The sequence below is a fragment of the Lepus europaeus genome, chromosome 19 (genome assembly GCF_033115175.1).
Source record: "Lepus europaeus isolate LE1 chromosome 19, mLepTim1.pri, whole genome shotgun sequence".
Classification (NCBI taxonomy): domain Eukaryota; kingdom Metazoa; phylum Chordata; class Mammalia; order Lagomorpha; family Leporidae; genus Lepus; species Lepus europaeus.
Genome location: NC_084845.1, coordinates 43065145 through 43182136, shown reverse-complemented (window position 1 = coordinate 43182136; position 116992 = coordinate 43065145). Strand labels below are relative to the sequence as shown.

At 44.1% G+C, this 116992-nt stretch overlaps 2 protein-coding genes across 3 annotated transcripts; both read left to right on the top strand.

Moving 5' to 3' along the window:
- The first annotated feature begins 16851 nt into the window (after window positions 1-16851).
- LOC133748796 (liver carboxylesterase 1-like) lies at window positions 16852-48104 on the top strand. Its single transcript, XM_062177762.1, has 14 exons — window positions 16852-16903; window positions 19451-19655; window positions 24768-24909; window positions 27483-27616; window positions 30117-30270; window positions 31493-31597; window positions 34500-34604; window positions 37771-37809; window positions 41726-41866; window positions 44244-44324; window positions 44565-44712; window positions 46140-46271; window positions 47591-47663; window positions 47924-48104. The coding sequence occupies exons 1-14, from the start codon at window positions 16852-16854 to the stop codon at window positions 48102-48104; spliced, it is 1692 nt and encodes a 563-aa protein (XP_062033746.1).
- Window positions 48105-77455: 29351 nt separating this feature from the next.
- LOC133748827 (liver carboxylesterase 1) lies at window positions 77456-105049 on the top strand. Of its 2 annotated transcripts, none has more exons than XM_062177838.1 (14): window positions 77456-77566; window positions 80375-80579; window positions 82301-82445; window positions 86948-87081; window positions 89577-89730; window positions 91194-91298; window positions 91952-92056; window positions 93469-93507; window positions 96797-96937; window positions 98518-98598; window positions 98852-98999; window positions 103256-103387; window positions 104314-104386; window positions 104675-105049. In XM_062177838.1, exons 1-14 carry the CDS (start codon window positions 77515-77517, stop codon window positions 104853-104855), a joined length of 1695 nt encoding a protein of 564 aa, XP_062033822.1. In that variant the 5' UTR covers window positions 77456-77514; the 3' UTR covers window positions 104856-105049. The 2 variants fall into 2 exon arrangements, with proteins under 2 accessions (XP_062033822.1, XP_062033821.1); XM_062177837.1 differs by having other exon boundaries at window positions 98515-98598.
- Window positions 105050-116992: the final 11943 nt, after the last annotated feature.

Here is a 116992-nt window from a genome sequence, read left to right as displayed (position 1 = left end):
ATCAAATCAGTGTTTGTGTCTTCATCTGGAAGTTAATCCATCTTCCTCAGAGACAGAAGGATGAAAAGATGAACCATCAGTAGGATTGTGCCCCTTCCACGGATGGCTAGGCCTCTGGATGAAGAGTCTAGCATGCTGGGCTCTTGTGTGTCCTAAGGGGGATCCTGGAGCTGCTCCCTATTTCTGGGTCCTGGTGTGGTCAGAGTGGATTGTCCCTCACCTCAATTTGGAGCTTCCTTTGGGGAGGGAGGTGTCATAGGCTGAGAATGCACCTGGAAGGTGAAGAGGGAGAGGCTCCATGGTGATCCTATGGCAATGTTGCGTGGCTTCTGCTGACACAGGCCAGCTCTTCAATACCTTCCCCAACATCCACAGTAGCCTTCCAGGCCCCTCCATTGGGCTGTCTCCCAGCAGCTCTTCTGAATCCTTTCTGTAGCCTGAACCACCTCAGGTCCAGTTAATGACAATCTTGGAATGAGTCTCTGAAGTGCCATTCTAAAACTCCATTTTTCAGAATCTCAAGGGTGGTTTCTAGATTCTGCTGATGTGTAAAGCTCTAACGTGTATCTTTCCCAACTTCATTACAAAGGGAAAGTGAATTATCCTCAAAATGGAGGATGGCCCAAAGTCCTTGGGCCCTGCACTCCATGGGAGACCAGGAGAAGCACCTGGCTCCTGCCATCGGATCAGCGCGGTGCGCTGGCCGCAGCACGCCTACCGCGGCGGCCATTGGAGGGTGAGCCAATGGCAAAAGGAAGACCTTTCTCTCTGTCTCTCTCTCTCACTGTCCACTCTGCCTGTCAAAAATAAATAAATAAAAATAAAAAAAAATCATAACTTTTCCTATACCAGTCAAACACCTCGTTTGCAAGGCAAATGATGATCTTAATTCTAAGGGAAGTCATGCACTTTTGAGAGGAGGGAGTATGAGAACGTTGACTTACCTTCCACCTACAGATAGAACATGGGGCTGTCATATACATGAGTAGAATTACTTTAACAGTGAGATCAAGTGCTAAGGCCCAAATGTGGGCTAGTGTGGGAATAAAACATTCCTGGGAATCACAGACCCTAGAGGGAGTTTACATCATGGCAGCCTCTTATCCATGGACCTCTAACCTGTGCTCATGAGAAAGACTGTGGGCATATTCTAAGACCAGAGGTAGCCTGCCTTCGATGCAGGCATGAAGCCTTCCTCAGTTCCCTCTCCAGTGAACAAAGTCTATGGATGTGGAAAGAGCACCAGCATTTGTCTCCCCCAGGGCACTGTTGAAGACTTGTTGAGCCTGAGGAAAAGTAAAAATTTAAAATACCACACCTGTGGGAGAGTCACATGGAACTGTCCTGGGGTAAGATAACTGGAAATCTTTTGATGCTTGGGAGGGTCAGAATCATGGAGAAAACCAACCTCCATCTCTGTAACGTTGAGACTGGTAAGGACAAGAGAAATCACTCTTGGATGACACTACTGAGTTAAAGTACTAGGTACCAGCACTCTGCATGATGAATGTGTGGACGAAGACTCTAACTGAAGGGCAGGTGCACAGGGCAGGCCTAAAGCAGAGAGTGGAAGAAGACATTGGGTAAACTTTTCAGAAAACCAAACTTCACAAAACACACTACACAAGGTAACACTAGAAGAATCTGTAACGGGTGGTCCCCTTAAGATAACCTTCGAATGACAGTACCCAAACCCTGCTTGCCTCTTTCTTGATTGACCTGACTCACCCAACACACGCACACACATCCCTCCCCCCGACTCACACCCACACCCTACTGTCATTCTAGCGGATGCAAAGGCAAGGATTTACGGTGATAAATCCCATTTTCTTTAGTTTCTACTTTCTTACACATGGAATCAACAATTGAATTCAAAATTGCAAGTGCACAAAAAAGCAAGACAAACCAATTAGTAGAAAAGAAAGCAATCATCAGAAGCAGATTCAGAGATAACTTACTTGTCAGAACTAACAGACTGAGAAGTTACAATAACTACATGGAAATTTACATGGACAGATGGCTAATTTCAGCAGAATGATAGGAACTATAAGAATGAAGTAAATGTTAGAAAATTTTCTTAAAAATTAGTAACTGATGATAAATATCTGTATAGGATAAACCAGTAGATTTTTACACAACTGAAGAAACAGTGAGTGAACTTGAAACTGGGTATTCATTTCTCAGCTTAATCAAAAAGTGAAAAAGGAGTGCAAAATAAATCAGAAAAAAGGATCCAAGAGCACTTGATAATGTATAATGGCCCAACAATCATATTACTGGAATCTCAGAATGAGAGGGTAGGAAGAACAGGAAGGAAAAAATATTTGGAGAGAAAATGACTGAGAATTTTCCAAAATTAATTAAGGATACCAAAACATAGACCCAAAGCAAGAAACTCAGAGAACCTCAACTAAGTTTAAACAATAACATACACACTAAACACACAATGTGAAAACATTGAAGACAACTAGAGGAAACGGACATCATATACAGAGAAATGAACGAATCATAGCAAACTTCTGCTGTGCAAGCCAGATAATGGCGTGGCATTGGGGCCGGCGCTGTGGCACAGCGGGTTAATGCCCTGGCCTAAAGCGCTGGCATCCCATATGGGCACTGGTTCTAGTTCCAGCTGCTCTCTGCTATGGCTTGGGAAAGCAGTGGAAGATGGCCCAAGCCCATGGGCCCCTGCACCTGTGTGGGAGACCCGGAAGAAGCTCCTGGCTCCTGGCTTCGGATTGGTGCAGCTCCGGCTGTTGTGGCCATCTGGGGAGTGAACCAGGGATGGAAAACCTCTCCCTCTCTCTGCCTCTCCTTCTCTCTCTGTGTAACTCTTTCAAGTAAAACAAAAAAAATCTTTAAAAAAAATGGTGTGGCATCTTGGAAATGCTGAAAGAAAAAACTCAAAACCCAGATATCTATATTCAACAAAATCTTAAAATATTGAAAAAAGATGTTTCGGAAACAATTGAGCGAATTCATTATGAGTATACCTGTGCTACAAGCAATTTTACAGGGATTCCTTCATGCAGAATGTCGATGATATGAGACAAAATTTCCATCTAGGAGCCACCATGGTGGCACAGCAGGTAAAGCTGCTCTTGTGACGCCGGCATTCCCTGTGGGCACTGGTTTGTGTTCCAGCTGCTCCACTTCCGATTCAGCTCCCTGCTAATGGCCTGGCAAGAGCAGCAGAAGATGGCCCAGGTGTTTGGGCCTCTGCCACTTACGTGGGAGACTCCTGGCACAGCCCTGGCTGTTGTGGCCATTTGGAGCGTGAATGAGCAGATGGAGGATCTCTCTCCCATCTCTGTCTCTCTTTTTCTTTCTGTAACTGACTTTCAAATAAATAAATCTTAAAAAAATTTTGGTCTACATTAAAGAGTGAAGATCTACAAAAAAAAATCTCTGAACTAGAGGTAAGCTTAAATTTTTTCTTTTCACAATCACTGTCCAACACAAAATTAAGAATGGTTAACTGGGTTTAGAGCATGTGTAAAGAATAAAATATATGGCAAAAATAGTAGAAAAAATAGTAGGTAGGAATTTTAAGTATGCTGTTGTAAGGTTCTTACACTTTTTGTACTAGGTATTAAATTGTTTGAAGAACAATAGTTGAACAATAACTAGGGCTTTTTAAAAAAAGATTTATGGATTTATTTGAAAGAGTTACACAGAGAGAGGAGAGGCAGGGAGAGAAAGAGAGAGATAGAGGTCTTTCATCTGCTGGTTCACTCCCCGATTGGCCGCAACAGCTGGAACTGGGAAGATCCGAAGCCAGGAACCAGGAGCTTCTCCCACGTGGGTGCAGGGGCCCAAGGACTTGTGCCATCTTCCACTGCTTTTCCAGGCCGTAGCAGAGAGCTAGATCGGAAGTAGAGCAGCTAGGTCTTGAACCAACGCCTATATGGGATTCCAGCACTTCAGGCCAAGGCATTAACCTGCTGTGCCACAGTGCCAGCCCCATAACTAGGGATTTTTAAAAAGAGTTATGAACAATATCTCAATAATGAAGATAAAATGAAACCATAAAAAATAATCCGAAAGATAGGAAAATTTAGGAAAGAACACATAAGCAAACAGAAAAGTACTGCTAAGGTGACAATTTAATCCAACCATATCAACACTTATGTGACATGAAAATGATTTACACACACAAATTACAAGAGATTATCAGATTGGGCACAAAAGGAAAGCCCAACTAAATGCTATATGATAAGGAGTCTAACTCTACTGTTTTGCTATCAAAAGTATGAGAGGGAGAGACAGGTCACTCCCTCGTCTGATTAGATCTCTTAAACAGGACCCTGCATTCACACTTTCAGTCTTCAGGCATTCTGACACACACCCTGAATAAGGACCACTGGGTCTGAACAGTGTGGTCTATGTAATTTCCAAGTTGTAGAAACAGTCCTCCAAAATACGTTCTAAGCTCTGTCTGATGTGGCTGCTTCACAGTCTCTTAGTCTTATCCTAGATATTTATGGGCAGAATCAGATGAGCAATATTGGGAATGAATTTTTAGTTTCTAAATATTATTGTAACATAAAATTTTGCAGAATATGGACTAGATTAAAGACCATGCCTATTTATATTTATTTTTAAAAGATTTATTTATGTATTTGATGGGGCCGGTGCCATGGTTCTCTTGGTTAATCCTCCGCCTGCGGCGCCAGCATCCAATATGGGCGCCAGGTTCTAGTCCCGGCTGCTCCTTTTCCAGATCAGCTCTCTACTGTGGCCTGGGAGGGCAGTGGAGGATGGCCCAGGTGCTTGGGCCCCTGCACCTGCATGGGAGACCAGGAGGAAGCACCTGGCTCCTGGCTTCGGATCGGCACAGTGCGCCGGCCGTGGTGGCCATTTGGGGGGTGAACCAGTGGAAGGAAGACCTTTATCTCTGTCTCTCTCTCTCACTGTATAACTATGCCTGTCAAATAAATTTAAATTTTTTTAAAAATATATTTATTTATGTATTTGAAAGGCAGAATGACAGAAATAGCGGGAGAGACAGATTAGTGTCAATCTACTGGTTTACTCTCCAAATTCTTGCAACATCTGGGGTGTGCCAGACCAAAGCCAGGGGTGTGCCAGACCAAAACCAGGGGCAAGGAACTCAATCTTGGTCTCTGATTTGGAAGGCAGGAATCCAAGTACTTGTGCCATTATCTGCTGCATCCCAGCCACATTAACAAGAAGCTGGATGGAAAGCAGGGGAGGTGGGATTCTATCCCGGGCACTCTGATATGGGATGCAGGAGTCCTATTCAGCAGCATCTACCCAAGTTCTTTGTAAATTACTCTTCTTATATTTTACACTTCACTTTCTTAAAAAGTTGTATTGGTTCATGCATGCCAGCAATATGAGTGCCTACCACATTTCAGAATATTTTTGCTCTTCCATAATTGCTATAATAGACAATATAGAAAATACAATATTTATCCAGTTTGTTATAAAATTTATAATTTCTCTTTTTTTTTCTTTTTTAACAGAATGTGCCTATTTCTTGGACCTGTGAAACTGAAGCAAAACTTCAGGATAAACCAAATCAGTCTCTGAGTTTCCTAGTATCCAGCAGAGGGCACCATTATAACGGGATTCTCAAATCTTCGGTGATGTCATACCGTACAACTTGGACAAAATAGTTACATCAGAAACCAACGTGGTGTGCCATTTGCCTGTTTCTCGGTAACATTTGTAAAGGGCATAAGAATAATCCACCATGTGTGAAGCATGACTGAGAAGATGAAACGCACAGGCAGAATTGAGTTGGGGCCTCAAGTGTTTGCTTTCCCAACTTTTGTGCTTTCCTCTCTCTTGCCTGAGAGCTGCCTCGGATGGGAACAAAGGAGTTCCTCCCACTGGACCACCTGTTCCTTCTCCCCTTCCCTTGAGGGCCCTTTGGACCCTGGAAATTTCTCTTGAAGCCCAATTCTTCTCCTTCAGCACCTGTCCTGAGCTGCAGGTCCCTGACCGATGTTCCTAGAGAACAGTGTTCCAAATATAGGTTTTACTACCATTTAGATATTTCCAGGCCAGTACATTAGGAGATGACCACCATGTAAAAGGCAGTTGTTACTCACAGATCCAAAGTGAAGGTGTATTGCCCTTCACTTGGCATGGGAGGCCACAGGAGGAACCACAGGGGGTGCTCAGGAGGTAGTGCTGGGGAGATGCTGGCACAAGACTTCACTGTGGCTTCTGTGGGGAGGAAGAAGTGAAGCAGGGTAAACCAGCTTAGCTGGGGTAGTCAGAATAGCTTCAATGGGCTCTGGGCTGTTCCATGTGGAACTTGGTCCTGGGGTGTTCAGAGCAGGTGATTTGTGGTCCAGAGAGTCAGAGCCTGATGCAGAACCTGGGATACTAGGGGCTGGCACTGTGGCATAGCTGGTAAAGCCACCACCTGCAGTGCTGGCATCCCATATGGGTGCTGGTTCGAGTCCTGGCTGCTCCACTTCTGATCCAGCTCTCTGCTATGGCCTGGGAAAGCAATACAAGATGGACCAAGTCCTTGGGTCCCTGCATCCACGTGGGAGACCTGGAAGAAGCTCCTGGCTCCTGGCTTCAGATCAGTACAGCTCTGGCCATTGTAGCCAACTGGGGAGTGAACCAGCAGATGGAAGATTCTCTCTCTCTCTCCCTTTCTCTGCCTCTCCTTCACTCTCTGTGTAACTCTGACTTTCAAATAACTAAAAATCTTTAAAAAAAAAAAAGAATATAGGATACTTGTGGGATCTGGATTGGTTAGTTTGTATATGAATGACAGGTTCATGGGCAAGTGGTTTAGGCTCAGCAAGGCCCTAGGCATCAAAGCGTCAGAATGGAGAAAACAAAGAACGTGGTCACACAAGTAGCCAGGACAAAGGAGAGGCCTCAATTAAGTCTTAGAAGAAACTGCCAAATTGCCCACATGAAAGCTTGTCCTAATTTCTCTCTCCTGTTTGTGATGGATGTTCCAGGGTTTCCACATTCTGGACCATCCTGGGCATCCACTGTAACAGTAGTTGGAAAAATCCCCGCCAATTTTAAAGGTATGGTTTGAGTATCTGGTTTCCATGTGCAGGTCTTGGTGTGTATTTTATTGGTCTGTTAAAATGACATTTTGTATGTGTGCAACTTTGAAAACCCCTTGGGACCTGGCTGAGAGGAGGGATGGGAGCTGTGGAATGACTCATCCCACCCCCGCCACCACCTGTACCTATTCCTGATATGTTCTTGCCCTATTTCCTTAGAAGGAAGGGTCGGAAAAGAAGAGACGAAGGTGGGGGGGACTCAGAAGGGCTCCCATTGTGTCAGCTTGTAGGACATCCTGGAGATTACATCCCCATGCCTCCTGGGACTTGGGCAGACCTTTGTGCACTGCAGCTTTTGGAAGAAGCTTTGTCCTTTGTTCTTGTTGAGTGAGTTCTGTGTGAGCCGAGAGGGCCAAGCTGTTACTTGCAGAGGACTTACCTGCCTTCGAACAGGAGAGTCCATCTTCCAGCCACTCAGAGCGTGTACAGCAGGTTTTCTTTCAGAGCATCCCTGTCGGTCCTTCCAAACGGCTTTCTTCTGCCAAAATCTACTCTTGGAAACGCCCTTTTCATACTGTCCTTTCCAGAATTAAGCCTTTCAATGGCTCCCCATTGTCCAGGGATGAAATGTGTTCTTAGCTTGGCATTCAGGCTCTCTTTCCTATGTTCACCCTTCCAGTCCAACTGGCCTCCCCAGGAGCCCCCAAACCTGCCATGCCTTGCAGCTGCTACTGTCCTCTTTTTTTTTTTTTGACAGGCAGAGTGGACAGTGGGAGAGAAAGACAGAGAGAAAGGTCTTCCTTTCTCCGTTGGTTCACCCCCACAATGGCTGCTGCGGCCGGTGCGCTGCGGCCGGTGCACCGCGCTTATCTGAAGCCAGGAGCCAGGTGCTTCTCCTGGTCTCCCATGGGGTGCAGGGCCCAAGCACTTGGGCCATCCTCCCCTGCACTCCGGGCCACAGCAGAGAGCTGGACTGGAAGAGAGGCAACCGGGACAGAATCCGGCGCCCCAACCAGGACTAGAACCTGGAGTTCCGGTGCCACAGGCGGAGGATTAGCCTATTGAGCTGTGGCACTGGCAGCTACTGTCCTCTCTTAACTGCTCTTCTGAATCCTGCCCATCTGTCAATGCTAGAGACATCAGAAGACATCACAGGTGGCTGTGGGCAGCACCAGTCTCAGGGCAAGAAAACACACAAAGTACATCCCGGTGTGGAGGCCATTCTCCTCATCCAGGGATTCATAACATCATCTACTGTTTGGATTTTCTGAGGGCTTTCCAGATTACAATTGAATTTTAAGTTTTCAGGACCTGATTTTTGACATATTTCTCTGTGTTATCCTCTCCCCCCCCTTTTTTTAAGATTTCTTTATTTCAGAGGCAGAGTTAAGGAGAGACAGGGGCAGAAAGAGAGTCTTCCATTCATCGTTTCACTCCCCAAATGTCAGCATCGGCTGGAACTGGGCCAATCCAAAGCCAGGAACCTGGGGCTTCCTCCTGGTCTCCCACATGGGTGCAGGGACCCAAGGGCTTAAACAATCCTCAGCTGCTTTTCCAGGCACATTAGCAGAGAGCTGGATCAGAAGTGGAGCAGCCGGGACTCAAACTGGAGCCCATATGGGATGCCGGCACTGCAGGTGGTGGCTGTACCTGCTGTGTCACACCGGGCTGTTATTTATTTCTCTCTACTTATTTTGGGTTTTCTGTGCTCTTCTTTTCTATGTCCTTGAGATGCATCATTAGATTTTCTTGAAACATTTGTCATTTTGAACTATGCATTTATTTCTCTAACCTTCTCTCTTTATACTGCATCTACTGTATCCCACAGGTTCTGACATGCTGTGCTCTCATTTTCATTTCTTTCAAGAAATCTTTAAATTTCATTTTTTTGACTTATTCAGTGACCCATTGGTTGTTCTGGAGCATGGTATTCAATTTCCATATATTTGTATATTTACCATCATTCTTGTCATTGGTGTCTAGTTTTGTTTCATAGTAGTTAGACAAGACACATGATATAGTTTCAGTTTTTAAAAATTTATCGATAACTATGTGTGGCCTAACGTATGCTCCATCCTCAGGCATTTTCTGTGTGCAAAAGAGAAGAACTTGTATTCTGCAGGTGTTGGATGAAATGTTCTGTAATAGCTGTTAGGTCCATTTGCTCTACAGTGTGGTTCAACTCCAATGTGTCTTTGTTGATTGTATGTGTGGATGATCTGTCCATTGATGAAAATAAGATGTTGAAATCTTAGCTATGATCACAGTAGAATCTGTATCTCCTGTTAGATCTACTAATATTCATTTTATGTAATTGTTTGGTCTAGCATTTGGTACAAATATATTTAAAAATACTATACATTCATGTATTATCAAATATATTTGTCTCATTTTTAAAAATCTATAGTCTGTTTTATCTGATAGGAGTATGGCTACTTCTATTTGATTTTGGTTTCTGTGTGATGTATTTTTTCTAACTTCACTTTAGGTCTATGTATGTCACGTCTTTATCAATGAAATGAATTTCTTGTAGACTTCACATATGAGGGGTCTTCAAACAATTCAAACAGAATAAGCCAGTGAATTTTATTCTTTTGTGTATATTATGAAAAAGCCAAGCATAGTTTTCAATTTTTATGTTAAAAATTGTACTAATCTCTTATAGTGTATATGAAGAGGATCTAGTTTGAGTCACTAAAAAGGATAATAGATCTGTTTGAAAACAGTCTCTATCATAACAACATGAATTTTGCTGAAACTGAAGCAAGAACAAACATCAAATTTGTAATGAAGTTTGGTTAGAAGGATGGTGAAATTTTTTTTTTCAGGATTTATTTTTTATTTATTTGAAAGGCAGTGTTACAGAAGAAGAGGAAAGACAGGGAGAATAAGAGTGAGAGAGATCTTCCATCCATTGGTTCACTCCCCAAATGGCCACAATAGCTGGGGCTAGGCAGACCAAAGCCAAGAGCCTGCCTGGAACTTCTTCTGGGTCCCGCAAGTGGGTGCAGGGACCCAAGAATTTGGGCCATCTTCTGTTTCTTTCCCAAGCACATTAGCAGGGAGCTGGATCGGAAGTGCAGCAGTGGGGTCTTGAACTGGAGCCCTTATGGGATGCTGGCATCACAGGCAAAGGCTTAACCTGCTACGCCACAATGCTGGTCCCCAAGGATGGTAAAATCTTTATGAAACATGTGTGAGGACAATGCCTCCAAAGAAATCAGTGGATTGCAAGTGGATAACAAGTTTTAAGATAGGAAGAAAAGATGCTGAATATCAAGTTTCCCTGGCAGATCATCCACAACAGTAAGGTCAAAATTAATCTTGTCCGTGCTCTAATTGAAGAGGAGTGATGATTAACAGCCAAAACATTGCTGACATAGACATCTGAATTCATTAAGTGCACACAATTCAGACGGAACACTTGAAGTTGGGTAACCTTTCTTTTTGTTGCACCCAGATTAGCTGCAGACAAGAGGAAAGCTTTAAATGGAACGTTTTTTGAAAAGTGAGAGGGATAAAGATCCTGAAGCCCGTTTCAGAGAGTAATAATACTAGATGAAACATGGCTTTAGCATAATGTTCCTGATGACAAACACAACCAAGCATTGGTGAACAAAGGGTGGGAGAGGGCTAGTTAAAGCAAAAATGGACTGGTCATGAGCATGAGTAATGGAAACAGGTTTTGGGGGATGCTCAAGGCTTTTTGCTTGTTGGCTTTGTGGAAGGCACAACAACAGTGTTTTGAGAACTTAGCTGAATGTTTAACAAAAAAACTCCCTGGAAAGCTTCACCAGGGTCATCCTCCACCATGATGATTGCTATTTGCTCCTCTCGTCAGACGAAGGCAGTTTTGCAAGAGTTTCAAGGGGAAATCATTAGGCAATCACTAACAGTCCTGACATGCCTTCTGACTCTTTTTTGTTTCCTAACTTTCAGAAAATATTTGGAAGGCGCCCATTTTCTTCTGTTAATAATGTGCAAACGACTTCATTGACAGGGTTAAGTTCCCAGCAACCTCAGTTCTTTTGAAGTGGGCCAAATTACTGGTATCTTTTCTTACAGAAGTGTCTTGAATCTGATGGAGCTTATTGTGAGAAATAAAGTTTATATTCTTGCATTTTTATTTCATTGTTTCATGAAATTTTAAAGTCCCCTTACATTTGTATCTTTTCAAAAGTTGACTTGGACAGTTTATGTCTAAACTGTGTACTTTCAAGCTTATAATTGATAGATAAGAACTTACGCCTGTCATTTTGTTGATTATTTTACTACTGTTAAAATATCTTTATTTATTTATAGCTCTTTTATTATTTCTCATTTTGGTTTAGTAGTTTTCTGATGTGATAAGGCTTGAGCCTTTTCTCTTTTGCATTTGTGTTCCTGCATTACCAGTTTGCATCATTCATTTGTGTGTTTCCACAATGATAGTTATTATCCTTTTGCTTCCAGATATAGAAGTCTGATATGGAAGACTACTGATCTGGTGGTGATGAGTTACTTCAGCTTGTGCTTATCTGGAAAAGACTTTGTCTCTCTTTTGTTTCTGAATGGGAGTCTTGCTGGATAGAGTAATTTTGGATGATAGTGTTTTTTCTTTCAGGTTCTTGAATATATCATCGTCCTCTCTCCTGGCAGCGTAAGGTTTCTGCTGTTAGTCTAATGGGCATTCCTTTATGTGTGACTTGATGCTTGCTGTTTTTGTGTTCTTTTTTTATCTTGGACTTTTGACATTTGACTATAATATTCCTTGGAGAATTCTTTTTTTGTTTGTTTGTTTGTTTTTTAGTTCATTTGTGGTTCTTTGACCATCCTTGGTCTGGATGTTCAGATCTCTTATTTTTTCCTCACTATTACTTTATTGAAAGGTTTTCCGGTGTTTTTCTGTTGACTCCTCCTTCTGGACTATCCATAATGCAAACACATATTGCTTAACGGTGTCCCATTTGTCTCACAGAATTTGTTCATTCCTTTAAAATTTTTTAAGGGGTGGTTGTGGTTACTGAATTATTTTAAAGACCCATCCTCAGGTTCAGAATTCTTTCTTCTGTCTGGTCTAGTCTATCACTGTAGCTTTCAATTGTTTTTATTTTATTGTCATTTTTACTTCTAAATTTTAAATTAACATAATATTTGCACATTAAATTTTTTTTACTTATTTACTGGCACATTTTTAAGCAATACAATGCAATTTTTCAACACATATACATAATGTCAACTGACCTTACAAGGCAACAAACCTTTCCTTTTCCTTATCTTTTCTTTGTATTTGGAGCCCCCCAGCAACTCTCTTTCAGTTCTTTAAACAAGATATTTTATGTGGTTATAGACACCTTACTGTGCTGCAAAAATACTAAGACCTGTCATATTCACTCATTGTTTCAATGTTTTATTACCCATTTTCCAACATTTCTCATAGCCTCCGCCCCTCCTAGCTTCCAGAAATAATTTTTAAATTTCTACATATGAGAGAGAACATGTGATATTTATGTTTCTGTGTCTGGCTTATTTCACTTAACATAATGATGTCCAATTCCAACCATTTACTGCAAGTGTCAGGATTTCATTCTTTCTGTGGCAGAGTATACCCCACTGGGTATATTTACCACCTTTTCTGTGTCCATTCGTCTCTGTCAGTGGACACCTGGGTTGATTCCATATCATGGCTTTTGTGAATGTTGTTGCAGTGAACGTGGAGTGTAGGTCTCTTTTGCATTTGCTGATTTTATTTCCTTAGGGGTACATATAGTAGACTTATTTCTAGTTTTTTTTGAGGAACCTCCATATTCTTCTCTACAATGACTATACTATATTACATTCCTACCAGCAATATATGATGATATAGGAGTTCCCTTTTCTCCACGTCCTTGCAACCATTTGCTTTTTTTCCTCTTTTTGATAATAGCCATACCAGTGAATGATATGATAGCTCAGTGTGATTTTCATTTACATAACCCTGATGGCTAGTGATGTTGAACTTTCTTTTTTCCGTGTATTTATTGGCCATTTGTATTTCTTTTTCTGTGAAATGTCTGTTCAGATACTTTGCCCATTTTTGAATTGGATTGGTTTTTATTTTTTGAGCTTTCTGAGTCCCTTATGTATCCTGGATACCAATCCTTTGTCAGGTGAATAGCTTGCAAATGGTTTTTCTGATTGCAGTGGCTCCCTCTTCCCTCTTGTTGTTTCCTTTGTTTTGCAGAAGTTTCTTGTCTTGATTAATCTCATTTGTCTATTTGTTCTTTTATAGGTTGTACTTTGGGAGTCTTACTCAGAAAGTCATTGCCTATGCAAATCTCTCAAGTATTTTCTCTAAGTTTTCTTCTAATAGTTTTATAGTTTCAGGTCTTTATAGTTTCAGATCTTTGATCCATTTTTACTTGATTTTTGTGTAGGGGTTTTTAGTCAACCTTTTGCTTATAGATGTCCAGTTTCCCCAGTTTCTCTTCTCCAGGGTGTGTTTTTAGGACTTTGTCAAGATAAGTTGGCTGCAGATGGGTAAACTTATTTCTGGGGTTTTGGCTCTGTTCTGTTAGTTTCTGTGTCTCTTTTTAAGCTAATGCATGTTGTCTTGGCTTTATAGTATTACTTGAAACCTGGTATTGTGATGTCTCTAGCTTTGTTCTTATTATTCAAGATTTCTTTGGCTGTTTGGGGTGTTTTCTGTTTCCATATGAATTTTATACTTTTTCTCATTTTTTGAAGAATATCACTGATATTTTGATAGAGATTACACTAAATCTATAAGCCACCTTGGGTGTTGCACTTTATTCAATGCTTTTTCTGTGCCTATTGAAGTGATCTTGAGATTTGTATTCTTCCCTATGTGATGTGGTATATTTATTGATTTTTATAAGTTGAAACATCCCTGCATCTGTGGGATGGGTCCTACTTGTTCAGGTTGTATGATATTTGTGATGTGTTGTTCAATTTGACTTGCTAGTTTTGTTTTTTTGTTTGTTTGTTTGTTTTTAGAATATTTGGATCCACCTTCATTTCTTTGTTGTTGTTGTAGCCTTCTTTGAGTTTGTAATCAGGGTAAGATTGGCCTTATAGAATGAGTTTTGAATAGTTCCCTCTTTTTCAATTTTTTGGAATAATTTGAGAAGAATTGGTGTTAGTTCTTCCTTGAAAGTTTGGAGCAATTCTCAGTGAAGCCATCTAGTCCTATTTTATTTTTTGGTGGGAGGGGGGAGAAGGATATTTTTTATTATAGAGTCAATCTCATTAGTTGTTCTTCATATTTTCAAGTTTTCTGTGTCTTCCTGGTTCGATTTTGGAAAGTTATATGTATCCAGGAATTTATCTGTTTCTTCTGGGTTTTCCAATTGGTCATAGTAGTGTCCAGATGGGATGCTCGTGCTGCAGGTGGCCGCTTTACCCATTGCACCACAGTGCCAAAGCCTCTAATATTTCTGCTAGACTCAAGATCTCTGTCTCTTAGCTACATTTCTCATTCCTAGCATGCATTACTTTCTTAATTTTATTAAGTTGTAATCTCTTGTATCTTTTTGAGTAACCCTATGATCATACTTTTTATTTCATTACATTTTAATTTTTATTTGTTTTTCACCTTACTTGAAAGTCAGAGAGACAGAGAAAGAGAAAGCCAAAGAGATAGACAGAGATTCTTCTTAAGAGTGAACAACATTTCACTGTGTGGCTAGACCACATTTTATTTATGTGACTATCAGTTGATGGACATTTGGGTTGTTTCTATGCTGGGGCTAGGAATAATACTGCTATCTGTGTACAAGTTGTTGAACGGACATGTTTTCAATTCCCTTGAGAATATATACCTAGGAGTATAATTCTGGGTCATATGGTGACTGTGATAACTTTTCAGCAAACTGCCACTTTTCCCGATCAACCATAGCAGTTTTATAAGCTGTTCTTCCTGCTCATAGTAGATCATGACTGTCTTTCCTTGTCAGCAAATACAGATTTTTTCACTACTTTGAGTGCATATAATACAGAGTAGTATCTCAGGGGAATATATTCAAGACTTCTAGTGGTGCTTGAAGCAGCACCACTTATGATCTAATGCCTTTTCCAGATTAATTAAGCACTTATCAGGCACTGTTTGATAACTTCCGCAGTTTAAGGTGTGATGGCAAAATAAGAATACATTTCTTTTGCCTTCTTCACAATTTCACAGAAAGAAGACATGCTTTTCCTGTAGATCTTAGCAATAATTTTTCATCCCATTATAAGTTGTGAACTTAACCCTTTCACTTAAAGGAAGCACTTGGCAGCTTCTCTGTAGCATATCCAGATAGTCATCATCTCTACCCTTGCACTTTGTGGCCATGATTAACTAAAATAAGTCTTTCTGGAACATGAGCACTATGATACTGTGGCTGTAGATCTGATAACTGGAATGGCTACTTGTGGACTAACAGAAGGTAGCACAAACAGTGTGGACACACTGATACAAGGTTGACTCAGGTCCTAGGCAATACAGAGCAGGAAAGGGAAAGATTTCATCAAGTTAATCAGAATTATATGTGACTTATTTATTTCTGGCATTTTCCATTTACTATTCTTAGACCTTGGCTGATGACAGGTAACTGAAATTGAGGAAAGCAAAAGAAAGGAAAATTGTGGATAAAGGAAGTCAATTGTATTTCTTTATCCAACTATACCAGAGTTGATTGAATGAGATTCCAATTGTTGGATGATTAATGATCCTTTTAAGAGTCTCTGAACATCTTCCTTGTGTCCCCAGCAAAAGAACAGAGCACTCTGTATGCTTCTAATTTGATGCTTTCATTGCATTGAATCTTCCTCCCATCCAACATCTGTTCCATCTACTATGTGGTGAGCTCCATGTATCCAGAACACCTAGTAAATTCTGGAACACCTAAGTAACTGGGTAACTGAAGAATGAATGCATGGATGGATGCATGGATGGATGATCAGGGCCAGGAACTATGGAGAGATGTTCACTGACAGTAAGAACATTCCATTCCCAAATCCATACTTTGAGAGGTAGTGAGTTCCCTGACCTTGGAGGTATGGGTCAGAAAGCTGGGTCACTTGGCAGGAATACTGTTATGTTAGGCATCAGAAGGGAACTGGGTGAAATTTAAATCACCTCCAAGTGTGAGAGCTTGGAATTCCATGAAATACAAGATTAGGGAAGTTAAGAGATGAATTCTTTTTTTTTTTTTTTTTTTTTTGACAGGCAGAGTGGACAGTGAGAGAGAGAGACAGATAGAAAGGTCTTCCTTTTGCCGTTGGTTCACCCTCCAATGGCCGCCGCGGTAGGCGCGCTGCGGCCGGCGCACCGCGCTGATCCGATGGCAGGAGCCAGGTGCTTCTCCTGGTCTCCCATGGGGTGCAGGGCCCAAGCACTTGGGCCATCCTCCACTGCACTCCCTGGCCACAGCAGAGAGCTGGCCTGGAAGAGGGGCAACCGGGACAGGATCGGTGCCCTGACCGGGACTAGAACCCGGTGTGCCGGCGCCGCAAGGCGGAGGATTAGCCTAGTGAGCCGCGGCGCCGGCTAAGAGATGAATTCTAAGCCATCTGGTTGAGCAACTATGGGGTTGTGAGTGACTCTAAAAGTCTTCAAGTTTCTTCTGAAGATCCCAAAAGAAGCTTCCCTTTGCCTAAAGACACTAACCTGCTTGTGCCTGCCTTTGGGATGATCACAGAGTACAATGCTGAAGTCCTAACATGGGAGAAATCCTTCTGTAACAAGTTTTTTGACAAGTTTGTGGCGTCCGGGTGTGGTGCAGGAGATCAGAAGCAGAGGCTTGGGCTCTGGGCTGCCTGGCTCAATTCCTATAAGAGGCAGGGAGAACTTGCTTGTTCCAGGAGCAGCTATCCATCCACGATGTGGCTCTGTGCTCTCTTTCTGGTTTCTCTTGCTGCTTCCACAGCTTGGGGTAAGTCCTTCTGAAGCACAAATATTGGAGAGAGGGTACATTTGGAAATCTTCATCTTGGGGCAAATTGAGTGGAGATGCACATAGGGCAAAGGCCTGACAGGTCTGGTTCCTTAGCAGTGAGCACCCTCTGAACATGGGCTTTGATTCAGTTGGGTGAGCATAGCAGCCCTAGCCATTCTGAGCAGAGATGCAAGGGGGGAGAAAAAGCATGGGCCACGCACAGAATGGCAACCAGTCAAACTCAAGCTTCACACATGGGGAATTAAGAGAGCACAGCTTACTTCCTCTTTGACTGTAAGCCTAGATATGGTCACATAATACAGAGTGACTTGGAATATAAGAATTACTGACAGAGCCAAGGGGTGAGCAGTGTGGATTTGAATCTAGTTCAGCACTTCATAGCTGGGTGTCCTTGTTTAAGAACTGCCCTGGGCCTCAGTTACCCTAGTTCTAAAGTAGGGATGATGGCAGTCCCTACCTCACTGGGTGGTTGTGAGGATGGAATGGGGTGTTTCTAAAGCACTTAGGGTGGTGGTTGATATAGAGGAGAGATGGATGAGAGAACAGGGTTGTCGTAAAATGCATTGTGCTCATGCTAATAGAAACTTGGAGGTATGCTCAGACCAACCAATCAGAAGCCCATTACTACTGAGAAGATAGTTTGTCATTCACAGATCTCAAGTGAAGGGGCTTACCACTGGGGCTGGGGTGACACATGGTAAATGGTGACCATCTTAGGCTGGAAAGACACAATTCTGAATCTATAGTCCTTAATATTGAAATCTCCAAAGTCTAAAATCTCCCAACTAATAGTCCCAAAAGAATAAAATCCTGAAAACCAAAATTCTGAATATCATAATCCTCATTGAAATCAACAGCCATATGTAAAGGGTAAAACACAAATTGTGGTAAAGGGGTTAATGTTTTTCTGGTTGGGTACAGTAGTTGCATCATGTTATGAAGAAACCCCTGGAGACCTTGGACAATGGTATTTTGGGTGTGTTTAGAGGTGTCTAGAGATTAGTGTGTCAGTCTGAGTACACTAGGTGAGGAAGTTCTCTGAATTTGGAAAAGCACAACTTTCCATAGAAAATGAATGTCAATGTGTCCTCAAGGAGAGACAGTCCCAAAGGAAAGCGTGAAGTTGTTCAGTACAATGCAGGAGTAGAAATCAAGTTAATGATGGAGGAAGTCAGCCAGCTCTTAGGCACTGCCTTTGTGCAGTAGCCATAATCTATCCCTGTAATTCCATATGTCAAAAATTGTTTTAAGATTTTTTCCTTCTCAAAAGTTTTCCCACTATCTTAAACTGTCAGCATTATTATTATTATTATTATTATTTGCAATTCACTTTGTATGCATATATTACTTCTTTGCATCATTCTCAACATAGAAGTTATACATTGTGTAAAGATTTGGGGGGAGTATTGATTAATTTTATGATTTTTTTTTGCAATTTTGACTCCATTTAAGTGTTTTATCACAATGTCAAGTTTGTGTTTAAACACTTTGTGTGTATATAAAAACACTGAAACTTCCTCAGTAAATTAAGAGACAGCCTTTTAGTATACCTGCATTTGTGAAAGATAAAATTTTTCATGGCTGTTTGGGTGACTGTGAAGGTAGTGGTCATTCACTGTGGTTTTTGACCAAAGGTGTCACAAGACTTAGATTGTCTGCATGGTATTTCATATGAACACAGTTATAAAGTTGAGGTTACAAAATTATCAACCATATGCATTTATGCATTTCATTTTTGACCTATTTCTTTATGAATGCAGTTTATCTGCTCATAACTGTCGTAGCTATGTGACTGCTTTTAGTATCTCTGGGTGTTTATGCTGGTAAAAATATGCAATATACACATTGTTATTGCCTATTTTCTTTTTCTAAGATGGCCTATGAAATGTTTTGTTGTGTTCTTATATGTTGCTCAGATAAATCTCCTCTTAAAAGTGTGAGTAAATGTCTTTAAACTTGTTTATGCTATTTCTTTCAAAATTCTGTACTTGGGATTTTGATCATTCACAATTTTATACTTAGAGGATTTTGATCCTTTGGGATTTCATTTTTGGAGACTATAGCATTTAGGATGGTGTCTTTTAGGATTATGGCCCAAACCAAAGGAATAATCTAGGATGATCAAGAGGAAGAGGGAGAGTGTAATGGTGGGCAAGAGTCTTTATCGTGGTTCCTGAAGGAAGGAAGTAGTAGGGAAGGGCAAGCAGACTAAGACTGGCCAGTGTGAGTCATTTCAGGGGAATCTTTTGCATGAGATCTGTCCCTAGTTTGCTGGTGGCTGGCTCTAGGGTGATTAGGACAGGGGACAGTGGCCTGGAGTGTGTGGGCCTGCTCCTTAAAGTGACTTTGTGAATTAAGAAGGACAGCTACCCTCATTCCTCTATTGCACAAGGAGAAACTGAGATCTGGAGGGGTTAGGTGACTTAGTCAAGGTCACCTGCTTTAAACATGGAAAAATCCACCTGGAGTCCAGGTCAGACCTCCCTGCTCTGACGTGTCCGCTCTTCCTCTCCATGTCCACCAGGGCACCCGTCTGCACCACCTGTGGTGGACACCGTGCATGGCAAAGTCCTGGGGAAGTTCGTCAGCTTAGAAGGAGTTGCACAGCCCATGGCCGTCTTCCTGGGAATCCCCTTCGCCAAGCCCCCTCTTGGATCCCTGAGGTTTGCGCCACCACAGCCTGCAGAGCCATGGAGCCACGTGAAGAACACCACCTCCTACCCTCCCATGTAAGCTGTGCACGGGGCTGGCGCCGGCATCTCTCAGGGGAGATGCTGGAGGAAGGAGTCAAGGCAACCCTCTGGTTGGCTTACACTTTGTTCTAGGGTCCCCAAGAACACTGTAGAACTTAAAAACATTCCAGGATTCCCATAACATTCTAGATTTCTTCATCCAGTACATATTTATCGAGCACCTACTGTGGGCCAGATCTGTTCTAGATGCTTGGAATCAATTAGTGAACAGAACGAAGCTTCCTACCTTCATGGAGCTTGCATTCTAGCAGGGCTGGGGGGAGAGAATAAACAATATGCAAATTAATGCATGATGTGCTAGTATATAATTCCCCAGGCAAAACACTGAGCAGGTGAAGGAGATGAAAAGCAGTGATCCTGACTACTCTCCTTAGCATTGTTGGAGGAGTGAGGGTGTGAGGATGTGTGTGGACATGGCACATGAGTTCTTACTTTGTACGTTCAGACTCCCAGGTGTGTCTAAATTCCTAATCATGAGCAGTAAAGTGGTAAGTGTGCCCTCATGGCTGTGGTCAAGCTGGGCAAGAACCCAAAGGTTTCCCTTCCCTCAGAGCTGCTCCAAAGTGACCTATGACTCCTCCACTACAACATTACTCATCTCCACAGCAGTGCATGGCTGAGGGTGTCCAGGATCCTGCCTCTGCTGGCTTCTTTCCTATTCTTCCTTTTAGAAATAATATTCACTGTTTTCACTTCCTGAATGCAAATATAATATACTTGTTATTTTAATTTAGGAAATACAGATAAGTAAAGGTTAGAAAATTAAAATTATATACAATTCTACCAGGCAGAGAGAATTACTGTTATTATTTCAGATGACATTTTCCAGTCTTTCATATGTTTCATAATATTGCCTTTGAAAATGATATTATGGGGGCCGACACCGTGGCGCAGTAGGTTAATCCTCTGCCTGAGGTGCCAGCATCCCATATGGGCACCGGTTCTAGTCCCAGATGCTCCTCTTCCAATCTAGCTCTCTGCTGTGGCCTGGGAAAGCAGTAGAAGATGGCACAAGTCCTTGGGCCCCTGCACCCACGTGGGAGACCAGGAAGAAGCGCCTGGCTCCTGGCTTTGGATCAGTGCAGCTCTGGCCATTGCGGCCATTTGGGGAGTGAACCAATGGAAGGAAGACCTTTCTCTCTGTTTCTCCCTCTCACTGTCTGTAACTCTAACTCTCAAATAAAATAAATAAAATATTTTAAAAAAAAGGAAAATGATATTATGTATACTGACATTGTGGCATAGCCCATAAAGTTGCAACCTGTGATGGTGACATTCCTTATGGGTGCCGGTTTGTTTCCTGGCTGCTCCACTTTGATTCAACTCCCTGCTAATGACCTGGGGAAAGCAGCAGAATATGACCCAAATGCTTGGACCCCTGCTACCCACATGGGCAATGTGGAAGAAATTCCTGGCTCCTGGCTTCAGCCTGGCGCAGCTCTAGCTGTTGTAGCCATCTGGGAAGTAAACTCGTGGATGGAAGATTTATTTGTCTCTCTCTCTTTCTGCAACTTTGACTTTCAAATAAATGAATAAATCATTTTTAAAAAGAAAGATAATGATGAGAAACTTCTGTTAGTATTGCTCATAGGACAGGTCTGGTAGCGATGAATTCCCTTAAGCTTTGTTTGGGAAAATCTTTATCTTTCCTTCATTTCTTTTTTTTTTTTCAGATTTATTTTATTTATTTGAAAGGTAGACTTACAAAGCGATAGAGACAGAGAGCGAAGTCTTTCATCCACTGGTTCATGCCCCAAATGGCCGCAACAACTCGACTAGGCCAGGCCAAAGCCAGGACCCAGGAGCTTCCTCTGGGTCTCCCACGTGGGTTCAGGGGCCCAAGGATTTGGGCCATCCTCAGCTGCCTTCCAAGGCACACTAGCAGTGAGCTGGATCAGAAATGGATCAGCCGGGACTTGAACTGGCACTGATATGGGATGCTAGCACTTCAGGCCTGGACCTTAACCCACTGTGCAACAGTGCCAGCCCCTATCTCTCCTTCATTTCTAAAAGACAGCCTTGCCAAATACAGCATTCATGAGTGACAGCCTTTTCCTTTCAACATATTGTTGCTTCTTTCTTTGCCAGTAAGATTTCAGCACAGCTGTCTGATACTAGGCCTGTTGAATCTCCCTTACATGCTGTTTGCTTTTTTTCTCCCCTATTGTTATACTCAGAATCTTCTCTTTGTCATTGAGTTCAGTTTGATTGTCACATATCCTGCAGTAGTCTTACTTGAGTTGTATCTTACTGGTGACATTTGACCTTCCTATACGTAGATATTTATATTAATCTACAGGTTTGGGGCATTTTCTTTTATTGTATCTGTACATATGCCTTTTCCCTCTTTGCCTTTCTCAACTAACTCCCTCTTGAATTCCAGTAAAATAAAAAGAGTTTGACCTTGTGTTACAGATCCCATGAGTCTTTTGAGTTCCTTTTCGCTATTTTTCCATCTGACTCTGTGTTTTCAAGTGGCCCATCTTTGAGCTCACTGATTTGCTTTTCTGTTTGATCAATTATTCTGTTGATTACCTTTATTGTTAACTTTCATTTCATTTGTTGTTTTGTTAAGGGTAAGGATTTCTGTTTGATCTTTTATTATTTCAATATCTCTGTTAAGTTCTCTTGAATAATTTCCATGTTTTTTGAAGTTATTGAGCTTCCTTAAAACAGCTATTTTTAATTATTTGTCTGAGGGATCGCACATCTCTATCACTTTAAGATCGATCTCTGGTGCCTTATTTTTGTTTGTAATTTTGGCGAGGTCTTATTCCCCTGAGTGTTCTTGATGTTTGTGAATATGTGATGGTGTCTGTGACTCGAGGAGCTAAGCAGTCTTCGCGGTCTGCTTCTGTTTGAACTAGTCCTGCTTCAGTGGCCCTCCAGAGGCTTCGCACAGGCTGTCGTTGTTTCGTGAGCCTGTGACTGCTGTAGTCATTCAGCACTAGAGGGCACTCTAAGCCCAGATTTCCCATGAATTTTCTGAGTTGGGTATTTCTCTTTGGCCAAGATGGACCTGGGGGCTATCCCAGAGAGGAACACTGGCTGTGTAGGAAATCCGGCAAATTTCCCAAGCCTGGAAACATGTCCCAGTGTCCCAGACAGGCACAGCCCTCAGGCATTCCCTCCATAGAGGGTCCAACTCCTTAGTACAGCAAGAGTGCCTGGAGCTGAGAGTGAGCTCCTTCAAGGTTTGCTGTGAGACATGCATATCTCCCAGCAGGTCCAAGCACAGGTGTGATCATTTCTTAGCTGCAGGTCACTGCTAAGACTTATGTTGGCTGACAGAGGAGCCTCTTGATCGAGGCACTAGTGTGCACAATTCCTCCTAGACATCTTGGCAGATGGCTTTGGATGTAGGGGACGTGTGGAGCCTGAGCCAAGTCTCTTTGGGAAAGAGGCCATTTCTGCCTTGTACCAGGGGGCATGATTAGTGTGTCTGCCATGTGAGTGGAGATCAACACTCAAAAGGGTCTTCTTGGGTCTCAGACTCCACTGGGAGTTCACAACCACCTGAAACCTGAAGCTTCCACTAGGAGACTCTTGTTGTAGGTTACTATAAGGATGTATCCTATCCTCAATATTTTTTTAAAGATGTATTATTTATTTGAGAAGGGTAGACAGAGAAATCGGTCTTCTATCTGCTGGTTCACCCCTTAAATGGTTATAATGGCCACTACTGGGCCAGACCAAAGCCATAAGCCCAGAACACTATCTGGATCTCTCATGTCAGGGGCAGGGTCCCAAGTGCTATTGTCATAATGTGCTGCTTTACCTGGCACATTAACAGGGAGCTGGATGGGAAGCAGAGCAGCCAGTACTCAAGCAGGCACTTGGAAATTGAATGCCAGCATTGGAAGTGGTTGCTTTTCCTGCTGCGCCACAATGCCAACCCCTGTGCTATCTTTCAAATGTCCTATTTTAGTATAAATGCCAAGAAATAGCATCTCTGAGACAGAGTATATACGTTTTGTTAAATATTTCCCAATATATTTTCAACATTTCTCCTGTGCCTGTATCTATATTATATGTATATATACATATTTATTTGAGAGTTTTGTAGCATATATATTTATTTGATATATATGTATATATGCATGTGTATATATGCATACACACACTATACAACCTTGGATTTATTTTTAAATGATGTTTTCAAGTTTATTGTTGTGTCTTTCAGGCTCCTAGTGCCTCAATTACCTCAGCTGCATTCTGGGGATGGGGTGCCTGTCTTCTGGGCACCCCAAGATCTGGAATAGTGCATATAATGTACTTGGAGATGCAGATGCTATGTAGGATGGATCTTCCTTGCTATATGATCCTGGGATGGTTCTCTGAAAATAGTGTCTGGCTCCCTGAGAGGCATGATAGATGTCACCAATTGTAATCTGTATTGATCTCTGAGATCTCTCATCAAGGAACCTGCAGCAGTTGCCTAGGATGGGTTGATGGTAGTGTCCTAGCTTGTTAGGCCTGGAGATCCTTAAAGAAACCACTCCCTTCACTTAGACATGGCAGATTCCTGCTCAGAGCATGGAAGGAACCCACTCAAGGTCACCAAGCAAATCAACAGCTGAGGCGGATTGGAATGCAGCTCCCTTGATGTTGAGCCACAAAGATGTCACCTCAAACTTATTGTAGACCATGAATATCTGCCATTTTAGGACTTCTATGGTTTACGGAGATTTTCCATGGACTGGAAAATGTTTACCCAGTACAGGAACATTGTCACTCTGTAGTCCACCTTAAGGAGCCCAGCTGAACAGGGGACCAGGTCAGGCGAGTGTAGGAAATGTCATGTTCCAAGGCAGGGCAGCGTATGGGCAGCCTCCTCTCCTTGGCTCAGGGCATCCTATAGCTCTTGGAAGAAGAGTGGTGCCAAGGCTTTCTCACCTGCATGATCTTGGGTGAACTTAGTGTATCCACGTTGACTATCCAGAATCCCCGATAACCTATCCATTCCAAAGTCTCGAGTCTGGCAATAGTAACTCTCATTTTCAGCCTTAAACCCCCCAGTGCAAGGTCTAGCCCCAGGAAACACCTTGGTCTGATCTGGTTGAACCTCAGTGATTCTGTCTTCCCCAGGTGTTCTCAAGTCACAGTGGATGATTCACTACTCCAGGTGCTCAATACCAACAAGGAGAATGTTTCTCTTGACATTTCTGAAGACTGCCTTTACCTGAATATCTACACTCCCGCTGACTTGATGAAGAAAAGCAGTCTGCCAGTAAGCATGGGGACCCCTATGTGTGCAAGTCCCAGCATCTGGGATCATCTGGTGCAGACTGGAGGAGGAAAAAGGCAGTGTGGGGTGGTGGCATCATGGACTATGTCTGTTTCAGGGATCCCAGGGTGTCCTCTGAACACAGGAAGCACCAGTTTTCAATGTCTCAGTTATGCTCAGAGACTCGGGGTCTCTGAGGGATTTGTAGTACCTCTTCATTTTTTCCTAGTCTTTTCGTGCTAATAAAAGAACAAGGATGTTTATTTTTAGTTGCTAGTTTAAGAACTTGACACTCAGAAGAGCTAGGACAGAATCTTAGTGAAAAGTCAGCAACCCAGCCATTTGCTTTATAGAAAGAGAAACTGAGTTCTGAGTGGGGGTAGAGGAGCTCAGATGGTAGGGTCGACAGGACAGCAGCTTGAGTCTTCTGATCTTCAAACCAGGGACTTGAGGCTCAAACTAGAGAATCCAGTCAGTGTATTGCCTTCCGCCTTCTCTGCCTGCACGCCAAGATCCACCCATGACAACTTTCACCTTCTCACGATAGAGGTATGGGCCACAGCACCTGGAACATTCTCACATGCACTTAAATTCGCACTTTGTAAACCATCAGGTGTTTTATTGCAGCTCATTTACTTCCCTAATTGTCTTTGGCACAGGCTATGACTCAGTGAGTCAGCATTTCCCAAATTAAAAAAAAAAAAAAAAAAGAGCCAGAGATGGGGCAGGCTGCCAGTTACAGACTGGAGAAGGCAGGGTGGAGAGCGGGGAGATCTTAAGAAAAACGAGGCCATCCCTGGAGTAGAATAGAGAGGGGTGCTGACACCCAGCCAGTCTCCCAAAGACACTCCTGGCTTGGTGCCCAGAGTGAGAGAGGAAGTCTGTGAACTTGAGACTAGAATGTGGCTCCTGGAGCTGTGGCAGAGGTTCATTCACTCATTCTGTTCATTCATTTATGCATCTGTTGTGTAGTCATACACCATGCACATAGTTAGACTTGTAGGGTACCAGAAATAAAGAACAGAAAGCCATTATGATGCCGATTCTGCCATCTGGGCTGCACAGAGATATGGTGACTTCTTCACCACATTATTGCTGACCAGCCCTGGGCTGTAACTCAGTTCCTGCCCTGGAGACAGGCAGGGATTATGTGTGGAGGAGAAACAGATGATCTAGGAACCTGGAGGCAGGGAAATCTCTATCTAGTGATGTAGGTTCTGGGACCAAAGGGTCTAGGATCAATCCTGGTTCTACCTTTGATGAACTATGAGATGTGGACCATTTCTCAACTTCTTTAAGCCTGTGTTTCCTCAGAATTGAATAACTGCTTATGAGCGCTCAGTGATAGATATCAACTTTTATTCCAGTTCCAGGCTAAGATGAAAACAGGAACTCATGAAAGTTTAGTTAGAGTGGAAGGGAGAATCTTACTCCTGCCCTCACAGCCAACTGATTGCTGTGGCCATGGGCTGCTGTGAGCTGGGCTCAACAAAAGGACTCCAGAGCCTGATTGCCTGGTCCAAGTCCTGCTTCAAACACTTATTAGATCTGAGATCTCATGTGAGTGAAGTACCTCAGTTTTTGTTATTTGCTAAATGGAACAATATTTTTACTTCTTATAATATTTATTTTAAAGTTCTTGGAACAGTACTTCTACAAAGTTCACATGAGAGTTATTTTATTTTTACTAACAGTATTAATATCAATTAATATCATGTCATTTTAGCCACTCTCATTTCTTCCCTACTACGTGAGCACATTACATGCAATCCAGGAATTGTGTTGTATCCATTTGCATCCTTTTTTCATAGTCTGAGTTTTTCATGAATGTTTTAAAGAGCCCTAGTGCAAGGGCTGTCGTGTGCAAATGCTGAGCTGAATGAACGTTTCAGGCATAGGGATAAGGGGAGTGCTGGGGTGAACAGGAAACCTTGGGCTTTGTTGTTGCCACAGTCATGTTCCCAGTTTGAAGATCACTGGGTGGATGTGGCAGCTGGGGAGAAAGGCAGGGGAATCCTAGATGGACAGAGTAGGGTGGTAGCCTGAGTCCCAGTTCTCTAGGAGAGAGACCTTTTGCAGCCTCGCTGGTGGACATTGGGGAACACTCTTCTTTTTTTATTTTTTATTTATTTTTTAAATTTTTATTTTTTGACAGGCAGAGTGGACAGTGAGAGAGACAGAAAGAAAGGTCTTCCTTTTGCCGTTGGTTCACCCTCCAATGGCCGCCGCGCCGCAGCCGGCGCACCGCGCTGATCTGAAGCCAGGAGCCAGGTGCTTCTCCTGGTCTCCCATGCGGGTGCAGGGCCCAAGGACTTGGGATCCTCCTCTGCACTCCTGGGCCACAGCAGAGAGCTGGCCTGGAAGAGGGGCAACAGGGACAGAATCTGGCGCCCCGACCAGGACTAGAACCCGGTGTGCCGGCACCGCTAGGCGGAGGATTAGCCTGTTGAGCCACGGCGCCGGCCGGAACGCTCTTCTTATGTCTTGACCAAGATGAAGGGGATCAAGCCGGACAAGCTCTGAGGCCCCTCCCAGATTTGCTTCCTGTAAATGGTGTTTGCCTCCCCACTGCTCAGGTGATGGTGTGGATCCATGGAGGTGGCCTGGTTTCAGGTGTGGCATCCATCTATGATGGCCTAACCCTCTCTGCCCATGAGAACGTGGTGGTGGTGACCATTCAATACCGCCTGGGCATCTGGGGATTCTTCAGGTAAGAAATGAGACTCACCACACATTGTTTCCTAGGGAGCTAGGATCCAGCTCTGGTCATGTCAGCTTGTAAGGGGACCTTTGCTAAGCTCTTTAATAAGGAATCCAAGTGACTTGGCCACATTTGCTTTCTCATTACCCAGAGACTCTCATCCACTTGTTTCTGAGGTTTTGCACAAGCTGCTCCTTCTTGGAATGCCTCCTGTACCTGATGAATGCCTAGTTACCCTGCGAGGCCCAGCCCTCATGCTACCTCTTACGGATTACTCATGTCCTTTTCACCTTGCTGCCCCAGTCCATGACATTCCTCTGGGGAGGCAGTCAGCACGCAGCACGGTGGTTAAACAATGAAGGGGCAGACTCACAGAGGAAAATCTGTGCAAACTGGTGCATAAAGGAGTGGATGGCTGCAGAGGGGTGGAGAACTAGACACTCATGAACAAAGTTGCAGGAGTGTGGGGCCACTCATTCCTTTCCTTCCTGGGATCCAGTGCATACAGGAGTCAAAGCTGATGGGTAGGAACCAGCTTAACTCTAGAACCCAATTCCTGTACACCCTTTCTGTGCGTACCCAGAATACCTGCCCCTGAGCTGGCTGGTGCCTGGGCTGGGGCAGGGGGTCTTTTCACCAAGGGGAAGACAACAAAGCTGGAGGAGGGGTTTTGGCCTGCATGTCACTGCATGTCACCAGCCCAGCCACACCCCACAAGTAACACCTTCACTGATGCTCTACATCCCTTTCACCCACAAACTGATGTATCCTGTTCCACAGGAAAACTGTGGTGAGATCTCTGCCCTCCCCCTTCCTCCCTATCTCCCCTCTACCCAGGTCAGACAGATTCTCAGCTGTCTATGTCACCACCTGGGTGTTTGTGTCCAAATCACCAGTGACCTCCACCAGCTCTCAGCCCAAACTTATACCTTCTTGGCCCAGATGCAAATATCCACTTGTGTCTCTCTATGTCTCCTGGTCACCTCCCCTTCCTGGACTGTTCCTTCTTAACCCCTTCACTGACACCTCTATCACCTCCCCCATTCTCAGGCCTCTATGAATCTCCCTGTCCCTCTCCACTAAGTCCTTGAGTGATCTGAGCTCCCTACTTTTAACATCCCCTCCTTTGAAACCCAGACACCCATCATAAATGACCTCCTTTCTCTTCCATTGAGATCTAAAGCACACCTCCCATATCACTTGGACAGAGTAGACCCCTGACTCCCACATTACGTTTCCTAACAAAAACCCTCTCTTATCCCCCAGGGTCTCTTGCAATGCCTGCTGGCAGCTCCACCCTCTGGTTGCACAGAACAAATTCCGGAGAGCAGCCTAGATCTTCTCCCAGCCACATCCAGTCAGCCAGCAAACACTCTTGGCTCCATTTTTCAAATATATTCAGAATCCAGCCTCTTCTAGCCTCCTCCTCCTTGCTCCCAGGCTATTCAGATTATGGGTATGACCACTTACTCTTATGACCCTCCTTTGACACTCTGGCTGATCCACACCATAACCAGAGGGATCGTTTTAACATAGACAGAGTTGTGTTATGTCTCCGTACAAAACCCTGCAGTGGGATTCTTCATATTTGCAACAACATTAAATCCCTCACCAAGGCCCACAGCGCTCTCCAGCTGTATCTGCTGCTCACACACTTCCATTCACTGGGCCCAGGCCCTCCGCTCTTGTTGCTTCTCCTGCTTGCAGGTCCTTCTGCACGATCCTTGTGCTCATCGTATTCAGGTCCCTACTCAAACACCACTGCCCCCGAGATGCCTCCCCAGTCATGTGACCTCCTTTGTCTGGGTTTATGTTTTCTCAAAGCATTTTCACTACCTGTCATTATATCCTAGGTTCATGGTTGCGCTCTATAGTGTGAACTCAGAGTCCTGAGAGTTTGCCTGTGTTTTCTTAGATGCTCTCTAGCTCTTAGTGCACTTCTGGGCACATAGCAGACACTCAGTTCATAGCTGTCAGATGCATGAATGCAGAGCTCTACACAAAACCGTGCTGTGGGCCGGCGCCGCGGCTCACTAGGCTAATCCTCCGCCTTGCGGCGCCGGCACACCGGGTTCTAGTCCCGGTCGGGGCACCGATCCTGTCCCGGTTGCCCCTCTTCCAGGCCAGCTCTCTGCTGTGGCCAGGGAGTGCAGTGGAGGATGGTCCAAGTTCTTGGGCCCTGCACCCCATGGGAGACCAGGAGAAGCACCTGGCTCCTGCCATCGGAACAGCGCGGTGAGCCGGCCGCAGCACGCCTACCGCGGCGGCCATTGGAGGGTGAACCAACGGCAAAAAGGAAGACCTTTCTCTCTGTCTCTCTCTCACTGTCCACTCTGCCTGTCAAAAAAAAAAAAAAAACCGTGCTGTGGAAATGGGAGGCAGGGGAAGACCCTGTGTCAGGGATGTGGAAGGCCACCTGATTCTGGAAGCCAGACTCGAGTACCTAGGATACTGTGGTCCTGAGAGCTCTGCCATGACATCTGTGCTCCCCACCCAACTCTTCTCACAGCACAGGAGATGAACACGGCCGAGGGAACTGGGGTCACTTGGACCAGGTGGCTGCGCTGCACTGGGTCCAGGACAACATTGCCAACTTTGGAGGGAACCCAGGCTCTGTGACCATCTTTGGAGAGTCAGCAGGAGCTGAAAGTGTCTCTGTTCTTGTAAGTGTTCCTGGCACCAGGCTCCACCCCAGGCTTTTGGAACTTCATGGGACCTCTTGGAGACAGGTTAATTGAGCCCTGGGCATCTTTGCTTTCATGTCCTGGATCCAGACCCCAGTCTACTTGTTGTATGTCACCTGGTGTTGGAGAGCTAAGGATCAAACTATCCTTAGCCTACAGGAAGCTCAGAGCTCAGCTTAATGTTAGGGTTAGGGTTTATGAATCTCCCTGAAGATTGCAACAGTGATGTTCCTCTTCTTGTCCCTTGGTTGAATTCTGTTTCCTTTCTAATCATTTCAACATTGGGACTTACCTCAGTTCTCTTGGGAAGCAGTTTTGAGTGTACATTACAGACTTGTGGAGTTAAGGACCAGATTTGGATAAAGTGTATTGCTTGGATTGAAGGCCACTATATGAGTTTAAACGAACTGAACAGAAGAGGACCCAAAAGCTTCCTCTGAGGAGTACAGTGACTTGTCCATGCCCTACAGGGAGCATCACAATGTGTGGGACTGATGGATAAGGTGGTCTGGGAGAAGTGGGGAAGTGAGATCAGATATGAAGGCAGTGCAGAGAGATGGGATGGGGTGTGGGCCACAAACGCTACTGTTAGGTGTCAGTTGCCTTGCTGTGTGGAGAATTGGGATAGGGAGACACTTGGGGAAGTTACAGAAGGTGCTGGGAGCCATAGCAACTCTCCAGCTGCCTCAGTTTTGAGCAGAGCATCAGTTCTATTATTGTAGTTTTTGTACACGTCTTGATTTCAGAGTTGAATACTCATTGCAAAATGTTTCTTTATTTTTTAATGTAGAAAAAGGGAAAAATACAGGTAAATTCAAGGACAGAAAGAGTCACCCACAATCCCAATACCAGGGATAATCACATAAATATTTTTCCATGGATTTCCCTGGTCTTTTTTCCACAGCTGACTTCTGTCTACATGTCTCTATTTTTTCCCAAATTTCTTTCTCAAATATTGTAATGTATTTTCCCTAAATAATAAATGCTTTTACACTAGTTCATAATCTTTTATTTCATATTTCCTGAAGAATTTGTATCCAGGCCTGGAAAGCAGGCCAAGCTGGATGAGGAGTTTGGCCCCCAATATCTCCAGGGAAATAGGCCAGAGGAGAGTGGCAGATGGAGAAAGCCTGGAAGAGAAACATGTCAGTGGCCCTCTCCTAATTAACAAGACCTCTCTTCCTGTTCATTCTCATCCCAGGTTTTGTCGCCCCTGGCCAAGAACCTCTTCCATCGAGCCATTTCTGAGAGTGGTGTGGCCCTCAGTCCTGGTTTATTCAGGAAAGACGTCAAGCCCTTGGCTGAGGTGGGTCTCACCTTGGACAGCTCCTGCACCCTTGGCTTTGCTCTCCTGAATTCTCAGGGCTCTTTCTTTCTGTGGGAGCAAGATGAGATTCTCAAAGCATCTCTGTCAACACATCACTGACATGAAAATGACAGAGCAGGAAGGGAAACCTCACCCAACCAAATGTTTCTATAGCCACACAGACTAGAGCAGAGCTCAGCAGCTATTTCCCAAGGTCAGCAAGTGCACAGAGCAGGCCTGGAATTCAAGCTCAAAAGAAGGGCCATCTTCTATTGCTTTCCCAAGCCATAGCAGAGAGCTGGATCAGAAGTGGAGTATCCTGGACTCGAACCAGCGCCCAGATGGGATACTGGCGCTTCAGACCAGGGTGTTAACCTGCTGTGCCAGTGCTGGCCCCAATACTATTAATTCTTCCAATCTTTGTATACAGACTTTCTTTCCATTTGTATGTCTGTATGTTCTCTTCAATTTCTTTCACTAGTGTTTTGTAATGTTTTTGTTGTAAGCATCGATCACTTACTTCATCAAATTTATTCATAAAGATAAGTTTATTTTGGTGCAAAAAAAAAAAAAGAAATCCATGTGTAGATTTTTTCACAAATTTTTTGCACCAAAATAACTTTTTTTAAAGATTTATTTTTGAGTTTTACTTGAAAGTCAGAGTTACACAGAGAGAGAAGAAGAGGCAGAGATAGAGAGAAAGGTCTTCCATCCACTGGTTCACTCCCCAGTTGGCCACAAAAGCCGGAGCTGTGACGATCCAAAACCAGCAGCCAGGAGCTTCCTCCAGGTTTCCCATGTGGGTACAGGAGCCCAAGGACTTGGGCCATTTCTACTGCTTTTCCATGCCACAGCAGAGAGCTGGATCAGAGGTAGAACAGCCAGGACATGAACCAGCGCCCATATGGGATGCTGGCACTGCTGGCGGCGGCTTTACCCACTAAGCCACAGAGCCGGCCCCTGCACCAAAATAACTTTATCTTTTAATTCCTTTCATTTTAATTTCCTCCTTTCAATCCTTTGTAACTCTTTGAACAAATTAGTGCTAGTTCTTTAAAGGTTTGGTAAAACTGCAGTGGAGCCGTCTGGTCCTGGGCTTTTCTTTATTAGGAGACTTTTTGTTATTGGCTCAATCGTATCATTCCATATTGGTCTGTTTGGGTTTCTTTATTTTTGTAGCTCTATTTTGGAAGGTTATTTGTTTCCAGAAATTGTATCCACTTCTTCTAGGGTTTCCAATTTGTTGTGGTATGGTTGTTCCTAATAGTCTCTCAAATTATCCTTTGTTTTCTGTGATATTAGTTGTAATACTTTCTTTTTCATCTGTGATTTTGTTAATTTTGGTTTTCTGTCTTTATTTCTTTGTCAGTGATGAGTTTGTACTGGGAAGACCAACCCCCAGTAACCAAGACAGGATGAAGAAAGCATCTCTTCAACAGGGTTTCCATTTTACATGTTTTTAAGATGGAGAGAGATTCTGAGCTTTTGTCAGAGGTTCTCTTTTCAGTAATCCATGGTCCTCAGCGACTTGCCTTAGCACAGGGGTGGACAAACTGTGTCTCATAGCCATATCTTGGCCTATATTTACGTGACTTTGGAGCTAAAAAGGACTTTATAAATAACTGAAAAATACAGATAAGGGTAATATTTCATACATGACTTGTGAAAATGACATGAAATATGAATTTTAAGAGATAATTAAGGATTTATTCAAACATATTGACACTTGTTCATTTATGTATTGTCTATTGCTGCTTTTTATTATCACAGTAGAGTTGAGTGGTTGCAACAGAGACCACACAGCCCACAAAGCTTCAAACACACACTGTTTGATCTTTTGATAAAATTTTTGCTGAGTCCTGCCCTAAGGAGTCATTATTATTACTTTATTAAATTTGCAAGTGGAAATTCTTTAGCTGTGTCACAAACACCTCAGCTAATTGTGAAACCTCAAGTATGCAATGAGATGGACAACAGGCTACCTCCTTTAAGGATCACACTTTCATCACATCCTGTACCTTCTCAAATACCTTTGTGTGAACTACTTCTCTAGGCCTGCTGAAATTCTGAATATTTTAATGTGTAAAACATAGTGTGTCCTCCTAGGTACTTGGCATTACTAGTCTATCTTATAAGAAAGGTACATAGGCTAATCCTCCGCCTTGCGGCGCCGGCACACCGGGTTCTAGTCCCGGTCGGGGCACCGATCCTGTCCCGGTTGCCCCTCTTCCAGGCCAGCTCTCTGCTGTGGCTAGGGAGTGCAGTGGAGGATGGCCCAAGTCCTTGGGCCCTGCACCCCATGGGAGACCAGGATAAGCACCTGGCTCCTGCCATCGGATCAGCGCGGTGCGCCGGCCGCAGCGCGCTACCGCGGCGGCCATTGGAGGGTGAACCAACGGCAAAAGGAAGACCTTTCTGTCTCTCTCTCTCACTATCCACTCTGCCTGTCAAAAAAAAAAAAAAAAAAAAAAAAGAAAGGTACAATCATTTTCTCCACATCTATGGTAGAGAGACTGAAACACAGGAAATCTAGTGGTATACCTGAGGCCAAATAGCTAGTGAGTGGAGGGAGCAGGATTTGAAACAAGACAGTGGAATTTACAATTCCATATTCATCCTTCCTTTTCCACACTGCGTCTCTTGAGACATCTGGTTTTGAGACCATTATGCCCATTTTAACACAGATTAGGTAACAGAGACATAAACATTTGGTAATTGGCTCATATGACAATTCAAATTAGCAACAGAGACAATATCACGTAGGACACAGAACCCACATCTGAGTATTTCGGCTACCCCCGCTCCTTCAGAAGTTGGGTTTCAGATTGAAAAATCTATTTCTATATTGATGGGAAGAAAGGACATAACTCTTGAACTCTGCTATTACCTTTGATCTCTGCAGCAAATTGCTATTGCAGCAGGGTGTAAAACCACCACCTCGGCTGTCATGGTTCACTGCCTGCGCCAGAAGACAGAGGATGAGCTCTTGGAGACAACACTGAAAATGGTAGGAGAATGTGCCCTGCGGAGCACACCCTGTGTCCTTCCCCCTAGGGCTCGTCCTTGCAGCTGTCCTCATGTCCCAGAAAAATCAACCAGGGATTGTTTCTCACCTCCTAGGATTACTGTCAGCTTCTGTATCTGAGTGGGGGATTTTACTTTTCCTTATTTAAAATTGTGAAATGTCTTATATGTCAAAAAGAAGGTCCCAAAGTAACATGGTGAAAACCACTCAGTATTGTCAAAGCATATTTTGCTATTCTTGTTTTCAGATATATTTTTATGAAACTAAATTTCCCTATTCCAGAAGTAAGCCCCATCCTGAATTTGGGTGATGAGGATATTAGGTACAAAGATTTTAGAAAGTTGTCACAATTTATCTTGATTGAGTAGATAGCTAAATTATAACCCAGTAGGAGTCAATTTTCTGGATTTTCTGAGACTCTGCCTCAATTATGATTCTTAGATTGACATATGCTATGGCTTGGATAGTATTTGTGTGTGTCCCCAAGGGCTCATATATATGAAAGATTTATCCCCAGGGTGGTGGTGTTGGGAGATGATGAAGAACCTTTCAGAGGTGGGGTCTAGGGGAAGTCTTTATGTGACTGGGGCAGCATCCCTCAGAAGGGGTTAAGATAGCTCTTGTGGCACAGTTGTTTCAAGACTGCACCTGAATTGCTCTCTGGTTTCCTTTTCAACACTAGGTAGCTCCCTATTATTCCCACTCCTACTCTTTACCATGCAGGCTTCAAAGAGCCAAGGCCATGCTTTTGAACTGTCAACCTCCAAATATGAGAGATAAGAAACCATCTTTTCTCCATAATGTTATCCTTCCTTAGGCTGACAGACAATGCACCATCTATTACTCATCCATTCACGAATCTGTCACCTATCCATCCAACCATCCATTAACCAGTCATTAGTTATCATCTTAGTATCTATAAATCGACTGAAATTCTTCCATCACTCTGATATCAATGCATCCATGTTTTATTCATCTATTTTCACTCTATCCATCAGCAAGCTATCACATGTGTACTTTCTATCATTCATTTTCCCACAAGATACAATTCATTCGTCTCCTACCTGTTAGTTATCAACCATGTATTCAATGTATTCATCTGATACAGTGATACTCCATGCACAGACAATAGTAACAGGCATCTATCTATCTATCTATCTATCTATCTATCTATCTATCTATCCATCCATCCTTCTTAAGTGTATGGGGGGTATATGACAAGGGTGGTAATGGATTGGACTAAGGCCCTGCTCACAGAGAACTGTCTGAGGAGAAACACAGCATTATATCTAATGAGTTAAATATTGTAGAAGTATATAGAGGGAGCTCATTTATTACAACCAGCTGAGATGCTTCCCAAGGAAGGTGATGTTTGAAGATTGCTGGATGGCCTTGACAGTCTGTCATTGGAGGGAGGCTTAGCAGGACAAATTCCCAGAGAACACATCTAAGACCATTGGAGATTATTCTGTTTTTGGGAAAAGGTCTGTTTGTGGGCTCAGGTTGGTCCTGGATTTCTCTATCTGGACTCTGGGTACTTGAGAATACCCATGGACCCTCAGACTAGGCCTTTATCACTGAGCTCTGAGTTTCTATGTGTTGTGTCCAGGATAGGCTGGATTCACAGTTCATCAGACTCCAATAAGATGGCAAAGATGCTGAAAGAATTAAAACACAACTTTCTAATACATTGAAAGAGGCAAATATTTCAGTAATTCTCCATGTGAAACAAGAAGAACTGGCTTATGAGGGAAGTATTGGTAACTTTGGGAAAATCCAGAAAGCCAGTTATCCATGGCAAATTTCTGAGATTTTCTGATTCTTGCAGAAGTGCTTCCATGATTTTCCATTGTCCTTAGTAAACACACACACATACACATGTGACACATACACATACACACACATACCTGGCTGGAGGGGCATCAATTTATAATGGAGGGACCCTTACTGACCACTTTCTGAATACAGGTCAGAACTGTTGGTGGTGTTACAGTATCACCATCACTGTGATCTTGCTGAACACATAACAAAGAGAAACGTGGTGTGCGATGTATTTCAATGAGGTTATATGAGCCAGAATTTTGTTAGGCAAGATGAAGAAACTCATCTCAAGATACCTTGAATAGAAAAAGAAGTGTGTTTTAACAGAGCCATCAGGTAACTGAAATGTCAAAGAGTAGATGCTTCAGGCATGATTTGATCCAGATGCTCACGGGATATAATTAAGAATCTACCTGTCTCTATTATTCTGCTTTGCTCTCCTGTGTTCATAGCATATTGGCCCTCCGGGGACATTAAAGAACTCTTTTTTTTAAAGATTTATTTATTTATTTGAAAGGCGGAGTTAGAGGGAGAAAGCGAGAGAGAGAGAGAGAGAGAGAGAGAGAGAGAGAGAGAGAAACTGCTAGTTTACTCCCCCAATGGCCACAATAGCCAGAGCTGGGCCAGGGCAAAGCCAGGAGCCAGGAGCTTCATCTGGTTCTCCACATGGGTGCAGGAGCCCATGCACTGAGCCATCTTTTGCTGGTTTCCCAGGCACATCAGCAGGGAACTGGTTCAGAAGTAGAGCAGCTGAGACATGAACTAGCCCATATGGGATACTGCTGTAGGCCATGGCTTAATCCACTGTACCACAGTGCAAGCCCTGGGTTAAAGAACTATTGATGTGACCCATTTATGTGGAAACTCTCTTCCCTATACTTCCAGTAAATGTTTTAAGAAAAACCCTGCTGGACCAATAAGGGTGTGGGCCCATCCCTGAACAATTCTCGGTTCTCAGGGTCAGGGGGCACCTCAGGTGCATACAGATACCTGAACTCATGGAAGGAGGCATGGAGAGAAGCTCTCCAAGGAAAATGGGGACATTTTTGTCTGGGGCATCACAGTAAAAGCATGAAAGGGAGGGCAGGCACAAACAACAGGAGGTCTCTCCAGAGCTCCAGGGACCCTAGCACTGGGTCCGAGAGACTGTTCTCCCCTTGCTGGTGCCCACCTCTCCCTCAGCCCATGCTCATGCCCAGGAGAGCCTGTGTTGGGCCAGATAGGGAGGCATGGGGAGGGCATGCCTGACTCTGCAGGTGTGCAACCCACGTGATCAGCTTTGCCCCAGGAGGCCTTCTCACCACATCCTCTCCCTTTGTCTTCACAGAAATTTTTCACTCTCAACTTAGTTGGAGACCCCAAAAAGGTAAGGACATTTGGTTTCTTTATTTCAGGTTTTGAGTCTTGCTGTCTTTAAGTTGCGATTAACGGGATGAAAGATTCTTCTTGGTGGAATTGAAGTCACGCCTTATGTGTATATTGCTGAGGTCCAGAGAGGGGCAGTGACGTTCTTGGGTGTCACAGCCAGAGTGACCAGAGGCAACTCCGTATCCCTGGGCATGGCTTAACCCCCTGCTTATTTCCATTTTCTGCTCCTGGGTTTTCCCTGGGGGAAGAGGCTGAACTGAACCTTCCACTGTGAGGAGGCAGAGATGTGAGCTAAGGGGTTTCATCAGGAGCTCCCATTGGGGAGAATGAATGAGGAGGCACAGGGTTGATGAGTTGTGCAGTGAGAGAGCCAAAGATCTCGGTCCCCAGGAGGCCACCCTCTTCACAGCACCCAGGAGACTCAACAGTACCCTCCTCATGTTGTACCGCCTCTCCTCCCTCCTGCCAACTCTTTGCCAAGTTCTGGTGACCTTAGCCCTGCAGGATCTTACGGCGCTCTCCCCTGTGCTCCCACTGTTGAGATCACGTGAGAATTACGCGAGATCCATTCATTCATTCTGCAAAGGTAAACTAAGCACTTCTTGTGTGCCAGGATCTGATTTAGGAGGTGGGGAAACGGCAGTGAAAGAAGCAAGAGTCCCTGCCTGCTTCAAGTCTTTCATTCCGGTGGGAAGAGTACAAGAGGAAAACATACAACATGTGCAGTGTGCTTGATGATGGTCAGAACTAAGGAGAGAAAGAAAGTGGAAATTGGACATGGAGCTTGCCAGTGATTTGAATTCGGTTCAGAGGGCCAAAGAGTGACTCAGTGAGAGGCTGTCATTAAAGGCAAGCTCTGGAGGAGGGGTGGAAACCAACTGTCAAGAAAGCTGGAGGAAGAGCATTCCAGGCTGGGTGGCTGCAATTGCAAAGGCCCTGAGGCAGGAAACCACGAGTTAAAGAGCGTGTGGGAGGTGGGAAGTGGGATGTCAATAATGAACAGACTTGGATTCCAATTGGGAGGCAGATGGGAAGTCCTCAGAGGATTTTGAACATAGTAGTGACAGGATTTTGGAATTTCCAAAGTGTACTCTGGAATCACTGTAGAGAGTGAGCAGGCAGAGGAGACCAGTGAGGGGTCCCTGTGCTGCACTGCCCCAGGCAGGGGGTGTTGGTGGACTAGACCAGGCCAGAGCGCTGGGTGATGAGCAGTAGTTTTGAAGAAATTGCTGCTGGGGTTCCCTGAGGGGTAGAGTGTGAGGGGAGAGAGAAGGAGATATATACATACATACATATATGGATGGAGAGAGAGAGAGAGATAGCCTGAGTTCTCCAACCCAAGCAAGCCCTTGCCCACGCCTGTGACTCAGGGCAGCCATTGCAACTGCTCAGTGGACAGCAGCCATGGCTGTGGTTCTCATTGTGCTGAGGTCACTCCTGCCTCACTGATGCCACCCACTCGGCCCTCACTGTCTCCCTCCTGGGCTTCTGCTGTCTTGTCCCTCCATGTCCCTCCCCACTCCCATGCCCCGTGTGCTGCCAAACTTCCCCTCTAAACTCAACCCCTTTCCTAAAAGCCTGCCCCTCCTTGCCTCAGGGTAAACACCCTTGCCTCCTTTGAGCTAGTGCTTCTGCAAGTGTCTGAGCACCTGCTGGGGCCAGATGCAGTGTAGAAAACACACCCGACCCTCAGACCCTCCCTAGACCATGCCCCTTGCTATTCCTCCAAGTCCAGGACTTGGTGAAGTTCCTAGGATCAGCCCTGCATGGTGACCCCTCTGTCCCTTTGCTCACGCCACTCCTGCTGTTTGGAAAGTCCACTCCTTTCTTCACCTCCCCGTTCCTGTCATTCCCCAGAGCCCAGCACAAAGGAGAAGCACCTGCTGCCTGTGGCCTGCACTGCGCTGTCCTTCCAGATGACTTGCTTCTCTTCTGGCTCCCACAGCCACCCTTTCTGTCCTGCACAGCCTGTCTGGGGCAGCAGTGGTTGCACACCGTGCCATCCTGCTTTGTCAGCCTGTTAGATTAGGATTTGTGAATGTCTTTGGCATCTGATTTTCCTTACAGCCCTTCTGTGGGCAGCCAGAATGGACTCATTATTCAGGGGCCTATACAAAGCAGACACTGGTCCCAGAGGATTTCAAAGCCTTGAACTGTCCATATCCATCTGCTGTCCAGGGAGGGAAGTAGGGCCCCTGGATTGTGGAGCTGTGAATATGGTACATGGGGCTGTGCCAATGGTAAACAGTGCAGCTGTGGATATGGTACAAGGGACGTAGCAATGAATAGCAGCTGCCATTTGCAGAGCCATTTCAGAGTACCAGGTCCTCTGCTGAATAGTTAGCTGTATTGGGTCATGCGATCCCCACAACAATTTTCTCGTAGATGAGCAAGCGAGGCACAAAAAAGTGAAGGTACTTCACCAATTTATCAGCAAGTAAACCGTAGATCTGGGTTTCAGATCTAGGTAATCTGGTTTCAAAATGTGTGCTCTTCATAACTACCCCCTAGTGACTGACTATGAACTATAACTACATCTGGCACCAGCTGCCCAAATGGCGACAGGTGAGTCAGGTCCACTTAATTGGTGGTCATGTAAGTATTTTTTCATCAAAGGTAAATCTAAGGTGAAGGCCTTGGTCAACTCACCCCTGAATCTGTCATTCCTGACATTCCTGTCCATTTAGTCACCCGGGAGTGTGAGGAGCTCAGTGCCTCCTTGCAGTAAGCTCAAGTTTAAATAGAGAGACTCAATCAATGCTCAGTAATTGTGGATCTCGCATTTGTGAATTCACTGCTCACTACAAGGAATTTGCAACCCCTAAGTTGATACTTGCAGCACTGTTGGGGTGATTCGCAGTCATGATCATGACTGAAAATTTGTGTTGCATGGTGTGTATGTTCCCATCTGAGATCGAACAAGGTCACACTGGTCTTCTTTTTCCACCTTCCCCATTAATGTGGATTCTTGATGTGGTCTATTTAGTTGACCGTTTTGCATTGTGGGGCGTTTTCTTTAGTGACTTTGCTGTTTAGCATGGGCTGCAGGATAGTGCAGACGCGCTGTCTACATGCTGTGCTGTGCCTCCTGCACGGCTACGAGAAGCCTCACGCAGGCACAGGTGCTATGTGCTGGCCGTGAGTTCAGTGCTAATGAGCCAACCATGCAGGGCACCACAAGAGGAAGAGAAAATCTGCTCATGTGCACAAGAGACCATTCTGGAATTCACTAAAGTGTAATCCCACAATGTGCCATGAAGCTGTGAAAAGATGGAAAAGCAGCTAGAATTTGCATTCATGAGACCACGAAGAATCTTGAAAACGTGTGTGGACTTGCACGAAGCATTGTTTTAAGGCTGAAAAACAAACTTTTCCAGTTGGAGCAGTGGCTCAGTGTTTCAGTGTTTCTGGCAACTTCATAGAACACAACTACTGTGAATAATAGTGATCGACTGTGGACACATAGATGCGAGGGTCCTTCAAAAAGTTCTTGGAAAATGGAATGAAAAGAAGTTTTTTGATCCAAAAGATTTTGAATGCATATTTTTCGTTAATATGTATTTTCTATGTGCTTTCTAAAGACCCTTATATATAGTCACACTTCAGATTGAAATATGTATGCATGTATAATATAGAAATAAATATATTTATAAATGTCAGTAAATATATATTTATAGACATTTAAGTATATATATATATATAAACATATGTATATATACTTCCATTTTATCACCTTATCACTAATTGCCTCTAGTCAGCGTTCTACCCTCTTTGGGTACAGAGACTCAATCCCCTTTGGTAGGACCTGGAGCTTCAGGTCCATGGCTCTGGTCTCACTCACACAGAGGCAGAGAGGGGGAGGTGGGTGTTACCTGGGAAGGAGGAATTACATTGTGTTGCTCTCTCTTTCCCAGAGCTACCTCTTCCCACCCACTGTGGTTGATGGGATGCTGCTGCCAAAGGCACCTGAAGAGATTCTGGCAGACAAGAGATTCAACAGGGTCCCCTACATCGTGGGAATCAACAAGCAAGAGTTTGGCTGGATCCTTCCAACGGTGAGAATGTGCAGGCCACTTGCAGGCTTGAGCCTCCTGCCCTTCGTCCCTCCCACCTCTGCTTACAGGAGTCCTCCTTCTCCAAGCCCCACTGGGTTCAGGAAAACGGCCCCTCTCTGTACAAGTGGATATTTCCATGGAAATCTCTGGGATGGCTCAACTGTTCCCTGAGCGGTATAACCTGGGAACCCTCAGCCTAAACCCTCTTTGTCTTCCAATTAAAGAATGCTGAATTGTCCAGACTGAGAAGGCCTGGGGGATGGTTCTTGTGAGGTGGAAAACTGAGGATGCCAGGAGAGGGAAGGAGCTGGAGAGTGAGATCCGGGGGCCTCGTGGTTTCTCACCTGGGCTGGTACTCATGGGTGCACACTAATTTCCGTACGTGCCCTTCCAACCTCATTGGCAAGACTCAGGAAATGATGCTTCTTCATGAGTCAAGTTTACTTCTTGAAGGGAAGAAAGGTTTTTCCCACTGTCAGATAATTTTAAAAGTCTGGATAATAGTCACAGTCACAGCATTAAGAAAGGTTTTCCTCAATGATACCATTGCAACAAGGAGAAAAGTCCAGGGTCAACTGGACTCAAATCCCTCAAACAAAAGCCTAGCGATGGGCTAGCCTGGGCTGTGCTAAGGGAAAGGCATGGGCTGGGATGCGAGGGAGGGTTTTTCTGTGCATCTAGACCACCTGGATTTGCTGATCCGTGCTTGTCTGGAAGAGAAAGGACCTTCTTTCATCCTCATGACAGGATGCAATGATGAAAGCTGAATCAAGACCCCAGGGAGTTTTGTCCTTCATCCTCTGTGATGACTAGGACATCATGAGTTACTTCTCTACACATTTGCATTCTCAATCCTTCCTTTTTTCTTTAATTTTTGCAAAGTATATTCTCTTTTGTTTCAAGCTGAGTAATTTATTAGCAAAAGACATTTTTTTTTATACTTTTGGAAGCCGTGAAGAAAAGATCAAGGTGCATTCAGTGTCTTTGTCTTGTTGAATACTTACATAGTCCCAAGAAGAGCAAAAAGAATCTAACTAATTCCCTGTGGTCCTTTTAAAAGGCTGTTATTTCCATTTATCTGGCTTTGACATTGTGACTACCTTCTAAAATCCCCACTTTTTATGTATTTATTTAAGGTAAACAAATTTCATGTGTTTGCATTTTAAAGAAAGAGCTTTCAAGGCTCAGCCTGGAGGAAGCAGTTTTGGCTCAAAGGGCAGAGAAACAACACACAGTGGAAAACTTTCTAAAGCAACTGCTCTAAGAGAGATTCAGAGGCTGCTATCATTTGGACATTGTATGAGTGCGTGCACAATATTCCTGTGCTAAAATTGAGGTCCTCCTCAGTGTGGTGATGTCAAGAAATTGTGGAAACGTTAACACTTGGGACCTAGTGCAAGGTGGTTAGGTCACTGGAGGTGCTGCCCTTGCAGGGGATTAATGCACATCTCATGGGCTGCTGTTAACTCCTATGAGAGAGGTGGACAGAGAAGGGGAAAGCCTGGCTCTGGTTCTCTATGGCTTCCTGGCTCATCATGTGATCTCTTCTTCTCCCTCAGACTCCCACCATGCTATCATCTGCCATGTTCTGATGTAGCCAAAAGGCCCTCATTAGAATGCCCCTGAGTCTCCAGCACTATGAGCTAAATAAATTCTTTTCTTTGTAAAATATCCATACTCATGTATTTTGTTATAGCATCAGAAAATGGACTAATACAGGAGTCTATCTGCCTATCATCAGGTTTTAACCAGAGAAAACAGTAAATTCACCTGTCAGACTTCTCAGGCAAGACTAAGATTGTTCTAGGGATGTGGCCTTAAGCTGCAAGAAGTTATGCCAGACTTGGCCAAGCCTCTGGAGGCAGGAGTTCAGGCAGAGGCATTATGTGCAAAGGTTCTGCAGTTCTCACTGCAGGGTTTGAGGAGATGCCAGAGGACCAAAGACATAAGAGCAGGGTTTGTAGGTTCCTCAGTCATCTGACACAGATGGAGGTGGATCTCTGTCATCTGTTTCAGATCCCTGTGCTTCAACCAGAGCCTCACTGAAACCTCCCCCTTCACTTCGCTAACTACTGTGATGATTCAAGCCTGATACACTCACCCCCACCCCCACCACCACACACACACTAAAACAAATTGGTACATCTCTTACTTAAAATTTTTTAAAAATCACAATGGCTTTTTTCAATCCTTGAGTTTCTGGTTCTGTGTCAGGTTGATTCATCAAATTTTTACCCATTCATCAAAGATTCATGCCCTTCCAGGTCCAACAGAATTAGAGGACTTCTTCAAAGCATCAATTTGGCTGGTTGGTAGTTTTTTCTTCCTCGTCATTCTTTGTGAGTCACAAATCTTTTTGTATTTTTTTTTTAAACAGCTGATGAGCTATCCACTCTCTGATGGCAAACTGGACCAGAAGACAGCCACAGAACTCTTGTGGAAGTCCTACCCCATTGTCGTAAGAGTCCAGGGAATCATGGGAACTGGTTTAGACCTAACAAAAGGCAGGGGACTTACCCCAATTCACAGATTAATTAAATAAAGAACAACCAGAACTTTAAGGTTCTGCCCCTATTTGTCTACCTTCCTCAAGTCACTCCCTATGAAGGATTTGCATAAGGCTATGGAGATTGACCATTTATACAAACCTTCCCTGCTGGGGGTGGGGTGGGGTGATCATTGTCTTGATCTATTTCAGAACATCTCGAAGGAACTGACTCCAGTGGCCACAGAGAAGTATTTGGGAAGGACTGATGATCTCATCAAAAAGAAAGACTTGTTCTTAGACTTGATTGGAGATGTGTTATTTGGTGTCCCTTCTGTGATTGTGGCTCGTCACCACAGAGGTGAGTCCCAGAGGTTTGATGGGAGATGGACATTGACTCTATCAGCTCAATGTCTGTCTTGCTCACCTCACAACATAGACAGATGTGGAAACTGGTCAGAGTGAGGCCTCAAAGGTTGATTCCATATGGCCTGGAGAAGTGTGCTGTCCTATTTTGATTTCTGCCATTGTAGACTCTGAGAAGAGGATCTAAATGCAAGTAATTTATCTGGGATATCCCAGAAAGCACCAGTAAGGAGGTGAGAACGTAACACAGAAAATTGAAGGGAACCAAGCAATGATCCATTGCTAATCAATAATCAATAATAATAAATAATAATAAACGGAGCTGGGGATCTCTGGGAAATGAACAGAAGATTTGCCTCAGAGTTATCACATCTCGATGACAAGGGATCTGGGGTATTTATCCACTCACTGACACTTATCATTGGTTGAAGGCTGTTCCTAGAGGTTGTTGGTCTCCTGGTGCTTTGACTTGCTGCACCTATAAGCAAAAGGTCTCTAGGGACCAGAGAAAGGTATCAGCAATGAGCTACTGATGTTAGATATGGAAGTCAGGCTTGCATGCCCAGAAATGAGAGATATGGCTGAAGCACCAACAGCAGCAGCTACAAGACCTCTTTATCTGAAGTGATTGTGGTGTAGTGGAGTAGAAGGCAAATATTGTACATCGGGTTTTGGGGTATTCCAAGATCACCACTAGCTATAAACTAGTTTGTTATCTATTGGAGGTAGAGGAAAGAGTGGGAGGCAAGCACAGACTGGAAATTTTGTTCTGGAGCAAGAATATCAAAAAGAGGAAATAGCAGGAGGAGGTATGGGGAGAAAAAATTTATAGAATGCCCATGCATTCCAGCCAAGCAGGAAGGTGACAGAGAAATTGAAACACTGAGTCTGGTCGTTTCTTGAGGTAGTAGAGTTAAACAGTTCCCTCTCTATGTTTGTATTTATATTTCCTGGCTTTCAGACAAGCAACTTTCATTGCTTCACTCTTCTCAGAATGAGTAAGACAGACACTGGGAAAGCTCAATCCTAGGATGAATACAGGACAACTGCAAGGCTGTGTATTCTCAAAATGAATGAACACTAGTGTATCATCAGTGAAACGCAACGAAGGTGAACTGGTGGTATTTATATATAATCTGTCATGTCACTGCATCAGGAGGCAAAGGATGTGAACTGACTCAGTGCCCCTTTGATGAGAGTCACTTTAAATGGATTGATTTATGACTTTAACATCCATTCATTCATTCAATCAGTGCCTGGCTCAAATTCCTCCTCTACCTCCTTCAGCCATTCAGCCTCAAGCAAGTCACTGGGCTTCCCTGAGACATTGTTTGTCTACTTTGTTCACAACCAGGTGGAAACCTGGATGCCATTCAGGTGTGCATCTGGTAACATGAACTGTTCATGACTCCCTCTTCTTAGATGCTGGAGCCCCCACCTACATGTATGAATTTCAGTATCGTCCAAGCTTTTCTCCGGACATGAAACCCAAGATGGTGATAGGGGACCATGGGGATGAGGTCTTCTCTGTCTTTGGAGTCCCATTTTTCACAGGTAATGTTTCTTCCTTGTTATTATCTAGAAATTAGGGGGCCTGAATTCCATCCCTGAATTGTTATCTTTGAGCAAGTTCTTCTTTTCAGTTTTCCAATTTACTGTAACAGAGTTGAAATCCAATGAGCAGTCCCCAATCTTTCTCTTGTTCTAACACATGTGATGTGAATATGTATTCATGTATCCTAAATCATTGTAATTCTCAGAATCCTGGCCGTGACATCAGTAAGACATGTGATGTCACTAAGACATAGAGCATTACTCTATGGTTAGATTGATTCAGCTTTATTTGATTTTACACAAGAATCTCTCAAGATGTGAGTGAGGGTAAGGTTAGAACTGGCCAATAGCCTTGATCAGGTCTAATGTTATCTGTTTGTTTCCATCTATCTTTTTCATAGATTTTCAAATTTAACCCATTTAATAACATGATATTTAAAGAAAATGTTTCACAAATGTCTTCCTTAACTCTCAGCAGTTATAGATGATTTGTGATCCCCTCATGGCTGCTCATGACCCCTAAAAACATTTACAGCTCTACTATTTTTCAGCCTATGAAAACGTGGAAGTATGTAAGATATTGAGAAAAGACAAAGATAACAACTATTGGAAACTGAGTTTCTGTATCAGAAACCCTGGGATGCTACACTGTGACCCTAAGGGGCAGGGGTATACAGGTGGGCATAGAAGACAAAGGCAGCTGGGTTGTGTGGTGGCTACATGTCCACTGCTGAGTCCCAGGTCAACCATTCTCAAGCTTAAAGTTCACACCAATTAACCAGGGTCTAATGAAAATGCAGATATTGACACACTAAGTAGGTATGGAGTAAAGGCCAAGATTCGGAATCTTTAAAAAAGATTTAGTCATTTATTTATTTGAAAGGCAGAATTACAGAGGGAGAGAGAAAGAGAAAGAGAGAGAGAGGAGAGAGAAGAGAGAGAGAGAGAGAGAGAGAGAGAGAGAGAGAGAGAGAGAGAGAAATCTTTTATCTACTGGCTCATACCCCAAATGGATACAACAGCCAGGGCTGAGCCAGGCAGAAGTCAGGTGCCTGGATCACCATCCTGTTCTTCCACATGGGTATCAAGGGCCTAAGAACTTGGGCCATCCTCTGCTGATTTCCCAAGCACATTAGCAGAGAACTGGATTGGAAGTGGATCATCTGGAAATAGAACAAGTCCCAGTATGGGATACAGTGTCACAGGCAGAAGTTTAAACCATGGGCCATAATATCAGCTCCAAGATTGATGCTGGGGCTGCTGACGCAAGGACTTTGAATCACAAAGAATTTCCACCATCATCTTTTTCTTCACTACAGAGGGTGTCTCAGAAGAGGAGGTCCAACTGAGCAAAACTGTGATGAAATACTGGGCCAACTTTGCTAGGAATGGGTAAGGCTGGTGGCAAAGATGGAGCAGGGTTGGTGAGGGATGGGGCATATCTACTGGAGAGGGAAAGCTTCTGAAGATTGACTGGTGAAGCTCGGGATCCTGTGACCCTAGCAACATGACAACGAGAGCTCTGTAAAACAGACAGGCCGCCCCAGGAGATGGTGGGCTCTTCCTGGCTGGTGCTATATGAACCTCTGGGCAGAGAGGCTTGCTGGACCACACATCAGCTTTGGTGAATTTCCATTTGATTCTGTTCCCAGGAATCCCAATGGGGAGGGGCTTCCTCGCTGGCCAGCATATGACCACAAGGAAGGTTACCTGCAGATTGGAGCCACCACCCAGGCAGCCCAGAAGTTGAAAGATAAGGAAGTGGCTTTCTGGACTGAGCTCTGGGCCAAAGAGGAAGTGAGATCACACCAGACAAAACACACTGAGCTGTGAAGGAGGAGCAGCCAGCCTAGGGATTCCTAGAGGAATTAAGGGTATTCTACAGGTTGTGTCTTCAGACCAAAAGGGATTCATATTGTGGAGGATGGAGTTCTGGTGAGGGTGAGCAAATGTCAGGATGGGGAAGTGGTGTTATTTGTGGTCTCGATTTTTGGAATACATTTTCTTTTAGAGATCAAGTTGGTGTCTTTGTTGTGGGCTGGAAATTGATCCATCTTCCTCAGAGAGAAGGATGAAGAGAGGAACTATCAATAGGAATGTGCCTGTTCTGGGGATGGCTTGGTCTCTGAGAAACAGAGCCTAGCATGCTGGGCTCTAGGAGTTCCTAAGGGGATCCTGGATCTGCTCCATATTTCCGGATCCCCAAAACTTCCAACAACAAGCTCTGGTGTGGTCAGAGTGGAGTGTCAGTCCCCTCAATTTGGAGCTTCCTTTGGAGAGGGAAGTGTCATAGGCTGAGAATGTACCTGGAAGGTGAAGAGGGAGAGGCTCCATGGTGATCCTGTGGCAATGTTGCGTGGCTTCTGCTGACATAGGCCAGCTCTTCAATACCTTCGCCAACATCCACAGTAGCCTTCCAGGCCCCTCCATTGGGCTGTCTCCCAACAGCTCTTCTGAATCCTTTCTGTAGCCTGAATCACTTCAGGTCCAAGCCATGACCAGCTTGGAGCAAGTTTCTGAAATGTCATTACGAGTTCCGCAGGGATGTAAAAAGGTCTGAGATGTGTTGATCCCTCCTTAACCACATGGAGAAGATGAAAAAGCATAACTTACCTACACCACTCAAATTTGCAAGGCCAATGATGATCTGAAATCTATAGGAAGTTGAGCATCTTGGAGGAGATGTAGTATGTGAACATGGGCTCACTTTTCATCTACAGGTAAAACGTGGGGGCATCATGTTCATGAGTAGAATCACTCTAAGAACCTGCACCAAGTGCAAAGGGCCATGTCTTGGCTAATACAGGTGTACAAAATCCTTGCAAATCACAGACCTAAGATAGAGTTTACACCCCTAAGAGACTTTTCTCTATCAGGTGCTCAGGAGAAAGATTGGGGGAAAGTAGTAAGACTGGAGAAAGCCTGTATCCACTGCAGACATGAAGCCCTCCTCTGATTTGTCTCCTATCATGGTGAAGGAGCAGCAAGCCTTGTCTCCCTCAGGACACTATCGAGAACCTATTGAGAACCTATCGAGAACCTATTGAGAACCTATCGAGAACCTATTGAAAACCTTGATAGAGAACCTATTGAGGCTGAGGAAGAGGAACAACTTTAAACACTGTACCTTTGGGAGACAGACAATGTCCTGGACTGAGGTTGTTACAGATGTTTTACTACTTGGGAGCGGCAGGATCACAGCGGAAGCCCAATTTTCACAACTGAGAAGCATAGGAACCTCTCTAATGTTGAGACCAGACTAGAGAAAAAGAAATCACTCCTGGCTGGCATCACTGAGTTAACAAGAACCAAGTCCCTGGAATCTGAAGGGTGGAAGTGTGGCAAGAGACCCTCTTTGAAGGGTGGGTACACAGGGCAAGCCTAAAATTGGGGGTAGAAGAAGACATTAGGAAAAGTCTTCCGAAAATCAAGCTTCACAGAGCACGCTAGGCCAAACACAAGCACAAGGTAACAATGGGATATGAAGCAGGTGCTTCTCTTTATTTATTTATTTTTAAAGATTTATTTTTTTGTTTGAAAGGCAGAGCTACAGAGAGGCAGAGGCAGAGAGAGAGAGAGAGTGAGGTCTTCCATCTGCTGCAGGTCTCCCACGCGGGTGCAGGGGCCCAAGTGCTTGGACCATCTTCTCCTGCTTTCCCAGGCCACAGCAGAGAGATGGATTGTAAGTGCAGCAGCCGAGTCTCAAACCAGCATCCATATAGGATGCTGGCACTGCAGGCCGCAGCTTTACCCGCTATGCCACAGTGCTGGCCCCAACAGGTGGTTCTCTCTCTCTCTTTTTTAAGATTTATTTATTTATTTGAAAGTCAGAGTTACACAGAAGAGGAGAGGCAGAGAGAGAGAGAGAGAGAGAGAGAGAGGTCTTTCTTCTGATGGTTTACTCCCCAGTTGGCTGCAATGGTCGGAGCTGCACCGATCCGAAGCCAGGAGCCAGGAGCTTCTTCCAGGTCTCCCACATGGTTGCAGGGGCCCAAGGACTTGGGCCATCTTCCACTGCTTTCCCAGACTATAGCAGAGAGCTGGCTTGGAAGTGGAGCAGCCGGGTCTCAAGCCAGCACCCATATGGGATGCCGGTGCTTCAGGCCAGGGCGTTAACCCGCTGTACCACAGCGCCAGCCCCCAGGTGGTTTTCTTAAGAGAACCTTAGCAACAGCAAAACACATCCCAGGCTTATCTCTTATGAGACTGAATGTGTCACCCAATACATACACACATGCACACACACACTGTCATTCTAACAGTAAAAAAAGGCAAAGATTTCCAGTCATAAATACTATTTTTTTTTAGGTTTTTACTCTTCTACACATGAAATTATGCATTCCAGAATTACAAACACACAAAAAATCATGATGAAGTTAGTAAGAGAGAAAGCAATGAGCCAAGTCAGAGTCTAGGAGATAATCCACCTGTTGGAACTAACGTGCTGGCCATTTAAAAAGCTGTTGTGCAGAACTCACATGCTCAGACGGCTCATTACAGCAATGTGATAGGAACTGGGAGAAAGAAGCAAGTGTTGGAAATTTTTCTAAAAATGTAATAACACAGAGGAAAACGATCTCAGATGGGTTCAGTAGATTTTACACATTTAAGAAAAAAGTGGTTCAACAGGCTAATCCTCCGCCTAGCGGTGCCGGCACACTGGGTTCTAGTCCTGGTCGGGGAGCCGGATTCTGTCCCGGTTGCCCCTCTTCCAGGCCAGCTCTCTGCTGTGGCCCAGGAGTGCGGTGGAGGATGGCCCAAGTGCTTGGGCCCTGCACCCCATGGGAGACCAGGAGAAGCACCTGGCTCCTGCCTTCGGATCAGTGCAGTGTGCCGGCCGCAGCGCGCTGGCCGCGGCGGCCATTGGAGGGTGAACCAACGGCAAAGGAAGACCTTTCTCTCTCTCTCTCTCTCTCTCTCTCTCACTGTCCACTCTGCCTGTCAAAAAAAAAAAAGAAAGAAAAAGAAAAGAAAAAAGTGAGTAAACTTGAAGGTAGAGCCATATGAATTACTCAACTTAATTACAAAGTGAAAAGGGGGCAGATAAACAATAACATATATATCTAACATGTAATGAGAAAATATGAAGACAGTGAGAGGAAAAGAACATCACATGCAGAGAAACAAAAGAACTAGAGCAGATTTGTACTGAAAACAGTGCAGGGGCCGGTGCTGTGGGGCAGTGGGTTAAAGCCCTGCCCTCAGCACCAATACCCCATATGGGCGCTGGTTCAAGTTGCGGCTGCTCCATGAACAGGCTTAGCCTGCTAGGCCACAGTGCTAACCCCAAGAAACAACAGAGTTTATTATTAACATACCTAATAAGGTATGTGCCACAGGAATTTCTTCATGCAGAATGTATATAATACAAAACTTTTTTTTTTTAAATTACTGTATGACACAAAAATAGAACCAATTGGGGGTGGATCACCATTTGGTATAGTGGTTAAGACACCACTTAGGGTGCCCACATACTGTATCAGAGTGCCTGGGTTAAAGTTCTAGCTCCACTCCCAATTCCACCTTCCTACTGACGTGTGCCCTAGGAGCACTGGGTGATGAGTTCTGTGATAGGATCCCTGCCATTCATGTGGGAGACCTGGATGGAGTTCCCAGCTTCTGACCTGAACCTGACTCAATGTCAGCTGTTACATTCATCTGAGGAGAGAACCAGTGGATGAGAGATTTCTGTTTCTCTCTTTATGTCTCTTTCTATGTTTCTTTGTCTCTTTCTGTACCTGTTTCTGTCTCTCCATCACACATCACACACATTCTGTGTGTGTGTGCTTGCACATGTGAGTGTGTCTTTATCCCTTACAAATAATAATAATAATAAATGGAACCAATGACCTGTGGGTTTAGAGCATGTGTAAGAACAAAATACATGATAAAATAGCACAAACGATGGGAGATAAAAATTTAAATTATATTAATGTAAGGTCTTTTGCTTTTTGTACTGGATACCATATTATTTAAAGTTATAATGTGGTTAATCAAAGATGTACATGGTATGCCCAGGACAATCACTAGAGATTCTTTAAAACAGGTGTAAATAATAAATCAATAGTGACAATAAATAGAATTATAAAAAGTACTCAATCCAATAGCAAGCAGACAAACAAATAGAAAGGAACAAAGAACACACAAATAAATAGACAAGTACTGCTAACATGACAAGTTTAACCTAACCATGTCGATAATGATGTGAAAAAAAAATTTTAACATACCAAATAAAAGATATTGTCAGATTGGATAAAATAACAAAGGAAGACCTGACTAAAATTTTTTTTAAACTTTTATTTAATGAATATAAATTTCCAAAGTACAGCTTATGGATTACAATGGCTTCCCCCCCTGTAACTTCCCTCCCACCGGCAACCCTCCCCTTTCCCACTCCCTCTCCCCTTCCATTCACATCAAGATTCCTTTTCAATTCTTTTTACATACAGAAGATCAGTTTAGTATATATTAAGTAAAGATTTCAACAGTTTGCCCCCACATAGCAACACAAAGTGAAAAAATACTGTTGGAGTACTAGTTATAGCATTAAATAACAGTGTACAGCACATTAAAGACAGAGATCCTACATGATATTTTGGCGGCCATTGGAGGGTAAACCAGTGGCAAAAGGGAAGACCTTTCTCTCTGTCTCTCTCTCTACTGTACACTCTACCTGTCAAAAATAAAAAAATAAAATAAAATAAAAAATAAAAAAATTGATTACTTTTGTATGCAATTTCCAATTTAACACCAGGTTTTTTTTTCATTTTCAATTATCTTTATATACAGAAGATTGATTCAGTATATACTAAGTAAAGATTTCATCAGTTTGCACCCACACAGAAACACAAGGTGTAAAAATACTGTTTTAGTACTAGTTATAGCATCACTTCACATTGGACAGCACATAAAGGACAGATCCCACATGAGACGTAAGTACACAGTGACTCCTGTTGTTGACTTAACAATTTGACACTCTTGTTTATGGCATCAGTAATCTCCCTAGGCTCTAGTCATGAGTTGCCAAGGCTATGGAAGCCTTTAGGGTTCGCCGCTTTGATCTTATTCCGATAGGGTCATAGTCAAAGTGGAAGTTCTCTCCTCCCTTCAGAGAAAAGTACCTCCTTCTTTGATGGCCCCGTTCTTTCCACTGGGATCTCACACACAGAGATCTTTCATTTAGGTCTTTTTTTTTTTTTCAGAGTGTCTTGGCTTTCCATGCCTACAATACTCTCATGGGCTCTTCAGCCAGATCCAAATGCCTTAAGGGCTGATTCTGAGGCCAGAGTGCTATTTAGGACATCTGCCATTCTATGACTGACTAAACATTTATAATGAGGAGTCTAACTCCACCACTGGTAACTTCTGAGGCCTCATTCCTCTCTGGTCTCTGCTGGCTCCACAGCTGAAAAGGTGATAAGAAAGCCTGGGCACTTCCCCTTTTGGTACCAAGGGAAAGCTTGAAATGCCCCAGACCCTAAGTGTAACTCCTGTTCCCCCAGCCAAGTTGAGCCTGCATGAGTGGCTTGCCTTGCCCTCCTAGAGGTCACAGTGAAGTACACAAGGGTACTTCAAAAAGTTTATAGGAAAATACAAGGTAAGTTTATTGTGCTCCAAATAATTTTCAAGTTCATGCTGCTTTTTTTTTTTTATAAAACACTGTCCAAAAAGTTTTAGAAGACCCCTATATACATGAATTTCATTTATCTCTTAATTTCATTTTCATGAACTATTTGAAGTACCTTCATTCATAGCAAAACACATCAATTTTTCTTGAGTGTGTGTGTGATTTCATCAATGTTGGTATTCAAACCAATCTTTGAGTGGAAATTCACATTTAATACAACACTACAGATAGATTAAAAGTAAAAGTAAGACAAAAAAAAATACACCATCCAGGTACTCCAAAGGAAGTTTGGGTGACTATACTGTTAGATGAAGGAATATTACAAGGAAAAAGCAGAGACATTATGTAATGACATGTGGTCACTTTACCAAGAAGTCAGTCCTCAATATATACTACGTCATGTTAGAATCACTGAGGCCCAGCCTGATGTCTTCAGTTTGTAACCCCCAACAGCAGTCCCCAAGTTAAAGATTTGAGTGTAGTTGTTTTGGGGGGAGGCAAACCTCAGAAGCACTGGGAAAAGGCTGGCGGAGAGATCAAAAGGGGAAGGCAGTTAATGCAAGTGTGCTGTAAGCAGGCTTCCTGGTGGACAACTTGGGGTCATCCTACTGGGGACCAACAAGAGATGACATAAAGGAAACCTCAGGTTCTTTCTCTGGAGGTGTGAAGAAACATGGCTATTCATATACCAAATTCCATCTGTCACTGGCCAAAGTTTGCTTTATGGCTCTAGAAAGAGCAACCAAGTCATGTACAAGCAAACTGGAAATTCAATGGTCTGTGTAGATGAAGAAGCTAACTTCCATAATGATTTTTGAATACATGAATAGCTAGAAAGCATCAGTCAACTCATTTTTAAAACTACTATCATATTAAATGACGTCACCCACATTATTTATATGCTGTATGTAGTTCCGACATCCTTGAATATAGTTCCAGTTTTGGCAGGTGTCTTACATTTCCAGATACAAGGCCTTCTTCCCTCCATTTGCCTGTCCACATGCATTCAGATGTGTTATGGAAGGAAAGCTGACATATGTGGGCCACTTGGTATATGTTTTGGTTTTTGCAATTGATTGAGCTTTTGCTAATGGAGGTGTAAGAAGATGAGTCAGCAAAATTCCGACAGCTGGTCCAGTCCCCAAACTGAAGCAGAGTGGTATTAGATGGGGCCTAGGAACCTATGTCTTCAGCCTCTAGGTGTTCTGACGCACACGTGGATTAAAGACCACTGAGTCTGAACCGTGTGACCCATGGATTGTCCAAGTTGCTAAGAGTGCTTCAAAACATCTGCTCTAATAGCTGCCTGGGATGGTTGCAGAAGTCTCTGTAGTTATTTGCTTAATCCTGGACACGGATGGGCATAATTTGATGAGTAATTTTGGAATGAATATTTCTAATTATCATCTATGGTATCCAGATCTGCAGAAGATGGACTGGGCCAAAGGCCAATATGTTCAGACTCCTCTTATGTTCTGCTGTTCAGTTTCCTGTAAAACCAGACCATTCACCCGCATCAGCTGTGTGAGTGCATATCATGTTTCAGAATCACCTCTGCTTTCCCCACACTGTAGAACCTACAATTTCTAGTCACTTTATCATTGCAAAATAAAGAATTTACTTTTGTGAGCAGACTATACATGTATATTTTCCCCAAATAATCTTCTTACTCTATTTTTATACTTTGCTGTCTTGATCCTGGGAGCTGCCTCAGTTGGGAAAAGAGGAGCCCCTCCCCCTAGAGCTCCCTGATCCTTCTCCTCTTCTGTTGAAGGCACTTTGGACACTGGTACCTTCACCCAGTCCATAGTCCCAATTCCCCTCTCCCAGCTTTGGTCTGATCTATAGCTTACTCACTTCTGTGCAGCTTCCCTCTGAACAGAAATCGAGATGAGAGTGGGAGGTGCACTCAGGCACTGGACCTAGAATGCTGTCCTATGTCATGCTGCTCCCGGTAACCCAATCACAAGACAAATGTCCCTTCCTACATCTGGGACAGATGCCATTCAACCATAAATCTGTACTCTGCTAAAAGCTGTGTGGAGAGCATGCTCATGTTACTCCCTGGGAAGGGAAGGACAGGTGACAAGGAAACCTTCCTTGCTGTTCGATCATGTCAAAATATGAGTACAAGGGCATTCATTGGGGAAGAACGAATGTGCTCTGGGTTGGGCTGAGCTCAGGTCAGGACTGGAATTATGGATAGGAAGGGGACAGCCTCTGTCGGTGTGCTAGAATCATATTCAGGAATGTGCAGTGGGCAATGTGGCCTATATTGGCAAGGTTGCTGGGGTATACCTCTGCAGACCTGGGAGAAAGCTTTTGCACCTTCCCCTGTAGGTGAGAGACTTCTTTATTTTCAGGTAACAATAGTAGTCTGCTTCTGTTGTCATAATAAATTACTTGAGGTTGACTACTTAATAAAGAAAGAGGTTTGTTTAGCTCACGGGTCTGGTGATTAGAGAGGAGGAAGCCAGAATCTGCTCGGCTCTGTGAGGGCATCATGGTAGATGGCCTTAGAGTGGTGAGAACGTGTGCAGAAGAGATCATATGAGGAGACAGGAAGCCACAGACCAGGCAGGGTCTGGGTTTGCTATTTTTATAAAAAACCATTTTCCAAGAAACAAGCTTGTCCTGGGAAAATGCTATTATTCTATTCCCAAGGTGATACTCCTTAAGGGCCTAATGATCTCTCACTGGATCCCATTACTTAAACGTTCCCCCAGCTGTCAACATTGTTACACTGGGACCACGCCTCCTGTACATGAACCTCAAGGGGAGACAATCTATGTGCACACCAATCCACAGCAGCAATGATGTGAAAAAAGATGAGCTTGTCTCCCTCCTCTCTCTCTCTCTCTCTCTCTCTCTCTCTCTCTCTCTCTCTTTATTCACCATTATAAAATTGAAGTTCTATTTACCTACTGGACTTTTTATTTATGTGTAGCAACTTATTCAATAACACTTTTGATGTATAAGTTTAAGTTGGATTTCTGATAGTACATACAATACAATCCTGATTGAAATAATTCCCATTATTTTTTGAAGATGTATTTATTGACTTGAGAAGCAGTATAAAGACAGAGCAAGAAAGAGATATCTTCCATCCATTGGCTCACTCCCCAAATGGCCACAATGGTGGAGCTGGGTTGTTTTGAAGCCAGGAGCCAGGAGCTTCCTCCAGGTCTCCCATGTGGGTGCAGGGGTCCAAGTATGTGTGCCAGCCTACACTGCTTCCCCAGGCCATTAGCAGAAGTGGATCAGAAGTGGAGCAGCCAGGTCTCGAACTGATGCCCATATGGGATGCCAGTGCCATAGGCAGAGGCATAACCTACTACTCCATAGCACTGGCCCCTAATTCCCATTATTTTTATGTAAAATCTTAATTTTCATAAAATTATAAAATTTCCATTTAAAATAATTGATCATTGATATTCTTTTTTTTTTTTTTTTGGACAGGCAGAGTGGACACAGAGAAAGAGACAGGGAGAAAGGTATTCCTTTACTGTTGGTTCACCCTCCAATGGCCACTGCGGCCGGTGCACTGCAGCCAGCGCACCGCACTGATCCGAAGCCAGGAGCCAGGAGCTTCTCCTCATCTCCCATGCAGGTGCAGGGCCCAAGCACTTGGGCCATCCTCCACTGCACTCCCAGGCCACAGCAGAGAGCTGGCCTGGAAGAGGGGCAACAGGGACAGAATCCGGCGCCCCGACCAGGACTAGAACCCAGTGTGCCGGCGCTGCAGGCGGAGGATTAGCCTATTGAGCTGCGGCGCTGGCAGATCATTGATATTCTTTCCTTTAACTATCTGTATGAGTCTTCTCATGCCTTCTATTACATAGAAGTTCTTAATGTTTAGTACACAACTTTATTTCATTTTAGTTTTATTTTACTTATTTGAAAGGCAGAGAGGCAGGGATGCAGTTGACAGAGAGAAGAGAAAGAGAAGAGAGAGAGAAGAGAGAGAGGAGAGAGAGAGAGAAACGTTCTCATCCACTGATTCACTTTCCCAAATGTTCCCAGTGGCCAGGGTTGGGCCAGGCTGAAGCCGGGTGCTGAGATCTTAGTCCAGGTCTCTCATAAGGGTGGTAGAGAACCGATCACTTGAGCCATCGCTACTGCCTCTCATGGTCTTCATTAGCAGGAAGCTAGAGTCAGCAACTAAGACTTGACTCAAACCAAGGTCCCCTATGTGGGATGTGAGGGTTCCGACTGGTATCTTAACTCCCACACCAAAATCCTGCCCAGCCTTTAATTTTTTTAGTTGAAAGTGCATGGATATACAAACACACACACACACACACATGCAATAGATATATTATGTCTTGATGAATTTTCAGTGGCAGGTAAATTTTCTGCAATCAGTACCCAAGATCAAGAAAGAGAATTTTATCCCCATCCAAGTGGCTTGTTGCACTTAATTTCACACCTTTCCCACCACATTCTCACTCCTGGCAGCATATATGAGTTATTCTAGGTTCTGTGCTTTATGTCCAAGAAGGATCCCCTTGTACCTGTCTTGTAGCATGTACTCATCATTGTTGCTGTGTAGTAACAGTGTGGATGTGCCATGACTTACCCATTTGTTTGTTGTTGGAGATCTTAGATAGTGTATTAGTCTGTTCAGGCTGTCATAACCAGTACCATAGACTAGGTAGCGTAAACAACAGATATTGATCTTTGGACACGTCTAGAAGCTGGAAGTTCTGGTTTAAGGAACTGACTGGCTGGGTTCCTGCTCAGGGCTCACACTGCTCATTAAAGAGCTTCATTCTCACTGTGTTCTCACATGACCTCTCCACTGTGTGAAGTAGGAAAGAAAGAACTTTGTGTCTCTTCTTATAAGAACATCACGTCTAGCAGGGTGGAATACCACCATAGGACCTATGTCACTTTAATACCCTTCTGAAGGCCCTATTTCTAAATATAATCAAATTGGGGGTTGAAACTTCAACACGGGATTTTGGAGAGAGAGGCAACATAATAATTCAGTTCATAAACAGATGGTATTTAGATTGAGGTTATTACAGTGTTTCATGAATATTATAGAACATGTCTTTTTGCATACATTTTTATTGGCTCATGCATGCAGCCAATATATTGGCTATATACTTATAAGTGGCTCTGCTGGGTCAAGGGGGTCCATATGTCAATCTCTGTGGACACTCCAAGTATATCCCAAAATGATTGCATCCATGGGCACTCTTACTAGCAGAGTAAGAGTTATTCCATGTTGTTGTCAATATTTGCCATTTTCAGAAAGACTAGTATACTTTGTTCTTGCTTGAGAGCTTTTCTGTGTATGACAATGAATTTATGAAATTGTATTCTTGAAAACAAGTCACTCAGTGGAGAAAAGGGGACAGTTGTTGTTGGTGATACAAGGGCAGGGACAATGTATCCATCATTGTGAGCACTCCGTGGGTGACCAGGGATTAAGTTCTTTAAGAGCCCTCATCACTACAGCCTTTCCTTTGAGCCCCGGATCTCCAGGGGGGCCACATGATGCTGACCCCTGCTGAGGCCCTTCTGGTGCTGGGATGTAATCAGGTGATCAAAGTCTATAGGGTCATTCAGTTCTGGGACTGGAGAGCAAGAGGAATGGTTGGAAACTTTAATCCCAGGGGTAACTCTCAAAGCAGAGAGCTGCAATCCCCTTGGTGTCAGTGGGGGGGCACCTGTACCCCCTTTCTGTGGGTACCAACTACCTCTAACTCTGCAGAGTCCTTCCACTCTCCATGTTTGCATTTGCTTGGGAGAGTCCTCCTCTCACACCTTGACTTTCACTTTCTCTGCTCTACAGTAGTTCTCCTTTGTTGATTTCTGGCTTCCAAGATGCTGCTCTCTCCTCCCCCTCTATGTGTCCATATGGGTTTGTAGTTTTAAAAACTTTATTTTAGTCCTTTCAAAAGAATCTTGGGAGAGAATAGAAATTGTCTGCACTCACAAAAGTGGTGAACCGCCTTGTTATGTAAACATTTAAAAATGGCATTGTTGACAACTACATTGCACCCTATGGTATGAAAACCCAATAAATTATTTAGCCATTTATTATTGCTACTCATTCAACTTATTTCATACCTTTACTGTTGTCAACTTCAGTGAAATGAATATCTAATTATGTGCAGCTTTGGTTTCCTTCAGAATTATTCCTAGCTAACAGTGCTTCAAAATACAGGTTTTATTATTATTTAGATATGGCAAGGTGAACAGATCAGGAGATGACGATGGAGATTCTAGGATAAAAAGGCACTCCAGGCCAAGGCAGAGGGGAGAGCCTACAGAGAAGCACTGGGTTCAGTCAGAAGCGGGTGTAGGGAGAATTGAGGAAGAATCTTTACCTAGGTTTCTGTAGGAAGGAAGATGCAAGGCAGGGTAAGCAAGGTTAGGCTGGCGTGGTCTGAATGACTTTCCTGGGCTCTGGTCTGTTCCATACAGAATCACCTGGTCCTGGGGTGATTAGGGCAGGCGGTTCATGGTCCAGAGAGTGAGAGCCTGTTAAGAAGGGCTTGGGGGTTTTGGGCTTTGGATTGGTTGGGTTGCATATGAATCACAGACTCACAGAGAGTGGCTTACTATCTCTGGGAATCAGCTAACCCTGGAAGGCCAGCCCCTTCAGGGCTAGCAGGACCCCACATGTCAAAACATCAGAATGGAGAAAATAAAGAATGTGATCCTACAAATAGCCAGGGCAGTGAAACATAGTGTTCAGGTAGGTTTTTTGCAAATTATCCCCAAAGAAAGCTTTTAGTAATTCATCTCTCCCATTGGTAATAGAAATTCCTCATCTTCCATATCCTTTTTTTTTTTTAAAGATTTATTTTATTTGGGGATGGCTCTGTGGTGCAGTGGGTTAAAGCCCTGGCCAGCTGCACCGGCATTCCATATGGGTGCTGGTTCAAGTCCCAGATGCCTCACTTCTGATCCAGCTCCTTGCTAATGCATGTGGGAAAAGCAGCAGAGTATGGTCCAAGTCCTTGGGCCTCTGCACCCACATGGGAGACCCAGAAGAAGCTCCTGGCTCCTGGCTTCAGATTGGTTCAGCTATGGCCATTTGGGGTGGGTGACCTTTTCTTTAAAGATTTATTTTATTTATTTGAACAGCAGAGTTACAGAGAAAGGGGGAGAGGGGGAGAGGGAGAGAGAGAGAGAGAGAGAGAGAGAGAGAGAGAGAGAGAGAGAGAGAGAGAGAATATCTTCTATCAACTGATTCACTCCCCAAATGGCTGCAATGGCCAGGGGTGAGCCATATCCAAGCCAGGAGGCAGGAGTTTCTTCCAGGTCTCCATTGTGGGTGCAGGAGCTCAAGTACTTGGGCCATCTTCTGCTGCTTTCCCAGGCACATCAGCAGGGAACAGGATCAGAACCAGAGCAGCTTGGACTTGAATCAGCACCCATATGGGATTCCAGCATCACAGGCAATGGCCTTACCCACTATACCACAATACTTGCCCCATCTCCCATATTCTTGACAAGACTTGGCACTGCCACTTATGGAGTTCTGATAAAAATCCTTGCCAATTCCATGGGATCAATGTGAGTATCTGCTGTGCATGCTATTGATCTGCTAAAACAACATTTTGTATGTTTGTAGCTTGAAGATTCCATGGGAGCTGGGATGGAGTGGACCATGAAATGACTCATTCCACCCTCACCCACAACTGTACCCATCCCTAATGTGCTCCTGGCCACTTCCGCAGAAGGTCACATGTAAACAGAAGTATATTTCAAATTTAGGAATCTCAGAAGGGGCTACCAGCCAACCCATGAAGCATTATGGAGATTTTAATCCCACCATGACCTTCTGACATAAGAGCTGAAGGCCAGCATCAAAGCTGCTGGGATTTGGACAAACTTTCGTGCAGTCCAACTTTTTGAAGAAGCTCATGTCATTTATTCTGAGTCTTGTGTGAACCCTAAAGGCTACGCTTTCACACACAGAGAACTTACCCATCTTTAAAAGTAGAGGTCCTCTTCCATCCTCTAGATGAGTGTGTAGCATGTTTTCTTTCAGAATAACCCTGCTGATCCCTCCTAATGGCTTGGTTGTTTCTGCCAGATTCTGCCTTTGTAAATGTCCTTTTCATCCTGTCATTCACATGGTTAAAGCCTTCCACTGACTCCCCACTGTCTGGGGATAGAGCTCTGAGCTTGGCATTCAAGCCCTCCTTGCTCTGGCCATCCCAAGAGTCCCCAAGCCTGTCGTGCATCATTGCCTTGTCCTCTCTTCTCTGCACCTCCAAATCCTGCCCATTGTTTAGTGCCCAGTTTAGGAGACACAACAGCCAAATAGGGGGCATTAACAGATGAAACAACTGAAAATTCTCAGAAGAAAATACACAAATCAATTTTCTTATGTTTCCCCGATGTTTGTAACATAACCCACAGTTGGAATTTGCTAAGCTCTTCTGGATTATAATTCAATCTTAACTTCTGGGTCGAAGTTTTTACCTGTCTGTCTGAGTCGTTCTTTTTTCTTTTTCCATGCTTAAAAGACTGAAGGAAACCTTTACAGAGCAGTCCTAGCAAATAGGGCCTGGTTTTACAATTAGACTCTTGGGAACTGAATCAAAGAAATACAAAAGCTCACTGTTGATCAAGATGTTGTGTACTCATTCCTGGAGTTATGCAAGATCATTTTAGACAGTGCAAAAACAAACTTGAAAGCAGTTATGTAATGGTTATATATTTATTTGTAGAAAAATCAACCTCTTACATCAGCTTCATGATTTAGTGGATATTTCTTGTGGTATGGACTGATAGCTGTTTGCTAAATTCTATCCCCTTTGTTTGACACTAATCCAGACCACATTTGCCAGCCTTCCAATGACCCTGTGACCCTAGGACAACATTGTTGCCAATGGTGCATGAAGGGAAATGAAGTGCCACAGTCAGACCTGGTCCCTAAATCCCCTACCCCACCCATGATCACTCCTCTATGCTCCTCCCTCTTCCAGTTGACTGGCAGCGTTACCCATGGCAACTTTATTTATTTATTTTTTCACTGAGGAAATAATTTATTAGTATATTCCTGGTACAGAAGACAAATTCAGCATGTAGCTAATATAGATAATATGTGGAATCACAAATCAGACAAAATGACTCTGCATCTTGATATATGGACCCAACTCCATCAGTTGATTAAGCTATCCAGAACTATCCAGAACAGTTGATAATTGTCAGGAATGATTTCTTCTTTTTTCCATTTTTTAATTTAAATTTTCAATCTGTTTTGACAGATTCAATGTGCTTTGTAGATACAATTCTAAGAACATAATGCTATTCCCTTTTTCTCTTCCTCTCTCTCTCCCCCTCTTTTCTTCCCACTTTCTTTCCTTCTCCCTTTCTTTCTTTTAACTTTTCAGATAACATATTTTAAACTTACATTACAGCAAAAAGGCTTAATATTTCACCGAATAAGAAGCTTAACAAGTTAAAATTAAAAAAAAAACAGTTTAGTGGGAACATTGTGGTGTAGGTATCTTTTTGATACATTGTATTCAAGTATTTTGGGTATATACCCAATAATTGGATTTCTGGATCAAATGGCAAGTCTATTTCTAGCTTTTAAAGAAATCTCCACACTGTTTTTCACAGCAACTGCACTAATTTACATTCCCACCAAACATATAGAAGTGTTCCCCTTTGTCCACATCGGCATCAGCATTTGTTATTCTCTGTGTTTTGGATTTTGGCCTTTCTGACAGGGGTGAGGTGCTATCTCATTTTGGTTCTGATTTGTACTTCCCTGATGGCTAGTGATGCTCAGTATTTTTTCATATGTTTGTTGTCCATTTGTATTTCTTCTTTCAAGAACTCTCTATTCAAGCCCTTTGCCGCTATTGAAGCCCAACTGCTTTTTGTTATTGTTGTTGAGGTTTTTTTTAAAGATTTATTTTTTCATTTATGTGAAAGGCTGTTACAGAGATAAGGGGAAGAGATAAAGACAGAGATGTTCCATCCACTGGTTTACTCCCTAAATGGCCACAACAGCCATAGCTGTACCAGATTGAAACCAGAAGCACTTGGGCCATCTTCTGCTGCCTCTTCAGACACATTAACAGGGAGCTGAATTGAAAATATACCAGCTGGGTCTTGAACCAGCACCCATATGGGGTTCTGGCATTGAAGGTGGCAATTTAACCAGCTACGCCACAATGCCAGCTCCTGTTGTTGAGTTTTCTAAGTTGCTGATATATTCAGGATACTAATCATTTGTCAGATAGATGGTTTGCAAATATTTTTCCCCATTTATGTTGGATGTCTCTTCACTTTATTGATCATTTCCTTTTCTGTGCGAAAGCTTCTGGTTTGATATAATCCCATTTGTTTAATTTTGCTTTGGGGACCTTGTCCAAGAAATCGTACCCTACACCAATGTTTTAGAGGTTTCCCTTCCATTTTCCTCCAACAGCTTCATAGTCTCAGGTCTTAAATTTAGTTCTTTGATCCATCTTTTGTTGGTTTCTGTATTTGGTGAGAGGTATGAATCCAATTTCATTCTTCAACATATATAAATCCAGTTTTTCCAGCACCATTTGTTGATGAGACTATCCTTACTCCACTGTTGGTTCAGACACTTTTGTCAAAAAACCATTTGGCTGTGTGCATGTGGGTTAATTTCTGTGCTCTCCATTCTGTTCCACTGATGTATGTAGGGGTTTTTATGCCAGTACCAAGCTGTGTTAATTACTACAGCTTTGTAGTATGCTTTGAAGTCAGGTATTGTGATGCCTCCCGCTTGATTTTTCTTGTTCTGGATGACTTTGGCAATTCTGTATCTTTTGTGATTCCATATGAATTTTAGGACTGCTTTTTCTAATTCTGTAAAGAATGTCACTGATATTTTGATGGAGATTGCATTGAAGCTGTATATGGCTCTAGGTAGATATTATAATGCTATTGATTCATCTGATCCATGAGCAAGGAATATCTTTCCATTTTTTTGTCTTTGATAATTTCTTTAATCACTGTTTGATAATTTTCATTGTGAAGGTTTTTCACTTCTTTGGTTAAATTTATTTCTAAATATTTGTTTTTTTGTGGCAATTGTGAATGGAATTTCTTCAGTTCCCTTTCTGTGAGTTCATCATTAGCACACAAAAAAGCTACTATTTTTGTCTATTTATTTTGTAACCTGCCACTTTACTGAATTGGTTTATCAATTCTAATAGTGTTTTGGCAGAGTGTTTAGGTTTTTCCACATACAATATCATGTCATCTGCAAAGACGGATAATTTGACTTCTTCTCTTCCAATTTTGATGCCCTTCACTTCTTTCTCCTCCCTAACTGCGTTGCTAAAACTTCCAGTACTTTATTGAATAAGAGTGGCAAAAGCGCACATCTTTGTCTCATTCCATATCTGAGGGGAAATACTTTCAGTTTTTCCTCATTCAGTATGATATTGGTTATTGACTTGTGGCATACAGCCTTTATAATTTTGAGGGATGTTCCTCTATACCTAATTTGTGGAGGGTATTTATCATGAAGGGATGTTGAATCTTATCAAATGCTTTCTCTGCATCTATTGAGATAACCACATGTTTTTGTTCTTCATTCTGTTGATGCGATGTCTGACGTTTATTGATTTATGAACGTTGAAATACCCCTGCATGTCTGAGATAAATTCCACTTGATTGTGATGTCTGATCTTTTTGATGTGCTTTTCCTAGTATTTTGTTGAGAATCTTTGCATCTATATTATTAATGATATAGGTCTGTGGTTTTCTTTTCATGTCGTGTCTTTGGTTTTGGTATCAAAGTAGTGCTGGCTCATAAAAAGAGGCAGAGTTCCATCTTGTTCAATATTTTGGAATAGTGTAAAAAATATTGGAGATACCGCCTCATTGAATCTTTTGTAGAATTCAGTAGTAAAGCTGTAAGGCTCTCCTTGATGGAAGACTTTTGATTACTGCTTCAGTCTCATGCTTGTTATGGCTCTGTTTAGGTTGTCTATATTTTCTTGATTTAATCTTGCTAGGTTGTATGAATCCAGGCATCTATTCATCTATCTTTGAAGTTTTCCAGTTTATTATCATGTAGTTTCTCATAATAGTTTCTTATGATCCTTTGCATTTCAGTGGAGTCAGTTGTGATGTCTCTTTTTTCATCTCTGTTTTCCTTTGTTAGTCTGGCTAGAGGTTCGTTATTTTGTTTATCTTCTCAAAAAAACAACGTTTTGTTTTGTCAATCTTTTGTATTTTTTACATTTAAATTTCATTTACTTATGCTCTGATCCTTATGATTTCTCACCTCCTGATGATTTGGGTTTTGGTTTGTTCTTTTTTTTTTTTTTTAAGTCTTCATGATGCATCATTAGATCTTTTATTTTTTTATTTTTTTGATAGGCAGAGTGGACAGTGAGAGAGAGAGACAGAGAGAAAGGTCTTCCTTTGCCGTTGGTTCACCCTCCAATTTGAGACATTTCTCTCTTTTTTTAATGTAAACACTTAATTCCATAAACTTCCCTATTAACACTGCTTTTGCTGTATCTCACAGGTTTTGGTATGTTCTGTTTTCATTTTTATTTATTTCACAAATTGTTTATTTCCTTTTCAATTTTTCCATGACCCATTAATCATTCAGTAGCATGTTGTTTAATTTCCAAGTATTTATGAGTATTCTATTATTCTTGTTGATTTATAGTTTTATTCCCTGTGGCCTGAGATGATATATAGCATGATTTTACTCTTTGTAAATTTGCTGAGTCTTGATGTGTGGCCATATATGTGGTCTATCCTCGAAAACATTTCATGTGCTGATGACAAGTTGTGTATTCTGCAACTGTTAAGTGAACTGCCCTGTAACTGTCTATTAGGTCCATTTTTCAATGTTCAATGTTTCAACTCTGATGTATTTTTATTGATTTATTTTGTCTGGATGATCTGTTCATTGAGGGGAGTGTGGTATTGAAGTCACCTACTATTATTGTATTGGAGTCTATCTCTCCTTTTATGTCTAATAGTATATTCCGGATATATATCCAGATGGTCTTGTGTTGGGTACATATGTACTTATAATTGTTATAACTATTCTTGCTGAATTGAACCTGTAATCAAAATATAATGTTCTTTATCTCTTTTAACATTTTTGACTTAAAATCTGTTTTATTTGCTATCAGGATAGCTATGCCTGTTCGCTCTTGGTTTCCATTTGCCTAGTATATCTTTTTCCAACCCTTAACTTTCAGTCTGTGTGTACCTTTGTTTGTGAAGTGTATTTCTTGGAGGCAACATATAGTGGGGTCATGGTGTTTTGTCCATTCAGCTAACCTAAATCTTTTAGCTGGTGAATTTAATCCATTTATATTCAATGTTAGTATTGATAGATAATAACTAAGGCATTTTGTTGATTGGGTACTGATTCTGCCTGCTCTGTTAGTGAATTTGGTGGTATCATGTGTTTTCATGGTGTTTGTTTCTAATGCATAATTTCTTGTAAGATTGATCTGTTGGTGGTGAATTCTTTCAGTTTTTGCTTATCTGGAAAAAATTTTATTTCTCCTTCATTTAAAAAGTATAGCTTCACTGGATGTGCTATTCTTGATTGGAAGTTGTTTTTTTGTTTGTTTGTTTGTTTGTTTGTTTGTTTTTTTAAGACATTGAGTATATCATCCCACTCTCTTTTGGCCTGTAGAGTTTCTTCTGAGAAATCTGATGTTAATCTAATTTGTTTTCCTTAACTTTCGACAATTTGATGACAACATGCCCTAGAGAACACCTTTTATGGTTGAGACTGCATGAGGTTCTTTGAACTTCTTAAATCTAGTTGTCAATATCTCTTTTAAGACTTGGGAAATTTTCAACTATTATTTCATTTAGCATGTTCTCAATGCCTTTTTCCTTTTCTTTTCCTTCAAGAATGCCTATAATACAGATATTTGGCCATTTAATGGTATAACATATTTGCTCAGACTTTCTTCATTCTTTTAAAATTATTTTCTCTTTATTTTTGTCTGATTGGATTACTCAAAAATTCTTGTCCTTGAGGACAGAAATTTTTTCCTCCACTTGGTCAATTCTGCTGTTAAAGCTCTCAATTATATTTTTTATTTCACTTATTGAAGATTTTGTCTCCAAAATTTCTATTTAATTTTTCTTCATGAATTCTATCTCCTTAGTAACATTCACTGATTTCCTCCTTTCCTTAATCTATCTGAATTCTCTTGTATCTCATTGAGTTTCCTCACAATCATTATTTTGAATTCTTTATCTGTCATTTCATAGATTTCCTTCAGCTCAGGATCTAATTCTGAAGGAATATTTTTTTTTCTTTCAGAGGCAATAATGCTGCCTTGCTTCTTCATGCCTCCTTGTGTTCCTATGTTGATGTTTGCCCATCTGGTATATCTTTATCTTTTTTATGGAGTAGGTTTATTGTAAAAGAGCTTATGGTTTAGCTGAAATGCAGGCTATCACTTGGCTTGCTGCTTTGGCTTTGGTTCTAGTGAGCCCAGGAATGTAGTCTCTGAGTGGGTTTATTTTATTTTGTTTTAATTAGTGTCAGCTGTGTCTATAAGTGACACAGTGGACTAGTTTGCTGCAAAGTTCTTAGGGACTGAAGTGTGGCTTTGAGATGAATATGAATTTTCTTGGGTGTGTGTCATTGGTCCACACCCAAGTTATTATTCAGTGTCAGTCTCCCTGATGAATGTGGTTGCCAGGGCCTTGTTCTTGAGGCTGAGGGAGACAAGAGTGGCCCCCCTTCCCCTACTAGTAAGCCTGAGTGATGCCAAGGTTTGTGGTACCAATTGCTGTGGCTCTAGGACTGTGTGATATGGGTGGACCCTTCCTCTGAACCTGCTAGGAGAGTCCAACTGGTGCTGGGGCTCATAATGCAAACAGCCCTAGTCCTAGAGCTAGGGGATGTGAACTGAATGTGTTCCAGTGCTACAGGATGACTACAAGGTACAAGAGATTTTACTCTGGATAGTACAAGTCCAGATAGGTGGAATGCAGGTAGGTTCTTCCCTGTAGGTCCACCAGGTAGATTCCATTGACACTGAGAAGTTGAGAACAGATGGTTACTGTCCTGGTGTTGCAGGGTATAGTGGGGTCATTACCCAGATCTCCCAGGGTGGGAGCAGGTTTTTTTATGGGCTGCTTCTGATGTTAGCCCCCAGAAGCTAAGGTGAATCTCCCTTGTTCATGTAGAGTATGTGAGCATGGTTCTGGGCAAATGCACAAAAGCTCCCACAGTTGCAGGATGCAAGGGTATCCGTCCTTTGCCCCACACGTTGTCCTGACTCTGACTATGATGCTGCTAGGAGAAAAGAGATACACTGTGGGAGTGTCACTGCCTAGGTATGGCACTCTGCAGGAGTGGGGGAGGAGAAGGAAGAAGGGTGACTTCCCTGCTCCCAGGCCGGTAGTTGCTCAGGCACCAGTCAGCTCTTCAGGCTTTGAAGTAAAAGTCAGTGACTGTGGAATTCCTTCATGGCTAAAACTGCAAGTGGTGGGGTTGAAGCTCAAGGAAGTGACTGCAGGGACAAAGAAAACCAATGCCTTAACTGCTGATATCTTTTCTTAGTATGGAGTTGATGTTCTGTATGTAAAGATAATTAAAAATGAATCTTAATGAAGAATGGGATGGGAGAGGGAGTAAGAGGTGGGATGGGAGTGATGGTGGGAGGGCGGGTATGGGGGGGGGGGAAGAACTGCTATATTCCAAAAGCTGTACCTATGAATTTTTTAAAAGATTTATTTATTTATTTGAAAGTCAGAGTTACACAGAGAGAGGAGAAGGAGAGAGAGAGAGAGAGAGAGAGAGAGAGAGAGAGAGAGGTCTTCCATCCAATAGTTCACTCCCCAGATAGCTGCAATGGCCAGAGCTGAGCTGATCCAAAGCCAGGAGCCAGGAGCTTCTTCCGGGTCTCCCACGAGGGTGCAGGGGCCCAAGGACTTGGGCCATCTTCCACTGCTTTCCCAGGCCATAGCAGAGAGCCAGATCGGAAGTAGAGCAGCCGGGTCTCGAACCAGCACCCATATGGGATGCTGGCACTTCAGGCCAGAGCATTAACCTGCTGTGCCACAGCACCAGCCCCCTTATGAAATTTAAATTTGATAAATAAAAACTTTGAAAAAAAAAGAAAAGAAAACCAATGCCTTGATACCGATTTGTGATGGTCAAGGATGCCAGTTTTTGGATTACTAAATGCCCATCACTGGTTCACTTTTCCCATTTTGGGCTATACAACTACAAATCAGATGTGTTATTGCATATTTTAATTTACTTTTTATTTTTACTATCATATAAATTTTTTTTAAAAATGAAGTAACATATTTTTCATGATTACTTTTAAATTTTGATGAATTATTCAGGGTTTCTATTTATGGAAATGATGTAAAATATCCTTGATGAATCAATGTAATAAAATGTTAAAAAATGTAATCGCTTTAACCAGAGTACATGGGTTCTCTTGATATGGTGTCAGTGTTTGAGTAAAAAACAGAAAGAGAGCCCTTCTAAAGAACAATATTTACTTAGAAATGAGCAGAGAGCATTGCAAAGCAGAACATGCATAGCATGAAAATCCTGGGTGTATTTGAAGGGGCAGGGTAAAGGGAAATTTAAGTCAAAATGAAGAGGATTGCATAAGTTATTTTGAAACAGTAATCCTTGGCCGCAGGATTAGTAACAGGAGTTACAAGGGTCAACGTCATGGGTGGCAGCAATTTGTGCTGACTTTTGTGCAAGGTTGTGGTTGGGACTGAGTCCATGGTAATAGGTCTTTTTTTAAAAGATTTTATTTATTTATTTGAAAGTCAGAGTTATACAGAGAGAGGAGGGGGGGGGGTTTCTTTCATCCAATGGTTCACTCCCCAATTGGCTACAACGACCGGAGTGGAGCCGATCAGAAGCCAGGAGCCAAGAGCTTCTTCCAGGTCTTCCATGCAGGTGCAGGGGCCTAAGGACTTGGGCCATCTTTCACTGCTATCCCAGGCCATAGCAGAGAGCTAGATCGAAAGTGGAGCAGCCCGGTCTCGAACCGGCGCCCATATGGGATGCCGGCGCTTCAGGCCAGGCCATTAACCCATTGTGCCACAGCGCTGGCTCTGGTAATAGGTCTTGATAGCAAGTATATGCACATGAGATCTTCTCCTTAATAGCCTCTTGCCTTTATCGTGTTTTATAGTATTTCTGTGAGGACTTGACACAGGAAATTCTACATTGATTCTGGCATCATTTGCAAGGGCAATGGTTTGAAGTTTCAGAAATACCACCTATGATCTAGGCTGCACTGGTAAATGTCACAGAATTCTAGGTTCACAGAGTGTTGAGCTGAAGTGCATGGTTCCCGAGACAGCACCTAATCCCGGGCAGCACCCAACCTCTTAGCTCTGTTTTCCAGAAAGGATTCCCAAATGTTACCCAGTGGATTATCAGATTTCTGGTCTCTTGTGCAATGTCCTCCACCACAGTCTGCATCTCACTAATCCCATGAATAATAGTCAAAGCTGAGTGATGAGCCTAATAGGGAACAAGCTTGCTGTTGTCTAATGCCTTGTAAATGCTCTCCATAAAGTTCTTGGGTAAATTGACAGATTTAAAGAGTTTGGGGCTGTTCATTTGGAACCCCCAGAGGAAAGTATTGTCCAACTGCTTAGGAGTTAAGACTATTTTCTAGGGTTTTACTCTCAAGATAACATAGTTCTGCTTGGGGAAACCCCAGGAAGTCCCCTAGGTGAAAAGCAATAATCCCAATCACTTCCAGTTAAACAGGAGACGCATCACTTAGGGTTACAGTGACATGGGGAAATCACATGTGTTAAGCACAGATGAGATGTGGTGTGAGGCTGGTGTCCAGCCTCATGCATCACTAGTTCAGTCATTGTAACCCAGGGGCAGTATTGGCTGCCCCTTTTGGCAGAATTGGCTGGTGTCACTATGCAATGACTAAACATTGCATTGCGAGAATAATTCACCCCTACATTTTATATTTTGCTAAAACAGCACTGTACACTCTCCATAGACTGCTAGTGTGGGCTGTTTGCCAGACTGCAAAAGCCATCTGGCTGAGGCAAAAGGCAGGCTGGTTATGTATTAACAGGTGTATAAGTGTGCGCTGGGCTAAGGGACTGGAAATAGCCTTGTTGTCTTCATAGGGGGACCACTCATACTGTGCCACGTGGATAGCAATAAGGAACTCTTTATGACCTGTGTTTCTCCCCTGGGTAAAAATAAAGGAGGGGCCCCAGCCCAGGTCAGTCCACGTAGAGGCAGTCTTCTCTGGGGACTGGTTCTAATGCTGTCACAACAGCCTCACCCTCAGCACATAGCTTTCACTCCCTAGCCTGCCAATGTAATGGGAATGAATGCTAATGAGCATTTCCCTTTGAATTTGCATCTCTGGAAGCTTCCTTCCAGCCAAAACCTACGGCCTTGAACTAGGATACATGGACTGCTGTTAGATTTTTAATTATGTACTTTATCTTCCAGTTGCCCAATTCTTCCTGATATCAGTATTGATCTGACATGAGCAAGAGCAGGCATGCCAAGAGACACTGGGAAAAAGAACACATCTCCCCAGGTACCCACCTCGATCTCTGTCTTTTCCTGATCCTTCAGCCCCGTCTCCTAATCCTGGGCCAAGGAATAGACAACACAGGTGTGTACAAAATCCAGGTATTTTTGCCAGATGACAAGGCCAATAGTAGAATGCCTCCCTGATGTGTTAAAGGAAGAGAATGGGATGCTGCCCACAAAATGTTAGAAGTCAGGAGCCTGAGGTGCTGACCTTGCCACTGTGTTATATTGAAAGATTTTAGGCGACTTCTATTCATCTCAAGGCCTTAGTTTCTTCTGGACACAAAGAAAGGAACTGGGTTAAGACTCACTGTTGGTCTACTTGGGCTGTCATTAAAAAAAAAAAAATCACAGATCAGGTGGCCTGAATGGAAATTTCTTTTCTCATGGTCCTTGGAGCCTGGGAGTCTAACATGAAGGTTCTGACTGGGTTCTCTTCTCCTTGGCTGACAGAAGACTGCCCCTTGCTTCTTCTGCACAGGGTTATCCTTCTGTGTACGTGTGCCCTCCAGCCTCTCTGTGTCCAAATATCCCCTTCTGCTGAGGACACCTGTCAGACTGGCTTGGGGTTCTCCTTGATGGTCTCATTTCTTTTTTTAAAGATGTATTTATTCATCTATGTGAAAGAGTTACAGAGAGAGAGGGAGAGATGAAAGAAACCTTCCATCAGCTGGTTCACTCCCCAGATGGCTGAAATGGCCAGGACTGGGCCAGGCCAAAGTCAGAAGCCAGGAACTTCATCCAGGTCTCCCATGTGGGTTCAGGGAACCAAACACTTGGGCCTTCATCCACTACTTTTCCTAAGCCTTTAGTGGGGAGCTGGATCAAAAGTGGAGCAGCCAGGACATGAAGCAATACCTATATGGGATGCCAGTGTCACAGGGGTTGGATTTACCCACTGCAATTCCAGCCCCCCCAACAGTCTCATTTTAATGTCATCAGCCCTTTCAAGACCTCATCTCCAAATACATTCATAGTCTGAGGTCCTGGATGTTCGGACTTCAACATATGAATTTTGGTTGAATACAGTTAAATCCACAACAGACTAGATGGATCATTTGGCTAAGATGTCAAGAATTTTTGTCTTGCTTTGCATTTCCCAAGAAGCAGACCTGAAACAAGGATTCATGTGCAAATAGTGTATTTGGGAGGTGCAGAAAACAGTGACAGGATTGGGAGCATGGTATAGGGAAGGGAAAGCAGGCAACAGGGTCCATTATAAAGCCAGTGATACTCAGTGACCGGAGCTTAGACCTGGAAGGACACTGAGGGGGAGAACTAGGTTTCAAAGCTCTACCACCAGAGGGGTGAGGTAGGTGGGGTGTATATACACCCACTCCTTCCTGTCATTGATTGACAGCTACTCCAGGGATGGGAGGATTGTTGGATTCCTTAGACTTTCTGGCCTGCCGTGCACTGCGTGGTGTTTGTTGACTTCAGGAAAGCCCCTCAGTGAAGAGTGTTTCCTGGACATTGGCAATCATCAGGGAGCACTGACGTGGTGAGGCCCAAGGGGGGTGTCCAGCCCCCACAGACCCACTACACGATCCTGGTGCTGACTTCTGTGACAGGCGCTGTGCAAGGGAGGGTGCACACACACTCAGGGGAGGAAATAGAGACCCAAATGACAAAGTCACTTATGTCACTGATCAGGAAGTATTTGCAGTCTGCTTGTATTTGTCAGGGTCTGGTTACCCAAAAATATACAGTGGCTCACACATATAGAAACTTATGTTCTTGCTCATAGCAAGCCCAGGATGTTGTACATCAGAGAGCAGCTGTCATTCGAGACAGAATCAGGAAGCAAGCTCCTGCCACTTTGGAATTTCAAAGTCCCCTACACTTCAGAGCCTTTGCCTCCAGCTGGTTGTAGGGGAAAGAGTGAGCATGGAGAGGGCACAGCTGCCTCTTTGCTGCACTGGGCAGGCGTTAGCCCTGCTTCCAACTCCATTGGCAAGAACCGATTTCATGACTTCAGCTGAATTACAGAGGATTAGGTCACATGATTGCTCACTGGGCAGTGCTTTCTCAGCAATCAGGTTTCGCCAGGGAAGGGGAAGCATTAAGTCCAAGTGATCACCACCACCAAATGCTTTTTACCACCCAACCATTGTCTCTGCCAAGAATCTTAGCACTTATGCTGCTAACTATGTGTCTCCCTCGGGATAGCTCCACTCAGGAGCCAGCTCCCCAGCCTTCATGGCTGCCTGCAGGACTCGGGAGGAATCCATAGAAGACCTGGGCACTTTGAAGGGGTGGAGGTGGAGGAGATCCCAAAAGAAGGCGGTGCATCAGATCACCCACAGGCCAATCAAGTGTGTGCCTAGGGTGCCAACAAAGATCATTGTCCAAGATATTTTGACATCACTACAGTGGTTAAGAAAGAGTATGGGTAGAGGCTGGTGTTGTAGGGTGACAGGTAAGGCTGCTGCCTGTGACACTGACATCCCAAATGGGTACTAGTTCCTGTCCCAGCTGCTCCACTTCTGATCCAGATCCATGCTAATGTGCCTGGGAAATCAGTGGAAGATGGTCCAAGTGTTTGGGCCCCTGCTACCCACATGGGTGACCCAGACGAAACTCCTAGTTCCTGGCTTTGGCCTAGCCCAATCCTGGTTGTTGCAGCCATCTGGGGAACAAACCAGTGAATGGAAGATGTCTCTCTTAATTCTGGCTTTCAAATAAATAAACCTTTTTTAAAAAGAAAAGAAACAGAGTATGGGCTGGAAGTCTTGCAGGTTTCCTCAGTTCTGCCTCTTACTTGATGCTATCTCGGGCAGCTCCTCAGCATCATGGGCCACTTGTCCCAGTCTCACAGGGCTGTTTAGAACCCTGTGAGCTAGGCTAATGCTCCGCCTGCGGCGCCAGCATACCGGGTTCTAGTCCCAGTCGGGGCGCCAGATTCTGTCCCAGTTGCTCCTCTTCCAGGCCAGCTCTCTGCTGTGGCCCCGGAAGGCAGTGGAGGATGGCCCAAGTGCTTGGGCCCTGCACCCGCATGGGAGACCAGGAGAAGCACCTGGCTCCTGGCTTCGGATCAGCGCAGCGTGCCAGCCGCAGCGGCCATTGTGGGGTGAACCAACAGAAAAGGAAGACCTCTCTCTCTGTCTCTCTCTCTCACTATCCACTCTGCCTGTCAAAAAAAAAAAAAAAAAAAAAAAAAGAACCCTGTGAGCCTGCACACAAAAACACTCAGGACAGTGTTTGCTATACACCGAGCTGTCAGTAAGTACATGATAAATGAATGTGCCAAGGAATAAAAGCAGCAAAAGCAAATAAGTAAAACCACTCGCAGTATTACAGCCAGGAAATTGATGTTGTAATACCAATGAGATGTATAATATTCCAGAATTTTTCCCGTGCAAATATACAGATTATTGCCAAAATGGGATCACTTTACACAAAGTATTTATTTGTACTTAGATGCAAATTTTTTTATTTTCAAAACCATAACTCATATACCATGGAATTATTTTTTAAAATGCACAATTCAGTGGTCCTTATTAGAACGACAAAGCTGTGCAAACATCACCTCCATCTAATCCCAGGATATTAACTTCAGCCCCAGAGAAACCTCATGCCCATTAGCAGTCTTGTCTCTTCTGCCCTTCATTTGCCTCTTTGCCCCAGGTAATCACAAATTTACCATTTGCCTCTTTGGAGTTGTCTGTTTAGGAAATTTCATACAAATACAATCACGTAGCCTTCCGTGCCTGGTTCCATTCATTTAACATGATATTTTCAAGGTGTACCCACAATAGAGCATGCTTTTTTTATGCCTTAATGGTATTCCACCGTATGTGTGGAGCACATTGGATTTATCCACTCATCAGTTGATGGACATTTGGGTTGTTTCCATTTTTGTCTATTATGGATAATGCTGCTTTGTGCACAGTTTTTGTTTTTTTTTTTTATTGACAAGGCATTTATGTGTCATGTGATAACTGGATTTAAGCTTTCAAGGAATTGACAAGCTGTTTCCCAAAGCAGCCATAATAACTGTATACCCTGTTTGCCTCTTCACTGTACACCATGACCTTCTTTCCATGTCAATGAACAGACACGCACATTACTACTTTGAGTGAGTACATCATATTTCTATAACCAGCTTTATCAGAGTGTTTTGAACAAACTCCCTAGTGTTAGACTTCCAATGATCCCATGAAAGAGGCTCTAAGCATCTTCCTATGTCCCTGGAAGCTTGTAGGTTCCCAGGTGTACCCAGATTGCTTTGTACCCCACTAATTTGGTGCTTCCACATAGCATTGATTCCTCCTCCCACCCAACATCTGTCCTGGCTATGACATGGTGAGCTCCTTGAGAAGAGGAAAGATGTCCTGATTCCATTTTTGTTTCATAATATCAAGCGCCAGGCATTTTGGTAAATCTCTGAAGCAGGAATGGATAAATGAATGGTTGGGTGACTAGGACCGAGGAGGGTGGAGAGATGAAGTACATTAACAGTAAGAACACTCTGTCCCAAATCTCTGAACGTAGTGAGTTCCCTGACCCTGGATATATGGGTCAGGAGGCTAGGTCACTTGGCAGGAATGTTGTTAATGTAGGCATCAGAAAGGGGACTGGATGAAATTTAAGATCGCTTCCCTTGAGAGTCTAGAACTCTATTAAAATAAGCTCAGAGAAGCTAAGAACAGCTTCCAAGTCCTAAGTCATTCAGCTGAGCAGTTTTGGGGCTGTGAGCAGCTCTAAAAATTTTTAAGCTTGTTCTGAGGATCTCAGATCCAAGTTTTCTCTTGCCTGTGTCTGTCTGTGGAAGCTCATGGTGTTCTGAGGTTAGTGTCCCACAAGGGAGAAAGTTTTATGTAACAAGTTGTTCTACCAGTATGTGGCTCTGTAATCTGAGAGCTTGGTCTGAACTGTAGAGATAAAAGAGGATGGGTGTGGCTTGGAGGCCCCAACTGAAGCAGAGGAAGCTGTCTGAAAGGGGGAGAGCTTTTCTATCATCTCATGATTATGCAATCATGAGCTGAGGGGGCGGAGGCTCGGGCGGGGCTCCACTTCTGGAGCTGGACAGGCACAACACCTAAACAGCAGCAGAACTAGCAGACCTCCGACGAGGCAGTCCTTCCACCATGTGGCTCTGTGCGTTGGCCCTGGCCTCTCTCGCCACTTGCACGGCTTGGGGTGAGTCTTTCTGAAGTACAAATACCGGGGAGGCACATTTGGAATCCTTATCCTGGGCAAAGGTAGGTGGAGAAGCAGAGTGGGCCATGCTCTGCACCTGGACTTGGAGCAGCACAGCCTTGCTGGCCCCAGCCATTCTGCACACAGACAGAGGGCAGGATAAACTCCCTGAGCCCACAGCTGCAAGGGGCATGTGCAGGAGAATGCGTGAGACAAATGCAAGCCCCACGCGTGAGGAGCTGAGAGAGTTCTGTTTATTTTCCTCTTGTTATAAATCAGATGCAGCCCAGAGCAGCAACCCTGAGGCTAGAGGGTGTGGGTTTGAATTCAGTTCAGCACTTCCTAGCTGTGTGTCCTTAGACAAGATACTTAACTTTTCTGAGCATTAGTCTAAAATAAGGATGACTGCTGTCCTTACCTCCTGTGTAGATGGCTGTTTCTACACAGGAGAGTGCTTGGTCTAGAGGAAGGGTGGGAAGAATGGATAAAGCGGTTGATTTACAAGGGAGTGACTTAAAAAGACTGGAAATTTCAGGTGTGGTCAGGCCAACATTTCAGGAGCTGATTGCCCTTGGAAAGGTAATTTGTCTTTCACAGTTCTCATGAGAGGAGGTACATCAGTGGGGTGGGGTGAGGGGCACAGGAAAGGAGAAGGGTCGGTCAAGAGGAGCAGGGGGTGGGAAGTGTAAATGAATTGGGTTGTTGTGGAAGGCAAAGTGAGGCAGGGTCAGCAGGCTAAGCTTGACCAGTGTGAGTCATTTCAGGGGACTCCTGGGCATAGTATCTACCTCTATAGTCTGGAGGCTGGCTTTGGGGAGATTAGGGTAGGGGAGGTGGGGAGAGGCCTGGAGTGTGGGAGCCCGCTTGGGGTGTGGACCCTGGATTGGTTGGTTCCTGGAACAAACAGTTTCTATAGGGTTGGCAAGGTCAAAGCATCCAACACACAGCATGAAGATTTGGCTCATACAGGGATGCAGGAAGGGTCCTCAACACGCACCTGTGCCCTTCTACAGGCAGAGAAACTGAGATTCAGGGAGGGAAATGAACCTGCCCCAGGCCACCTGGAACACCATGCCCTGGGCTAGCTCTGGTTCCTGATCCAGAGCCGGTGCTGTGGCCCTGAGTGCCCTCACAGCCCAGACTTTGTATTTTGTCTTCTCTGGGGCAGTGAGAGACTGTGAGAGGCCTGGGTCTGAGTGTTAGGATGGAGCATGTAAGGATCCAAATGTGGAGTGGAACTTTCCTTTAGTACTGGTTACCCCTGGCAATGCCTCCACATTCCCATTTTAGAAATACAAATCAGCATTTTTTTCATGTCTTTGTTTCCTCATCTGTGAACTGGGCAGGTACCCTGCCAAGCAAGGCTTTAATGTAACAGAAGTGGAATGCATCGTTAACAGTCAGTGCTTACTATGTGCATGTACCTGAGTGGTAAGTGCTGCAGTTGACATGCTAATGTCGCCCATCTGTCCACTGTTTCTACACTTGGCAGTTTGGCTCTTGTCCAGTACATCTGTATTGAAAGTTAACACTGAGCCAACCCAGGACATCCTGATAAACATTTTCCCCAGGAAGTTCACCTCAGTCCTCTTTGTAGTAATTAGCAACTGTAAGAAAACAAAACAAAACAACAAAACAAAAAAAACAAGAATAGTTTCTGTGTTCAAAATGTGGGATTGGCTATTAATAACCTGAGACATGAATGCTGATTTAACTTGAAGAGTTCCCAGTATCATTAACTATTCTTCTGTAAGGCCAAAACAGGATTATGCTTTGTGTGCTGGCCCCACAATTAGGGAGAGATGTTGATATTTGCATCCCAAAGAGGGAAATTGGAAAGAAAAGGCTAAAAATTATCTCTGAGGGATGCCTAGTCAAATGTGGATGTGGTCCAGTGTCTGAAAGTGCACCTGCCTCGTGAAGGGAAAAGCAGATGATCTCAGTGTGGTCCCAAAGCAGGGGGAAGCAGCCCTGGTGTGGAGGCTGCCAGCAGAGCAATTGGTCCCAGTGGGGAAGCACAGTCCACTCCACAGAAATGAGTGCTCAGGAGTCTGACCCCTGCTCTTCATCTTCTGGATGACCTTGTTTAGAGTCACCAGAAGAATCTTCTTCCAGCTCATTCCGTTCTTTACTCAGAATTGTTCCTGCCGTTGCCTTTCCCCTGATAAAACTTAAGGCCCTCCATGGCATGCACTCTGATTCCAAGATTCCTTCTCACTCCCAAGGACTCCATCTGGTGCACTCGGGCATTCTCCCTTCCTCCGCAGGCCTTGTGTCTTGCTGTCTCCAAGCCTCTGCACGTTGTCTTCTCAATGCTTTATGTCTCTTCTTCTTTCTCCCACTTCTCAAGCCTCCCTCTAATGCAATCCCAGTTCCTCCACAAGGCCACACTCTTCCTTCTCACCCGTAGCAGCTTCCTGGTGCCACCCCCGGTACAGGAACACTTTCTTCCCAGCATTAGGGCCAAGTATGTCTGTGCTTCATTCCCCCTACAAGGTTGAGCATCCCTACTCATCAAGCCTGCAGCTCAGTGCCGGGGGTAAAAGTCTCCAGAGGCTAAGAGGGAAACCAAGAGCCTTGTTCATTCCCAGCAGTTCTCCTTCTTGCATTTGCTTTTGTGTGAATGCCTTATGCATGCAGTTCAAATGTGTTCCTCAAAGCAGTCCTATCATTAGGAAGGTCAGTTCCCTGTGTCCCTGTGACATAAAGAGAAATGGGACCTGGAGGGTTTCCTGCCTGCAATGTGGAAAAACCTACCTGGAGTCCAGGCCAACAAACCTTTCCTCTCTTCCTCTCCATGTCCTTCAGGGCACCTGTCTGCACCACCTGTGGTGGACACCGTGCACGGCAAAGTCCTGGGGAAGTTCGTCAGCTTAGAAGGAGTTGCACAGCCCGTGGCCGTCTTCCTGGGAATCCCCTTCGCCAAGCCCCCTCTTGGATCCCTGAGGTTTGCACCACCACAGCCTGCAGAGCCATGGAGCCACGTGAAGAACACCACCTCCTACCCTCCCATGTAAGCTGTGCACGGGGCTGGCGCTGGCATCTTTCAGTGGGGACCTCAAGGCAAACAAGAAGCAAACTTCTGATTAGCTTATGCATTTTTCTAGGGTCTTCAAGAATGTTGCAGAAACTTAAAAACATTCCATAAATTTCACCTACTCTAGAGTCTTTTATTCAGCACTGTCTTTGCTCAATATTGATTGAGCTGAACACTGTACCATTAACTCTTTTTGACATTTGAATTGGTTTTGGTATGAATGTTATGTCCCTTGCTCTTGGTGACCTGGAGAAGCAGTTCCCAGGATGGAAGACAGATGTCATCTTTGCTGCTGTCATTCTGCCCCTGACAGCTGTGTCCTCCTGGCTCCTGGGGGCCTCAGTTACCCCAGCTGCATTCTGGGGCAGTGGTGCGTATTGGGCACAGTGAGGTTAGAAAACGGTGCTTATAATGTACTTGAAAACGCTAATATCTCCTAGTGTGGATCTTCCTGGATAGGAGACCTCAGGCAGGCTTTCTCTAGTCTCTGTACCTCAGTTTTCTCAACTGAGGTTTAAGTGAATTTTTTCCGTAAGGAACTCTTAAATCAGTTCCTGACTCACTGGAAAGACTTAATGCATGCGTGAAGGCTAAGCTACGTCAACTCTCAGACATCTCTCATCAGGGAAATCCACAGCCCTTGCCTGGAATGGGTTGATGATAGGGTCTTACCTTGTCAGGCTTGGGGCCCTCAGAAAAATATCACTTCCCTCACTTTGTAGTGGAGATGCTGGCTCAGAGCAGGAAAGGGGTCCACCCAACACCACCCAACACATCAGTGGTTGAGGCAGCAGTGGAATGCTGTCCCTTGCCATGTCCCACAAAGATGTCACCCCTGACCTGTTGCAGGTTCTAAATGCCTGACATTTTAGGGGTTTCTCATGGGCTAATGATGCTGTCCATGGATTAGAACATGTTTATCTGGTAGAGGAACGTGGTCACTGAATTAGTCAGCTTTTTTGACTGCATTGAAACACCCAAGAGAACTAACTTATAAAGAGAAGAGGTTTACTTTGGCTCACACTTCTGGAGGGTCCTAGTCCAAATCTGGGTGGCCCCGTTGGTTGGCCATCTTGGTAAGGATGTTCTTGGCAGAGTTCTGAGGTGACACAGAGCATCATGTGATATAAGGAGCACCCTTTCTGCCCCTGCCTATTAACAAAGCAACCAGGATTCCACATAGGGTCTCCACCCTAAGCACCTAACCCAATCTAATCATGGTCTAAAGGTGCTACCCTCAGACATAATAATTAGATTATGCCTCTGCCCTGTTAGTATCCTTAACATGAGACTTGGGGACCAGTCTTTGGGGAACATTTAATTTCCAAACTAATATCCAAAGCATGGTAGAGACCGTGCAATCCACTGTCTGGAGCTGAGCAGAGAACAGAACCACATCCTGGGAGTGCCGGAAATGTCATCTCCCAAGGTGGGTCACCCCATGGGCCACCTCCTCCTCTTGGCTCAAGGCATTCCAAAGGCTCTGGGAAAGGAAGAAGTGCCAAGGTGCTCTCACTGCATGGTCTCAGGATCCCTACCTGGACCCCTCACGTAACTTCCTCCCCACTCCAGTATCTCTAGCATAGTATTAGCAACTCCATCTACAGCCTTCAACCTCCCATGCCAAGGCCTGGCCATAGGTGACTCTTCTTGCTTCCATCTGGCTGGATCTCAGGGCTTCTCGCTCCCTTTCCCAGGTGCTCCCAGGATGCAGTATCAGGGCATATGCTCTCGGAGCTCTTCACCAACAGAAAAGAGAACATCCCTCTCAAGTTTTCCGAAGACTGCCTTTACCTGAATATTTATACCCCTGCTGACCTGACAAAGAGAGGCAGGCTGCCGGTAAGCAGTGGGGGCCACCTGGTCAGGCATGCAAGTTCCGGCCTCTGAGACAAGCTAAGAAGGGGTTGGAGATGGCATGGAGTGGGGGTACCAAGGACCAGACCTGTGTCAGGGGCTTCAGTGTTTCCTTTCAGCACAAGAAACACAAGGTTCTCACAGCTCGGTTTCCCCTAGTGGTACCGGGTGTTCTGGGGGAATTTGCAGTAAACCTGTCGTGTGCAGCTTGATCTCTTCAAGCCTCTCATGTGAACAGAAAGACAAGAATGCTTACTGTTAGTTGCCATATTAAGGAAATGATATCCAGGCCTGCTAAGACAGTTTCCAATCAAGTTAGAGCTGGAAGGAATCTCAGAGGAAAAGCCAACTTCTCAATCCTTCTGTTACAGATAGGGAAACTGAGGCCCAGGCAGAGGAAAAGAGCTTCACATATTAGGGTTGTCAGGACAAGAGATCTGATCTTCAAGCCAGGGGTCTTTGACACAGACCAGGAGAGGCAGCATGTGTGTGGTCTTTCCCACACATACCACAATCCATCTGTGACAATGTCCACTGTCTTGAGACGGAGATTTGGGGGGCAGAGCCAGGAGTACTTTCCTTTGCCTTTAGTCAATGATCTACAATTTTATTGTAGTTGATTTCCCTCCTTAGCAGTCTTGGCACAAGCTGATGAGCCAGTGAGTCAGCATTTCCCAAATAAATGAAGGACCAGAGACAGGGCAGGTTGTAAGTTACAACATGGAGCCTGGGATGAGAACAAGGTCTGCTGAGAGAGGTGGTGTTCCCGGGCATGTCAGCACCCAGCCAGTCTCCTGGGAGCACTCCTGGCTGGCTGCTGGAGTGAGGGGGAGGTGTGGGCACTTGGTATTAGAAGAAGTCTTGGGGAACTAGGGACTGAAGTTTCACTTATTCAGTTAATGCCTTGTTCACCCACTCATTCATTTACCCATTATTTCATTCCTCTTTTATGTACTTTTTCTTAAACTTTTATTTAATGAATATAAATTTCCAATGTACAGCTTATGGATTACAATGGCTTCCCCCTCCTGTAACTTCCCTCCCACCTGCAACCCTCCCCTCTCCTGCTCCCTCTCCCCTTCCATTCACATCAAGATTCATTTTCAATTCTCTTTATATACAGAAGATCAATTTAGTATATATTAAGTAAAGATTTCAACAGTTTGCACCCACATAGAAACACAAAGTGAAAAAAATACTGTTGGAGTACTAGTTAGAGCATTAAATCACAATGTACAGCACATTAAGGACAGAAATCCTACATGAGGAGCAAGTGCACAGTGACTCCTGTTGTTGACCCAACAAATTGACACTCTAGTTTATGGTGCCAGTAACCACCCTAGACTCTCGTCATGAGTTGCCAAGGCTATGGAAGCCTTCCAAGTTCGCCGACTCTGATCATATTTAGACAAGGTCATAAAAGACAGGGTGAGGATAGTAACCAATGATCCTAAGAGTGGCATTAACCAAGTCTGAACAATTATATAGCATTAAGTGGGGAAGAGGACCATCAGTACACACAGGTTGGGAGTAGAGCCATTGGTGGTAGAGTAGAGGTTATGATTACAAAGGAATGAGGCCCAAGTACGCTAGACAGGGTCTAGAACAAAGGACAGAGTCATTATTAGAGGAGCTGAGAAAGGTGCTGTCTAAGCTACAATTAAGTTTTCTGATTGAGAGGCAAATAGAACCTGATAGAAGGGGCTTGATAATAATCTGGTGGGCTTTAGGCCTTGAAAGTTAAGAGGCCCAGACCTATCTATCTCTTCATATGGGGTACATCCTAAGGGAGGTGTGAACCTCCTAGGGGAAGGCACTCTGTTGACTTTCATTACTTGGCTGGCCTGGGAGGAGAGCTGGCCAGGTAAAGGCAGGTGGCATCTCTAACAAGAAATTTACAGTTCTGCCTTCAATGTTGCTGACCTTACTTGGCCATCCTCTATTATGTACTGAATACCCTCATGTACTTGGTGGACTCACCGGTCTGGGGACAAAGAAAACCCAGAACCTTCACCCCCCAGCCTCTGCCTTTGTGCTGTGCAGATATACAGCAACCTTTCAGCGTATTGTTGCTGACCAGCCCTCGGCTCAGCTTTCACTCAGGATGACTGATTCAGTCCCTGCGTGAAGGCAGGGATCAGAAGCATAGGAGAAAGGGGCACAGGGAACCTGGTGGCAAGAGGACCTTTAGCTAGGGATGCAGATTCTAGAACTACAAGGTCTAGATTTAATTCTGGGCTCTGCGTTGAACTGGCTGGGAGATGTGGACCAATTCTTACCTTCTCTAAGTCTTTCTGTCTTCAAAATGGAAATCCTTTTTTTTTTTTTTTTTTTGACAGGCAGAGTGGACAGTGAGAGAGAGACAGAGAGAAAGGTCTTCCTTTTTGCCGTTGGTTCACCCTCCAATGGCCGCCCCGGCTGGTGTACTGTGGCCGGCGCATCACGCTGATCTGAAGCCAGGAGCCAGGTGCTTCCCCTGGTCTCCCATGCGGGTGCAGGGCCCAAGGGCTTGGGCCATCCTCCACTACCCTCCCGGGCCATAGCAAAGGGCTGGCCTGGAAGAGGGGCAACTGGGACAGAATCCGGCGCCCCGACCGGGACTAGAACCCAGTGTGCCGGCGCCGCAAGGCAGAGGATTAGCCTATTGAGCCGCGACGCCGACCCCAAAATGGAAATCCTTACATATGAGTGTTTGAGGATGGCTATCAAGCTCTGTCTTAGTTTTGGATGAGTCATGAATGAAGCACTAATGGAATAATAGATAGAGTTGAAGGAGAAGCCTTACTCCTGCCCTAGTGGTCAAATGATTGTGCTGGGGCCGTGGGTTGCAAGCAGCCAGGAAGCTCATCATGTAGATTTGGGACCCAGACCAACTGGTCCAAGCTCTGCTTTGACCACCTATTAGCTACACTCCATGGGGCAGGCAAAGTGCCTCTGTTTTCCTATCTGTCAAATGGGACAATATTACTACTTAACTCTTGGATAAATTATCTTAAAATATTTGCAACAATACTTGGTGCATAATTCATGCTAAGAGATTTTTTAAGAATGTTTTTGCAGCATTGTTATTTCAACTGCTCTCATTTCTTCCTGCTATCTAGTCCTAAATACTTTTAAAATCTGAGATCTGTAGTTGAATCATGCATCGATTTATCCACTTTTTTAAAAAAAAATTTATTTGTTTATTTGAAAGGCAGAGTTACAGAGAGGCAGAGGCAGGGAGGTGGGGTTTTCCATCCACTGGTTCATTCCCCAGATGGCTGCAATGCCTGGAGCTGTGTCGATCTGAAGCCAGGAGTCAAGAGCTTCTTCTGGGTCTCCCATGTGGGTGCAGGGGCCCAAGGACTTGGGCCATCTTCTACTGCTTTCCCAGGCCATAGCAAAGAGCTGGATCGGAAGAGGAACAGCCAGGAATAGAACCGGCGCCCATATAGGATGCCAGCATTGCAGGCAGAGGATTAACTTACTGTGCCACAGCACCAGCCCCTGATTTATCCACTCTTAACCTCAATTCTTATCACAGTTCCTGGCACACAGCTTCTCAGAAAACAAATGATTGAAGAACTCTTGGAGGAAGTGGCTTTGGGGCTGGACATTTGAGGGTGGATGTAATCTGGGATTCAAAGAAGTGGAAGGAGGCGTATTAAGAAGAAATTCCATTAGGGGCCTGTGTGCTCCTTAAGATAAACATCCATGCACAGTGAAGCTTAATTCACTCCCAAAAAATTTTAAATGTGGGCCGGCGCCGCGGCTCACTAGGCTAATCCTCCGCCTTGCGGCGCCGGCACACCGGGTTCTGGTCCCGGTTGGGGCACTGGATTCTGTCCCGGTTGCCCCTCTTCCAGGCCAGCTCTCTGCTGTGGCCAGGGAGTGCAGTGGAGGATGGCCCAAGTGCTTGGGCCCTGCACCCCATGGGAGACCAGGAGAGGGACCTGGCTCCTGCCATCGGATCAGCGCGGTGCGCCGGCTGCAGCGCGCCAGCTGGCGGCCATTGGAGGGTGAACCAACGGCAAAGGAAGACCTTTCTCTCTGTCTCTCTCTCTCACTGTCCACTCTGCCTGTCAAAAAAAAAAAAAAAAGAAAATTTAAATGTGATGAAGCCGAAATGCAAGAGCTGTCCCAATTGTATGTTGAGCTGAATGAATGGCAGGAGGATGGCAGAAATGTTGGGAAGAACACAGCATTCTTGACATTTTCTATTCCCACAGTGATGAAGAGCCTTGGGGGAGGTGGCACTTAGGGCTGAGGAGAAAGGCAGGGGTCGTCAGGGCGCATGGAGTGGGGATGTGACCTTGGCTCTATATGGAAGATTTGGGGAGAAAACAAGAAAACAGGCTGCTTTTTTGCAACCTTACTGGACTCAATGGACTTTGGGCAATGGATGCTTTGAGTCATGGCCAAAAGGTAAATGATCAAACTAGGTGAGTGTTGAGGTCTTTCCTAGGTCACCTCCGTACAGCCTGTATGCTTGCCTCCTTCCTGTGCAGGTGATGGTGTGGATCCATGGAGGTGGTCTGATGGTGGGTGGAGCATCAACCTATGATGGCCTGGCTCTCTCTGCCCATGAGAACGTGGTGGTGGTGACCATTCAGTACCGCCTGGGCATCTGGGGATTCCTCAGGTAAGACTAGACTCTTCTTATTGCATGTTGGCCCCATAGTGAGACTGCTAGGACCTGGTTCTGGCCATGTTAGCTCTCAGGGGGAACTTTGCTAATTTCTTAGGAAGGAATCCAAGTCCCTTCACAGTGGATTGCACCTACCTTCTTATTCGCTAGAAATGCTTGTGTACTTGCTCTAAGCTCTTGAATGTGCTGGTTCCACTACCTGCAATACCTACTCTCCCTACCAAACTCCTATTACTCTTGCCAAACCCACCACATGCTACTTCCTTTGAAACACTAATCTCTTCTTCACTTGGGTTGCCCCAGCATATTGCATTCCTCTATGATGGCGATCTACATGTGGCATAGGTGTCAAACATTTACACATCTTCTCATGGGAAAAAAAGGAAGGGACAGACTCATGGTAACCCCAGTGAGCAATACTTCTAGGAGGAGTGTTGGGGACAACTCAACCCATTTAATTCACGGGATCTGAACATGCAGAGGTCAAGGCTAGAGCCTGTCCATCGTGCCTCCATGGGCACTGGAAACTGCTTTCCTGAGAGGCACAGTTACCGTGTGCTAAGTGCACCTGATGCAGAACATCTGCCCCTGCAGTGACTGAGTGTGAGCTGGGATGGGGTTTCTGCTCACCAAAGAGAAGACTGTGGAGCTGGAAGAGGGGTTCAAGTCTGCCTGGGGGTTTTCCCAGGCCAATCATCCCCAGGGCATGTGGGCTGACCATGCTTATCTGAAATGCTTGGGTCCCAAATTGTTTTGGGTTTTAGATGTTTTTGGATTTTGGAATATTTGCATATAGAGAATGAGATTTGTGTAAACCTGTTTCTAAATATGAAATTCATTTTTTTAATTTCACATACAACTTATACAGTAGCCTAAAGGTAATTTTATGTAAGGTTTTAGGTGCACCTGTGTTTTGACAGGGACCTGTCATATGACAACAATTGTAGAAATTTTCTCTTGTGTTACTGATTCAACACTCAAAAGTTTTCAATTTTAGGGTCAGCTCCACATCCCTTTCACCCATGACTGGTGTCTCTGCTCCCAGCGACAGTGAAACTACTATGTCTATGTCTACCTCTTCCTCCCTGTCTCTCCTCTACTCAAGCCAAGTAGGCTCTCAGCTGGCCATGTCACCAGGCTCTCCATGTCCAGGTTAGCAATGATTTCCAACAACTCTCAGCCCAAACTCATGCCCTCTCTGCACAGAAGTGACCATTCATGAGGCTGTGAAATGCTTCCTCTGCCAGTTCCTTGGCTGCCCCCATTCAGGCCCTTTGCTGGCCCTTCTATCTCCTCCCCCATCCTCAGGCCATCTGTGTGCCTCCCTGTCCCACTGCACTAATTCCCTGAGTGATCCCAGGGGTACTTTCAGAGCTCCATGTTATAGTCTCTACCCTTCCTTTGGAATCCAGACACCTGTCATCAACCACCTCCCTCACCTCCACTGATGTATAAAGGGCATCTTCCATGTCACCTGGACAGACAGGACCCTGACTCCCACAGCCCCTCCTCCAACATACACCCTCATCCCTTTCTTCTGGGGTCTCCTGCATGGCTGCCGGCAGCTTCATCTACTGTGTGTTCAGAATAAACAAGCTTTGGGCAGCTCCGTCTCTTTTCTTCTCACAGCCACATCTAGTCAGTCTGCAAACCCTCTTGGCTCTACCTTTAAAATACTTTCAGAATCCAGTCTCCTAATTCTTTCTTGCTCCCACTGCATTCAGAGCTTCTGTCTCTAGCCTGGATCATTGTTGTAGCCATATACTTTAACAGTAATGCTGCTTTTATACTCTGGCTGATGCACACGGTAGCCAGAAGAATCACTCAAGACAGAATGAGTCAGGTCATGCCTCTGCAGTGGGTTCCCCCGTCACCTAGCATGGCATCGAAGTCCTTCCCAAGGCCCATGGCCCTCTGCAGTTACATCTGTTTCTCACACGCTTCTGCTCCCTGGGCCCCAGGGCCATGACTCTTGCTGCTTTTTCTGCCTGCAGATTCCTTCTTTGGATATTTGCACGATCCCCATGATCATTGTATTGAAGTCCATATTCAAAGACCAGTGCCTCATAGACAATTTACTCAGTCACATGACCTGAAATACCACCCACTGTCCACTCCTGTCTTTTCCTTTGTCCAGTTTTATGTGTCCTCAAAACACTTTCACTATCTGTCATAGTCTAGATTCACCTGTGCTCTGTAGTGTGAGTTCAGCGTACTGTGAGGTTTTGCCTGTGTCCTCAGATACTTTTAGTTTAGAGCATTGTGGGCACATAGCATGTACTCAGTTCATAGGTGTCAAATGCCTACAGGTAAGGCCTTACCCAGAGCAATGCTGGAGGAATGGGAGGCAAGTGAAGACCCTGTGTCAGGGATGTGGAAGGCAGTCCAGAATTATTCTGGAAGCCTGAATGGAGTCCCCAGGCCACTGTGGTTGAGAGCTGTGCCATGACATCTGTACTCCCTACTCCCACCTGTTCTCTCACTCACAGCACAGGAGATGAACACAGCCGAGGGAACTGGGGTCACTTGGACCAGGTGGCTGCGCTGCGCTGGGTCCAGGACAACATTGCCAACTTTGGAGGGGACCCAGGCTCTGTGACCATCTTTGGAGAGTCAGCAGGAGGTCAAAGTGTCTCTATCCTTGTAAGTGTCCCTGGCAGCAGGCACCACCCACAGGCATGATGGCTACTGCTTCCAAGTCCAGAATTCAAGGCTGACCCTATTTCCTGCACAACATCAGGTGATGGAGAGCTAAGGACCCTATCTCCTTGGCTCCCAGGAAACTCAGAGCTCAGCTTAATTTCCTGAGACCATCAGAATCTCCCCAATGAAGTGACATTCCTTCTCCTGCCCCTTTGTTGAATTCTCTCCACCCCAATCATTTTAACATTGGGACTCCCCTCATTTCTGCTGGGAAGTAGGGCTGAGTGTGAAGTGTGTACAAATGGAGGTGAGGACCACAATTGGATAAAATGTCATTGTTTGGCTTGAAGACAGAGCTGTAAGTTGAGGGGATGTGGCAGCAAAAGCAGGCCAGAGCTTTCTCTGAGGTGGTCTATTGGCTTCTGTGTCCCAGAGGGAGGGCAGCAGTCTGTGGGGCTGATATGAGGTGGGTTGGGGAAGGTAGAGGAAGGCAGTACAGAGAGGGATGGCATAAGAGACATGGATCACAGCATATGTATGTGATGCCTTGCTGGTGTGGGCAATAGGGCTGGAGAGACACTGAGAGTAGCCACAGATGATGCCTCACAGGCGGACAGAGGGGCAGCCTTATTACCATGGCCTTCAAGCATGTAATGTTTTCAGAGTTGAATACTCCAAGGGAAATAATTTTATATTTTCAAATTAGAGAATGAGAAAATATCAATTATCTCTAAAAGAAAAGCCTATTCCACAATTCCGCTGCCCAGATTGGTCCCTGTGAACATTCTGATGTTTATTACCCTAGTCTTTCTTCCATGGCACACTCTCTCTTGCTTTGACTCTCTCTCCCTTCTTTCAATTTTATCTTTTTACAAAAATATTTTCCCCAGTGTTTATAACATATATATATAAATATTTATATTGTAATATAAATATTTCTTTGAACATTAAACAGCATTCCATGTTTTATTTTATGATTACATAGTATTTCATGGCAAGAATGAAGAATTTTAATTTACCCAGTTGCCCAGTATCAAAACCTTGGACTATTTTCTCTTTTGACTATTATGTACAGCATGAGTACTCTTAGAAATAGCATTCTTAGAAAATGGTCGTTTATTTTAGTATAAATTCTAATAGTGAAACTGCTCAATAAGAACTTGTGATTGGGAATTACCAGGCTGTTTATGGGGTGATTTTGATTGTCATGGTGCACACATGCCTTGTGTTTCCTGCTGTGAAGTTCACTCTGATCTGGGTCCATCCTGAAGAGGATTTCTTGGGGAAAATTGAACTCATGGGTGGCCTGGGCACAGCCTAGGCCAAGCAAAGACCCCCTCCCCAGTGTCTCCAGGAGAATGGACCAGGGCAGAGTGGCAGGTGGAGGAAATCTTAAAGAACCAATGTGTCTCTGGTCCTCTGGCTGCGATCATGACCTCTCCTCCTCTCCATTCCCCTCCCAGCTATTATCTCCCCTGACCAAGAATCTCTTCCATCGAGCAATTTCTGAGAGTGGCGTGGCCCTCCTTCCCTGTCTCTTCAGGAAGGACATCAGGTCCTTGGCTGAGGTAGGTCTCACCCTGGACAGTTCCCACTTCCTTGACTCTGCCCTCTTGAATCCTCAGGGGCCTCCCTCACTGTGATATCTGGCTAAGAAAGAAGATTCACTAAAGTGAAAATGGCTGAGGGCTCCTTTAGGGCTCACATGTAAAGCACATTCTGTACTTTCTCAAGTGCCCTCGTGGAATCAGTTACCCAGGCTGCTGCATGCTGTAGTGTGCGGGAGGCACATGCACTAAGCTGTCATATATGACAGGTGCAATCCACCACTTTTGTGGAGACACTGAGACACTAAAAATCGAGTGGCAACCCTGAGGGCCAAGTAGCTAGTTAGAGAAGGAAGCAAAAGTTGAATCCAGACAGTGGAATTTGGTGTTCAAGGCTCATCACCTCACTTCACACTGCCTCTTTTGAGACCATTAGGCTCATTTTAACAGAGATCCAATAATAAAGAGGTTGTGTAATTGGCTCGTGTTACAATTCAAACTAGTGGCAGAGGCAACACTCTCTGGACCCCAGAGCCCATACTAGCAGGTCTGGAGTGTTTCCAGCCTAATCCCTGCTGCCTTCAGAAGTTGGCTTGGGATAGAGCACCTGTCTCCGCAGTGATGGAGGGAAGGGACATTGCTCTTGATCTCTGCTGCTGCCTTGATCTCTACAGAAAATTGCCACCGAAGCTGGGTGTAAAACCACCACCTCGGCTGTCATGGTTCACTGCCTGCGCCAGAAGACAGAGGAAGAACTCATGGAGGTGACACTGAAAATGGTAGGCCTGCCGATTCGAGTGTCCCCACCCTGTGTACTCGGCCCCCGGCTTCCTCCTTTCAGCTGTCCCTTTTACCCTGGGCCAGTTCTCACTTCTCAGGAGCAATGGCAGCCTTGAGATGTGAGTGGGGAATTCATTTTTCCTTTTTTATTTGAAATATTTCAAATGTTAAGAAAAGTTCAGAAATAACATAATGAATAAGTGCATACTAATCCCCCAGGAATATAAAAACTTAATATTTTACCATTCTTGTTTATAGGTGTACTTTTAAGAAAATACACTTTCAGATTTCAGAAGTAAACATCTTCCTGACTTTAGGGGATGGAAATGTTAAACACAAATATTTTCAGAAAGGTGTCATAATTTATTTTCGTTGGCTTAGAAGTTTTCAAAACTGTAACCCATATATATATATATATATATATAAAATCCATAGAGCCCCATAATATTAGAAATTCTACCTCCAGTGCTATTCTAAGATAGCAATATATCCACATATTCTTCCATCTGTTATCTATCCATTCATCAATCTATATATCCATTAATCCATTCTATCTATTAATTTCATTTAATCAGTCTAATATCATGACTTTCCATTTATCCATTTTCAGTTGATCCATCATCCATGTATCATTAAATCAACATATATCTTCATTCTGTCAACATTTATCCAAACTTAATGATCCATCCATCATCAATTGCTACTTATCAATCATCAGTGATCCATCCATCACATGTCTGCTAGTTATTCATCCAATTCATCCAGATCCATGTATTAAACAACTCCATCCATCCACCTGTGCTAAGTACATACAGAAGGAGAACCTACTTATCTGTTGACTTCCCTATCAAGCACTTTTGTGTCCTGCAGAGGTTACGTACAGCATCACTTAGAACTATCTACTTAAAAACTCTCTTTGTCAATAATTCCAGCAAAAGTTTTGGAATAAATTCTCTTGAAGTGACATAGGTTTATTCCCATCTCTGAAATAGCAGACTGTGTTCTGGGAGATAGAGTACCTCTCTGTGATACAGATGCTAAACTTACAGAGTCAGAGCAGGGAAGAGGAGGCCCCGAGAGGACTGGTGGGGCATTGTTGTGAGGCGGGGGTGGGGGTGGGGGGTGGGGGATTGACAGGGAAATGGATGGCAAGAAAGTGGGTACAAAGCAGGCATCCTCTCCAGAGCTCCAGTGACCCTGGCGCTGGCCCCAGGGCCTGTCCTTTCATTGCTGGTGCCCGCCACTCCCCCATTTCACACCTCAGTGCCATGTGGAACTGTCTCCTGCCACTGCCTCTCAACCAGATGGGGAGGTAGTGGAAGGGAGACCCTGATACCTTGGGTGTGGGGCCCAGTTGATCAACCTTTCCCCAGGAAGCCTTCTCACCACTCCTCTGTGTTTGTTTTTACAGAAATTTATGGCTCTAGACCTAGTTGGCGACCCCAAAGAGGTAAGGACTTTTGGCTTCTTTATTAAAGATATTGAGTCTTAAGATCTTTAAGCTCTGATTAACTGGATGTCAGATTCTCCTTGGTGGATTTATAGACATCCTTTGTGTGTGTATTGCTGAGGTCCACAGAAGGGCAGTGATTTGCCTGCGTAACATGACCATGAGAACCAGAAGCAGAACTGGAGTCTGTCCTTTGACCCCTGTCCAGTGTTTCCAGGCAGCAACCCTGCATCCCCTGGACTCAGCCTACCTTCCTCCCCCATCATTTGTGTTTCCTGATCCCTAAGATGTCTCTGTGGTGGATGTTAAACTGGAGCCTTCCACTGTGAGGAGGCAGAGATGCTGGATAAGAGGTGTCTGCAGTAGCCCTCACTGAGGACTGGAGAGAGCCGAGGGTCTCAGTCCAGGACCCCACCCTCCTCTCAGCACCCAGGAGACTCCAACATCCTCCTCTTCTCCCTTGCCTCAGTGGGCTTTCAGGTTTTGTGACATTAGCTCTGCGGCATCCTACAATCGTCCCACACACTCCCTCCCTGAAGACCGCAGCACCTCCCTGAGAAGGTCCTGTGAGGATTGCTGGAGGCTCATTTGTTTATCTAGCAAGGGTGAACTCAGCACTTCCTATGTGTCAGGACCTAATGTAGGGGTTGGGGAAGTAGCGAAAGAAGCAAGATTTCCTGCCTGCTTCAAGCCTTCTGGGGAACATTGCAGGACCAGGGACTGCTCAGTAAGAAGGTGTCATTTGAGCCAAGCCGTGGAGGGGTGGAGGAAGCTGGCTGTCGGGAAAACTGGAGAAGGAGTGTTCTAAGCAGAGCAACCAGCAGCTGCAAAAGCCTTGAGGCAGCAAGCCACTGTGTGCAGACTGGAGAGACCGGGCTGAGGCTAAGAGGTCATGGGTGGTGGGAGGTGGGGTGGTCATGTAAAGGGGCCTGGGGAGTCCTCGGAGGTTTTTGAGCACAGAAGGGACAGGATTTTGGAATTTCCAAAGACTCTTTGCATGCACTGTGGAAACATGGTAGGGAGAGGGCAGGTCAGACACAGGGAGCTGTGGGAGGCCCTTGCACAGCACTACCCCATTAATTAATTAGCAGGGCTCTGCCAGCTTAGACCAGGCCAGAGCATTGGATGGTGAGTGGTCTTGGAACCAGGGCAGTCACTGTTGGGGTTTGCTGAGGGACAGGATGTGAAGTGAGATAAAGAGAGAGAGGGAGAGAAAGAGGAAAAAAGGGAGGGATGCCCTGAGTTCTCCAACTCACGCAAGCCCTTGCCCATGCCTGTGACTCAGGGCAGCCACTGCAACCGCTGAGTGGACAGCAGCCATGGCTGTGGTTCTCATTGTGCTGAGGTCACTCCTGCCTCACTGATGCCACCCACTCGGCCCTCACTGTCTCCCTCCTGGGCTTCTGCTGTCTTGTCCCTCCATGTCCCTCCCCACTCCCATGCCCCGTGTGCTGCCAAACTTCCCCTCTAAACTCAACCCCTCTCCTAAAAGCCTGCCCCTCCTTGCCTCGGGACAAACACCCTTGCCTCCTTTGAGCTAGTGCTTCTGCAAGTGTCTGAGCACCTGCTGGGGCCAGATGCAGTGTAGAAAACACACCCCACCCTCAGACCCTCCCTAGACCATGCCCCTTGCTATTCCTCCAAGTCCAGGACTTGGTGAAGTTCCTAGGCTCAGCCCTGCATGGTGACCCCTCTGTCCCTTTGCTCACACTGCTCCTGCTGTTTGGAAAGTCCACTCGTTTCTTCACCTCCCTGTTCCTGTCATTCCCCAGAGCCCAGCACAAAGGAGAAGCACCTGCTGCCTGTGGCCTGCACTGCGCTGTCCTTCCAGATGACTTGCTTCTCTTCTGGCTCCCACAGCCACCCTTTCTGTCCTGCACAGCCTGTCTGGGGCAGCAGTGGTTGCACACCATGCCGTCCTGCTTTGTCAGCCTGTTAGATTAGGATTTGCACACATCCTGATCTTGTCATCCAGGCATTTCTCTCTCACAGGGAATCAAGCCTGGGCTCGAGCACTTTGCATGTGTAGAGCTCAGTGCCTCCTTGCAGCAAACTGTTTATCGCTAAGAGTCCTTGGTGAAATACAGACAGATCCAGTCAACCTTCATTAATAGCAGACTCTGAATCCACCTACTTGTGAAAATGTACTTGTGTCCCTCAAATCAACACAGTGACACTCTGGTGGTCATTTGGAGAATGGCACAGTTTGTGTCCCATGATGCATATATTCAATAAGATTCATTTGATCATTCAGCGATGCATATGTTCCCATCTGGGCAAAGCAGGTGACACTGTCTTATTGTTTCAGCCTCCATAGCAAGAAGTGTCCTGTACATGGGTACTTAGTGTTGCAGTGCTGTATTTTTGGTGTATTTCAGTGATTTTTTGGGTATAAAATACCCCTCAGGGTCTTGCTGGAGTACTGTCTAGAGTTCCTGAACACAAGATGTTATTCTGTGCCTTACAGAGAAATACATGTGTTAGACAAGTTTTATTCAGGCACCAGTTACAGTGCACAGGCTGTGAGCTCAATGCTAATGAGTCAACAATTCAGTCCTTCCAAAAAAGGAAGAGGGAATTTGCTTATCTGTACATGAGGCCATTCTGGAAATTGCCAAAGTAGCATCACATAGCACCATATGTGATGAAGCTGCAGAAAGGGTGGAAAACCAGCTAATCTATGAATTCACGAGATGATAAAAAAATACTTCAAAAACGAGTATACAGCATTATTGTGAAACTGGGAGCCAAAGAAATTTGCAATCACAGTGTCAGGAAGATACTAATTCCTTCCCAATGTGTATTATAAATAAAAGCTACATTTAATTCCTTTACAGAAATCTCTGTTACATAAAATGTATTTAAATAAGATTGCACACATAAAAGAAGATTGACAAAAATGTGACCAGAAACCTGTAACAAGCTAACCCTGGATTTGTCCTCAAAGCAATAGCTTGACCTGTGTATTTTCTAATTTGGTGTTCACTGCCATGAATAACGAGAGCTGGCTACAGACATACAGGTCCATGTGCTGTTCATATTTATAGTCTAATACCCACCTTCATTTGAGTGAACATTTGTTGCCCACTTCCCCTTAGCATCAGGAGTCATTCATTGAAGTTTTGACCTCTGGTGCTGTACCTGCCTTTGTTAGGACTATAAGCTTCTGTGGCCGCCACTCAAGTCCACACTGGTCCTTGGTGCTGGCCTCACTCTTGGGTAGAGGTGGGGAGGTGGGTGTTACCTGGGGAGGGGAATCACAGACATCGAGTTGCTCTCTCTTCCTCAGAACTCTGCCTTCCTGACCACTGTGATTGATGGGGTGCTGCTGCCCAAAGCACCTGAAGAGATTCTGGCAGAGAAGAAATACAACATGCTGCCCTACATGGTGGGAATCAACCAGCAAGAGTTTGGCTGGATTATCCCAATGGTGAGAATGTGCAGGCCACTTAGACAGATACCCCCACCCACCTACCTGCCACTTCTGGTCGCAGAACTTCTTCTTTCTCCAAGCCCCCTTGAGTCCATGACAACTTTCCCCCCACTGCAGGAGTTGACATTTCCATGGAAATATTCTTTGGGATGGCCCAACTACCCCTTGGGTAGCTTATCCCTGGCAACCTCTTTCTCCAAACATTCTTTGATTGTCTTCCAGTTAAAGAATACTGACATGTCAGGCCTGGGAGGGCCTGTAAAGATAATAAATCTGTAGATACAGAAACTTAGGATGCATAGGATGGGGAAGCAGCCTGGGAATTACAGGGACTTAGTTCTGGGACCAAATCCTTCTCACCTGGACCGGTGTTCTCTGATTCCCAAAGATCTACGCTCATGTTCTACTCATTTTATTGGAAAGATTCAGAAAGTGTTTTTCTTCTTGAGTTAAAGTTAGCTCTTAAATGTGAAGAAAAACTTTCCTTCCAGCAAAAGATAGACAAAGATGGATACTAGTTCAGGCATTGGACAGGATGTATTAAGTAATATGGTAGCAATATGGAAAAGACATGAGCATAACCTGCACGGAAATCCCTCTAACAAACAGCTGGGCATGTTTGAAGGATGAAGTGTGCCAAGAGAAGGCAGAGTAAGATGATGGAGAGAAGGGACTTAGTCCGTGTCACTGGGCCACATGGATTTGTGAATTCATGTACACTTCCAGGAGACACAATTCTGCTAGAGTGATGACAGGAAGCAGTGGCGTAAGTTGGAGTAAGGAATCCACTGACGCTGGGACTTTACCTTCCACAAAGACTGGGAGGGACATCAATCTTGTCTCCCAGAAAGTTTTCATTTTGGGAAATTTTGAAAAATTATCCTTAAGGCCACAGGTACATTTATATTTCAAAGAACAGAGAAAAGATTTATAATTGCACATTTTTACATTAACTGCTCTAAAAGCTTTAGGAGCCTATCTGCATATCACCACCAGGTTTTTTCCGGGCCAAAAAGTAAATTCCTCTGTCAGAATCCCCTTTCTGGCAGGCACCTTCAGGGAGGCTAAGGCCACCATAGGACTGGGCTTTTTGCTACCAGAGGCTGTGCTGGAGCTGGGCGAAGTCTCAGTGCAGAGGTTTGGGAAGAGTCATTTTGTCCTGAGTTTTGTAGTTCTCACTTCAGGATTTCAGAGGTTATTCCAAAGCACCAAGTCCACAGGGGTGGCATTTTTGGATGTGGGTCATCTGAGACAGGTAGTCTTGCATCTACCTCCAGAGCCCTCTATTCCTATACTAGCCTGCCCTACACCTTCCCTTTCTTCCTGGCTGACCATTGTGGGGGTCCAAGGTCTGCCATAACTGCAGCTGAACATTTTTTTGAACTTTTTGCATTCCTCTAATTTCTGGATATATAAGTCCATTTTATTCATTGATTTGATCCAATTCATCAAAGATCCATTTCCATAAAGGATAAAGCAAGAGGACCCTCAGTTTGCATTGGTTTGGTTGGCTGGTTGGCTTGGTTTTTCCTGTTAATTCTGGATGATTCACAAATGCTTATCTGTCTTAATAGCAGATGCTGGGCTATCCACTCTCTGAAGGCAAACTGGACCAGAAGACGGCTACAGAACTCTTGTGGAAGTCCTACCCCATTGTCGTAAGAGTCTAGGGGATCATGGGAGTTGATTGAGACCCAACAAAAGGCAGGGGGTTGCCCCACATTACAGACACGTAAAATGACAGACTGGGAGCTGGGCTTCTGCCCAATTTTTCTTCCTTTCCCACTTCACCAACCCAGGGAGAGTTGCACTGGACTCAAGAGATTCACAGCTGACCCAAACCTTCCTTACTGGGTGGAGCAGCCATGTTGTTTGCCAGGGGATAACAGTCACTTTCTCGGTCCATTTCAGAATGTCTCTAAGGAGCTGACTCCGTTGGCCACTGAGAAGTATTTAGGAGGGACAGACGACCCTGTCAAAAAGAAAGACTTGTTCCTGGACATGCTTGCAGATTTGTTGTTTGGTGTCCCATCTGTGAATGTGGCTCGTCACCACAGAGGTGAGTGCCAGGGCTTGGATGGGAGAGGGCCAGCAACTCTGTCTGCTTAGTGTCTGTCCTGCCCACCTCTTGACACAGACAGAAGTGAAAACTGTTGAGAGTAGTCTTAAAAGCTGATTCCATATGGCCTGGAGTGGTGAGATGTCCTGCCTTGTTTTCTCTTAGTAGCAAACTTTGAGTAAATGATTCAAATATAAGACATTTATTGGGGAGGCACTCTCCCAGAAAGCACCACTAGGGAGATAGAGTGGTGACCCAGGAAACAGGTTGAAGCCAGCCATGGTGCGTGTTCAAGCAGTTACCCACTGTGGACACCTGGAACTGGGGACCCTGGGAAATGAAGAGAAACAAGTCTCAGGGCTGCCCCATCTGAATGGCAAGGGGGCAGGGGTATTTACCCACCAACTCCCACTTGCCACAGGTCGAAAACTATTCCGAAAGGTTGTTAATTCCCTGTTGCTTCGACCTGCTGCACACATGAACAGAGTAGTATCTAGTGGCCAGACAAGGGTCTCACAGGGAGCTGGATGCTAGAGGTAGAATTCAGAATGGCGTGGCCAGAATAGGGCAGATTGGAGAGGCACCAACAGTGTCTGCTATAGGGAACCCTAAGCGGAAGTACCTTACATGGTAAATGGGAATAGAGGGCAAATGACGGAATTTGGGTCTCAGAGCTTTTCTAAGGTAAGAGCAAGGTGCAAACTAGTTTCTTAAAACTAGTAAGGCTTTGGGAAGGGTAGGAGCCAATAGGATCAGAGGGCTGTCCAGGGCCAAGAGGAAGGAGCCAAGAGGAAGGAGTGGAGGAGGTATAGGGAAGATCTGGAGAATGCCAGCATCTGTGGTCAGCTTTGTTTGTCCTTGTGCGTACAGGTGTGCACCAGCTGAGAGCCGGGGTGATGTCTAGTGCACCACCTTCCACTACTGACCCAGGACTGGTCAGTGTAGTGTCAGGTTAGGGATGGGTGAACTCACCTGAAGGGAAGGGAACTTCTGGGTGCCATGTGGGGAGTCTCACAGATCCTTCTTTTCAGCCAGCTCTTTTGTCCTAGTCTGCAATCCTAGAAATGGTTTTCTGGCCCTGTTTCCAAACATGCTGGAAGACTTTTAAAATTCAAAACTTGACAAGAATGGTGAACACTAACTACCACTGACCTAATATGTGCCCTAGCACCCCTCCACACAGTAATGTGCAGCTGCTAACTGCTGCTTTCTCCTCCTGAGGTTCTTGATGGAATCTAGCCAGAGCCACTTGCTCTTTCTTACGCTTGGTTATACCGCCTGCTACAATCTGATCAGTAGTGTTCCCACCTGCATTTCAGACTGGTCCTGATCATACTAATTTTGTGTTCTCCATATGATATTTCATGAATTGAGTTCTAATCCTGCAGGATTAGAAGCAAAGGCAGAACTCAATCCCAGGTACTTCAGTATGGAAATGGGTGTCCAAGCAGTGGCTTGGACACTGTACCACAGTGTCTGCCCCAAATTGATATATATTATATATATAGCGCATATATATATGTGTATGTATATATATATGTATATATTGAGTAATAATCAAACTAAGATAACTAGCATATCCATTGCTTCATAAACCAATGATTTATTTCTAGTGAAAACATTCAGAAATCTTTCTTCTAGATATTTTGAAATATACAACACTAGGGGGAAATGAAATTAAAAGATACGTTTATTTTGATGCAAAGCATTTGAAATCCATGCAGTTTTTTTGTAGTATGAATTTTCTATGAGCTTTTTGAAGACTACTTGTGCATTCTTATTAACTATAGTCAGCCTATGGTACAATAGAACAACAGAATTTATCCCTCCTGTCTACCTATAACTTTCTACATGTTGGCCAACTTCTCCCCATCCTCCTCCTTCCCTCCCTAGTCTCTGGTAACATTATTCCACTCTCTACTTCTATAAGGTCATCTTTTAGAGATTCCAAATATAACTCAGGTAATATGGTATTTGTCCTTCAACTGGATTGTTCCATTAACCATAGTGTCTTCTAGATTCAGTCATGTTGTCACGATTGACAAGATTTCATCATTTTGACCGGGTAATGATATGATACACATGTATTATATATGGTAGAAATATCTCTGATATTTGAGTCCTCTTGAAGTTCATTCAGCAATGTTGCATAGTTTTCAGTCTCTGTTGAGGTCTTTCACCTTCTTGGTTAGATTTATCCAAGGAATTTTATTTTATTTTTGGTAGCTACTGTAAATGGAATTGCTTTTTGATTTCTTTTTCAGAAAGTTGGCCATTTACTGCATTGAAATGCCACTGATTTTTATATGTTAACTTCATATCCTGCTATTTTACTGAATTCATTTATTGTTCTAACATTTTTGGTGGAATTCAGGGTCATCTACAAACAAAAACAGCTGAGCCTCCTCCTTTCCAGTCTGTACCCTTTTCTTTCTCTTTCCTGACTACTCTGGCTGGGACTTCTGGTGCTACGTTGAATGAAAGTGGTGAGAGTGAACTTCCTTGTCTTGTTTCAGATTTAGAGAAAAAGTTTTTTATTTCAATTTTCTTAAAATGAGTTTTTAGAAGGCATTGCAAGACTGAACCATAGGTTTACTTAAACACTCTTGGTTTCCTATTGCAGAATTGCTTTCCAGTACATAACATTGTGAATTTTGTAATTTTCTTTCTCGTTTGGGATACTATGATTAAAAAATAAAAACCATGCTGCCAATTTCATATGCCCTTCTCCATATAGTCATCAAAAGATTGACTTTTTAATTTGCATTTCTTCAATTATTAATACTCTTCTCTCTGCTTATCTTGTTGACACTAATTGTTACTACTCAAACCTGCGCTCTATTGTCCTTGGAAGAGTTGTGTCATGTTGTACCTATTTAATAAATCTCAAAGCCAGGGGGCAAAAAGTTAAAGTAATATATCTTTTGCGCAGCATGGTTTATAAAATAAGTTCTGTAATTCACAAAAGACCCTTCCTCCTTGATCGGTTCTGAGTTCACCGATAAGATGATTGGCAGGGGCCTGTCCCTCCTTTCAGCAATCTCTGCTTGACCTTGAAGTAACTGTGTAATTGGTGTATTAGGGAGCCATAGAAGAAAGCTTGTTCTAAACAACACTTCTGCTAAATCAAGGGCACAGTTCGAGGGTGTGTTTAAGTAAATTATTACACACGCTCATGGCCTTCTTGGGGTGGCAGAATTACAAGTGACTTTTTTCTTCAGTTTGCTTTCTTCTACATTTTCCCAATTTCTTACTGTTTCAAAGGCTAAAAAGTTATTAAATTTCTACACCAGTTTGACTTGGGGCTGACCTTTCCCTTTCAGAGTCTCTCCTCCGTGGGTGTCATGACCAATGCAAAGCACTGAGCCACAAAATGGGTTATCCATGTTGTCTTGTCATTATAACTCATGGAGTATCCACAACTCCATGGGTTATCCCTGGAGGAGCAGGGACTGGTGCTCCAGTAATCCAGTGAGTGGGAAAATGGGGATCTTCCTGGGGCTTTGGCAATGGGGGAGGAAGGCAGAAGAGAGGAGGAGAGAGATGGCGAGAGGCATGCTCACTGTCACTGACCCCTTCTCTCTTCTGCCACTACTCTGGCACCTTCATGCAGGCCAAACAGGAAACCAGCTGCATAAAGTGGTAGGAGTATGAAGTGCTGAGCTTTGTGATTCCCTAGGAGAAGAGACAGATTGTTCTCCCTCTAGCCACGTTTGTCTTTAAGTATCCTGGCTTTCCAACAAGGAGCTTGTACTGCTTCTCTCTTCTCAGAATGGGTGAGAAAAACATTGGAAATGCTCAAAACTAGGATGAATAGGAAGGCCCTATCAGTTTGTTGAACACTTGTCTGTTATCAATGAAATACATCGAATGTGAGCTGAATATATATTTCTGGTATGTGATTGTATCAGGAGGCAAAGGGGTTTTTATGAACTGAGCCAAATCCCTATAATGTTATCTTAAATATATTGACCCAGGGTTTGAAAATTTATTTGTTTAATCAACCATTATCAGGCTCAACCCCAGTTTGAACTCAAGCAGGAATGCAGCCCTAAGCAAGGATAAGCATTCTCACCTGTGCTGATAACCGGGGGTTTCCCCTAGGACACACCTTGATGTGATTGTATTATGCTGGTAACCAGAGATTTCCTGCAGAGCCTGAGATCTGAGACCAACCAGGTCTGCATAACATGTCTTATTACAATGTTATTACAATTGTTATTACAATGAACTGTGCATTAATCCATGTCTTTCAGATGCTGGAGCCCCCACCTATATGTATGAGTATCGGTATCGCCCAAGCTTCTCATCAGACATGAGACCCAAGACAGTGATAGGGGACCATGGAGATGAGATCTTCTCTGTCTTAGGGGCCCCGTTTTTAAAAGGTAATGACTTTGTGCTGACTATAAGCTTGGAATATGAGATCTGGGTTCTGGTCTTGGTTTGGTGGGCTTGAGCAAATTTCTTCTCTCCTGGTTTTAGTTTCCCTATTCAGGTAACAGGGTAGAATTACAATGGGTGGTCCCCGGTGTTTCCCCTGCTCTAATATGCAGGAAATAGGCTGTGGGTTCACGTGACTCAGACAGAATCACTCAGAACCCTTGCCTGCAACATGAATATGATAGGTGCTTGGTCCCTGCAGGACCCTGCTCTAGGATGAGAATGCCACACTTAATTCCCCAGTCATAGGAATGTGAGTCAGGGTAAGGCTAAAATTGGTGTTAACCTTGAATCATGTCTATTGCATATCTATCTGTGTTCCTGTTTATATAGTACATATTTAAATATATCTGATAATATAATATTTTAAAGAAAATTTTTTACAGATGTCTTCAAAATCTTAATTCTTATCAGTTCTAGAAGACTTGTAAAATGGCATACCTGTATCTCCCTATTAGGTGACTCCTTAGGACAGTTGCAGCTCTATGATTTTTCAGAGTTGGTGCAAATGTAGGTGTATGTAGGATATGGAGAAAATACCAAAGGGAGAGCAGCCCTGGGAGTTGGATTTGCTGTAGAAGAAACCCTGGGGTGTAATGCTGTGACAAGCAGAGGGGCAGGTACTTGGGCACTGAAGACAAGGGCAGCTAGGTTGTGCATTGACTGCATGGCCTTTTCTGGGTCCTAGGTTAGTCATTCTCAAACAAAAGTGCACACAAATTAACCAGGATCTTATGAAAATACAGGTAATGACTCAAAGTGTATGGGGTCAGGGCCAAGAAACTGTACTTCTAACAAGCTCCCAAGGGGTGCTGTTGCTGCTGGCCATAGACCACACTTCGAGTAGCAAAGGATTTCTTCTCCCCCACAGAGGGTGCCACAGAAGAGGAGATCAAACTGAGCAAGATGGTGATGAAATACTGGGCCAACTTTGCTAGGAATGGGTAAGGCTGGTGGCAAAGATGGAGAGGGGTTGGTGAGGGATGGGGCATACTATTGGGGAGGGAAAGCTTCTGAAGACTGAGTGGTGAAACTCTGGATCCTGTGACCATAGCACTCTGACAATGAGAGCTCTGTAAAACGGACAGGCTGCCCCAGGAGATGGTGGGCTCCTCCTGGCTGGTGCTATATGAACCTCTGGGCAGAGATAATCCAGGGGGTCCCTTTAAGTCTCAGAGGCTTGCTGGATCACACATCAGCTTTGATGAATTACCATTTGATTCTGTTGCCAGGAATCCCAATGGGGAGGGGCTTCCTCAATGGCCAGCATACGACAACATGGAAGGTTACCTGCAGATTGGAGCCACCACCCAGGCAGCCCAGAAGCTGAAAGACAAGGAAGTAGCTTTCTGGACTGAGCTCTGGGCCAAGCAGGCAGCAAGGCCACGTGAGACAGAGCACATTGAGCTGTGAATGAAGACCCAACGAGCCTTGAAACCTGGAGGTTTCAAGACAAGAGTATTATAAAGAAAATATTTGTAGACCCAAGAGGCGTCTTATTGTGGAGAATGAAGAATTGCCTGGTGGGGATGGCCAGAGATCAGGGAGGGAGAATTTTTGTACTTCTGGCTTCAATTTGGGGAATAAATGTTCTTTCAGAGACCAAATCATTGTCTGTATCTTGGGCAGCAGATTAATCCATCCTACTCAGACGAGAGAGAGAGAGAGAGAGAGAGAGAGTAAACCATCAGTTAGTTGAACATGCCTTCCTTGGATATCACCTGCCAAATGATTGTCTAAAATCTAAGGAAAGATGGGCACTTTAGAGGACAGATATAATGTGAATATTGGCTCACATTCCACCTACAGGGGGAAGGCAGCATCATCATACATTTGAGCAGAATTACTCTGAAAAGGTGAACCAACTCCTAAGAGCCAAGTGTGGGATAGTATAAGAATACAGACTCTCTGGAAACCACAAACCCACGGTGGTAATTTATACCCATAATAGTCTTCTCCATGTATCTTTATTAGGTGTTTATGAGAAAGATTGGCAGCAGGTAGTAAGAGCAGAGGAAGCCTGCATCAGGGGTGTAGGTACAAATGCTTCTCAGACTACTGTTCCAAGTATCAGAGTCCTTAAACTCTGGGGAAAGAGCAGCGAATGTTTCCCACAGGGTACTGTTGAAAGAATAGAAAACTCTTATGCTCTAGGCTGTGGGATAGGAAACTCCCCTGGATCAAGATGAGTGGGAATATCATTTAGAAATCCAAACCTGCAAGACTAGGGAATATAGAACCTCCATAAGCTTGAGGATTGACAGGATGGAGTGAGACCACTCCCAGATCACATGCCATGGGGTGAAGATAAAAGTGTGTAGAAGCTGACCTCTGAATGGCAGGTGCACAGGACAAACCTATAGCTGAGAGTGTAACAAGACAGCAGGAATATATTTCAAAAGACTAACTGTCATACATGCACACTAGAACAAACACAAGAAAAAGATAGCACAGAAATAATTGGAATCAGGTGAAGCACTTCAGGTCAGTATAGCGACAGGAAAACCAAAGCTCTGTTCACCTCCTGACAAGATTGACTTGATTTCCTCAACACACACACACACACACACTGTAAGATCAGTCTAAGTGAAGAAAAGGCATGGCCATTCCCAGTCATGGATACCATTTACATGAGTTTCTTTCCTAAACATGATGCCCAACATTGGATTCAAAATTTCAAACACAAAACAAAAGCAAAAAAAAAGTCTGTTAACAAAAGACAAATCAATCAATAGAACCAGATTCAGAGATAACCTAGGTGTTAGAACTAAAAACTTGAATTTAAAGCAACTCTATGGAAACCTGCATAGCAGATATGTGATTTCATCAGAGAAGTAGAAACTATCAGAGAGAAGCCAATGAGCATGATAAAAATTAGAAGTAAAAGATATGATGAATATCACTGAAAGGTTTGTCAGTGGATTAGACACAACTGAAGAAAGAATGGATGAACTTGAAGACAGGTTGACATAAATTATCCAACCTAAATAGAAAAAAAGAATGAAGGATAAAAGCAGGACAGAGGGTGTAAGAGCTGTAGGACAAAACCTAACAAACCAATTTATGTGCAACTAGTGTTGCTGTTAATTTCTTCTGAGAAGGTTCGTTCTGAGAGGAGGAGCATGGTGGGGGCAAGAGGCGTGGAGTCACCACACAGACCCCGGGAGTCAGGTGAAAGCAGGCCTGAGGCGAGCAGCCCACAGACTCGTTTATTTCAGTTGCTACAGTTGCTTATATAGCCAACGCAGCTAATCTGGTCAAGGGGCGATCTATGCCCTAACCAATCACAGCCTGTTGCCAGGCAGTTTCCAAAGCCATCTAGTCACAGCCTGTTGCCAGTCAGGCTCTTGTTGCCAGGCAGTTTCTGAAACCATCCAAGTATGGCCTGCTGTCAGTCAGGCTCTGTTGTCATGTGGTTTCCTCTTTTCTCATGTGATTTCCGAAGCCATCCAATCACGGCCTGTTGCCAGACAGTTTCTGTTGTTAGCGGCCATCTTGACATGAGCTTTTCACCCAGTGGTCATCTTAGCATGACCTTTTCACCTCAGTGGCCATCTTAGCATGACCTTTTCACCTCCTCATTCCACCACATTTCTCCCTTTTCATTTATTTTTGAGCAATGGGAGGCGTGATTCTTGGCCATACCATTGTTGATCCTGTTTCCATGTGGTCTCCGTACGCAGCTGTGCCTGTCTTAGGTTGTCCCCCAGGGGATCTTACCTGTCATTGACTAACCAGCACTCAAAACAGGAGACCACAAGAGTGCTTGCTCAGATAGGGGTAGGAATGAGGAACAATGGTAATCAGGAATGGCATGACCGCACACAGGCTGTGGGCTGTTCGAGTGGTTGACCAGAGCTAGTGGGGTATAAAACAGTAACAGATGTGGCTATGGGAAGTTTCTCAGGGTAGGATGATAGGGCAGGTGCATCTGCTAACAAGGCGGATTCTTAGTCTTGTTCAGCTGGTTCCGGTTGGCTGTTAGTTGCAGGCTTGACGTTTCTGGCTGGTACCCAAATGGGCTGTTCCGCATTCTCTGGAAAGACACAAGCATATCCTCGAGCCTTGGTTAGCAGAAGGTGTGGTCCTTTCCATTCTCCTGTCGGGGGGGTCTTTTCACCTAACCATAGGGGCTGGGGTCTGAGGTGGAAAGGATCCCCAGTGTTTATAAGCTGGGCTGATCCTTTGGGAATCAAAAGTAAGAAAATTGATAGTGAAAAGGACCTGTCAAAGCAAGCTGTGGGTCTGGGGGCATATGATTGTTTTTCTGTCTTTGTAAGAGATCTTTAATCATCCTATGAGTTCTTTCAATGATTGCCTGTCCCTGTGGGTTGTATGGGATACCTGTGGCAGACTGTATGTTCCAGGATTTCAGGAAGGAATTAAATTCCTGTGATGTATATGCTGGCCCATTATCAGTCTTTATGGTCCAGGGGACACCAAGGACCAGCATGGCTGATTTAACCGCCTTTATCACATTACTAGCCTTTTCTCCAGATTGGGCTGTTGCAAATACAGCCTTTGAATAAGTATCTACCACCACATGGACAAACTTAAGTTAATGTGGGTGATGTCCACTTGCCAGAGCTTATTAGGAACAAGGCCTCGCGGGTTCACTCCTGCTTGTTGCAGTGGGCCTAACGGGGCAAGGGGTGCACAATTCTTGCAAGAGTGCACTAGGTGTTTGCATTGGCTTATTGTTAGTTCTGGGAAAAGCAATTTTATGTTGCTTGCTGACATATGAAATTTTTGGTGTAAAATATGGGCTTGTTCTAGGTGTCCAATGGAAGCCGTGTTGCAGGAGATAAGATGATTAACCTTTCTGTTGCCTTGGAAAATAAAGCCAGGTAACCAGTATGTGATCTTAGTGTGAGATATACCATGGGTGGTTTTTTGTTTTTTTTTTCTCCCGACAGGCAGAGTAGACAGTGAGAGAGAGAGACAGAGAGAAAAGTCTTCCCTTTTGCCGTTGGTTCACCCTCCAATGGCTGCTTGCGTCCGGCGCATCGTGCTGATCTGAAGCCAGGAGCCTCTCCTGGTCTCCCATGCGGGTGCAGGGCCCAAGCACTTGGGCCATCCTCCACTGCCATAGCAGAGAGCTGGCCTGGAAGAGGGGCAACCGGGACTAGAACCCGGTGTGCCAGCGCCGCAAGGCGGAGGACTAGCCTGTTAAGCCACGGCGCCAGCCCTTCCCATGGGTGTTTTCTGTTCTCAGTTAACTCTTTAAGTGTTGTGAACATCTGGTCAATTGGCTTATTGGTCGGGTTAAAGACTGCAAAAGGGATCGTCTTTGCTACCTGTACTGAGCATTTGCTGTCTGAAAATATATTTACAGTCCATCCTGGCTAAGGAGTAGAACCTTGACTATTGCTTATGTCTCCCAACTGTACTGATCCCTCGTGGGGTTCTACATGGACCTTATCTTTTTCTGTTAAAGATTTGATCACTATTCCAAACAGTGACTTGTTGGCGTCTGTAAACGCACATGGTGCCATGGGTATAGGTTGATTAACAGGGAAAGCATGTTTTGGATAGTCTATTTCTAAGGTTTGTAGCGTCTGGAGTAGCCTGTCCACTGGCAGGTAATTGTCAATCTGTCCTGGGAAATTTATCATAGACGTTTGAAAGAACGGGCTATTCTGCATCAATGTCGACAGTTCTAACTGTGATAGTGGTAGGACCACTATGTCTGGCTCTGTGTTAAATATCTTATTGGTATAATATCTTAATTTAAGTCCCATCATAAGGATGGCATCTACTTTGTTTACTATTTTACGACAATCGCTCCAGGCTGTGTGCATCCAAAAAAGTGGTCCCTGTTGTTGCCAAGTAACTCCTAAGGGGGCCTCTTGACCTTTTCACCTCAGTGGCCATCTTAGCATGAACTTTTCACCTCCTCATTCCACCACAAACTAATATCTAGTATCCAGAGAAAAGACAAGACAAATAATAGGCAGAAAAAAGATTTTTTTTTTGGAAAAAGATGACAGCTAGAATTTTCCAAAAATAATGGAAGATATTAAAGCACATATCCAAGAAGTTCAGAAAATTACAAGCAGGACTAAATAACAACAAACATGTCTAGACATTTGATAAGAAAATATTGAAAGCAGCCCGTTAAAAAGGCTAATACATATATAAATATATATATGTATATATAACAAGTGTATATATGTAGAGAGAGAGAGAGAGAGAAATGAAATAATTACAGCAGAGCTCTTATTGGAAAACAATGCAAGCCAGAAAATGACCTCCTTAAAGCACTGAAAGAAAACTTTTAATTTGAAATTGAAATTCTGGAATTCTTTTTCTTTTTTTTAAGATTTATTTTTATTTATTTGAAAGTCAGAGTTACACAGAGAGAGGAGAGGCAGAGAGAGAGAGAGAGGTCTTCCATCTGCTGGTTCACTCCCTAACTGGCCGCAATGGCTGGAGTTGCACTGATCTGAAGCCAGGAGCCAGGAGCTTCTTCCAGGTCTCCCACGTGGGTGCAGGGGCCCAAGGACTTGGGCCATCTTCTACTGCTTTCCCAGGCCATAGCAGAGAGCTGGATTGGAAGTGGAGCAGCCGGGACTAGAACCGGTGTCCAAATGGGATGCCAGTGCTTCAGGCCAGGGTGTTAACCCACTGCACCGCAGCGCCGGCCCCCGGAATTCTTTTTCTAGCACATTATTCTTCTTAATATATTTTTAAAAATTTCAAGTATCAGGGACCAGCATTATGGTGTAGCAAGTTAAGCCTCTGCCTTTGACACCAGCATCCCATATAGGTGCCAGTTAGAGACCCAGCTGCTCCACTTTTTTTTTTTTTTTTTTTTTGACAGGCAGAGTGGACAGTGAGAGAGAGACAGAGAGGCAGGTCTTCCTTTTGCCGTTGGTTCACCCTCCAATGGCCGCCGCGGTAGCACGCTGCGGCCGGCGCACCGCGCTGTTCCGATGGCAGGAGCCAGGTGCTTCTCCTGGTCTCCCATGGGGTGCAGGGCCCAAGCACTTGGGCCATCCTCCACTGCACTCCCTGGCCACAGCAGAGAGCTGGCCTGGAAGAGGGGCAACCGGGACAGGATCGGTGCCCCGACCGGGACTAGAACCTGGTGTGCTGGCGCCGCAAGGTGGAGGATTAGCCTGTTGAGCCACGGCGCCGGCCAGCTGCTCCACTTTTGATCCAAATTCCTGCTAATGTACCTGGGAAAGCAACAGAAGATGGCCCAAGTACTTGGGCCCCTGCACTCATGTGGGAGACCTGGAAGAAGCACCATGCTCCTAGCTTTGGCCTGACCAGCCCTGGCTGTTGTGGCCATTTGAGGAGTGAACCAGCCAGTAGAAGATATTTTTCTCTTCCTCCTCCCTCTGTAACTCTGCCTTTCAAATAAATAAAAAATAAATCTTTTAAAAAATCAAGTAACAGAATAATTGGATATATTTATGGAGTACATGCCTACAACGTGTAATTATATGATCAGGGTAATTGATATACCCATCATCTAAAACATTTATCATTTCTTGGTGCTATGAACATTTAAAATCTGCTCTACTGTTTTGAAAAAAATAATAATGATTGACAAGCATAGTTACCCTATTATGTTAGAGAACATTAGAAGCTATTTCCCTCTCCTGTTGCACCTGTGTAGATTTAACCACCCACTCTATCCCTCATCCTTCCACTTAAACCCCCAGTCTTACTAACCACAATTCTACTCTCTAATGAAATCAACTTTTTCTAGCATACACACATAAGCGAGAGTATGCTGTATTTGTCTTTCTGTGGCTTACTTAATCACTTAACATAACATTTTCCAGTTCGATCCATGTTGTCACAAATGACAGGATTTCATTCTTTTTTTATGGATGAATAATATGCCTGGGGTATTATGGAATATATAATGGAATAGTAATGGCCCAACTACTTTCACCCCTGCCATCCATATGGGAGACCAGGATGGAGTTTTTGATTCCTAGCTTCATGCTGGCCTAGACTTGCTTGTTGCTGCCATTTGGGATGGAAGATATCTATTTCTTCACCTATGTTTTTCACTCTCTATCTCTGTCTTTCAGATAAATAAACTGCCTTTAAAAAATTAACGTATTGATTTATTTCTGGGTTGTCTAATCTGTTTCATTGGTATATGTCTGTGTTTCATGCCAATTTCATACTATTGTGACTATCATAGCTTTGTAGTACATTTTAAAATTAAATATTGTGATGCTACAAGGTTCACTATTTTGCTCATGATTGCTTTGTCTACTTGTGATATTTATGGCTTCACATGAATTTTAGGGTTTTTTCAATTCTGTCAAGGATGTCATTGATATTTTATAAGGATTGAATTGACTGCTGATGACTTTGGATAGTATGAAACCTTAACAATATTAATTCTTGCAATGTATGAACATAGGATATCTTTTCATTTATAGTGCCTTCTTCAATCAATATTTTATAATTTTCATTGTACATTTCTTTCTTCTCCTTGTTTAAGTCTATTCCTAGCTATGTTGCTTTTTTGGTAGCTATTGTAAATGGGATTGCTTTCTTTAATTTTTTCAGCTACTTTGTTATTGGTGTATAGAAACGCCACTGATTTTTGATATGTTGATCTTATGTTCTGCATTTTAATTTAATTTAATATTATTTTGTTTTATTTCTTTCGCTTCACTAACTGCTCTGTCCAGGACTTCCAGTACTATGCTGAGTAACAGGGATGAAAGTGGATGTCCTTGTGCTATTCCAGATCTTAGAGGAAATGCTTCCCACTGTTCCACATTCTGTGTGATGTTACTGTAGGTTTATATGTGTTGTCTTAATTATGTTGAGGTGCAGTCTGTTTATACCTGACTTATTGCGGGTTTTTATGATGAAAGAATGGTGACTTTTATCAAACGCTGCTTCTGCATCTATTGTGATGATCATAGAGTTCTGTCCTTCATTCTGTTGATGCAATAGATGCAATAGATGATATGGTGATTTGCTTATTTGAACCGTCTTTGGCATAGATCCCACGTGATCATGGTGTATCATCTTCTTTATGTGCTGTCAGATTCAGTTTGCTAGTTATTTTGGTGTAGATTTTTGCAGCTGAGTTTATCAAGAATATTGGTATGAATTTTCTTTTGTGTGTGAGATTTTCTTTTGTCTGACTTTGATTAAAGGAAAGTGATCTTGTTAGAGTGAGTTTGTTAGAATTCTCTCCATTTCAAATTTTTGAAATTGTTTGTGAACTATAGTTTGTGAACTATTGGCAGTAGTTCTTTTTTTTTTTTTTTTTTTTTTTTTTTGACAGGCAGAATGGACAGTGAGAGAGAGAGAGACAGAGAGAAAGGTCTTCCTTTGCCATTGGTTCACCCTCCAATGGCCACCACGGCTTGAGCGCTGTGGCCGGCGCACCGTGCTGATCTGAAGGCAGGAGCCAGGTGCTTCTCCTGGTCTCCCATGGGGTGCAGGGCCCAAGCACTTGGGCCATCCTCCACTGCCTTCCCGGGCCATAGCAGAGAGCTGGCCAGGAAGAGGGGCAACCGGGACAGAATCCGGCACCCCGACTGGGACTAAAACCTGGTGTGCTGGTGCCGCAAGGTGGAGATTAGCCTATTGAGCCGCGGCACCGGCCTAGTAGTTCTTCTTTTAAGGTTCTGTAGAATTCAGCAGTGATGCCCCCTAGTCTAGAGCTTTTCTTTTGTGGAAGACTTTTCTTTACTGATTCAATTTGTGTTGCTTATTACTGGTCTGTCATGATTTTCTGTTTATTTATGGTTCAACCTTGCTAGATTGCATGTGTTTAAAAAATGTATCTATTTCTTCCAGGTTTTCCAGTTTGTTGGTATATGGTTGAATGTTCCTAATACTCCCTGTATGATCTTTTGTGATTTCTATCGTATCAGTTGTGATCTTGTTTCCACCTCTGATTATTTAGGCTTTGTCTTTTTAAATCTAGCAAAAAGTTTGTTGATTGTTTATCTTTCACAGTGGTTACCACTTGCTGAATTCTTTATTTAGTGGAAGGTTAAGCTTGTGATTATAAAGAAAAGTGAATGTATGTTATTGTGAAAATTAAAAGAAAAAGAAAAGAAGGAAGGGGAGAGTGGGAGTGAGGGAGTGAGGGAGAGTATTGTGGGAATATCATTATGCTCTTTAAACTGTATATAAGAAATACATGAAATTTGTTCTCTTTATATAAATTTTTAAAAAATTTTTATTTATTTACTTGAGAGGTAGTTACAGATGGAGAGAGGAAGAGATAGAGAGAGAGGTCTTCCATCCACTAGTTCACTCCCCAGATGGCTGCAACAGCTAAAGCTGGGGCGATCTGAAGCCAGGAGCCAGGAGCCTCCTCTGGGTCTCTCATGTGGGTGCAGGGGCCCAAACACTTGGGCTATCTTCCACCGCTTTCCCAGGACGTAGCAGAGAGCTCGATCGGAAGTGGAGCAGCTGGGACTTGAACACACACCCGGTATGGGATGCCAGTGCCACAGCACTGGTCCCTCTTTTATATAAATTTTAAAAGTTTTTAAGAAGGGCATAGGATATAGGGAAGACTTTGTAAAATGAGTAATACAGCTTCTAAATTAAAGCATATCAAACTCGGTTCTGCCCAACAGGCCACCATTTTGTATCTTCCATGGAATACATGTATATAGTTGTTCCCACTCAAAACAAAACAAAACAAAAAACAATCAACTTTGCTTTATTAATCTTTTGTATTATTTGTCTTTATTTATTCTCTGATCTTTATTATGTTTTTCATTCTACCAATTTTGGCTTTGGTTTGTCCTTGCTTTTCACTTCTTCAAGGTGCAATATTAGGTTGTCAATTTGAAATCTGGCTGGCACTGCAGCTCACTAGGCTAATCCTCCGTCTGTGGCACTGGCACACCGGGTTCTAGTCCCAGTTGGGGCGCCGGATTCTGTTCTGGTTGCTCCTCTTCCAGTCCAGCTCTCTGCTGTGGCCCCGGAGGGCAGTGGAGGATGGCCCAAGTGCTTGGGTCCTGCACCCACAAGGGAGACCAGGAGGAAAGCACCTGGCTCCTGGCTTCATATCGGCGCAGCATGCCAGCCGTAGCCGCCATTTGGGGGTGAACCAACAGAAAAAGGAAGACCTTTCTCTCTGTCTCTCTCTCTCTCTCTCTCTCTCACTAACTCTGCCTGTCAAAAAAAATAAAAAATAAATAAATAAATGAAAATAAAAATTTGAAATCTGTATTTTTTGAGGTAGGCATTCATTTCTGTAAACTTCTTTCTGTGTACAGCTTATACTGTCATCCTTAGGTTTTAGTGTTTTGTTTTTCCATCTTGTTCCAAGAACTTTCTTATTTCCCTTTTAATTTCTTCATTGACAGTTTAGGAGCATGCTGCTTAATTTTCATGTATTTGTACAATTTCCAAAGTTCTTCTCGTTGATTTCTAGTGCTGTTCGATTTCAGTGAGAGAACACATGTGATATGACTTCAGGTGTTTCAAATGTGTCGAGACCCATCTTGTGTATCCTGGAGCATGGTTCATGTGCTGGGGAGAACAATGTGTATTTTGCAGCTGTTGGAGGAGATGCTCTACAGTGTAGTTTAACTCCGATATTCTTTGTTTATTTTCCTGGGAGATGACCTGCCCATTGGCCTAAGTTAGGTGCTGAAATCTCCGACTCTTATTGTATTAAGGTGCATCTCTCCTTTCAGGTCTGATAAGATTGGCTTATATATTTGGGTGGTCTGGTGCTGGGTGTCTATATGTTTACAATTGTCATATCCTCTAGCTGAATTGACCTCTTATCAATATACAGTGACCTCCTTTTCTGTTTTTTTATAAATTATTTTTATTTTTTTATTTTAAATCTTTTTAAATTTTTTTTTATTTTAAATCTTTTTAATTTTTTATTTTTATTTTTGACAGGCAGAGTTAGACAGTGAGAGAGAGAGAGACAGAGAGAAAGGTCTTCCTTTACTGTTGGTTCACCCTCCAATGGCCGCCGCGGCCGGCACGCTGCGGCCGGCGCATCGCGCTGATCTGAAGCCAGGAGCCAGCTGCTTCTCCTGGTCTCCCATGCGGGTGCAGGGCCCAAGCACTTGGGCCATCCTCCACTGCCTTCCCGGGCCATAGCAGAGAGCTGGCCAGGAAGAGGGGCAACCGGGACAGAATCCGGCACCCCGACCGGGACTAGAACCCGGTGTGCTGGAGCCGCAAGGTGGAGGATTAGCCTGTTGAGCCGCAGCGCCGGCCTAAAGTAATTATTTTAATGAAGTATTTGAAATAATTTTAAACATCTGATCAGTATGGTATCCACAAATATGACAATATGCTGTACTCTACAAAAAATAAAGCTAAGCATTTAAATTTAAATATACAAAACAACATTAAGTATAGATCTCTTCTTAAAGTATTATTTTAACATATACATAATTTACAACATTTTACATAACTTGCTGAAACAACAAATGTGGCCAATTTAAAACTTACCATGGTGTAGAATACGGCCATAACAGACCTGATTGGAAGAACAGGATGAAAAGTAACATACTTGAGGTGTTTCTCCCTGAATGCTTTTCCTAAGAAGCACAACATTTCCCATTTTTTCAAACCCCGATCCTTTTCTGCTTTTAATATTTTTAACTCAAAGTCTGATTTATCTGATACGAATTGAGCAACTCCTGGGTGTGCGTGTGCCTGTCAGGTGTTGTGTGCTAGCTTAGATTTTAGGTGGACCCTGTAGTGTGGTCTCCATGAAGTTTCTTCAGCTGTAACCCTCATCAGTGAAGTCTGTGGTCGCATTAGTGGCATAGGCTGCTGGTGTCTGACTGACTGTCATGCCGTGTTTGTGCTGGGCCTGGATGGCTGCCTATATCAATATTGGGATGGGTGTGGACAGGCACAGGTGCTGCAGGCCAGCTGGCTGTGAAACAGGCTCATCACAAGGAGGCCTTCACCCAGCTTCTGTCAGTCCAGGCTCAGGTGCACATGGGTACTGCAGGCCATCCAGGTGTGAAGTGGGCTCACCTTGGGCTGGGACCTACATGGATGACTATTGGGCTGGGAGATCAGGTGTATGGGAATGCTAACAGCTGGCTGTGCAGCAGGCTCTCCTGTAGGATGGGGGACAACATGTGACTGGTTGTTGAGCCAGGCCCTGGCATACAGGAGTTGCCAATTGCGTCTGCTTCCTCTCCGTGTGAACTTCCAATTGCCTGGGGGATCGGGGATCCTGTGTGTTTGGAAGCTAAGGTCTCAACCTTTCTGCCTGGCTGAGCCTTCAAGAGGCTAAGGTCATTTTTACCACAGCTAAGGTCAGGGTGCTGCAGCCATCCCTGAGAATGAGGTGGAATGACAGTGGGATCTAGCTTCAGGATGGTGCTGAGCTGCTGGGCTTGGGAGTGTACCAGCAACAGAGCTACATAAACTTCGGGAACGCACCAAACTGGGTTTGGGGCCTGAGAAGGCCGTGGGAGTCCCCTGTGAAATGGTATACAGCAGCGGTGGGAACTCTTGGAGGTCTCTGGCTTCTCTCTCCCCATGAGTAAAGGTCTGTCCTGGTTCCAAGCCAATCTTGGCAGGGGAGGCAGGGAGGCAGGGGCAGG

Excerpts from the sequence above, each read along its gene's own strand:
- LOC133748796 (XM_062177762.1), top strand. The coding sequence starts at position 16,852 with ATGTGGCTCTGTGCTCTCTTTCTGGTTTCTCTTGCTGCTTCCACAGCT. Across the intron at positions 30,271-31,492 it reads CTGAAAGTGTCTCTGTTCTT|GTTTTGTCGCCCCTGGCCAA; the intron begins GTAAGTGTTCCT and ends TTCTCATCCCAG. Across the intron at positions 44,713-46,139 it reads TGTGGCTCGTCACCACAGAG|ATGCTGGAGCCCCCACCTAC; the intron begins GTGAGTCCCAGA and ends CCCTCTTCTTAG.
- LOC133748827 (XM_062177837.1), top strand. The coding sequence starts at position 77,515 with ATGTGGCTCTGTGCGTTGGCCCTGGCCTCTCTCGCCACTTGCACGGCT. Across the intron at positions 91,299-91,951 it reads ACATCAGGTCCTTGGCTGAG|AAAATTGCCACCGAAGCTGG; the intron begins GTAGGTCTCACC and ends TGATCTCTACAG. Across the intron at positions 98,599-98,851 it reads GGAAGTCCTACCCCATTGTC|AATGTCTCTAAGGAGCTGAC; the intron begins GTAAGAGTCTAG and ends GGTCCATTTCAG.